Below are 124,490 nucleotides of genomic sequence, written 5' to 3' on the forward strand. Positions count from 1 at the left end.
TTAAAACATTATCTGTGTGAGCAACCATAATTTTTTGATAAATTTGACTGAACCGAGTGACTCGAACAGTTAAGAGCACCCATTTCTCATAATAAATGGGTGCCTAGTGGAATGCCTTCTTCACTGGAACAGATTGCAGCAAAACAATCCATTAATTGGTCAGATGTGTTACATTAGATTTAGGAAATAATATTAATACATTAATATCCCACTATGGCCGAATTTGTGTAGGGAGAAAGTATTCTCCATACACCGAATAAAAGAAATCCCATCTCAAATTAAATACCTAAATTAATAAATACTGTGTTGGTCTAAGAAACAATTACAACAGCTGAAGAGGTTGTGAAAGACAAGGCAAATCTGATGACAGTGATGTCACTGTGACATCACAAGCCGCCACTGAGAAAAATCGAGGAAAAAAGTTAACTGAACGCTATTTAAATATAACTGAAAAAGTGAACATCAGCATTACTATATGCTGTGACAAAATCATCCTCTCGTACATTTGGAGAATGAGTAGAATTAAGAATAAAGGATAAAAAAGTAATGTCAAACAACTTTGCAGATTAAAATGGTGCAGCTGTGGTAACAAGCTGATATGGATTATACCAACTGCTTACCTGAGTATATTCAGTCAGTTGAAATAATCTGTGCGTAATCATCATCATCATCATCATCATCATCATCATCATCATGTGTTGCAACACACGTTTCAAATGATTGGGTTGACTTGGTGCAGGGTCTTGAATCTTAGTTTCTAATTCATTGTTTGCTTATTTTATTTTGTATTGTTTTTTTAATATAGAAGTACAAAAATTTCCTTGAAAGTAAATGAATATGACAATACAATTAAGAACTTATTTTGTTAATAATGTATAATTAAAAATATGCAGTGGATTGCATTATTCTCGTGTCATTTTTCAAATGTAGCTGTAATTACTCCACACTATCACGATCACTTTAGAAATGTGTCACAAGACCAAATAAATCTTCAGTGATCATGCAATATACGCTACAATGTCCAAGATCGTTTTCATAATTTTAGATTGTGTTAACTATGTTGACATTATCTCTCTTGGGTGAATAGAATCCTTGACTGCTTAGCATATGGCAACATAGATGTCAGGAGCAACCCGACACACAGCGCCTGCTGAACTGCAGAGCAGAGCAGGTAGATGTAAAAATCTCCACTTCATCAGAATTTAAACATCAGAGTTTGACTTCCTTTGTTTGATATCACCTGTGCGCAGTTTGTGTTGTGCTTTGTGAAAATGCTCTGCCAATATACAGGGTGCATCAAAAAGTATCATCCGATTTAAAAAATTCATAACTATTGTGTTATTTGAGACGTGTGTGAACAACGTACTGTCAGAAAGAGCAAACTCTCGAGTTTTACACGGTTCCCACTAGGTAGCAGCTGTGTGTGCCCATTTTGGTTCTAGTAAAAATGGTGTCGGGACAACAGAAAGTGTTTTGTGTTCCATGTTTTGCGCAGTGCGGGTCAGTAGTAACTGTTCGGCATGACCTTTGTACCAACTACGGTGTGGATCCTCCTACAGCATGAAGCATTAGACGATGGCACGAACAATTTCAAGAAACAGGGTTTTTGTGTAAAGGCAATTCGCCGGGCGGTCCCAGAGTGTCCGACACAGACATCGAACACGTCCGCCGTAGTTTCACAAGGAGTCCGCAGAAACCCGTTCGTACTTTCTTTTCCTACAGTTGGTAACTGATTTAAACTACTTCATTTACCAACAGGATGGGACACTGGCATGTGCAGGAATTTTTAAATCAAATGATTACCGAATGATGTATCGATCGCACTGGACCAAATGATTCAGCCTTACATTACTGGCCTCTGAGGTCACCAGGCCTGACTGTATGTGGTTATTTCCTGTGGGGGTTTATAAAAACTTTGTTTATGTGCCTCCATTACCAACAACAATCAATGAAGTGAGAGATCACATAACAGCAGCTGTGGAAGCTGTAATTCGAGACATGCTCCCTGCTGTGTGGGAACAATTTGATTATTGCACTGACATTTTCCGTGCATCTCAAGAGTTGCATATTGAAATCCTATAAAAAGATATGAAAAAAACTTTTTCTGTTTCCTGTTCATCAAAAAACAAAATTCACTGTATATGTTTATTAGTTTCAGAAATACAGACGTGCAAAATCTAATGTTTATTAACAATACACCCTGTAGTAACTAAAGGTAACTGCAGCTTGTAGGATGGTAAAGTAAAGGAATTTAAATTAAAATGAGCAGTTGCGATCGCAATAATGCTTCTTTATTAACCAGTTTCGGCTTATGTACAAGCCATCTTCAGAACTTTTGGCTGGTGCTGGGAAGTCTTCGGCTTTCTTGTGAGTATGTGTCAGGATTTGGGACAGGGCCGAGGAAGGTTGTGTGTCATGAGCTGTCAGAAATTTACTGATTGTATAAGAATCACTTTGTATAAAACCTTAATTTTACTCAAGTAATGCCCATAATATCCATAATAATGTATCAACCAATTTACTCATTCTACATAAAGAAGAAAATTACAAAAATCAGTCCTATTAGTGCAAAATCTTTTGCAAAATGAAACTGTTTGTACTGAAGTACTTTACAAGTAACGTTTACAGCTTAAAGTGAGCAATAACAAGATTAGTTTCAAAGATACCTTCGAAACATTCAATGTCGATAACAGTTACAACGAATTTAATTTTAAAAAAAGAAAACATAAACCTAACACTATTTTTTTCCGTACTTGTTTAAGTATCAATCAATTTATTTCACTGTTTTGGATGCACATGCAGCACCAAATAAGGGTGAACTTAACTAAATGTGGTCTCTGCATATCTTCAATACAACTCATCATAATGTTGTTGAGGAAATGTAAACCAATTACATAATTTATGCAAGAAAAACAGGTTATTTGACCAGACGAAATTCAAATATGTGAGGAGCTTATAGCACGAATTAGTACTCATTTGTTTAACAATGAAAACAATTTTTGACAATATAATGTAATCAAATAGACGAAAAATCTACTCACCGCGTGGCAGCAGAAAACACACAAATAAGAAGGTTATAATTAAGCAAGCTTTCAGAGCCAGTAACTCCTCCTTCAGGCAGAAGGACTGAAAGGGAAAGAAGAAGGGTGACGAGAAAGGACACGGGAAGTCTAAAAAAAGGGACACATTTCCGAAAAAGTCACCCAGAACAGTGTGTCAGGTGAGACTTACCAGATGAGTTGAGAAAGAAAGAATTATTATTATACTTCATGTAATACAAGAAACATATTTTATTTACCGAAAGCACCCAGGAGATGTCCTGGGACTTAATTTGGACAGTACAGTGTTTTTCTCGAATAAATGTTCCAGTTTAATTCAATTCACCCTCTATGCGCGCGCACGCACACGCAAGCTAGGGGTTAAGAGCTCAAGCATTCGTGGTAACCATTATTCTAATATCATCATATTATTGCCCACAAAACAAAGATAACAAAATCAAACACTTGATACAAAACTAGAATTCGACAATATAAATATATTTGCTTATTGTTGCAATGAATGGTAGATTCACCACACACAATAAACCACACCATTACAAATATTGCAATGATGTCCTGTCTTGTATTTTACATCCTCGAGTGCAGTGAGAAAAACTTCACACAGTAGGTACAGACGAGTAACAGTAACTCTACCTTATCAATGTGAGTGAGTACATCCATTAGGAGGCTGTATTTGGTGAAAAGCTCTGTAGGCACGAACTGCAGCTGGAGACAGAAAAGCTACTGTCCATCACGCTCATACAATCTGTACTGCAGAAGGAATTATCCTCTGGCGAGACAATTCTTTGTGTCGGAACACGGCAAGTGATGAAGTGTGTCGACTTCCGTCGCCAGCTCGTCACGGGCAATATTTTGTAGATAACTTTCTTCGAATGAAGCACTGTTGTTCCTATCAGAAATTTGAGTAGACCTAAAATAATCATATAAAGTCACATGAAGAAAAGAATTAGGTCAATAAATTAAGACTTTTTGATAAAAGGATTTAGTTACTTCACCAAAGTAAAGATATACAATTATACATATTTAAACACAGAAAAAAAATATGATTCTGAGAGAGTCACAGGAAGAAAACAGATGTGAATTTACCATGGTATACCACATTTCACTCTAATGGTTCAGAACGTACTTGGAAAAATGTAGATCCAAACAGTTCAATCTGGATTTAAAGTTGGTTCCACGAGAGAAACTCAGATTTTACTCCCTCTGTTAACAGCTCTTAGTGACAGCTGATACATCTGCTGTGCTAAGAAAATATTTAAGACCGTGGAACAAGTCCCGTTTTACATTAGCAAAGGGACGAAAATGTCAAAAGCTAATTCTGCTGTGCAAATATATAACTAAATTACTAACTAACTTATTTTTGCCTTACATGGGCCAATATGAAAACAATATCTGAGAACAAAACTATTTTAAAGAAAAGCCCACACTTTTCCATTTGTATTATGCAGGGTGTCCATAATTAAAGCTTCAGTTTTAAAACGCAGTAGAAAGAGAACAACTGATCAGAACAACATCAAATTTTAAAACCATATTATTGACACGTTGGGAAATGGAGAGAGGGGAAAACATAAAATAAATAAATAAATAAATAAATACAAATAAAAGTTTATGAAAATCTGGCAATAGACGGAGCTATAAATGTCAGAATACGCACACCAACAGACACACGACAAATGGCAATGCCTCAATTCGTAACCGAGACGCACAAAATAAATTATGTCCACGAAGGAGCCCGTGCTACTGGTAAAGCTCCTTTAGAAGAACAGTGACAGTGCGTCGATAGCCCTGCAGAAGTTCCGGACACTCGAGGGTGTGAAAAAAGGCACTGGTCCAATGTCTGCCACGGGACTACAGAAAATTATTACAAAATTTGAAAATATAAGCTCTTCTGAAGTGCAGTGTGGCAAGGGAGGAAAGCAGTTCATCTTACATCTGTCGCAGATACGGCACGGCACTGCAGAAGGGATCGAGTGGAGGAGTGCAAACGTTCAGTGCACGGGGAATTACGTAAACGTTGGAGACACTTACGAGTGCAGTGCATAACATTCTACGATACACCCTGCACTGCTATCCACACGAAATCGACTATTCCAGATATGCTTCTTGCTGACCTGCCAGCAACTCAAACATTCGTTCTGGAATTTCTCGCTTGCACGGAAGTAGACAATAAATGGCCACAAAACATTCTGTGCACAGATGAAGCCCACGTCCATCTCCGAGGACACGCCAATCACCGAACTGAAGAATACGGACAACGGAAAATCCGCACACGGAAAGGTTACGTTTTCCTGTTCTCTGATAGAGGAAAACCTCAGGCCACGTACCGATGTCGACGACGGTGCCACCAATCTATCGGAGTGCTGCACGACCCTCGGCAGACGGTTGTGACAAACTTTCACAGAGCACGTAGGCCCGACTGCGTTCGGAAGACTCTGCCACATACGGGTCGACAGTGGGGTGGAGTCTGACGCAAAGTGATCCCACCAAATTTGGATTCCACTCCGGCACACATCAGGCTGCTGCCCAATTTGGTTCAGTACCTGTTGGCTTTCTTTTGGATACATCTAGTAGTATATACAAATAAGGAAGTGAGCATCGGAGTGTAAATAGTCAATCTTTTGGCAACGAGTAGTGTGAGAGAGGATAAGACCGTGGAACAATACGTGGCCATCTACCCCTGGCAGTGCTGCTCCGTGTGCGGGGCATTCTGAGACACTGTCCAGAAGGGGCTGTCGACTGTTTAGGCCAATGGGGCACATCGCACGGGCTGCAATTGAATCCCCCGACCCCAGCTGAGAAATGGGAGAGGTAGCTGCATGACGAATCTAGGGAGAGAGCCTCTTTACAATGCAACAGGCAGAGGGAACAGCCCGCTGTCTTCTAACTCGCTGGGGTATTCCAGTCACTGCTGCGATCTTAGCTACAAGAAGGTGAGAGAAAAAGAGGGGCTAGCACCATCTACAAAGACGGGAACCACACTTTTAGGCTTCTGCTCACTAAAGTTGTCCTCGTGGGGGTTAAATAGAGCACCTTAACACAGTGGTATCAGATACTTGCGATGCAGTTTGGTAAACAGAAGCAAAAAGCTCTGTGCTCCAAGCAGTGTCTGAACCCATTTTTGTTCACTGTAAAATGGAAACATCCTTAGTGGAGAGTTTTCATTCAATTTCTCACCTCTTTTTCTTGCACCAAAGAGTTGATACGGCAATTGTTGTGAAGCTGATTTGGGGCTACTCGTTCTCTGTGGGTAGACTTTAATAACCCTGTAGTGTCTGCTCGTGTCGTCGTCTGATTTGCCTCTCGGAACCAGTGCAGCACAGTAAGAAAGACTGGCAACCCCCATCCCCCATCTTATCACGAGCTTCTTTTTCAAAGTGACGATTTCATTAGTTGTGACATATGTCAGACGGTTCTTGGCCGACTCGAAGGGATGAACTTTTCTGAGAAATAAATTTGCCTGCAATCTTTGATGGTGATCTGAAGGAGACTAGCAATATAACTGTACTCTGACGGTCCAAAACATTATCACCATCTCCTTTTGTAGCACGCTCGTCCAACTCCGGACTACACTTCGGCAGTGGTTTTGCGTGGTACGGATTCGGCAAGTCACAATAAGTTTCCAGAGTACTGTGGCACTAAATGTCTATACATAGGTCCCACAGTACCTTGAAATTACAGGCTGCTGGTTTGTGGGGACGGATCACCCACCCACAATTCTCTACACAGTTCACGCACCCACAATTCTCTACACAGTTCACGCACCCAAATAGTACAGTGCATCAAAGCACCACACCTCGGACACAGGGATCAAATGTGCTTTGAGAGTTAACGACTAGCACTAGTGAGCCGGCCACTTCGATATGATTTTTAGGTGGTTTCCCAAGTCCCACTAGGTGAATATTGGGCTGGTGCCCCAATTCCCACCTCAGATACATGCTATGCAAGTATTCTAACTTGGGTAGGAAATTTACTCTAGAAGCAGACAAATGGGGTACATTCAATCATGCTGGTGATGGCTCTTGAAACCCATCATCACCGTCACCATCACCATCACCCCCTAAGCAGTTCAGCAGCACATGTTCTAATGGAAAAAATACGTTCCCATGAAACACACACTGTTTCTCAACTGTTTAACAGACTGTAGAGTTCCCGCATTCTGTGACATGGCTTTATGTAAAAAACTAACGCTTTCTCAAGTGATACACCTCTCTTTTGACAGGGACAAATACATTCTGAGGAAGGGTGATGGGTGTCGCTATTAACAGGCAGTCTGTGTCAGGCAGACGATCTCGGTGGGCTGCCTGGAGCACTCGCCTTCTACTGGTTGTTTTCAGACAAAGCACTTATCCAATCGGGAACCTTAGAGATTTATGGACCGAGCGGTATCTCTCATGATCTGCCCTGAATAGCCGAGCAAGTTTTGTGCAACTGGAGGTTCCAAAGAGGTCGCCCAAACACTACAGTTTTGTCTCGACAACCATCCAGCCCGTCACAGTGTTGAGGTTGCAGGTACATGTCTGAACCATTTTGGAGCATCATCATCATCATCATTTAAGACTGATTATGCCTTTCAGCGTTCAGTCTGGAGCATAGCCCCGCTTATACAGTACCTCCATGATCCCCTATTCAGTGCTAACATTGGTGCCTCTTCTGATGTTAAACCTATTACTTCAAAGTCATTCTTAACCGAATCCAGGTACCTTCTCCTCGGTCTGCCCCGACTCCTCCTACCCTCTACTGCTGAATCCATGAGTCTCTTGGGTAACCTTGCTTCTCCCATGCGTGTAACATGACCCCACCATCTAAGCCTGTTCGCCCTGACTGCTACATCTATAGAGTTCATTCCCAGTTTTTCTTTGATTTCCTCATTGTGGACACCCTCCTGCCATTGTTCCCATCTACTAGTACCTGCAATCATGCTAGCTACTTTCATATCCGTAACGTCAACCTTGTTGATAAGGTAACCTGAATCCACCCAGCTTTCGCTCCCATACAACAAAGTTGGTCGAAAGATTGAACGGTGCACAGATAACTTAGTCTCGGTACTGACTTCCTTCTTGCAGAAGAGAGTAGATCGTAGCTGAGCGCTCACTGCATTAGCTTTGCTACACCTCGCTTCCAGTTCTTTCACTATGTTGCCGTCCTGTGAGAATATGCATCCTAAGTACTTGAAACCGTCCACCTGTTCTAACTTTGTTCCTCCTATTTGGCACTCAATCCGTTTATATTTCTTTCCCACTGACATTACTTTCGTTTTGGAGATGCTAATCTTCATACCGTAGTCCTTACATTTCTGATCTAGCTCTGAAATATTACTTTGCAAACTTTCAATCGAATCTGTCATCACAACTAAGTCATCCGCATATGCGAGACTACTTATTTTGTGTTCACATATCTTAATCTCACCCAGCCAGTCTATTGTTTTCAACATATGATCCATAAATAACATGAACAACAGTGGAGACAGGTTGCAGCCTTGTCTTACCCCTGAAACTACTCTGAACCATGAACTCAATTTACCGTCAACTCTAACTGCTGCCTGACTATCCATGTAAAGACCTTTAATTGCTTGCAAAAGTTTGCCTCCTATTCCATAATCTCGTAGAACAGACAATAACTTCCTCCTAGGAACCCGGTCATATGCCTTTTCTAGATCTATAAAGCATAGATACAATTCCCTGTGCCACTCATTACACTTCTCCATTATTTGCCGTAAGCTGAAGATCTGGTCCTGACAACCTCTAAGAGGCCTAAACCCACACCGATTTTCATCCAATTGGTCCTCAACTAATACTCGCACTTTCCTTTCAACAATATCTGAGAAGATTTTACCCACAACGCTGATTAAAGAGATACCTCTGTAGTTGTTACAATCTTTTCTGTTTCCATGTTTAAAGATTGGTGTGATTACTGCTTTTGTCCAGTCTGATGGAACCTGTCCCGACTCCCAGGCCATTTCAATTATCCTGTGTAGCCATTTAAGACCTGACATTCCACTGTATTTGATGAGTTCCGACTTAATTTCATCCACCCCAGCCGCTTTATTGCACTGCAATCTATTGACCATTTTTTCCACTTCCTCAAATGTGATCATATTTCCATCATCATTCCTATCCCATTCTACCTCGAAATCTGAAACATTACTGATCGCATTTTCACCTACATTGAGCAACTCTTCACAATATTCCCTCCATCTGCCCAAGGCATCCACAGGATTCACCAGCAGTTTTCCTGACCTGTCCAAAATACTTGTCATTTCCTTCTTACCTCCCTTTCGAAGACTGCTAATTACACTCCAGAATGGTTTTCCGGCAGCTTGACGCATAGTCTCCAACCTGTTTCCAAAGTCTTCCCACGACTTCTTCTTCGATGCTGCAATTATCTGTTTGGCTTTGTTTCTTTCTTCAACATAACTTTCTCTGTCTACCTGGGTTCTGGTATGTAGCCATTTTTGATACGCCTTCTTTTTCCTTTTACAGGCTGCCTTGACTGTATCATTCCACCAAGCTGTTTGCTTCATCCTACTTTTACATACTACTGTTCCAAGACATTCTTTAGCCACTTCTAGTACTGTGTCCCTGTACCTTGTCCATTCCTTTTCCAGTGACTGTAATTGACTACATTCAACTAACTGGTACCTTTCTGAGATCGCTGTTATGTACTTGTGCCTGATTTCCTTATCCTGAAGTTTCTCCACTCTTATCCTCCTACATATGGACCTGACCTCCTGCACTTTCGGCCTCATTATCCCAATTTCACTGCAGATTAAATAATGATCAGTGTCATCAAAGAATCCCCTGAATACACGTGTGTCCCTCACAGCCTTCCTGAATTCCTGCTCTGTTATTATATAGTCAATGACAGATCTGGTTCCCCTGCCTTCCCAAGTATACCGGTGAATGTTCTTATGTTTAAAAAAGGAGTTTGTGATTACTAAGCCCATACTGGCACGGAAATCCAAGAGTTGTTTCCCGTTCCTGTTGGCCTCCATATCCTCTCCAAATTTACCCATAACCTTTTCATACCCTTCTGTTCGATTTCCAATCCTGGCGTTAAAATCACCCATGAGCAGAACACTGTCCTTGTCCTTTACTCTAACAACTACATTACTGAGTGCCTCATAAAAACTATCCATCTTATCTTGATCTGTCCCTTCACAATGCGAATATACTGACACAATCCTAATTTTCTTGCTAGACACTGTCAAATCTATCCACATCAGTCGTTCGTTTACATACCTTATTGCAACTACGCTGGGTTCCATTTCTTTCCTGATGTAAAGCCCTACACCCCATTGTGCTATTCCTGCTTTGACTCCTGACAGGTAGACCTTGTATTCTCCCACTTCCTCTTCTTTCTCACCCCTTACCCGAATGTCACTAACAGCTAGAACGTCCAGCCCCATCTTACTTGCAGCCTCTGCCGGCTCTACCTTCTTCCCAGAGTAGCCCCCATTGATATTAATAGCTCCCCATCTCATTACCATTTGTTTGCCAAGTCGTATCTTAGGAGTCCCTGGTTTGTCAGAGGTGGGACACTGTCACCTCCATAGGTCAGAGGCATTTTGCTCTGATTGTTGCCAGCATCATATTTAAAGTACCAGGGAAGCATGTTGCTAGCCTTACTTGCCCCGAGTCCCATTGGGTTTTACCCCTAACGGCTGAGGGACTAACCGGTGGAGTTGGTAGTCTTTGCCGTATGAGCACAAAGGTGACCACGACTCAGAATATGTCCGAGTGCCCAGCCTTATTCCAAAGTAACTGGTATCCCGACTGTCGGGACCACTTACTTGGCCACTCATACATTGCCCGTGGTTCATGAACTAGGACATGACTACAGGAACCCACACCATGAACCATTTTGGAGCTTAAGAAAAAAATCTCTGCTCCTGAGAAACACAATGTTCCACAGCTCTGTATATTTGTTACTAAAGCATATCCAAAGCTTACAGTACCGAAGGACCCGTGACACCCAGCAGTCCACAGCTTCAGAAAACCAAAGCTGTACCCTGCTGAGTCTGTCGGAGTTACCTGGTGTGTCTGTCACACAAAGCTACCGTGGAGGTAAGTGTGTCATTACGCAAGCAGTAAACATTACATCCCCGAATTACAGTTCTTTGGGAAAATCTGATAAATATGTGAAAACTTACTTTATTCTCAGTTGCATCCACTCCTAAATATAAGTCTGGGTCCTGTTTAATAAGGAGACCGAACCCTGAGACTGCTACTGGATCTTCTTCAAGAACCTGAAAAAAGGAAAATAGTTACTGTTAACTGAAGCTATAAGTGCATTTTTTCACATATTTCCACACAATTTTTGGTCCTCATTTCTAAGGAAAGGGGCAGGAGATACTATACACAGAGAAAAAACACATCCGATTCAAAACTTCTTTAAATGGTAAAATTCTGCATTGGTGGGTGAGCAGTTAGTTTCTTTTTCCAAGCAATCCTGACGTGGAATGCGAAGGGTATTATATACAGAGAATGGATTTTACTACATGAAATTTAATGATGTGAATCATTCACATTAAGATCTCTCAAGGTTTGGAAATGTGTTACAAAATGTGAACAAAAATGACGCAAAATTACTTTCTACGTCATACTCTAAAACGAGCTGACACTGCATCGGAATACACACTGGTGTGAAAAAAGTCACAGGATAGCAATATGCAGATATACAGATGACAGTAGTATAAGGTATAAAAGAGTTGTGCATCAGTGGAGTTGTCATTTGTACTCGGGTGATTCACACGAAGAGGTTTCTGACGCGATTACGGCCACACGACAGAAATTGACAGACTCTGAACACGGTACGGTAGTTGTAGCTAGACGCACGGGGCATTCCATTTTGAAAATCGTTACACAGTTCAATATTGCGAGATCTACAGTGTTGAGAGTGTGCCGAGAATAGCAAATTTCAGATACTACCTCTCACCACAGACAATGCAGTGGCCAATAGCCTTTACTTAACGACCGACAGCAGCGGCATTTGCGCAGTGTTGTCAGTGTTAACAGACAAGCCGTACACCGTCAAATAACTGCAGAAACAAACGCGGGACGTACAACGAATGTACCCGTTAGGACAGTGCGGCGAAATTTGGCACCGGTGGGCTACGGCGACAGACGACTGACACGAGTGCCTCTGTAAACGGCACGACATCGCCTGCAGCGCCTTTCCCGGGCTCTTGACCGTATCGTTCGGATCCTAGAAGACTAGAAAACGGTGGCCTAATCACACGAGTCCCAATTTCAGTCGGTAAGAGCTGACGGCAACGTCAGATCGAGGCGAAGACCTCACGGCGCCGTGGGCCCGAGTTGTCGACGAGGCACCGGTGCGAGCCGGTGGTGGCTCCGTAATGTCGTGGGCCGTGTTTACACGGAATGGACAGAGTCCTCTGGTCTGACTGAACTACTTGTAGACCATCTGCGGCCATTTACGGACTTCACGTTCCAAAACGACAATGGAATTTTTACAAATGACCGAGCAATACGTGACCGGGCCACAACTGTTTGCGATCGAAGAACGTCGAGGAGAATTTGGGCGAACGCTTCGGCTACCCAGATCGCCCGATGTGAATCCCGTCAAACATTTACGGGGCACAACTGAGACGTCAGTTTGCACACAAAATCCTGCACCTGCTGCACTTTTCGTAATTACGGACGACTACAGAGCCAACACGGCTCAGTATTTCTGCGCGGGACTTCCGACGACTTGCCGAGTCCATGAAATGTCAGCTGTTGCCCTGTGGCAGACGCGAAGAGGTCCTACGCCACATTAAGAGGTCTCCCACGACTTTTGTCATCTCAGCGTAGTTTACTTAAGCTGAGAGACACACTGCAGGTCCTGTATGAAAACTATGCAAATATGAGGGTAAGTCAATTATCATCCGCAAAGTAGTTACAAAATTTTTTTGTAATCAAATAGGAAACTTACAAGAACATCATTTTTCGACACAGTTTCCTCGTCTTTCGACGTATTCCGTTCGTCATTGAATGAGCTTCATGATGCTGTCACAAAAGAACGTTCTCAGTTGAGATGCGAGCCAGGAATGCACTGCTTCTTTCACTGCTTTTTCCGAAGCAAATCGACGGCCCCTTAATGCCTGTTTGAGTGGTCCGAACGAGTGATAGTCAGGAGGGGCAAGATTGGGACTATATGGAGGATGATCCAGTACTTCAATTTTGAGTTTCGCGAGTGTTTCAGCAGTGTGGGCAGCAGTATGCGGACGACATTGTCGTGATACAACACAACACCTTCTGACAGCAGTCCTTGGGGTTTGCTTCGAATTGCAGGCTTCAGCATGGCAGTCAGCATCTCACTGTAACGTACACTGTTTACTGTTGTGTCGCTCTCCCCATAATGTCCTAGTACTGGACCTCGTGCGTCCCAAAAAACCGTAAGCATAAGTTTTCCTGCGGACAGTCGCATCTCTAACTTTTTCTTGCATGGCAAATTTGGATGTTTCCTTCCATATCCTGCCGTTTACTCTCCTGCTCGTAATGACGGATCCGTGTTTCAACACCAGTAACGATCCTGTCTGAGAAGTTACCGCAGCGATCCAAATGTTTTTTGCAGATGTCTAAGTGCGTTTGTTTATGCAACTGTGTGAGTTGTTTTGGGACCCATCTTGCACAAACTTTATGAAACCCAAGTCTGTTGTGGATGATTTAGTAGGCAGAACCGTGACTAATTTGCAGACAATGTGTGTCAACAGTTAATCATCTGTCTAAGAGAATCATTTCGTGTGAATGCTCAGTGGTTTCTTCATTTGTGGTGGTAAACGGTCGTCCGGCTCCTTCATCGTGTGTAATCCTCGTGCAATCATTTCGGAATTTTTCAATCCGTTCGTGGACACTCCGTTGTGGCTAAACACTGTTACCCTACTGTACCGAAAGTCTTCAATGAATTTCGGTCCCTGACACGCCTTCTGACAACAAAAGACAGATCACTGAACATTGCACTTCTTTGGTGCAAACAGACAGCGGAGCAGCCACGATTAACAGCACGACAGTTATAAACAAACTAACATAGCAGCTTGAAAATTGCAAAGATATAACAATAAATAAAGTAAGCATCATCGACATAAAATGACAGTACTACCAAAATAAACAAAAATATAACTAATTTGCGGATAATAATTGACTTATTCTCGTATGATGCTTCAGTGCAGTCACATAAAAAATGTTAAAAAAACACATTCTTTGGTCCAATTAAAAAAAATAACATTTCAGAAATGGATGCCAGTGGTTAAAAGTATCTCAATACCCTTAAATGTAAAGGTGCAAGACAAGAACATAAATCTCAATGGACGTTTCACTTGGTGAATGTCTGTGTGCTTTTCTGTTGTTCATTTAGAATTGGAAACTACACTGCCTGACCAAATGTGAAGCAGTTGGAAGACATGGCTCGTGTCTACATTAGTATCTTTGTCCGCTTGTGCACCATTGGAGGGTCTGCAAATGATTAAAAGCTGCAATCCTCTGTGACAGGAAGAACAGCCACTAGAGTGCATTAGTGTTGCTACCAGGCCCGGCAGGGTATACAAAAGGCACAAACAGTGTCGTGTGTCGAGTGAGGAACGTACTCGTCACAGACAACATTATCAGCACTGACATCCGTGCAGGTATCTCTAAGCTAAGTAGCAGCCGGCAACATTACTGATTGTGGGGCAAGCAAAGAATTAACAGAACTTGATGTTAGCAGCTACATACCTCTTTCTTAATTCTCTGCAGATCACAAATGGGAAGAGGATCATTACCAAGTGCACCACCCTGTAACAAGCCATAACAAAAAATCATTTAATGAAATTAATTTTGATCACTGTGATTCTTCAGTGAATATATATGTGAAAACTATGGTCATGACATGGAGGTTTCTGTCTCTCTATCTAATGGCAGTCTAAGCTTTGATGCATGCACTAATTGCATTCATGCAGTTGAAGTATGACTAACATCAGCACACAATGTGTGTGTGTGTGTGTGTGTGTGTGTGTGTGTGTGTGTGTGTGTGTAACTTGCACTTCTATACAATGACTATTACTTTGAAAAGGAAAATTCAATTCAGATCATCATGGGCACTGGTAATATTACAAAAAGAAAGGAAGGATGGCCAGGTAAGAGTATCACTGTGTATTACCACGTATATCGCAATATCACATAAGAAGAACGTTTCTGCATTACAGCCTGATAGTACTGCTATAACAAATCACTTATTAAAGACAGTCAAGATGTGCAAAATAGTAGACGCAAAAAATTCTTCAAGAATAATTCTGGAATTCCAAGTACTCGCAGATGAAACACTTAAAAATAGATGGGAGAATGTTTCTATAGTTTTGATTTTTTCAGTTTCCTCCTCAAGTATGAAGAGGGATAAGGGGGGGAAGGTTGGAGCGAAGGGCATGTGCCTAAGATCCCAGACTGGAGGGAGATATCAAGATAGTACACTGTGCCTGTTTAAGAGAGGGCTGAAGGGCAAAGTGGGAAGCAATGTGGAATTAAAGACAGAAACCTAAAGTAGTGCAAATAGTATAATAAAAAAACTATGAGAAAAGCGGAAAATGAGTGTGGGACGAACAAAAACCAGAGCAAGAGGAATGATGATGATAAAAAAATAAAATGTGGCAAGGGAAATAATGAAATTCAATTCATAAAGAAAGTGAAGAGGTGTAACACTGATTTAGAGTATTGTTTCTGTGCCTGGAGTTCTCACCTAAACTAATTTAGGAATACACTGAAGCACCAAACAAACTGATATAGGCATGCGTATTCAAATACAGAGGTACGTAAACAGGCAGAATACGGTGCTGCGGTCAGCAATGCCAATATAAGACGACAAGTGTCTGGTGCAGTTGTTAGATTGGTTACTGCTGCTACAGTGGCAGGTTATCATGAATTAAGTGAGTCTGAAGTCTAAGTTATAGTCTGCGCACAAGCAAAGGGACACAGCATCCCCGAGGTAGCGACGAAGTCATGTTTTCCCTGTACAACCATTTCATGAGCGTACTGTGAATATCACGAATCCAATAAAACATCAAATCTCCGACATTCCATGCGGTCGGATATAGATCTTGCGAGAAAGGACCGATGACGACTGAAGAGAACCGTTGAACGTGACACAAGTGCAACCCTTCCAAAAATAGCTGCAGATTTCAATGCTGGGCCATCAGCAAGTGTCAGTGTGGAAACCATTCAATGAAGCATCGTCGATACAGGCTTTCGGAGCCGAAGGCCTACTCGCGTACCCTCGGTGACTGACGACACGAAGCTTTACGCCTCACCTGGGCCCGTCAAAAACCGACCACCGACATTGGACTGTCGATAACTGGAAACATGTTACCCGATCGGACGAGTCTCATTTCAAATTGTATCAAACAAATGGACGTGTACGGGTATGGAGACTGCCTCATGAATCCGTAGGCCCTGCATGTCAGTAGGGGACTGTTCAAGCTGGTGGAGGATCTGTAATGGTGTGGGGCGTGTGCAGCTAGAGTGACACGGGACTCCTGTTATGTCTAGATACGACTCTGATAGGTGACACGTACGTAACCATCCTGTCTCATCACCTGCATCCATTCGTGTCCATTGTGCATTCTGACAGACTTGGGCAAATCCAGCAGGACAATGTGACACCCCACAAGTCCAGAATTGCTACAGATTGGCTCCAGGAACACTCTACTGAGTTTAAACACTTCCGCTGCCCACCAAACTCCCCAGATGTGAACATTATCGAGCATATGTGGGGTGCCTTGCAAGATTCTGCTCAGAAGAGATCTCCAACCCCTCGTACTCTTACCGATTTATGGACAGTTCTGCAGGATTCGTGGTGTCAGTTCCCTGCAGCACTCTTTCGGACATCGGTCGAGTCCGTACCACGTCGTGCTGCGGCACTTCTGTGTTCCTGCAGGGGGCCTACATTATATTAGGGAGGTGTACCAGTTACTTTGGCTCTTCAGTGTATAATGCGAGGATTGCAAGAGGTCAGTATAGCCCTCACGGAAGGGGAAACAATGCCCGGGGGCTCAAATGGGAATTTTCAGAAGAAAAACATCTGTCACCATTAGTCGGTTAAGGCCTTGTCGAACGTCGTGACATCATTTCGTCATTCGTTTCTTAAGTTATCGAATCTCTGGCTAGACATCTCCATCCACAGTGATATTCAGCTCTTCTTAATATAACGTGAAAAGGTATGCCAGTAATATTCTTCACTTCATCCAACTGTCTACTTCTGAGACTTTTGGAAGTGAGAACAGAATTTGTCAGAGGGTGGAAGGGCAAGATGTGTCGGGTAGCTGCACGAGAAGAACGGCCGGAAGAGGTCGTCAGTATAGCAGTCGAGGGACTCGTCATTAAAACGGACGAATTTGTCACAGGTGTAGGGAAGCGAGCATTTATATGGGAGGGATAGCAGCTATTTTAGTGGAGGCATTTTTGCTTATTGGTACATTTTGTAAGGACTGAGGTTTGGGTGTGGTTTCAATGAAGAGGAGATCAATGTCAAGCAAGATACTTTTTGATCTCAACAAGGAGCAAGTGAATTTGGGTCGGTAAAAAGTGATTAGGCTGTCGGAGGAAGTGGAAGAGTCCTTCACAGAGAATCCAGGCCACAGCAGTGTCACCGGCAAATCCCCACCGAGCCGCGGGGCCTGATCTCCGGGTCGTGTGAAATGCCGCTAACACCGGTCTGTATAAAATTTGGTGTACGGTGGGTCTGTCTTAGTTCTTCTAGCACTACCCTAACTATTTAAGTCTGACCCTTGAAAGTGAAGTAGGTCAGGATAAGAATAAGCTCAGGCAGGGTGGCAATAAACGAGGTTTTTGGAGGCACTGGGAGAGCTAACGACCTACAGCCGAGCAGTCACACTCGTACGGGATGTCGGCGTAGAACGGTGTCGCAGTGATAGTGAGAGTGAGGCTTCTGGGTGAGAAAGGGGTGTTCTGGGTAGTGTGTTTTATAAATGATACAAGGCTCTGGACGGAAATCCGGAAGAGACAATTCGTCAGGATCGAGATATTTTGCGGTGACTGAGAAGTTGAAATTTGGGGCGTGTGGGTCAGGAGCAGTTCCGAGTCAGTGCGAGGGTCCCAGAGATTAAAGGGTCCCGCAGAACAGTTCGGATGAAAGGAACGTTATCATCTGGAGCAGATCTGTAATCCGGGCATGAGAGCTGACAGGTGCCCTCTGTCTCAGGACCACAGTGGGGGAGTCTCCGTTCACAGGGAAGATGACAAATTTCCCCGCCTTCAGGTCACAGAGACATTTCAGTGATACCGGTAAACCCCAGATTCTTTAAAAGATCGAACTCCACGTGTAAAACAGCTCCAAATGTCCGATTACTTTACAAACGAGTTAATGTGTTAAATATTTGCCTTTAAATGTGTATACGAGAAAAAGTTCAGGAGAGGTTTCGAATTATGTATAAAATGTATCGCGAGTTGCAGAGTGCTCTTGTATTCCGACGTTAGATCGCTACAGTCTCGGTAATTTGTGCTCCATTTTAAGCGAATACTAATTTTTCAAAGATCTCAATGTTTATGGCATCACACATTCTGAACTGTGTTGCATACCGTATTTACTCAAATCTAAGCCGCACTCGAATCTAAGCCGCACTTGAAAAATGAGACTCTAAATCAAGGGGAAAAAAAAAAAAAAGTTTGCCGAATCTAAGCCGCACCTGAAATTTGTGACTCGAAATTCAAGGGGAGAGAAATGTTTTAGACCGCACCTCCAAACCGAAACAAAGTTGGTCCATTGTAATATGAGACACAATTTAGGTCGAATGCATGACGATAAAGCTACAGTAGTTTGGTTCGTGTGGTAAGCTTAGCATTTAAGCTTTACCAGGTAGTCATTGCTATGCGTCAGGTGCTCCGTCCGTATTTATACGGGTACACTTCCTTTTTCACATGCTTTGTCTGGTTTGAATCGATTGCTTATCTTTCTTTGATCTGATAAGTGCCATTCTCTTTGTTATAGGTGTTTCCTTGACTAAGCTCAAAATGCATTACTGTATTGTGTCGTGCATTGTTTGTCGCATTCTGATAATGAGTGTTTACGACCTGTCGCCGTTCGGGGCATGGCTTTTATGCACACTACCGCCGCTTTAAAAAAAAAAAAAAAAAAAAAAAAAAAAAAAAAAAAAAAAAAAAAAAAAAAAAAAAAAAAACAGAGAGAGAGAGAGAGAGAGAGAGAGGAATCGTCTCATTAGCGAAACAATGGCAAGAGACTGCTATTTGTTGTTACTTACACTGCTGCTTTCTTTGATAATGATCAACAAGAACCAAATAATAGACTGCGTATGATAGATGTTCTGAACGAAAGTTTAGTGAAAATTTTTCTCCGTTTGAAAATCTTTGCAGACGCCTCTTTAGTACATCAAATTCTGCACAGAACTTAGAGTCATCTTAGATTTAAAAATCTAGTCAATTGCCGTGCTTCATTTCTGACTGTATCACTATTCACCATAAAAATAATACGAATATAAACATGACATGATATGTATATTCTTCTGCGTTTGCTGTTGTCTCACTCTAGTTTTGTAGTTTATTAGGCAGACAGGATTTAAATGATATAGCACGAAACACGAAGGAATACATGGAAAAATGTTTACATTCGTATTATTCTTATGGTGAAGAGAATACTGCATGTGATTCACAATTCATAAAAGTTCCTATTAGCAACCATCTCTTGTGTATTGACAACCATCCCAAACAGTCTTTCCAGTCGGATTTTCGTAGTACATTTAAAGGCTGCTACATTCGAAGATGAACAATATGGAATTTGTATTTACTTCGTTGGATAATGTATGAAAATGCAGTGGTCAAAACTCGAGGCGGAGAAAAAAGTTCATCTTCCACCTTTTTTTCTTAAATTTATTTACTAACGCAGAGATTTTGGCGCCAGTATTTATCTTTGTGCCTGCAAAGCATGCCTGTATAGCGCTACATATATTCGACATCATAAGTTAGTTGTGGCGGCACCTACCAACATTTTTCAGAACTTCCGCTTACTTTGCACTCGATTCTAAGCCGCAGGCAGCTTCTTGGATTATAAAAACCGGAAAAAAAGTGCAGCTTATATTCGAGTAAATACGGTACTCAACTGCTGAACAATGAACACAATGCAGTGTAATTAACCACAGCAACACAAGAAAAATAGCCAGGTGAAGATGCACTCACCTCTTCCTCGATGCTCAGGGGATCCCGCGCGGTATCGGGGCTGTCGGGCAGCTCACACTTGTGCAGAAACTGAAAAGGAGTAAACAGAGTTGCTCTCGTTTTTGCATATACGTACTTAAATCGTGTCGTGACCACACTCAAATGTTTTGTCTACAATGTGCAGCATATCAGATACCCAGATTTGGCTCAACATAATTTGATGCCCACAGTAATTGACATGTTGGGTACCCCACACCCCAACCTAAATAACTGAGTTTTAATGCTACATCATAATGTCTACCTAAATCAGGCGTGTGTGTGTAGATCACAGATTTAGCAAAAAGGCATGCATGACAATAAAACAGGACCTAACCATCATACCTACGCTAGGAAACACAAAAATTGCTTACCTAACAATTGTACGACAGTAAGGAAAAGCAAATACAGTCTGTCCTAAGAAAAACTTTGGCTGTCACCAAAGATTATATAAACTTAGCCTTTGAACAGCAAAGGAGATCTAGAAATAAAAGTGTTTATACTTGCAGCCAAGCGAAGTCAAAAATGTGTGTGTAAACAGAATAAACAAGGATAGAAAGGGGTGGAATTTAGAAGTACTGACAGGCAACAAAGGGACAGACAACACGTCATTATTAAAAATGTAATTCTTCTATATTTCAATATTATGTAAAACAAATTACACTCAAGTATAAACTGGCTCTGTAAACTAAACTCCTGTCGGTCTCCATTTAGTCTTTATCGAGTTACATCTGTACAGACACTAAGCGTTTTAATAGTGAATATTCAATGAGTCTCCTCTGAGCCACTGTAAAGTACTTTCAGTTGCTGTTAAGCACGCATTCAGTAATGTTCTTGCAGTTCGCAACAGTCATTCAGTAATTAACAAGCACAGTCAGTCGCCACTAGATATATTTACATACAAACACACGCATTCAAATCGTCACAAAAGCTACTTTCAGTGACACTCGTCTACTGACGCTAGACTTTGTAACGCTACGTATGTGGCTGACATATTTTGTGAAAGTAATGGAGCTCAGTAGCAGCTAGGTGGTCACTGTGAAAATAAATGTGTAATACCAAAAATTTAAACATCCAAAGTGCCATCTTCATTATTTAAAAGCAAGGAATAGGAGTTTCTACAGCACATTAAGGTCAGTAATATCACAAGCCACCTGCAAAATTTGAGATCATTATACTGTCCGTTAAGGATGTCACTGGCTATATAGGGAAAGAAAGAGGTAAATTACTGTAGTAGACAAACGTACAAGCAGACAAAGGCACATTCAAAGGCAGCCAAAGATGTTCACCGAATTCGTAAAAAAGCAGGAATGTACAGAACGCCGTGAACTTACGGCAGATGTAAGTCGGTACTACAGTGAGAACGGAGAAAAAACAAACGGAGGAGTACAAAGGGAACTGTCGGAGGGGAGAAACAGATAGCTCAGCTGACGAGGAACAAGTTTCGCAGTCAGGTAATCAGAGGGGCTCAATATGACGTGACCCAGACTGAGGCAGCCACAAGTAGGAGTGACAATACAGTGTGCAGAAAGATGTGAGATACTGCCAGGTGTGACAGTACTTTCAGCTGCAAAGATATGTGCAGTAGGCTGAGTGAAGTGCATCAGCAGTGGACTCCCACTAAGGTGCAGCGGTGCCAGTGTCTGGGAACAGCCAACTCAGTCCGCCAGTCATTCATTCACTCACTCGCTCCCTACGTCTAATCGGGGAGGAGAACCTTCACGGACACGAAACGTGTTCATCTGTGTACTTTGTTAAACTATCACTCCACTGTTTATTTCTATTGTGCTTGTCCCAGTTACACTTAATTAAATCAGAAAGAAAGCTGCCACTATAAAACAGCTGCATAACCTTCACTTAGCACACTGGACTCGCATTTGGGAGGATGACGGTTCAAACCCACATCTGGCCATCCCGAATTAGGTCTTCCACGATTTCCCTAAATCGCTTCAGACAAATGCTGAGATGGTACCTCTGAAAGGGCACGCCCAACTTCCTTCCCTAATCCGACGGGAACGAATAGCTCAGTGTTCGGTCCCCTCCCCGAAACCGACCGACCGACCCGACTTTACTACACGGCTACTTTTCGTTTCCTACTGTCGGCGTAATACTTCACGATTACACTAGTATTTTTCACTAACATATCTACCTACATCAGTATACAGCGAGTCTCATTTACATCGGATTATTCGTGGCACAAAGTTTGGGATGTATTTAATAATAATAATTAAAATAACCATATGCTAATAATTCAAATTGAAATGGACGAGTAATAAGAGAAGAGTAAATAGTTGAATTACAGTTTTCAGATTTTAATTTCTCTTACAATTTTATTTTCTTTACTATACACACAGATCTGCACTCTCAAGTCCGCTCGTGTGCGAGAACGAACATCCGATACGTGACATCTCCCTCACAGCAGCAGCGGTCACTCGATACGAAGACGTAAGAAACTCTTCGACACAAAACAGGATTAATCGAATGACGAATCACGTTCAAACTGTGCAATGAAAAGAGGATTAATCTTTCAGCTCTAGTCTATTAACGTAATACAACATTGCAATTTAAATATGCACAAAATCTCCAGCAACGAGTCGACAATCCAAAACCTGATATTCGTCGATACAATTAAATACGTATTTCATTTTATCGGGCCTCCTGCCTAATTGTGCCAGATTAAAAGAGAAGACAGACGAAAGGAAGAAACACAGATCAGTGCTTAACACCTCACCAGTAAAAAGAAGAGGCGCATGACAAAAACGTCAAAGGAAATCGAATGCATAATTTTTGTAGGATTATGCCGGTATCTCGGCCAGTCAGTTTATTGAAACTGTAGAAAATCTAGATAAGGCCGGATGGGAATTTGAACTGCCGTCGTCCTAGACGTTGACCGCCAATCTACCTCGCTCGATGCAATACGGAAAACGGATTCTAAAAACTGGCAGTTAGCTTGGAGTGAAACAATTACTGTGGCTCCATTATATGAGGTGTGTGGAAACAAGTGTGCCTGGCTGCTCACGTTTGGGGCAGAACATCACCGAGAGCCGTACAGAGCGGGACTGCCCACCGCTCCCTCCCCTCGAAACCCCTGTCGGGCCCAGTGCGCCAACCGCCTGTCCCCGGTACGCGTCGACTTGCAGGTTGCTCGATAGCATGCGAAATATCACAATTACTAAACTCGTGTGAAACTAAAATGGTACCTTCCCTACAGCCTAGGTCTTCGTGGCAAATGAATCTGCTCCAGTCCTGAATCCCTGAACCATTACACCAACAACGTGAAAACAGCTTTCGCATCCCGCAACTACCCTCCCGACCTGGTACAGAAGCAAATTACCAGAGCCACTTCCTCATCCCCTCAAACCCGGAACCTCCCACAGAAGAACCACAAAAGTGCCCCACTTGTGACAGGATACTTTCCGGGACTGGATCAGACTCTGAATGTGGCTCTCCAGCAGGGATACGACTTCCTCAAATCCTGCCCCGAAATGAGATCCATCCTTCATGAAATACTCCCCACTCCACCTAGAGTGTCTTTCCGCCGTCCACCTAACCTTCGTAACCTCTTAGTTCATCCCTATGAAATCCCCAAACCACCTTCCCTACCCTCTGGCTCCTACCCTTGTAACAGCCCCCGGTGTAAAACCTGTCCCGTGCACCCTCCCACCACCACCTACTCCAGTCCTGTAACCCGGAAGGCGTACACAATCAAAGGCAGAGCCACGTGTGAAAGCACCCACGTGATTTACCAACTGACCTGCCTACACTGTGAAGCTTTCTATGTGGGAATGACTGGCAACAAACTGTCCATTCGCACGAACGGACACAGGCAGACAGTGTTTGTCGGTAATGAGGATCACCCTGTGGCTAAACGTGCCTCGGTGCACGGCCGGCACATCTCGGCACAGTGTTACACCGTCCGGGTTATCTGGATATTTCCCACTAACACCAACCTATCAGAACTCCGGAGATGAGAACTTTCCCTTCAATATATTCTCTCCTCCCGTTACCCACCAGGCCTCAACCTCCACTAATTTCAAGTTGCCGCCGCTCATACCTCACCTGGCATTTAACAACATCTTTGCCTCTGTACTTCCGCCTTGACTGACATCTCTGCCCAAACTCTTTGCCTTTACAAATGTCTGCTTGTGTCTGTATATGTGTAGATGGATATGTGTGTGAGTGCGAGAGTGTATACCTGTCCTTTTTTCCCCCTAAGGTAAGTCTTTCCGCACCCGGGATTGGAATGACTCCTTATCCTCTCCCTTAAAACCCACATCCTTTCGTCTTTCACTCTCCTTCCCTCTTTCCTGATGAAGCAACCGTGGGTTGCGAAAGCTTGAATTTTGTGTGTGTGTGTGTGTGTGTGTGTGTGTGTGTGTGTGTGTGGATCAACATACCAACACTTTAGTTTGGTAAGTTACATCATCTTTGTTTTTAAATATATTTTTCCCACGTGGAATGTTTCCCTCTATTATATTCACAAAATTGTTCAGAGATATATGAAACTATGTAATCCTGAGTTTGACTTTAATAAGAACAGTGGTTTCAATAAAAATAAATAAAAATAATAAAAAACGATGTACCACAAAGGAATTATTCGAATCGGTGCATCGGATCGTCAAATTCCCGAGATGGCTCGATGACCTGGCCCACTGCGCTTCAAACGTTCTCACCTTGAGAGGTATCTGGTCACCTTACTGTCCAGGTTAGGGTTTAGCAAACAGGAAGATAAGCAGTAAAAACTCTCACCGTGTGTGGGCAGGCACTTTCTCAACGGTCAGTGGTGCTCAATTTGAAGTGGGACTCATTGCTGAAGACTATTCCACTCTAGTCGACGAGATTCTAGACCAATGACATGTTCAGAGACACCCCAGACATCGGTGGGTCACCGACCTGACTGTTGCCCGTCGTACGGCCCAACAACTGGAAGTAATGATCTGGGCTGACGTTTCTTTTCATAGCAGGACACCGTTGGTCGTCATTTACAGCACCCTTACAACACAGCAGTAGGTCAGTAATATTCTACGGCCCATTTTGTTGCCCTTCGTGGCAAGTCATTCTGGGCTTACATTTCAGCAAGATAACACCCGCCCGCAAGCGGCGAAAGTTTCTACTGCTCGCCTTTGTGCTTGCCGAACTCTAACCTGGACACCAACGTCACCGGATTTCTCCCCAGTTGGCTATGTTTGGACATTACGGGCAGGGCCCTCCAACCAGCTCAGGATTTTGACGATCTAATGCACCAACTGGACAGAATTTGGCACGATATCCTTCAGGACGTCCGAGAACTCCGAATAACTCCTCGTGTAAGAGCCAGAGGTGGACCAAACGTCCAATTTTTCTGCAACTATAATTATTTGTTTGACTGTACACGTATAAAGCACCTGCCTATTTCCATCCGTTTGGATAATCCCCTTGTGGTGCATTGTTTCCTTGTCTTAAAACTGTACCACAGCTTGAAAACATCACACTGAAATTTCTGCTGCACACATTTCACATTTTTTAAAGTTTTCCTGGTAAGTCTGAATTTTGGACTACAGTTAATTATAATGTCACTGATTATCTTATTCTTAGATATAAATATAACATTAAATTTCAGTACCATATTCTTCTTGCGAATTAAGAAAGATGTACCAATTTCTAGGAACATCCGTGCAATATTCGGTGGTAGAGATGAGGAAGAGACCAATGCAGAGGACGAAGATGACTGAGATTTCAATTTGAAAAGCTGCACAAGTCACATTTATTTGAACAGAGAATACAAATTTAAACAGTGTACTGTATTAATATTTTAGTGTAGAAAAAATCGGTAAGGAAATAGCAGTCACAAACTAAGTGTTACCTTTCTCATCTGTACCAAAAAAATAAAAACACCCTCGAGATGTTCAGTCCACAAAGGAAGCTGCGAGTCCCAGCCGCAAGTGCGAGCCTCGGGTGGCTGCACGTAGGGGGGCGGGGGCGGGGGCGGGGCCGGGATTTGAGGTATTTACAGTTAAGACACAACTGTGTCTGATTTTCATTAAAAATCCACACGGTAGACAGAGCATTAGACTTTCCACTTTTTACGAAAGCAAAACCACTGTCGATAAGATTTGGAAGCAGAATACGGACTGTAAGCAACTTGTTATGACTATTTTTAAGTTTACTATCTGACTAGTTTTCAGGTCATTGTTGCATTGGTGGACTAAGTTAAGACTAAACTAAAAAGTTTTTAACCATCCCACATGTTCCACACCCACAAGAAACGTCTCACTTTTGGGTCTACGGAACAAAACTGAGTCTAATCTAATATAATCTTTAATCTACGAGGGTATGCTTACGAAGAAGGTGGGAGCAGAATGCACAGGGGACCTGTTACTTTTCTTACGCACCATTTCTGAGCGTAATAGCACGGCTGGTACGAATCACCTTCCACTGTGCTGTAAACAGCGGCTTCCACAGGATAAATCTGTACTTACCGGAGCTGCTTCTTCGACAAATACGGCCTCGATCTCCCGCTTCGGAGATGTGAGTTGGTCAGTTCCCATCTGAAAGAAAGGAAATGAGTAAGTGCAGGCACAACACACAGTGCAACCGACACATAAGAAACCGGTTCACACGACGTAAATGTCAATCAAAAATCTGTGACGGACTCGGATTTCCTCCTTACCTGTAACACGGTCTGCAGTTAACAAATGTTACCCTCTCGTCACTAGTTTTTCACGGGGGTCTGTCGAGTAGTGAAAGTTCAATTATAAACACCCAGTACAGAAATCTTTGTGTTGTAATTTCTTTGTATGTAAAATATATCTCTCTGTTTACTTCTTTTGTCACAAGCTTTTGGGAAAGATGTTATTACATCACAGTAGTTGTTAATTGTGTAGCATTTTGTCATCAAGAAGATGTGAGTAAATGCAAGAAGTAGGAAAAATGGGTGTACGGATTAACTCACAAATCACCAGTTCCACAGCATGCATACAACATAATAAAATCCATCACTTTATGCAAATAAGGGAATGACAAAAATCAACAATACACCAAACCATCAACTTATAAAGAAAAGTAAAATGAATGTTAAGCTTCCCACTCTTGAATAATTTTAAATATGTTGCAATAAAGTACCCTTTTTTTTACCGAACTGCAATTGCGGTTAAATCCTACATATACTCAACTGAAACAAGAATATTTAATGTGCACGGTATTGATTTCATCCCCACTGATCAAACCATTTAACTCATTTCCTGCAGTGTATACTTCGTGTCAGGTTAAGCGACATCCCACCACCGACTCGGTTCCCACGGTGCTGCCGGTCTGTTCCGTTCCCACAAACCCCATCCCGAGAGAACCACTGCTAGTAGTGTTGTGAAATCACAGGAGCAAATATCAGTGCCGATGAAAGTTTGCGTCACACCCGGAGGCAACTCCTTATGGGTTACAAACGTCGCTCAATGTGTCGCCTATCTGCAGCGTCGACAGACTCGAACCGCACTAGAGGTAGCATTCCACAACTGTTTGCAGTTTTTTGAACGGTGGGCCACAGAATGTTCGAATGTCGTAACGGCTCGTACACTGTGTCGAGTTCGCACAGTGCGTCCAGAATTATCGGCCACAGCGACGGTAACTTCTTCGACAATTTGGGGCGTAACTGGCCGTCGGTCTCTCCGGGGGCAGGGGGGCGGGTTAATTCACAAACTGCCAGTTAATTCGAACTTCCGAGTCACATTTTTCCGCCCCGGTGTGGAAAGTGAACCTCTCCGTATTCCTTTCCACGTGTCGATACTCGTGAAGAGTGGCAGCACTAGTGCTGTTTTGATAAAACAGCTTTGTGATTAAAACTCTGCTCAACTTGTCCAGACCCGAGTGCAACCTCAACGCACACTGACGCTCGTGTTTCGATTGTACTGCTAGCAAACGGGAAGTCACGACACTTAGACTAGTAACAACACAAATACTGAAGCGCACATTCTGAACATCACTGCTGCGCAGTTGGGTACCCAAGTGCTAAATAGTTTTCCATCTAGACTGGCTCAAGTACCAAAATTTAGATTATAACCACCCTATAAGTTAACAACTGGTAGTCACTAGGGAGCTGAAAATATTGCATTGATTTATGTTGAAATTTGTGTCTAATTTTTGTTTGTTCATAAATGATTGGACACACAAATTTAAAACGCTGTCACACTACGTGGGAAGTGTTACATGCTGTTTAAGCAGACGATATTCCACGTTCCTCGTGTAGTGCAAGGAAACACGATTGTGACAGAATAACATTAAGTAGGGAGTACTTCGTGGAACATACACTGCGTGCAGGGAGGTGTGGAATACGAGAAAACGTAACCACCTGTGGCAAATTGTAAATGGCTTCACCTGCTGGGGGCGGGGCCTTTTACGTTTCGGTGTCACAGCTCGGCGGTGAATTAACAGTCAGAGGGCAACCGCACTCTCCGAAAACGAAAACAAAAGACGAGATGATTTTTGACAAATGAAATATATTGTAATCTTGACAGTCGCATCGAGTTTTCGAGGCATATTTCGCACATTATACTCGTTCAAAGAAATATGTGTTTCTACAAGGCAAGCAGTGGATGTGCTTTTTCGTGATATATAAGTTACCTCCTTTTGCTCCAATAATGGCTGCAGAATGTGAAGAAGTCAAGAAAGAAAAAGATAAATACGTCAGATTTATGTGGAGTGACAGATCTCGTGAAGTGTTCCGACTCTGCTTTAGCTACAATGAGCAAGCCAATAGCTACACGAAACCCTAAACCGACAAGAAGAAAAATACTTCACATGTATGGAGACAGGGCTTTGAAAAATGGTTCAAATGGCTCTGAGCACTACGGGACTTAACATCTGAGGTCATCAGTCCCCTAGAACTTAGAACTACTTAAACCTAACTAACCTAAGGACATCACACACATCCGTGTGCGAGGCAGGATACGAACCTGCGACAGTAGCGGTCGCTCGGTTCCAGACTGTAGCGTCTAGAACAGCACGGCCACTCCGGCCGGTCAGGGCTTCGAAATTGACTGTTAAAAGAAGTGGCGATTTGGGAACTTTTATGACTGGAGTTTGCTTTTGCAAAAGGTCCAAAGTTTTTTCCTTCCGAAATGGTCTTTGCTCATTTTCTTCTTCTGGCTCTATATAAGCTTCCAACAGATGACTCTTTCTGTTGAGACGAAGCATCACTTTCCCTCCAGTAAACAAAGTTCTTCACTGCTTAAGACGTCTCTTGACATTATTTTTATGTTCCCACCCAATTTAGTAGTTACAGCATCGGCAGAATATTGATTTTGGCCTTTTTTGAGTATTTGTAGCCATCCGACCGATTGCTGACAATGCTACAGATAGAAGTAGGACCAAAAAAACTGTATTCCACCATTATGTAAGGACTTTCCGTGTGGCCGAAATATGTAGTTTTTGTTTCTCGGTTCCTATAGTGCAGAAAGTGTACGCTATAGACTGGCAGTCGGCTAAGAGTGTAAGCAAACTAGGATTACGAGTGACAGGTGGGAGAGGAGAGGTGCGAGGAAACGAGCCATGCCTGTGTGTCACAGGGCAGCCAGCCTACACCGCCTCTACAAAAGTACAAATGACGCACATTCGTAGCAACTGCTGACCTGTTCGGGTGTTGTGAAGATCGTAATCGAACTTCGTGACGGCCCAGTATTAGTCTCTTTGGTCGTTTCAAAATACAGGTAACACAAAACATTCGATAACGGCTCCTCCACCACCGATTGTAGAGATTGGCGGTGTCGTAAACGGTGTAGTTCACGCCCAAACTCTACGAGCACTTCGTGCGACAGTTCAAAACGCTCGTCACCTAAAACTGCCACGTTAAAAGCGTCTGCGTGATATCAACTTTTTAACTGTGGCTAGCAGATAAATGTACAAGTTTTTTTGTCATAAGATACTAGTTCCCATGGCTGAGTTCTATGTTGCTTTACAGTTTCACAGAAACCATTCAACTCCCCACAACTGACACAACACTAAAGCACTGAGCATACAGATACATCACTGGCTCGTGCGCTTTTTGTTTCGCAAATGAGTTTATAACTGTATTCTTTTTCAAACTGATATGCAATGCCAGTAACCGAAACTTGGTCATATTTTTTATATTTATACACAGAAAATAAAGCTACTTCAAACTATCTGCGATTTTATCGTGATATTATTTGCTATGCATTCATTGGATAATTTTGCATTTTCAGATTCTGCTGTAGAATTCAACTTCATATTTACATTTATTGCAAAATGTGAATTTTTCAGGTCTCTAGTAATCATTCAGATCAAGACAATTTAAGATTTTGAAAACTAATTTTCAATAGTTAAATAATTATTTTGAAGTATTCTTTCATTCTATGTTTTAGTTAGAAAGGATAAACAAAAAAACCTCACAATACATGTTTTTTTATGTGACAGCATATTTGTTATTTATGTTATATCTACTCCAATCTAATAGTTCTGTCTTCAGTTTGTGTACAAACATGATAAACTGAACTTACTGATACCCTCTTGTGATAAACTGAAGAGGCTGATACCAACCAAAACAAATTGCAGAGAGCATCGTGAAACCTTTTTAGCTGCAGTTCTCAACTCACAATTCAGAGTTATTGCAAGTCTGTGGAGGAAGCAAGACAACGATAATGGTGACAAATAAGAAGAAGAGTGATACGTGTCGAAAACGGAACTGTTCGTCTCGTTTAAGTTGGAATCCGTATAGCAATCTGTGAGAGTTTTAGATCATAGATTTTATCAGAATTTACTGTGCGCTCTAATACTGAGCTCCCTTACACTGGGCATTAGCATTTTTCCAACTGACTTAGGAACTCTGATGACAACTGCTACAGCTAGATGCCAAAGTGGCACAGTTCAAACTAAAATGACTGCACAAATCTTATGCTGCTAAATACCTCTGAATCATTTCACACAAGCTGTTATGTGCCGTACTCAAGAATTTAGCCCAGATAAACCAAATGCCGGTAGACTTAAATTTCCACAACGTTCAGGCTCACGCAGCACCGGTGTGTGAATGTTACGACGGTGTCGTAGAAAGACCGGAACCAGACTTCGACACCAATTACCGTAACAAAATTCACGTGAACAGTGGGCAGCTCAGTTGGAGAGTGTTGCAACTTTGCTTTTGAAACATTGTGAAGGTAGACCAAACTTTACAAAATTATCAAGACAATTTGTGCTGTAATGGTCCTCCTGTAGTTCAACGGCAGGAAGAGATACGACACTTCCGAATGCAGGTAGCTTTGGTTTCTTTCACCTTATACGTCTGCTATATGACGAATGTGTATTCTTTCTGATTGAATTTCAAGTTGCCCACAGGAGAAACTCCAGCTTCACAGCCCCTCTGATGTATATCGGTTAGAGAAAAATACAGAAACACTGTGAGAAATGCACACTCCAACACAAATGCAGATGCTACCTACGCCTGCAGGTTATGCTGTCGTATTTGACCACGAACAGCACGTGCAGTGTTCTCAATACAATTTAAGTGCAAGTCGTGGTAAGAACAGTGTCCCATGTAGTTGAGATAGGGTCGTGTCACACCTAAGTGAATTCAAACGTCGGCAGATTGCCGGTGCTTCTGTAACCGAGGTAGACAAAGTGTTCGGTGGTTCGAGAGGCACCGTACGAAGATTTATCCCCCGTACAGGGAAAGTGGAAAAACATCATCCGCTACATCACAACGCAGGTGGAAGTGTGTGCCGAGTGACTGTGACGGACAGTCTCCCGAGGGGATTGTGGAAAAAAATAAGACGGCGACAGCTGCGAAACTCACTGCAGAACCGAATGTCGCACTCTCGAATTGTGTCGGCACCGAACTGATACGGAGGGAGCTCTGTAAACTGGGAACTGCAAGGTGAGCTGCAATCCCACGACCACTCGTCGGTGATGCAAATTCGCGTAACAGGGAGACGTGATGCCGAAGCCGGAATACCTCGACTACAGAGCAATGGAAGTCTGTTATTTGGTCAGAGGAGTCTTGTTTTGCACTATTTCCAACTTCTGGGCAAGTTCGTGTCCCAAGAGTGAAAGACGGTGGGGGTATGCTGACGATTTGGGCAGCCGTGTTGTGGACCCGACGGTTACTCAGCGAGATCACACTACAGCCACAAATTACGTGACGATATGGGCCGATCGGGTCCACCTCGTGGTAAGAGAGTGGTCTGAACAGTTCTCGGAATAACCACGAGAGGTCATCGCTAGTGCAACAAATTGTTCGTGTGATATTCATTGGAGTGTTGCCTGTAAACATGTGCCACGTCAGTGCTCTCGGAAGAGAGTTGTGGCGGTGACGTGGCTCTGTTGTTGTTCCCACATAGTGTTTTGTGAAGATGGAAAAAATTTTAAAAAATAATTAAAAAAATTTTTTTTTTAATAATCGAGATTTGAGCAGTGATTAAGTATTTCGTAAAGAAATGTATGAAAGCAAAGGACATTCGTGCCTATTTCCAGAATACACTGGGGGACTCTGCTCCCTCATATTCAACTGTTGCTAAGTGGACAAATGAATTTATATTTGGCCAGGAGAGCTTAGATCCCTGCAGTGGTCGGCCGAGACGTGTCACTACTCCAGAAATCATTACGAAAGTGCACAAAACGGTCACGGAGGATTGCCAATTGAAAGTGCACAAAATTCCTCACGCTTGCCAGATGTCGTCACATTTTAACTGAAGAATTATAAATGACAAAATTATCTGTAAGATGGGTGCTGCAACTCTTGATGTTGACGTTTTAGGAGAAGCAAAGACAATTCATTCGGTGGGAAAGGTCACGGCTTCAGTGTTCTGGGATGCGAAGGGGATTCTGTTTGTACATTGTCTCCCCACTGGAGAATACTATGCTAACCTCATGGACAAATTAAAACAAAAGATACGCGAAAAAGGGCCAGGTTTAGCAAGGAAGAAAGTCATCTTCCATCAAGACAATGCACACCCCCATACATGTGAGATGATGATGTTTGGTTTTGTGGGGCGCTCAACTGCGTGGTTATCAGCGCCCGTACAATTTCCCAACCTTTGCTCAGTCCAATGTCGCCACTTTCCTGGATGATGATGAAATGATGAGGACAACACAAACACCCAGTCATCTCGAGGCAAGGGAAAATCCCTGACCCCGCCAGGAATCGAACCCGGGACCCCGTGCTCGGGAAGCGAGAACGCTACCGCGAGACCACGAGCGGCGGACACCCCATACATGTGCCATCGCCACAGCAAAATTACACGAACTGAGGTACAAACTGTTGCCACACCCACCTTATTCGCCTGGTATGGCTCCGCCAAGACTTCCATCTCTTCCCAGAACTGAAAATTTTTCTTGGTGGACGAAGATTCACTTCAAACGAAGAACTGATAGCCAGAGTTGACAACTATTTTGCAGGCCTGGGAGGAAACTCATTTTCGAGATGGGATCAAGACACTGGAACATTGCTGGACTGAGTGCATTAATGTACAAGGAGACTACATTGAAAAATAAAAAATGTTACAGTGATGTCACAGGGCGTACACACAGACAAGGAAAAAAAATTCCCAGGTTTTTCCCAGTCAAAAAATACACTTTCTCCCGTGTGAAAATACACTTTTCCGTGTTAAGTGGCAATATACTTTCGCTCGGGATGGTAAAACTTATCAATCCTTTGAACGGTTAAGGTTTTACACACCGGCGTAGAACCTCCCACCAATTTAGGAAATGAACCCCAGAAAAAAAATGCTTTTTGCAAAGAATTTTTAAGGGGAACCAACATGTACACTGCATATTTTCGTATTCTGGAAGTATATAGTCAAAGTCCACCACACACACAATGTTTCTTTCAGAAGCATTGAAATTGAGATCGCGAGGTGCTTTTGTAATGCGATCATATCTCATATCACGTGATCTCGCCAGCTGACGATAGCAGATATTCATCACATTTACATAGGGCTCCCCAAACTGGATATCGAAAACCGATCTCCCAGTACTGCCCCTAGGTGGTCATGTAAACATTTCAAAATTGATTCTGGAAATCTTCCGGTTGCCAGTTTTCCAATCTCACAATCGATTTCTGCTCCCTTGTAAACGCAACTGGCTTTGAAATTTTCTCTGTCAGGTTTTATCTCATTTTTAAAAAATTTTGGGTAATACGGATGTAGGGGCTTTTTGTACAGTGGATGATAAGCAGGAATGTTAGACTAACTATTTACAACTAGTCTAATTGAAGAGAAATAGTGACTGTGCTGACAAAATCAAAAACTGTAACAGCTGTTTTCCAGGCGCTGTTGTTAACTGCACTAACAAATCCACTTCAGACCTTAATGTGTACACACGAGAGCAAAAAATGGCTTCTGAAAGTCGGTTTTTGTCTTTTGGAAGATGTGTCACACATAAACGTAGTAATTCAGAGCACAGGACACATGATGTAGTCAACATATAGCAACACCACTGTTAAGTTGCGTGAACACACAAATACAAAAAGTTAATGGTTTAAATTAATGTACATAGTGTAGCTACAAGAAAAGCTAGGCTTTCACATATAACATTTGTCTTTTTTATGTGTGTTACACTTCGATAAATCACAAATGTGCCAGTAAAATTTAAAGTAATAACGTAAATGTCTGATCATCTGGGTTCGAAATTCTTCTAAGTGGCCGGTTCTCAAACTGTTAAGCTTTAAATTAAAATCAATCACTCTGTGATTTGAGAAATTCAAAGCACGTTTGTTCGCCCACGTAACATAACTCGTACTGCATATAATAAAATGCACTTTGAAGTAATGCTTTTCAAACGACAAATTGCAATATTTTCCTGCAACCTGTCAGAATTCGTTCCAGCAGTTGTCAGAGACCGCCACAAAACGGCGTTACTGTGCACGCACAGCTACGATGACGAATGTAGCCCGTATGTTCATGCGTATATGGGGATTAAGAGATACTACATTATGTTATAAATGAAACAGGCCAACAGAGGATACTCCGAGAGCATCGGAATTTCATAAACCACACTAAAATGAATTATTCGACTTAAAAGAGCACATTCGTATGTCCAGACTCACGAAGAAATAGGGCCCGAGCTGATATTAAATTTTCAACGCGGTTTTCAGAATCAAATTTTCTTGGAGTACCAGTATTGTATTATCTCATGTTTAGTTCTATACTACGGCATAAAGCCATACGTCTCAAAAGATTACAACGCGCACTTGAAATTCTGCAAACAACTGACACTAGCCAATAGTGTTTCAAATAAATTGACTGCCTCTGTGGAAAAGATTAATTAAAGCCAATGTTTTTTAGCAAATCGACTAAAATACCTTCATTGTTCTGCAAGGCAATTAATACCCGACTGCCAAAAACCTGGTAATAAAATACAATCATGAAACAAACTAACAACATATTTTAGCCTTATGTGAATATTTTAATTCTCTTTACAGCTCCTGGCCACAGCATTCTGTTTTGTTCTCGAGAGCTGTAAACCAAAAGAAAACAACAAAATCACTAAACTTAAACACGGCTCACATGGAGACTACCCCTCGTCCCACTACAATTCGGACTGTTCGGCGCATGCGCAAATCTGGCAGCTCGGGTGTGCCAGAAAAATGTTTCTGGGTTGCATCTGGCTGCTTGTTGCTACTGCTGACACAGCTCATGTCTAGTTACCTCGAATACAGCCAACAGCCACACTCAAAGTAGCCAGAAGCGGGTAAAGCTGCTGCTCGTACTCGACTTAACTGCGGGTGCGCACAAGCCCACTGGCAACTGCTCAAACAAACCTAATGTTAACTGTTTAACTGTTGTGATGTAACGGTCATCGGAAGCAGTTTGTCATAATGAAGTATTCCGTAGTCTTCGTCCCCCTTTGACACATTTTGCTGTTGGCGGACGCTTGTGCGTGAGCTGTGTTTTGTTGCTGTAAATGGCGCATTTCCTTTGCAACTTAAGTTTTATCTGTATTTTTTTCTCATTTATGTTTTAGTGCTGCAGTATTATATTGCAGTAATGAGCTAAAGCAAAATTCTTTGTTAGAGTATCAGTTATAATAAGTAAAAAGTACAAAAATTTAACTGAAAACCAATACAATGAAAAATTCCCCAGGTTTCCCAATTTTTTTCTTCCTGGATGAAAAAATTCCCAGGTTTTTCCCGGATTTCCAAGTTGTCCCGGAACGTATGCACCCCGTCTGAGAACTTTTTTTCCATCCCGTTCTGAGAACTTTTCAGATCACCCTCGTACAATGTTTGTTCCGTAGTTGTGTCCGTATTCCGAGACAACTGAGCCATTTTTCACACGGTTCACATTGTTTGGTATTGGTTTTGTGAACACAAGGACGAATTGTCACATTTCCCTGGACCACCAGTCAGAATATCTAAATATTATTGAGCCTTTGTGATAACCATTTACCCATTACTACATGAACTTGCCACTATTTTGGAGAAAGAATGATATAAGATCTCCTTGAAAACCAAAAATGACCTGTATTTATCCATCCTGAGAAGACAGGAAGCTGCTTTGAATGGCAATGAGTTTCCTACACCATATCAGGCATGTTAATGTGTTGGGTTTTTGCTATTTCCATATCTTCGCCCACCCCCTGCAACTCGTTATCTAGATATCAGTACACTGACCGTGGAATAGTGATACTATTGGCTGAAAGAAGAGTAATTCGGCATTACGGAAAGCTACTATACATTAGTTTTCCTTAAATCATATTCTGTGCTTAAATCTCTAAAGTTGGAGTATTTCTTGCCACTGCTGAGCAATGACATATTTACTGACCTGTAAAGTACATGGTGGTTCAGTTGGAGTGTCTCTTAATTAATATTTTCCACTTTAATTTATTTGCATTTACTATTCACTTGTAAATAAACTTACAAACTAGTAGGTCATTCATATCTTTCTTTATGTTTTACTGTTCAGACTATAATGATACTATACCTACGTAACACTGAAGTATCATAGATGGCAATACAGCAACAGTGAATTGTACATCATCTACTCCTGTTATATTTTGTAGCTTTACCAACGTATGGTTTTTTTATGTGAGATTATTGACTAATATCCACGTCTGGAGACCTGTATTCTTTTACGTCACGTTATTTATTATCTTTTATTCTAAAACATTCCAAAAACTATCTAATATTCAAACTTATGAGCATTTAATTATATCTTGATGTATTAATTCTACATAAACATGACGAGTGTCCAATAAATAATGCAACATAGCTCTTTCTCAACCAGTTTCAGTTGAAAAAATGCAGAATTTATTGTGCGACGTCGTGGAATATTCCCGCTTCAGCCCCCATACTTGCACGAGGCTCCAATAAGTGGTCGCTCTATATGTAGCCGTCAATACAGCTGCCGTAACAGAGGTGCTTTCCCAGCATAAAGCCGTTGCCGATTTTTATTTTGGCAGAAGACCGGCGCACTGCAGATATTTACCGATACTTGCAGAATGTGTACGGAGGACTGGCAACAAACAAAAGCACGGCGATTTATAGGGCGAGGTGTCTGTTATCACAAGGAAGGTCGTGCAAACCTGTCCGATCTCCCACGTGTCGGGCAGCCGCACAAAAGCATGGCGAGTTGTCGGGTGGGGTGCGTATCGTAATCACGATGAAGGTCGCACAAAACTGTCCCGTCTCACTCCTGTCGTGCAGCCGCACACAACTCTGACTCCTGCAATGTCAGAATGTGCGGACACACTCATTCGAGGTGATCGACGGATGACAAACACCTCACAGCGCAACTGGACTGGGACTTCGAAGAGGTTATTCTGTCTGATGTCCTTCCTTAGCTCTGGAGTGTGTTGTGCTACTTTCAGGAAACTGAAGAAATGAATTCAGCATGTTTGTTGCCACAAAAATGCAAACAAACTTTTCCTTATCCATGGCAACACAAGGCCTCACATGTTCGTGCACCCGAAGGAGCCCACAAAGCTTCACTGGACTGTTCCTATTCGTCCACTATACAGCCCGGATCTCGCACCTTCTGTTTGGCCCAATAAAGGATGCACTCTGCAGCGAGGAGTACACAGCCGGTGGGGAAGATATTGATGCGACACGATGTCAGCTCCGATGTCTACCAGTAGAGTGGTACCGTGTGGGCATACGTCCCCACCCAGTACAGTGGTGGAAGGCCGTCACATTGAACTGAATAAAACCGACCTGCTTTCAGGAAAAAATATGTTGCATTACTTATTGAACGCCTCACATATTACCCACAATTAAGAATTGATCAGAATCATACTCTGTTGATATAAATGTAGCTGTGGTTTATGTTTATACTGTGGTGACTGGTAGATGAAGAGTAACAACACTTACGAGACTCGAGAAACCTCTCAGCAAGATCGTATCCTGTTATTTCTTTTTAGGACAATGGGCTAAAACAACAGCACCAGCAGCAACTATGGCACTGAACAGAAAGGTGAGTACTGTTTCCGCTTTTGACATTCTACAATGAATAGTGTTAGCAAAAATGTTGGGGGTTCCTTGCCTTGAAAGTAACGTTAATCAAGTCTATGTCTGAAAATTTCTGACAGAATTGTATGTGAACTTTATTTTGTCAGTTATTTAACAAGATTTTAATTAACAGTGTACCTGCATTAGTGGACAAGGAAAAAAAAACCCTGTATTTTTCACAGATTTCCCCATTAAAAACGCACACTATACTTCAGGTGAAAACACTTTTTTTTTTGTGTGTTAACTGACAGTGTACTTTTCCTCAGGATTGTAAAACTTATCAGTCATTTGAATGCTTAAGGTCTTATACACTGCCATAGAACTTCCCAGCAATTTAGAAAACAAAACCCAGCAAACTAACAAAGCGTTTTGGAAAGACCTCAGATGTGCGGCAACACTGTACACTGCATATTTTCATATCACAAAAGTATAAACACATATTCCACCGAGTAGAGTGCGACAGCTTCCGAAACACTGAAATCGAGACTGCGACGCACTTTCACCCCTCATAGCTCGTGCAAAGCGATTTTGGCAGATAATGAAAGCATATATTCAGAGCTAAGGACACGTGATGTAGTCAGCCAATAGCAACATCATTGGTCAGCAACGCAAACACACTAACAGGAAAAGTTAACAGTTTAAATTAATTAACATACAGTATAGTTACATATAATATTGGCTGTCAAAAATTATTAACTTCTTTCCCTGAGGGTGTGGTTGAGCAGGATCCTAAGAGCACAGCTTCAATTGCAGCAGGTGAATATTTCTAACGAGTACAATTACAAATTTCACTGTCGTGCACCAAAAATTTTGCGGATTACCTGGCCAAATACACGTCCTGTAGAGCACTTAGACTATTCCATTGAAAAGCCAATTGTGTGTGAAATTATTCCAGAATTCGACACCCCCCACTTTTTTTTTTTTTTTTTAAGGATAATTATACTTTTTGCCACTGTTATTGCACAATTTGTAGTTTATGAAGAAACTAATATGAAAAATGAACCTTAAAGCCTGGTCATTTTTAAGGGCAAGTTGCCCTTCGGATATATAAAACACAAATGTGCTTAAGAAATTTTAAATAATGGCAGAAATGGCTGGCTTCCTGGGGCCAAAATGTTTCTAAGTGGCTGGTCCTCAAAGTGTTAAGTTTTGAATGAGAGTCAAATGCTCTGAGATTTAAGAAATTCGTCACACATTATGGCACATAACATAATTCATCTCATATAAAAGGAAATTTGCTTCGAAAGTAACATTTGTCAAACCAAAACTCCAATATTTTTCAAAGATCTGTAACAAATGTAAACAACTGTGACGACGTCCTCACCGAAAGCAGTTCGCGTTCGAAGTATTTCACACTCTTCTCCCGAAAGTCTCCGACACATTTTGCTGTCGGCAGACACTTACATGTGCACTGTGTTTTGTTCTTGTAAATGGTGCATTTTCTTTGCAGCTATAGTTTCATTTTTGTGTTATTCTCTAATTTCACTGAAAACCAAAAATTCCCAGAATTCTAAAAAATTCTGGGGTTTTTCACACACGAAAAAATTCCCAAGTTTTTCCCGGATTTCCCACTTATCTCTGAGTATTTGTGTCCTGTTAATTGCAGCCAGGACGGAATTCCTATGAGAGACGCTTCAGCAGTACAGAAGTGAGAAAAGATCAGGCAGAGGTGTGGCGAGAACTCACCGGCATCAGTCTGTCGGCGGCGCACTCCGCGCCGGCTGCCGGTGCCGGAGAGAACGGCGCCCCCCACTCGTCCCGCAGCGCCTGCCGGCCGCGGCCTCTCCCCCTCCCCCTCCCCCTCCCCCTGCCCCTTCCCCTTCCCCTTCCCCTAGCCCTGCCTCTCCCTCTCCCCCTGCCACCGCCCACGCCCACACTCTGGTCCCGGCAGCCCCTGCGCCTGCGGTCCCACACGCCGAGCTCGCGCAGAGCCGCCATCGCCTTCTGCTTTACAGTCTCCTCGCCGTACGGAGACGCGGGTGCGGAGACTCCCCCGTGCGGCGCGGGCGATGTCTCCCGCGGCAGGGGATCCGGCCTGCCGCATTCCGCTCCGCCGCGCGCGGGTAGTCCTCGTGAAGCGCCGAAGTCGATGCCGCAGTCTGAAACAGTTACACCGCAAACTTCTGAACTGCGATCGCGAACAGAATTTGAAAACAGATGCACCCTGCGACAGTGTAGTGGTTAATAAAAAAGAAAAAGAGAAGAGAAGAAAAGGAAAGATTAAAAATGTGGGAAGAAATGGTGAATAAAAAGGGGGTTTTATAATCGTTAATGACCGTGAAAAAGGGAAAGAATGAAATGCAACTCGGATTCATATTACGGAAAAGTTATCGGACTTCGTGATTCGGAAAATCTATTGTTGGGGTGGTCCTTGTGGTTTTTCTGAGCAAAAGTCAAACCAATTTCCACTACAAAAATTATTTGAAAGAGAACTGAGAATAACAAAATGTGATTAACAGGCGGAAATGGCGTAGATAAGAGTTCATCCTTTACCGTGTTAACATGTCTTCTCTCGTGTGGCGTCCAGGTCTTGTTCTCCAAAAATCTCCTTCTTCATTTCTGCGTGAAAAGTCGTAGCTGCTCCGAAATTTTGCAATAAATTTCATTGTCCAGGAATTACTAATGTATCCAAATTAAATCGTCTTGATACTGAATGCAATGTATTTTACGTTGCTGCTTCCATCCTCCCAAATTTCATATAAACTTCGACAATACGTCTGCACATCAATAAGTTTTTTCGTCTTAATCCGACCGAGACTAGCTAATAAGTAAGTTAAGCTTCCGCTCTCAAAGACAAAAGCAGGTAGAAAACAAAAACAGTTACAATTTTAGTACCTTCATTTTCTTATAAATATTTTCTCTGCCGTCGAGAGCTTGTACAGCTGTGACAGTACAATTTATATCCAAGGGAACGAGTGTAGCACGGCGAAATTCAAAGTCCCGCTACAGATGGAAGGGATCCGTTCCTTTTTCCTCGTTTTTTTCTGTTCTACACATCAGATGTGTTCTGTGAATAATGGAAATTTCTAAAGTCTTATTCGTGCTTTATTCGACTAGATTTCATTGTTAAATGTGTAGTTTTTAGACTACTACTGATAACAGTATAATTAGTTTTTGTGGAAACACTTTCATTCGTGAAATAATATCAACCGGCACATGTTCCGAGGCCACGGAAAGAAAAAAAATGTATTCGCTTTTATAATCTGTTTACTAAAGTACTTTTGGATACATAATATTTTTGGTTTCCCCACCTGGTGTGTTCACAAATAAGTCAGACAAGTTCCCGACGGGTGACCGAGGCACGTAGAACTGTACAACTGTCCGTGCCAGCAGCACAGATTTTTCTATATTTAGTCCACACACTTGTGTAATGACTGTCCCTGCACACTGCTGACGGTCATTCCAAATGTGAACTGTACCAGAATGTGCAAGTGACGGAACCCGAATGGCGTACTTGTCGGAATCATTTCTGAGGTTTGCTATTAGGAACAAAGAAATAGAAAATGTGAATCTGATTAACCACAAATATAGAAAATCTCTTAGTCGACCGATTTGAAATTTCGACACATATATTTATATACTTTTTTTAAATACATTTGCAAAATGTGTTGCAAATAGCTGTGGCAATTTCTCACCCGTCTTAACGTGTATGACATTATATTTTCTGAACCATATTTGCCATATATTAACTATATTTGTGAGCACATTTAGCGATACATTGTATGGAAAACGTGCTACAAATACAGTTAGTAGTAACAAAGTAATATATTAAAGCAGCATGCCCGATGCAGTAGTTTTACGCCATGTACGACAAAAATGTAATAAGCGATAATCTTTCTTCCTTTCATCATTTTGTGAGGGGGGGTGACAGAGATAAATTTGCATAAATCTTCAAAATTATAAATTATGTGAAGTTTGTTGCCAAATACTAAGTGCTCTCATTATGAAAAAGTTGATGCATAAATCTGGGTGCTTTCACGTAGTGCCATCTCACTGTTTATGACATCATATCTCCTGAACTACACCTCGTGCTCTTGTTTTGGGACAGCTAGGAGCCTTTCCAGGTGTACAGAGAACAACTCACCAAAGTTTGAGCGCAATCAGACAAATGGTCTCGGAATGAGAGGACAAATGTACAAAGAAACATTCATTTTCAATTAACAATACCAGAGAAGGGAAGTTGCTACTCACCATATAGCGGAAATGCCGAGTCACAATAGAGGCATAACAGAAAGATTCACACAATTATAGCTTTCGGCCAGTAATGCCTTTGTCAACAGTAGACACACGCGCTCATGCATGCGCGCGCGCGCGCACACACACGCACATGCACACACACCCCCCTCACTTTTCGTAAGGCAACAAGAGAAACAAAGGAAAGAATAGAAAGAAGGACGGACATTGAGTATAGCGGATGCAAAAGAATGTAGTTACAAAGGAAAGCAGCACAGGGTTAGGATCGAAGAAAAGCTCTCAGGCAAAATTCAAACAATGGAAAATCCAGGATGGAATGTAACAATACAAGAGAAGGAAAGTTGCAACTCACCATATAGCATATAGCGGAGATGCTGAGTCGCATAGGTACAACAAAAAGATTCACACAATTATAGTTTTCGGCCATTAAGGCCTTTGTCAGCAGTACACACACACACACACACACACACACACACACACACACACACACACACACCATTCTTGGATGGAAAATTCGCTCAGTATGTTGTTTCCGCACATTTCGCACAGTTCATAATAAATTTCTGCAGGTTTTAGGTTTTTTGCAAACAAAAACCGTATCACAGACCGCACCTCACAACTGGCAGGATTTTCAACTGCACCACACATTTCAAATTTGAATACTGAAAAAAACCAGACGCGCAGAGACATTCCTGCTGTCACACGCGGATGCGGACTGAGCTGCCGAGCACACACACACCAAAATATACGCGATCGGCACGCACCTAGCGACGTCAAATGGAAATGTTCCCTATTTTCTGAATAGCCCTCGTAGTTGCAAGCAGTGCATCATCATTGACTTTCTCATTACAGAGAAAGAAACTGAGAGACATATGAGCAAATGTCCGTGTGGCGTCTACTCAGCTCCTGCGGTCGACAGTACATTTGGTCGCCCGGCACAGAGGGTGAGGCCGTCAGAAGGCAGGTCAGCAGAGCTCCACAATTACGAAAACAATTAGGCGTTTTGTGGTAATAATAGCAGATGAAGAGTGCCACAATTAGTCTTATGGTGATATGTGTAACCCAACGAAAAGTGTAAATGCAAACACTATTTTTCCCTTTCACACATTTTTACACACAATAATTTACATAAACACTAATATCACATGTTTAATTTATTTGCTTTCGTGTCTTTACGCTTCATGTGCTCACAGGTGCAACCTGCAGGACCTCTGAACTTCAATGTTCACTGCTGCAATGTTTACATAGGCAATTCCATCACACAGGAAACAACGGTGCTGCTACTTGTTGCGTACTCAAGCAAGACAGTCCTTGTAATACAATTAGTTGCCTCGTACAGGTGCGAAATTTTGCATTATTTACGGACTCGTGTAAAGTCTCTGTTAATCAGTGCGTACGCATACTCCGATGCCGCAAAAGAGTTGGGCACAAGTAGTTCCACACCACAGCCAGTAAAGAGAACTTATCCGTGTCTCCGTATTAAGTAATGTATAGTGAAATGAATTTGGAGAAAATACAGGGTGAACATTAACAAAACTGCAGGGACAGATACCTGACCAAAAATGGAGGGAAGAGGTCCTACGAATGTGTGTCCCGAAATGCACCGTTGCTACCACAAATGGTGATGTCGAACAAAAGTTCATCTTACCCAGTGTCGTACGTTCCTCGGGTGTTGCAGATTAACACGGCGTACTGCAAGCAGCGGAACGGTCCAGTACTGACGTCGGGAACACGCCGAGATGCCGAAAGGTGGGTACGGCCGAGCGTACGGAAATAGTCGAGAGGCGGCACAGCTGTACCAAAATACGTACCCCCACATACACCGACCACATCAAACATTTTGAGCCCTTTTTGGGTGTTTGTGTGATCACGAATCCTTTCGGACAGAAAAATCTGTAGGGTGACGGAGGATCGGGTTCTGCATCTCGAGCGTTACCATCTGCTTTGCCGTTCACAAACACCGTCTCAGCTTGTTCCTCACACAAATACAGCTTCTTACAGTACACTGTGTGAATCACACATCCTTCAACACAAAAAGGGCACTCGGCACATGGTCAGAGGAACTTCCGTTCGTCAGTGCCATCTACAGTGGCAACGAGGCATTTCCGGACGCGTGTTCGTAGGATCTTTTTTCCTACGTTTCCAGTCAGGAATCCGTCCTGCAGTTTGTCGGTTTTATTAATGCTCGTCCTTGCACAGAAAAACTTCGTGTTCTGTATCACCAAAAAAGAGATCTGGAGGGTGAAGTAGCAGCCGTATTAGAAGAGATGAAGATCGGATCACAAGACTTTCCCGATACGAGTGAAACAATTCTTTGGCGCGCTATTAGGAAAGTAAGCTCCCTCTAAAAAAAATTCTACAAAAAATCTTTGCTGAAGGAAAACAACCAAGTAGAAGGGAAAAGAGAAGCTCTTGCAGGAAGTAAGACACATGTGAAACTATAGCTGGACTATTTATTACACTGATCAGAGTTGTTGTGGTGCAAATCATCCCAAAGAATTTGGATGGCACGGAAAAAAAAAAAAAATAAAATAAATAATAAAAAAAAATAATAATAATAATAATAATAATAATATGCCTTATGCAACAGAAAATGTATACAATTATCACAGGTTGCATATTCTGGAGTGGAATACACTGAAAAAGAGGGATACAAACACAGCCTGATTCTGCAAAAGGGATTATAATGTGCCACTCTGACATCAAAGACGGGTTTGACAAAACCCTGGCTTACGTTTTACTGGGCAAAAAGAAGATTCAGACCATTATTCTGAGACGAATGTCACACACTACGAAGAGTGGTTTAGGAGCACTCTCGAATAATTACCAAACAGGTGTGCGATTGTTCTAAATCGGTTCTGTAAAACACTACGATAAATCCTGTATCACGAAATACGTCTGTGATATAGACTAAGGATTCTATAATCGAATGGACGGAAAACAATAATTAGAGCTTCATATAGTATCACAGCATACGAAGAATTTAGTAAAGCAAGGCTACAGGAACACCCACGGCCGTACTTCAGTTGCTAAGAATGTCTTTTGGAAAGTTTACCACACTTAGTGTATAAGGAAATTCAACTTCTGAAGTCACCTACAGTGCACTGTGAATTTGACATCACTGTATTTACTTGAGCCTCTCCAAAAAAAAAAAAAAAAAAAAAAAAAAAAAAAAAGGTAGGAAAGGAGAATAAGAATTTTAGACGAACGATACTTTCCAGTCGTGTCACTCCAATCTGGACTGGAAAGTGTTCTCAAAAGGGACGAGTCCGTGTCAAACTGAGCCCCAGGTTTATTTTTATTCCATTTTTTAAAATTTACGTCACAGTTTTCTGACCCTACAACACTTAAATTTTACTGTTGTGAACAAATTATCACAGTTGCAAATAAGGCAAGGATTGTGGTTAAAGTCGGCACTTCTGCAGGTGAGTACGAAGATCAATAGGCTCGTTCGCGAAAAGTTCTGGTAGAATTCAAATAAGTTTGGGTTAAATGTAACGAGTTTGGGTTAAATGTGACAGCTCAGTGAAAAACAGAAGTGTCGAGGTGACAATAGGCACACACAAAAAGAAGGAAAACTTGCTAGTTTTTGGAGTAGTCCTTTTCTGAACTAGAGTAAAACACACACACACACACACACACACACACACACACACACACAGAGAAGTGTGCACATGCAGACATCTACACAGTGCTATGTGGATGCACAGAGCCAGTGCCGCATCTCGACAGCCGGGCTAGGTTGTGGTGGGGGTTGTTCCAAGTGGGGTATGTAGAGAGGTTGAGGATGGGTCGCTACCAGGCAGGCAGTCACTTTGGCGGCTAGGAATGCAAGAGAGAGAGAGGTGGCAGGTGCACGGGCCACGCACACAGCACACAGTTGTAGCGGTGCACACTGAAGGTGGTGTGGGCCGGGATCTGGGAGGAGCAGAGAGGACGGAGCAGGGGACACTGTCGATTCCGTTCAACTGCTCTTCCAAGTCCTTTGCTGTCTCTGACAGAATTACAATGTCATCGGCGAACCTCAAAGTTTTTATTTCTTCTCCACGGATTTTAATACCTACACCGAACTTTTCTTTTGTTTCCATTACTGCTTGCTCAATGTACAGATTGAATAGCATCCGGGAGAGGCTACAACCCTGTCTCACTCCCTTCCAACCCACTGCTTCCCTTTTGTGTCCCTCGACTCCTATAACTGCCATCTGCTTTCTGTACAAATTGTAAATAGCCTTTCACTCCCTGTATTTTACCCCTGCCACTTTCAGAATTTGAAAGAGAGTATTCCAGTCAACATTGTCAAAAGCTTTCTCTAAGTTTACAAATGCTAGAAACATAGGTTTGCCTTTCCTTAATCTTTCTTCTAAGATAAGTCGTAAGGTCAGTATTGCCTCACGTGTTCCAGTATTTCTACGGAATCCAAACTGTTCTTCCCCGAGGTCGGCTTCTACCAGTTTTTCCATTCGTCTGTAAAGAATTCGCGTTAGTATTTTTGCAGCTGTGACTTATTAAACTGATAGTTCGGTAATTTTCACATCTGTCAACACCTGCTTTCTTTGGGATTGGAATTATTATATTCTTCTTGAAGTCTGAGGGTATTTCGCCTGTCTCATACATCGTGCTCACCAGATGGTAGAGTTTTGTCATGACTGACTCTCCCGAGGCCATCAGTAGTTCAAATGGAATGTTGTCTACTCCGGGGGCCTTGTTTCGACTCAGGTCTTTCAGTGCTCTGTCAAACTCTTCACGCAGTATCGTATCTCCCATTTCATCTTCATCTACATCCTCATCCATTTCCATAATATTGTCCTCAAGAACATCGCCCCTGTATAGACCCTCTGTATATTCCTTCCACCTTTCTGCTTTCCCTTCTTTGCTTAGAACTGGGTTTCCATCTGAGCTCTTGATGTTCATACAAGTAGTTCTCTTTTCTCCAAAGGTCTCTTTAATTTTCCTGTAGGCAGTATCTGTCTTACCCCTAGTGAGATAAGACTCTACATCCTTACATTTGTCCTCTAGCCATCCCTGCTTAGCCATTTTGCACTTCCTGTCGATCTCACTTTTGAGACGTTTGTATTCCTTTTTGCCTGCCTCACTTACTGCATTTTTGTATTTTCTCCTTTCATCAATAAATTCAGTATGTCTTCTGTTACCCAAGGGTTTCTATCAGCCCTCGTCTTTTTACCTACTTGATCCTCTGCTGCCTTCACTATTTCATCCCTCAAAGCTACCTATTCTTCTTCTACTGTATTTCTTTCCCCCATTCTTGTCAATTGTTCCCTTATGCTCTCCCTGAAACACTGTACAACCTCTGGTTCTTTCAGTTTATCCAGGTCCCATCTCCTTAAATTCCCACCTTTCTGTAGTTTCTTCAGTTTTAATCTACAGTTCATAACCAATAGATTGTGGTCAGAGTTGTGAAGCAGCCGGTGAACCCACACCCCTCGTCCTTTCCCTCCTGCCAGGAGCAGGAGCCACTGGCTCTGGAATACCTCTGCACACGTCTTCTCCTGCCACCACTTGGCGAGTATATTTTTTATCTATCCAATTACATTATATTTTCAATTTGGGAGGTGTCTGTCACAGACAGCACTACACGTCACAAAATGAACACAAACAAATATCATACTCAGCTAGCAGCGAACAGAGCCACACACCCAAACGATTGACTTCGACGAGAGAAACTTGTAGAGGTGGCCAAATTTTGCTATCTCGGAAATAAAATTAATGGAGGAGGAAGGGAACTTCCGAAAGACTTGATACGAACCTGCATTTAATAATCCGAGAGCTCCATTACTTCTTCAGAAGGTTAAACTTCGTCGAAGCCAAATATCCGCTCGATCTGAGGTTTCCCGACAGATTATACGACGCTCCCAAAATTACGAGTCATTTTATTTGCACAGATCAGCAGACTGCCGCAAACTACGAGCCTGCAGAGAAGAATCGTCGCCGGATTTCATTCTAACAAGTAAAATTTCTGAATCGTTTTGAGTGACTGAGTTACGATTGTGTTTCCTATTCTGAACGATCGATTGCTCGAACGAATTTAGAACTACATAATTACACAGATAGGAGGAAAAATTACATGTCATGTTACAGGAGACTGTCCGTCGTATGGGATTACACAGTAAAAAATGAATGTGTCTTGTAGCCGGTGAATGAGAAGGTGTATAATAAAGAAAAATGAAAAAAGAGAATCGTGGACCACATTTTAGGGCAAGACCCGTCACCAGAAACTGTAGCCGAAAAGACAGTCTAAGGAAGGAATTGCTGCCGCAGATCGTCTACAGTCAGGAGGTGGCAGTTATGCCGAAACAGAGAGGAGAACATGGTGAAGCGACGGGAATGGACAGCTGCGACAACGTAAAACCTAGAGAAGAGGCACTCACTGTGGTCGGAGTCTTCACTGGCAGATACGTCATCCGGGTTGGCGTCAGGCTCCAACTGCGATGCCTTGGAGGTGATGATCTCGTTCTTGTGTGCCTGCACCATGTGCCTGTTCCGAACGCTCTGCTGCTCGAACCTACGGCACAACCGGCAAGTTCTGTTACTTTTTATTTATTTATTCATTGGGTAGATGGAGGGAATATTTTGAAGAGTTGCTCAATGTAGGTGAAAATACAATCAGTAATGTTTCAGATTTCTGATGTACAATAGGATAGGAATGATGATGGAAATAGGATCACATTTGAGGAAGTGCAGAAAATGGTCAATATATTGCAGTGCAATAAAGCGGTTGGGGTGGATGAAATTAAATCGGAACTCATCAAATACAGTGGAATGTCAGGTCTTAAATGGCTACACAGGATAATTGAAATGGCGTGGGAGTCGGGACAGGTTCCATCGGACTGGACGAAAGCAGTAATCACACCAATCTTTAAACATGGAAACAGAAAAGACTGTAACAACTACAGAGGTATCTCAATCAGCGTTGTGGGTAAAATCTTCTCAGGTATTGTTGAAAGGAAAGTGCGAATATTAGTTGAGGACCAACTGGATGAAAATCAGTGTGGGTTCAGGCCTCTTACAGGTTGTCAGGACCAGATCTTTAGCTTACGGCAAATAATGGAGAAGTGTTACGAGTGGAACAGGGAACTGTATCTAAGCTTTATAGATCTAGAAAAGGCATATGACCGGGTTCCTAGGGGGAAGTTATTGTCTGTTCTACGAGATTATGGAATAGGAGGAAAACTTTTGCGAGCAGTTAAAGGTCTTTACATGGATAGTCAGGCAGCAGTTAGAGTTGACGGTAAATTGAGTTCATGGTTCAGAGTAGTTTCAGCGGTAAGACAAGGCTGCAACCTGTCTCCACTGTTATTCATATTATTTATGGAACATATCTTGAAAACAATAGACTGGCTGGGTGAGATAAAGATATGTGACCACAAAATAAGCAGTCTCACATATGCGAATGACTTAGTTGTGATGGCAGATTCGATTGAAAGTTTGCAAAGTAATATTTCAGAGCTAGATCGGAAATGTAAGGACTATGGTATGAAGATTAGCATCTCCAAAACGAAAGTAATGTCAGTGGGAAAGAAATATAAACGGATGGAGTGCCAAATAGGAGGAACAAAGTTAGAACAGGTGGACGGTTTCAAGTTCTTAGGATGCATATTCTCACAGGATGGCAACATAGTGAAAGAACTGGAAGCGAGGTGTAGCAAAGGTAATGCAGTGAGCGCTCAGCTACGATCTACTCTCTTCTGCAAGAAGGAAGTCAGTACCGAGACTAAGTTATCTGTGCACCGTTCAATCTTTCGACCAACTTTGTTGTATGGGAGCGAAAGCTGGGTGGTTTCAGGTTACCTTGTCAACAAGGTTGAGGTTACGGATGTGAAAGTAGCTAGGATGATTGCAGGTACTAGTAGATGGGAACAATGGCAGGAGGGTGTCCACAATGAGGAAATCAAAGAAAAACTGGGAATATGAACTCTATAGATGTAGCAGTCAGGGCGAACAGGCTTAGATGGTGAGGTCATGTTACACGCATGGGAGAAGCAAGGTTACCCAAAGAGACTCGTGGATTCAGCAGTAGAGGGTAGGAGGAGTCGGGGCAGACCGAGGAGAAGGTACCTGGATTCGGTTAAGAATGATTCTTAAGTAATAGGTTTAACATCAGAAGAGGCACCAATGTTAGTACTGAATAGGGGATCATGGAGGAACTGTATAAGGGGGGGCTATGCTCCAGACTGAACGCTGAGAGGCATAATCAGTCTTAAATGATGATGATGATTAAAACAATAGCTTTTTGGTTGTCTTCTTTTTTTCTGCTTTTAAATGATTTGAAAAGATATTGACTGGATGGTAATATTTTTTATTTTTTATATTTTTATATTTTTTATATTTCTATTTGCTGTATTTTATATTTTTCTATCTTTTACAATTTTCTACTTTTAATTTTTTTCCTTATTTGTTTAATTTTTACTCCCATTCGCTCACACATTCACACGATAAATACATTGTACACACTCATTCATTCACTTTTTTAATTAAATAAAATAAATAAAGAAATAATAGATAAATAAATAACAAATACAATAAAATGAGATTTAAAATAAAATAAAATTAAATTAAAAATTATATAAAAATATGTACACGAGATGTGTAGTCTTGTTATTCGCGTAGATTGTCGGGCCATCTGGTGGAGGCCAGGTAGTGCACCCTGTGTTCCAAGTTCTCGTACAAGGCCGTTATCTGACTGTTGTGTGTTTTTGTAAAAGCTTTCGGCAGTGGTTCTGAATCGGTCCCTCAAATAGGGTACCCCTGCGAGTTGGTGAAGTTCGTTCTTTGGGAACCGGTATGGCAGATGGAGCGCCCTTTTCAGAGCACGGTTCTGAATTCTTTGTAGCCATTGTATGTGGGCTGGAGCAGCATTGCCCCACACAACAGCGGCGTAGTCAAAGATTGGTCGGACCAGTGTAAGGTACAATATGACCCCCAGTCTTGATGGTAGTGTTGACGATGGGTTTAATAGTGGGTAAAGCTGTACCATTCTTCTCCTGGCTTTCTCTCAAATGTATTCAATATGAGGTTGTCATGTCAGTCGCCTATCTAGGGTCACACCCAAGTATTTTGCTGTTTTTGACCACGGGACTGGGGTGCCCCTTATCTCAGTGGGCTGGATGTTAGGCGGGAGTGGTGTTCTACAAATAGCTATTGCCTGCGTCTTCGTGGCGTTGAAAGACAGTCGCCATTTCGTCGCCCATTCACTCAGCTTATTACGTGCTTGTTGCGGTCTTGCCTGGAGATGTGCAGAATTCATACGTCGGGAGTAGACGGCTGTATCATCGGCATATAAAGGTAGGTGTGTTCTGGCCGTCGACGGTAGGTGGGATGTATACAGAATGTGTAACAGTGGTCCCAGTACACTGCCCTGAGGTACTCCTGCTTTGATTGGTCTGGTGGACGATGTACCTACCATGTTCAGTGGGGACGTGAAATGTCCGGTTTTAGACATAGCTCTTCAGGAGTGTTGCGTGTGACACGGGGACCCCTACATCTAGGAGTTTATACAGGAGTCCCTCGTGCCACACGCAGTCAAACGCGCGAGAGACATCCAGAAATACAGCCCCGAAGAATTCCTTCCTTTCCGAATGCTTCCTCAGCTAGGCGTAGTAGCTGCTGGGTGGTGGAGAGGCCTCGGCGAAAGTCGAGCTGTCCAAATCGCTCTGGGGTCCACGCAACCTGCACCTACTCCCTGATCCTCCCCGAGCTCTCCCACTTGCCTCCCTGAGGAAGGAAAGGACTAACAGCTTAGACAAGCTAGCTATACAGGGTCAACCAAATCTACAGACAAAATTATGCAGATTTTATGCATACATACTGAAGCGGTGTGTTAAAATTTGTACCGAGTTCGAGAATCGTACCCAGCTCTCCCGTCTACTAGGCAGCTTCGCTAGCCACCGAGCCATCTCGGCACAGCCATTCACGCGACTGCAGGGATCGCCCCGGAACTCCTTCCTCCTCGACCCAAATTCTCACAGCCGTGCCAGTCTACTTTGAGTTCACCCCTACACACAAAGAGATTCACTGAGGCTCTGCACGTTCTGGAATAGCACCACAGCATCAAACGTAAATGGGGGCCCCGGCCTGAAACTCAGGAGCAGGCAGTTGTACAAATGAAGTGACACAGTTTCAGAGACTTTACCGGTCTCACAAAAATACGATTCTATGTATACAGACTGAAGCAGAGAGTGAAAATTTGTACAGAGGCTCGCCTCTTCAGTCTGACTGACTGACTGACTGACTCCGTGACACTACGGTCCTCAGAGGACCTCGGCCTCCTCGATCACAGATTTCCAATCGTCTCGGCCTTCGGCACGCCTGCGCCACCTTCTCTCTCCCAGTGCTCTCGGGTCGCCTTCCTCATCCGGCCGTCTCACACGCGATCGTCCTCTCCTTCTACCACCGGGATGTCCCGTCACCGTCTTCTTCTTTGGGAGCCTTTCTTCTGACGTACACTGGACATCTCCTAACCATCTTAGCCTTCCCATTTTGATTGAGGTTACCAAATCAGGTTCTTTGTACAGAGCCCTTATTTCTTCATTAGTCCTAGTTATCCATATCTCTCCTCCTTTTACAGGACCAAAAATCTTCCTCGGCACTTTCCTTTCGCATATATTCAGTTTCTTCTCCAAAGCCTCCGCCAGAACCCGTGCCTCGCTGCCCTATACGAGAACTGGTTCGATCACTGTATTGTAGAGTGTCAGCTTTAGTTTCCTGCGCATGTTCTTACTTTTGGGCACGGTATACCGTGCTCTATACGATCTGTCAGCAGCCTCGATTCGGTTTGTTATATCTGCCTCCACTTTGTTTTCTGATGTTATTACTGAGCCGAGATAAATAAACCTATGTACTCTTTCAAAGTTGTACCCTTCTAACTGTAGATCATCTGTTTTTCTTCTATCTCTCTCAGTTACCATATACTTAGATTTTGTCTCACTAGTTTCTACTCCGAAGTTCTCGACAGCAGCTCCAAACTCTTTGAAGGCCGATGTGAATCACTTATTACTACATCATCTGCATAGGCTAAGATTTGCAGAAGTCTATTGTAAATATGCCTCCTGGATTTGTGGTTACTGATCTTACTGCATTCTCTAATACCAGGTCCAACAGTACTGAGGTAACAGGTCTCCCCGTCTCAGTCCTCCTTCCGTCGGGAACGATCTCGACAGACGTCCCCGAACTTTAACCTCGCTTTTGCTGTTTTCCAGGGTCATCTCAGTTAATATTATTAGCTTATTAGGAAATTTGAATGTCCGCATTGTTTCCCGTAGTGCTGATCTTTTAACTCTGTCACAGACCTCTTATAAAGAGAAGTTCTAATCTTATGTTATATTCTTAAGTCTTCTCCAGCATCGTACGTACTGTAAAGATAGGGTCAGCTGTAGACCTCTCAGCTCTAAAATCTGCCTGGTCTCACCTAGAATCTTTCCTGCTCTTCTACTTACACTCCTCGTTATAGCCGTAGAAAGGATTTTACAGACAATACTAAGCAGAGATATTCCTCGGTAGTTCTTACACTGCACACATCATCCTTTCTTATGTATAGGGTAGATGGTTGCTAATGTCCAGTGCTCTGGCATTTTCTCTGTTTCCCAGGCCACTGTAATTATTTTACGTATCCTCCAAACTAATATTCCACCTCCGTGTTTTATCACCTACACCATTACCGTGTCGTGTCCAGGAGCTCTGTTATAATTACTCTTAACTCTTCTATAGATGGTGGTTCTGTGTCCACTGCATCTTCATCTCCATCCACCTCTTGTTCTTCTTCAGTTTCTTCTCTAGCCCCTCCATTTCTCTCTTCACTGAGAATGTTTCTGTTTGGCAGTAACACTTCACTTCAAAATGTTGTGCCAATGTTTCTATTATTTTTCCTTTCCAAATATCAAATTTCCAGACTCATCTTTCAACATGTCCATCCTTGGCTGATATCCTCTCTTTATTTATCCCACCCTATAAAACAATTTCCTCCTCTGCTTATTTTCAAAGTTCTTCAGTATTTCATCCATCCTTTCCCTTTCCTCTATTCTCTTTTTAATCCGCACTAAATTCTTAGCTACCCTTCTCTTCTCTTAAAACATTGCCACATTATTTCGTGTAGGTCTCCGTAACATTCTTTGTCGAGCTCCGTTTCTACCATCTAGCGCCTTTGATGTCTCCTCGTCAAACCGTCAGTTTCTTTTACGTTCTCCTCTTTCTCCGAGAACCTCTCTCTGTTCCCATCTTACCTCTCACACTGCCGCATCACCAATTCAGTTTGTCGATAATTCCTCCTCGAGCTTCCTACTGGCTCTCGCCTGAAAGATTCTTCTCACATTCAGTGTTCCGATACAACAAAATAGTTGCCATCTGACGTGCCTCGGTTGTCGTAAGTCTGAGACAGTCCGTTTCTCTCTGCGAATCGGTTGCCGAACAATGAGATTTTTTCCGATACGAGGTTGTTAGCACCACGATCGATCCCCAACCTTGAGGACCCGGATTTGTATCGGGGGTTTACTCCCTCAGGGAGATTGGCTTCACCGTGCCTCTAGAGCCCTGCCCTATGTTGTAGGGAATTGAAAATGGCAAGGAAAGGCTCAGGATAGGATAGGACAGGAAACAGGATCGACAAGTTGCCGTGGGACACACCTCGTCCGGCTCCTCCCCTTCGACCTATCCGGCAAGCGTGACCCTGCCGGTAGCTACACTACTGTCGGCACAGGCCTCCGGATCCAGAACGCGCAAACCTCCTCGCCCACACGGACAGTGCTACATTAAGGTGGAGTCCCCCGAGGAGGCACGGCTTCAGTCTATATAGGGGAAGGCGGGGCAGGACGGGGAGGTGGGGTAAGACATGGAAGGGCTATAAGCTACAGTTAGAGTGCTGCCATCTGTGAATAGCTACGTCAACATCATCAATACACAGGTCTCAGTGTGTTGTTTCGCAGCGGTTTCTGTGAGCTTTGCAAGGTATGTACAATTGTTATACTGATTTGCAATGTTTTACACCTTTCGAGGTCCTAAAACATGTCTATCGTGAACATTTGCCCAGACTGCATATATAGCACTGAATAGTACATCTTATTAACAGTAAACTGCTGTGTCAGTAGTCAATGTTCACTAAATAATGAACATGTAGGCATAACATAACCTAACAGCATGGTAGGGGGCAAGATGGGGTGGGGAAAGATGGGGAGCTTCCCCGTCTTGCCCCTACTATTTGTCGAACCATTACGTTCTTATCGTCTCATGTGTTTACCTCGCTGCGGGTTTTGGACACGTAAATTATAAATTGAAGTTTATTCGGCAAAGCCTTCATTCATTCAGCTACGCCGGCCGGTGTGGCCGTGCGGTTCTAGGCGCTTCAGTCTGGAATCGCGTGACCACTACGGTCGCAGGTTCGAATCCTGCCTCGGGCACGGATGTATCTGGTGTCCTTAGGTTAGTTAGGTGTAAGTCGTTCTAAGTCTAGGGGCTGATGACCTCAGATGTTAAGTCCCATAGTGCTCAGAGCCATTCAGCTATGATGTCCACAGCAGTGAACAGGTTTCGGAAAACAGGCATTTGGCCTGTAAACAGAAATATGTTTCAGGAAAGTGATTACCTTCCCTGTTCAACTACAGACATTCATCAAGCTCACACATCTCAAATTACAGAAATGGAAGACCAAATACCAGAGATGTTGTCAATATGTAAAAAACCTGAACAATTAACAACTGATGATCAAGGCTCTGTTTCGTCTAACTTTCAGGTTACCAGCTCTGAAATGGTGTTAGCTATTCCAAAGGTGGATAAAAAAAACCAAAAGGAAACCATCTAACAGGCGTTGAAAACCCATTGTTTTAGCCGAATCTCCTTATAGGAGTGAACTATCTGAAGAAATTAAACGAATAGGAGTCCCCAAACGTGCTGCATGTAAACAAAAACTCTTCTCAAAGACGTTTAATAAACCTGCGATACCATCAAAAAGGACATAATGACAACGAAAAAGAGACAAACGTTACTGACGTCTTAACCACCCCTTCATGCTCAAGGGATAAGAAACTGAGGTCGAATGACGACGAGGAAGAGAGTGAATAATGTTTATACTGCTATGACCTCTCTGAAGGAGGCTGGATACAGTGTATTAGCTGCGGATGCTGGGCCCACGACACTTTTGCACGGATAGAAAGTGATGATGAGGCTGTCCACACTTGTGTACTATGTGAAAGTAAGAGGCCTAAATAAAACGTAATACCTGATTCTACAAATTGCAGAACCATGTTTCGAAACCTTATTGTCACATGATATTGTTATTCCAGTCCTTATTTAAGCTTTAGAGATGAATTCATGCTAGTTCCCCATCTTACCCCGCATATGGGGGCAAGACGGGGAATTGGTAGTTAATGTTTCAAATCGAGATATTTCTAACTAAATGTAACAAGTTTGCAGGTTTCTTTGCATGCTATTCTAATTAAATGGTTAAGTAAACAAATGATAATGAAATCTACTTGAATTTGTTTATTTTTGACCCTTTTGTAAGGGTTTAAAGTTAGCTTCCCCATCTTGCCCCGCCTTCCCCTACATAAAATCGTATTGGTACCAATAATGTCTCTCAAACTGTGTCACTTCACCGGTAAAATTATGGTCATTCGGGGATATTTTCTGCATATTTTGGTATAAGAATCCACATTCCTGTGACTCGTTACAAAGTAAGAATGTGATTCTTATTTAGCCAGTTTGTCGCCCCAGCTATCTTTTGTTTGTGTACCGAAAAATACGACACGACGATCCTCAGCCGGTGCAGAGGCAGTGCGGTGTGGGAACAACTCGGCACAGCTTACCCTCCGCATTCTGCGAAGACGTACACGAGCAGCACACCGACCACCGGTAAACCTACCCACACTGCCGTTCGTCACTATTAGCCAAAAAAACAAACCGGAGACGGAACCGAGCAGTAACGAACGCGAGTTCGAGTGCGAAGAGGTGAGGCGGGCGGTACTGCCGTCGACGAGTGCCGCGAGCAGACGGAACGGCACGTACTTTCGACACTTCGGGAACATTCGCTGCTGTGCAGGTACGGCGATAAATGGAGGTGAGATGTCAAACAAAATGCAATTACTCTGTAAAAAGCCATCACAGACTGTGAGACACTTCTAGGAAAATACTCAGACACTATCTCTGAAACACGCCCAACAGAGTTCGGGTTCCCCCGTAGTTTCGAATCTTTTCGGACGCACACGACAGCTAGGTATCCCCACAGAACCACTCACCGGCACTCGCAGTAGAAGCAGACGTAGGGGTACAGGACGAACTTGCCGTCGGCACTCGCGGTCGCGCGCTGCAGCTCCAACTCGGTGGGGGGCTGCCTCGAACTCAACTGCTGCCACACCCGCCTGGCGAGCTCCGTGTCGTACACGCGTCGCGGCCGGCCCGACGGCGACGACCCGGCCTCAGTCTCGGGTTCGGATCGCGGGGCGTTCAGCTTCGGCGGCACACTCGGTGTCTGTCGGCTCCGACGGTGGTGGGTGGCGGAGTCACTGCAATCGCAGACCTTACCTGAGTGCACACTTACATAAAAAGAACTGATCGTTTACACCGCTTTTAGTATGTACCAAGTTTGTCCTTTTTCACAAGAACAATTAAAGTCTTTGGTGCAAAAACCACACAAGTCCAAATATTTATAACTGCAATTTTGATTCATTAGATTATTAGAAGAAAGATCAACGAAAGGCAAACCTACATTTCTAGCATTTGTAGACTTAGAGAAAGCTTTTGACAATGTTGACTGGAATACCCTCTTTCAAATTCTGAAGGTGGCAGGGGTAAAATACAGGGAGCGAAAGGCTATTTACAATTTGTACAGAAACCAGATGGCAGTTATAAGAGCCGAGGGACACGAAAGGGAAGCAGTGGTTGGGAAGGGAGTGAGACAGAACTGTAGCCTCTCCCCGATGCTATTCAATCTGTATATTGAGCAAGCAGTAAAGGAAACAAAAGAAAAGTTTGGAGTAGGTATTAAAATCCACAGAGAAGAAATAAAAATGTTGAGGTTCGCCGATGACGTTGTAATTCTGTCCGAGACAGCAAAGGACTTGGAAGAGCAGTTGAACGGAATGGATAGTGTCTTGAAAGGAGGATATAAGATGAGCGTCAACAAAAGCAAAACGAGGATAATGGAATGTAGTCGAATTAAGTCGGGTGATGCTGAGGGAATTAGATTAGGAAATGAGACGCTTAAAGTAGTAAAGGAGTTTTGCTATTTGGGGAGCAAAATAACTGATGATGGTCGAAGTAGAGAGGATATAAAATGCAGACTGGCAACGGCAAGGAAATTGTTTCTGAAGAAGAGAAATTTGTTAACATCGAGTATAGGTTTAAGTGTCAGGAAGTAGTTTCTGTAACTATTTGTATAGAGTGTAGCCACGTATGGAAGTGAAACATGGACAATAAATAGCTTAGACAAGAAGAGAATAGAAGCTTTTGGTGCTACAGAAGAATGCTGAAGATTAGATGGGTAGATCACATAACTGATGAGGAGGTATTGAATACAAATGGGGAGAAGAGAAGTTTGTGGCACAACTCGACTACAAGAAGGGATCGGTTGGTAGGACATGTTCTGAAGCATCAAGGGATCACCAATTTAGTATTGGAGGGCAGCGTGGAGTGTAAAAATCGTAGAGGGAGACCAAGAGATGAATACACTAAGCAGATTCAGAAGGATGTAGGTTGCAGTAGGTACTGGGAGATGAAGAAGCTTGCACAGGGTAGAGTAGCATGGAGAGGTGCATCAAACCAGTGTCAGGACTGAAGACCATAACAACAACATGTCTGTATTTTTAATTTCAAAATTTTATATATTGCACATAAAATACAGGGCTATAAGTCAGTAACATTGTCTTATATAATTTCTCAAAAATACATGCCTTCTGGAGATGTCAAACTTTGTTTCTCAGTTTTCTCAGAACGTGTATCTTGTGACTTGCCCGGTTTTTGAAACAAACCCTTCAATTACTTATTTTACAACATAGCCACTGACCAGCATTCTGGAGGAAGTGGGAGGGGTGAGGACAAAAGTTTCAACAATGACCACCTCATTTATCAAACAGGATTTCTGACCTGCAAATCATTTCTTTGTGAATGCTAGTACATTCTCATTCTCATATTCCAAAAAATACTTTCTTTTTCATCAAATGGAGCCCTATTTACTTCAAATTCTTGTCAAAACAACCTCAACATACTACTTACTGACAGGTATGTTGTGATGTGAAGACATTTTCTAAGACGAGAAGGACTGTAGTGACAAAGTGGACTATACCGACAGACTCTAGGTCTAGGTCGGATCGTCCGGCAACTCGGCTGCGAACTGGCGAGGGCAATCATTTTCGGCACAAAGAAACTGGCTAGTCACTTCGGTTTTATATTATGTGCCAGCTGAACAATTTTCATCACTAAGGAAATACGAGGTGTGTGAAAAAAAGTAACGAGGCCGACAGTACTGAGAGCGATCTGTCAGCACGGACCAGTGTGCCGATCCGTGCCAGACACTCAATCCGAGCTTCAGTTCCGCACAATCCTCATGAGATTTTTGAGAGTGCCACCGGTGAAGCTGTTTTTTGTTGTGCATTACGATAAAGGAACAGTGGAATTTACAGCAATGTTATGCCATCAAAATTGTGTTAAATTTGGTGAATCAGAAAGTATGACCTCTGAAAAGTTGAAACAGGCCTATGGGAAATATTCCTTATCAAGAGCAAAGGTTTCCACTGGCAAATATTATTTTCGGAAGGGCAAGAATAGGTTGAAGACGAATCTCGTTCAGGGAAACCCTCAAAGATAACAACAATGCCAATTTGATTTTTTGACAGCAGAGGTACTGTGCACAAGAATTCGTTCCTCCAGGTCGAACTGTCAACCAGGTGTTTTAGAAAGATGTTCTCGAAAGAATCGGGAAAAGTGGGGAACCAGTGAGACCGGACATTTCAGACGAGTGGGTGCTACAACGTGACAACACTCCGTGTCACACGGCTACTTCTATCACAGAATTTTTTACCTCAAAAGGCACTGCTGTTGTTCCACAGCCACCCTCTTCACCTGATCTGAGTCCTGACGTCATTTTGCGACTCTGCAGAATATTCGAAAGAATGTGACTGACGTGTTGAAGGCTCTGGCAGTTGAAGCCTTTCGGCGCTGCCACAGAGACTGGAAAAAATGACTTCATGCGTGAACAGCTGCCAGAGGGAACTACTGTGAATGACAATATTGTTGTTTGAGGAGAGGAGAAGAAGAAGAATTTCAGTGGATAAAAAACCAATGATCAAAAGCAGAATTTCTAGAATTGTAGGGAGTGACACATTGTCATTTCTCTCACATTGTCTTCATTTAATTTTTTCTAAATCAGGATCACCGATACTCATGTTACTGAATTTCACGCATTATTTTCATCGACAGATCTCATATAAATACGCCGGGGGAGGGAGGGGGGGGGGGGGGGGGGGGGGGAAGAAGAAGAAGAAGAAAGTTTTGACAAAAGGTAAAGAGTACAGTTATGCATATGCTTGTGTCGACAACGCTCTATTAAAATAGAAGTATATTTCACTACACAGCAGGATCATATTGCATAAAGAAATGTGCAATTGTTTTGTCAAGAATGGCTGATGGGTGTACACACAAACATATTTTTTCAGCTATGGATGAAGTATTTTTTGGGGAATAATGGCACCACATCTACCAATAGCAATAGCGTATTGAAACAAGGGATATGGGAATGTGATGATAAATAGAAATCCACACTTAAAAATGCAATGTGATTGAAATGCTTACTGAACAAACAACACACGCCACACATCTACTGCAATATTCAAATTTACGCATCTCAAACCATACAGTTGATGGTGTAGCCACCACGGAAGTGTGTACACATGTGGAGAGATGCACTGCTCTACCTACCCTGAGCCGGGTCCCTTCTCCGGCCGGTTGTTGAGGGCTCGGTCCAGCAGCCCTCCGAGAGCCGTCGAGATGTGCGTCTTCAGTCCCACCGATTCACTGCTGCCGTTCGGCGGCGCCGTCAACGTGGCGAAGTCGGTAGGCACCGCGCTGAAACACGGCAAGACTTATTTTGCTGCGAGGTGCTGAGAAAAAATTCTGGCACCGAGTATACTAGACCTGTCAGAAGAAATAGAATGGGGAACAGAGGAAGGAGTAGCAGATCTGAAGAAGATGAAATATCAACAGAGCGGCAAAACAGATAAAAACTGTACGAAATTTCTATGTACCCTCAAAAAGCTGTTAGAAAACTGTTCTCTATCAACTAGTTTTATACAAGCTTTTTAATTGTATATTTAATACTGTTCTCTATCAACTAGTTTTACACAAGCTTTTTAATTGTATATTTAATAACGCTTTTCATCAAAGTTGTGGAACATAGCTTAAAGTAAATATTACACATACATTGTTTTCTTAGTGATTCATTAACAGTGTGCTTCTGTGTGCTCCACCAAGCTGTCAATTTCTTTTTATTCACAATATTTCAACGAGTAAATCCAGAGGTAGGAAACACTGAGAGGACTTTTGTTTCATGGAATATCATTTTGTGGTCTGAAGAACAGTAGAGCATCAAAGGGCATAGTCAGCAATGGGAGACAAGTCCGCTCTGTTCCGATGTCTCACTCCCCTACAGCTTTTGCTCCTTGCAGATCCTCTAGCACTGAAGTTATTCCCTGGTATCCACTCACACACCCTGACAGCTTGTTTCTTCTGCTAGTCAACATTTCCCACCCTCCTTCCTTCCCTGGGAGAATCTCCACACTTCTAATCTTACCGAGCCACTAAACTTTCAGCATCATTCAGTAATCTATACTCCTATATAAAGATAAGATGTTTAATGTTGTTACCTAAAATCTAGACAAGTTCTTGACGAATTTACTCCTGTTTTTCACACACGATGATCTAATAAACATTTGGACAGACATGGCCTACACATTTTTTTCAAATATACATAAGATGTAAATATTTATAATACTACTGAATCCAACAATGCTTCACAACTCTCTCTCTCTCTCTCTCTCTCTCTCTCTCTCTCTCTCTCCTCCCCCCCCCTACCCCACTACCTCTCTCTCTCTCTCTCTCTCTCTCTCTCTCTCTCTCTCTCTCTCTCTCTTCACTCACTCTGTCCACCTCCTTCTTGCTCCTCTCTGTGTCCAATTTCCCCTCATCCAACCAACCCTCTCGATCCATTTCCTCTTTCCTGCTCTCTCTGACATTGAGCCTTTTTTTATTGCCACTGCGAACAAAGTCTTGATTGGGAACAGAAGTTGCTTAAAATGAATGGGTAAACTGCTCGGAATCGTCAGTAGCATGAGAGGCGTCTCCTGCTGCTAACCCTGTGATTCGAGCAAAGTAGCCTACTGGACTCTCATTCCGGAGGACGACGGTTCAAATCCACATCTTACCATCCAGATTTAGGTTTTCCATGATTTCCTCCCTTGTCCTTTAAATATACCATCTCAGTTCTGTGAGCATAGTAGCTTCAATGGCAGTACTTTGCATAGTTTCAATCTGCAAATAGATAGGATTATGAAGTTTTCAATGATTCAGATCCTGCAGTAATATTCTAATCGTAAGCTGATAAACGTGTAAAGCCATAAATACAACTTTCCCGTTTAGTGTTAAAGTGGACTGCGAGAAAAAAAATGAAACTACACATATTCACAGCACAGCATATTCTTTCTCACAGTTGGTTTTAAGAGAAAATAAGTAAATTATTGTTTAAGAAAATATACAACCTACATCCAGCTCAACATTTATTAATCATGTAAAAATCTGAAGTACGTCAGTCAAGCAAATTTTGACATTTTTTGTAAATTACATATACCCTACTTCCGTCTTCGTGTGAAAATTTAGGTGTACATCAGTCGAAAACATTTCCAGTTTTTTGGTGATATTGTCTTTATACAGTAGCATCAATATAAATGTAAAGTGGAGATGTCATCCCCAAATATCTCAAAAAGTTCTTCCTCGATTTGCTTCAAATTTTTCCACGATACTCTAACAAACACTCATGTAGATGAAAGCCATATATTTTTTAAAACAAAAATGCACTAGTTTTCTGTTAAAATAGATTGTGAGAAATGCTGTGAAAACTGCAGTTTTGTTTCCTTTCTCACATTCAGTTTTAATTACGATAGCACGGCATTTAAACCATTAGACAAATTGTTTCTCCACTACATATATTCTTTTTCCATATACACAACTCTTAAAAAAATGTATACACAACAATGTGCTGTTTTATTTTCTTCCTTGCAAGCAGTTTTAACAGAAAGTAGGAAAGCTGTACTTAGGGCTTATCGGCTAATGATTAGACTGCTACTGTGGTCAGAATGATATTTTCACTCTGCAGTGGAGTGTGCGCTGATATGAAACTTCCTGGCAGATTAAAACTGTGTGCCGGACCGAGACTCGAACTCGGCACCTTTGCCTTCCGCGGGCAAGTGCTCTACCAACTGAGCTACCCACGCACAACTCACGCCCCGTCCTCACAGCTTTACTTCTGTCAGTACCTCGTCTCCTGCCTTCCAATCTTTACAGAAGCTCTCCTGCGAACCTTGCAGTTTCATATCAGCGCACACTTCGCTGCAGAGTGAAAGTATCATTCTGGAAACACCCCCCAGGCTGTGGCTAAGCCACGTCTCCGCAATATCCTTTCTTTCAGGAGTGCTAGTTCTGCAGGGTTCACAGGAGAGCTTCTGTGAAGTTTGGAAGGTAGGAGACGAGGTACTGGCAGAAGTAAAGCTGTGAGGATAAGGCGTGAGTTGTGCTTTGGGTAGCTCAGATAGTAGAGCACTTGCCCATAAAAGGCAAAGGTCCCAAGTTCGAGTCCCGGTCCGGTACACAGTTTTAATCTGCCAGGAAGCTGTTACTGTGGTATTCAAATCATCCAAAACTTTGTAATCCTACCTGTTCGCAAATTAAAACTATGAAAAATATTGTCACTGAAGCTAGTATCCTCACAGACCCAGCACCTGGATAGGTCTCTCTCATACCGTGTTACCAATGATCCCAACCAATTTATCCATTCATTTTAATCAACTTTAGTTCTCAATGAAAGTTTCAATAAAGAATACTCAGAGTCGAAGCAGGGGTGATGGACAGAAAGAGAGGGAGGAGGAAATAGACACAGAAGGGGCAGGGGAGGCGGGGGTGGGGGGTGGAGGGGATGTGCCCCAGACATACATTCTCAGAATTTTATTTCTCATATTAATTCCTATGTTTGATTTCTATTGTAGAACGTCCTATCTTTGCCTACGCTAGTCTGATTTTTTATGCTCCCCTCGCTTCATCCACCACAGGTCATTTTGCTTCCGAATATTGCATTATGTATTGAGAAAGTTGAGGTCGCAACTGTCTTTAATCTCGTTACCGCTACCTCTGCCTCCCTCCAGTTTACACCCTATCCGTAAAGGCCCCCCCCAGCTGCGCAGAGGGCGGCAGCCTGGGCGCCTCACCTGCTCGGGTGGTCCTCGGCGACGTGAGCCACCAGCGCGTCCCTCCCGACCAGCAGTTCGCGGCAGTGCGGGCAGACCAGCCGGGGCGGCGAGTCGGCAGGCGTACCCAGCGCGGAGGTCGCGACGCACTCGGACGGGCCGCATACCGAGGAACAGTGATTTTTCCTTCCTGACAAAATGTAGCTCAAGTTCGTAATGCACAACTGATCGTTCAATAATTTGCACTTTATTCAGTTAGATCACTAACACTTCTCGAGAAATAATGTATAAAGCATTCTACATCTAGTTCACGTATTGTTTACTGTAGCCGATACTACTTATTTCTGTCAGTGTAGCGAGTAAAGGAGTAAGTACCTTACTGTGTGAATAAGGTTTATCAACAAAATAGGTTTACTGTAAAACTTTTACATTATATTCCAATATTTTACTTTCCTGTTTCCATTTTGTAATTAGATGGACTTCTAAAATTACTCAGTACAAAAAAATTAGAAAATTCTTAATTTAATGAAGACAAAGGAATCCCTACAATGCCAGTGTACATCCACAGCTGTTTTCAGTTTCATTTGGAATCACAAACAACGTCAGGAAATGAATCTAAATGTAAACAGTCGTGACGTCACGATCATCGAAGGCAATTTGTTGTTACGAAGCATTGCGTAGTCTCCCTAAAGCCTTTCACACATTTTGCTGTCGGCACACACACACACACACACACACACACACACAGAGAGAAAGTTATGTCAAAAATATTCAGTTCATATCATGTCGTATGGACTTATCCTCTGGTGAAACTCGAGCAGTGTTCAAAACGTATTACTTCTGCAGAAGAAAGTCATTATACGTTCTCAGCATAAAGCCCATTGTAAGACCCTGTTCTCTGATTGTAAAATAATGACTGTTATAAATTTGTATATACACCAAGTGTTAAACTATACAAAAAAGAATCTACACGAAATAAAGCGTAGATATAATATTCACCGTTACAACGCAAGAAAAAAATAACATTATACAATTATTATCAAAAAGTCAATCAATAGCTACGAGCTATTGGGGCATAAATTATTTAATAAGCTTCCACAGATGGTACAAGACCTTCCAGACTGTGAATTTAGAAAAACATTATATAAATGGCTCGTTACCAACCCCTCCTACGAATTAAAAGAATTTTTTGACTGCAACACGGAATTGTAATCTAACAACTGACACGGCCATACAGTTTTAAGAACAAATGGGGACTGACAAAATCTGCAATCGACACCCGGCAAAGACGACGAAGGACGTCTCCAAAATCTTGCGGAAGGTGAACGACGACAATATCGTGGCTGCAAACCCAGAAATTACAGTGTTCGAATAAAGCAAAAGTGGTGCGACATTCATCAATCACGTCGATTAAACATCTAGGTGTAAAACTGCAAAACGACACGGAACGGAACGAGCACGTGACGTCTGTTTTAGGGAAGGCAAATGATCGACTCGGGTAAGCTAAGAGAATTCGAGGGAAGTCTCCTCTAGAAAGCAGGCCGCGCACAGGGCAGTTGTGCTACCCACTCTCGAGAAGTGTTCGAGTGTTCCGAACCTCAGAGACGTCGAAGCAATGCAGAGGCGTGCCACGTGATAGACACGAGTATTACGAAAATGCTCCACAACCTCAAATGGGAATTCCTGAAGGTAAGACGACACTGTTTTTGTAAAACACTTTCGAGGGAGTTTGGAGAACTGACATCTCCAACAGAATGAAGAACAATCCTGCCTCCGATGTATACACTGCACAGACATCGAATAGGTGACGTAAGAAAAATTAGGGCTCAAATCGAGTCTTTACCTCGTGCCATTTGTGAGCAGAACCAGAAAGACGGTGATTGGCGGAGTTACAAGACATCCTCTGCCCTGCACCGTACTATGGCTCGTGGAGTGTGTCGTAGGTAAAGAGGTAGATATTGTGTTGGAAACTTTAGTTTCTCACTACTGCAGTTGTGTGTCCGCAGGCACAGATGAGGGCACTCACTCTTGATGGGGTCGACGCGGCCGTCGTGCGCCAATCGCACGTGCTGCTGGAGGGCGGAGATGCCCAGGAAGAAGCGGTGGCAGGACGGGCACACCATCTCCTTCGCCTCGTACGCCGCCAGCAGGTTCTCCCCGCCGCTGCCGGCCGCTTTCGCCGGCCGCGTCCGGCGCTGCCTCTTCCTCTGAAATTGCACGACGGCCGTTCGGTCCGACAGTACGGTACGGGAATCTGCTACCGTCGGTCGGTAAAATTACGAGGGCTACCCACAAAGTACATTACGTTTTCGTTTGTGTCCGTTAGGGGCGGGGCTAGCGCGGCCATCTCGGTGTCACGGCATTCCGCCGCTCAGTCGGCATCCTGCCGTGCTAGTGAGAGGTTCGTGCTGTACTCCATTGAGTTACTGTGACAATTTGAAGTGTCAGCGTCAATTGAAAATGCCGCGAAGTGTGAAGTGCGTGCTGTAATAAGGTTTCCGACTGCAAAAAACTGTACACCGATAGAAATCTATCGGCAGCTTTGTGAAGTGTATAGGGACAACATAATCACTGAAGGTGGAGTGCGTCAATGGGTCATAAAAATTAAAAATGGCCGAACTAACGTTCACGACAAATAGCGAAGTGGAAGACCCGGCATAGTGACTGCCGAACTTGTCGAAAAAGTCGATGCCGCGGTCCGTGAAAACCGTAATTACACAATAACAGAACTCTCTATGAATTTTCCACAAATTTCACAAAGTTTGTTCCACAAAATCATTACCGAAAAGCTTGGTTACGACAAGTTTTGTGCAAGATGGATACCAAAAATCTTGACAGAGATTCACAAAAATCAGCAAATGGCTGCAGCGTTAACCTTTTTGGACGCTTACGAGAAAGATGGCGACTCATTACTCGATCACATCGTTACTGGTGACGAAACATGGGTTAAGGATGTCAACTGCAAGACAAAATTGCAGTCAGTGCAGTGGGGGCACACAAATTCCCCCCAGAAACCCAAGAAATGCGTGCAGACAATGTCGGCAAGGAAGGTGATGGCGACTGTCTTTTGGGACAGAAAAGGTGTGATTTTTGTGGATTTCCTGGAAAGAGGCACTACGGTAAACTCTCAAAGGTATTGCTAAACTCTGCACAACCTCAGAAGAGCGATACAAAACAAGCACAGGGGAAAAGTTGGGCTCAAAGATCTTGCCGATTCACGACAACGCCCGGGCCCACACGGCAAAAGCCACTCGTGAAGTTCTCGAATCTTTTAAGTGGGAGTTGTTTCCTCATCCACCGTACAGTCCCAACCTGGCACCGAGCGACTTCCACTTGTTCCCAGCAATGAAGAAGTGGTTGGCTATGCAGCGTTTTGGTGACGACGCACAGCTTCGAGAAGAGGTAACCACGTGGTTAAAGGCGCAGGCGGCCGAATTTTATGACGAAGGAATTTCCGAGCTCGTCCATCGCTACGATAAGTGCCTTAATTTAAATGGCATCTATGTAGAAAAGTAGTATTTAAGTGTGGCTTTCATCTGTATATAATAAAAAAAAAATTCCAATACTTTATTTATTTTTAATTCCAAAATGTAATGTACTTTGTGGATAGCCCTCGTATATGAAATGTGCGGGGAAAAAAAAAAAAACTTAGTTTCCCAACCGGCAGCAAATACTAGGATACTGGGACGAACAAGAGATTTCCTAAACTGTAACTTTTCTTTAGAAACTAAAGGCTGTTTCAACTTTAAATATTGTTGTTATAGCTTAATGCAGTTCTCCACATGCCAGACAACCTCTCACAACCGTCGCATTGCACGTTGTTTACTGTGCAGAGTTTGTTCACACCATCCTGAGCAATGTCCCTGTAGTTCCAGATCAGCTAGAGCTGGTGGAAGTTAGTTGTCTTCGAGCCAGAAGTGTTTCGTATCCAGCTGCTGCCGACATTAGTGATCTGACAGTACAGTTCCTGCACGTAACATGGCTGTTGGAAGCGACTGTAATGCCAAACCAGTAGTTACCTGTGTAGTGTCAGAAGAGCAAGAGCAAACTGCCATTTGACACGCCCCCTATGCCCCTCCCCGCCCTCTGTTTCCCCTAAAAAAATCACACCAACAGTCTCCCCACACTTGATTTGTCAGGCTTTGGTATGTTGTGTCACTTTGTCCCCCCTCCCCACCATCCAGCAAAAAAGAAAGAAAAAATACTCAACTTAGTAGGATACTCTCATCAGCAGCTGCTCTTGCAGTTCCTTCCCTCGAGCATCCCTTGAACTAAAGTTTCCAGCACTGATTCGTGTAACATGTCACAAACCGTCTACATCACTTAATGGTTCACCCAGCACACTGCCCAAGTGGAAGGATGACTAACAGCTTCCAGCAGCAACAAAAATTCGATTTTCAGTATATCATTTAACTACTCCACGAATTTAAAATTTTAAAATGCTGTCGTAATCTACTCCCTACAGTGCATAATCTTACACTACACGTTTACCACAATAACACAAGTAATGCAATTACAAACTGTGCATACACCTCTAAGTGGCGAAACACGTGGCGTGCATATTATCCAAACTACACGTATCCAGTGTTTGACAGTGAGAGGACTGGTGACCTTCAACAAACTTTACAAACAATTTAAAACCTGCACTACTGGTTCCCTCTACTGACTCCACAACACTTTTAATCAATTCTTGTTCCCACTGAATCACTGCACTTCTTCCTCATTCCCTATTAGATCTACGCCTCTCGTCTTCAAAAGTCTCCCGTAATAGCACCGACAAAGAATTGTGCTTCAGACACGGATATTATTGAATATTTTTTTATAGTATGCCTTTTTGCTTTGTGCAATCCTTGCTCCTATATCCATCTTACAGATTTATCTGTTTAACTTCTGAGGAGGCAAAATTTATCCGTCCCTTCGAGAGTCTCCTGCCAGAGTTCAGCATTTAGACATCCGGCACATCTACCCGACGGACGAACCGAGGTACGAGAACCAGACAAAAAGTGAAGACAGAGGGGTACAGGGAGATAATTTCTACTGGTGGGAGACAAATACAGTTGGACCCGTAAGTGTGCTAAACTGACTAAGTTCTCATGAACTAAAAACTGTGTATGACATGTTAAAATAAATACATGTTTATGTTGGAACACTTTTAATTTTTACTTTCAGGAAGCCAAGTCAGAACAAAATGGGATTTTGTGTACCTCAGGCTAAATTAATATCGGCACTGACCAGAGGAATGTAACCTTTTGTTGGTGAGTGTACTCAAAAATAGATATCATCAAATAATTGAAGATAAGATGTCACTACACATGTCGTATCTCGCACTCTGTGATTTCATTTTTGGCTACCTGATGGATTTTAGGTGAGGACACGATTCGGCCGTCTACAGGAATGGGTGCGGCTAAGAACTGTTGCAATTCTGTTGGTTGGGAGAAGGATCAAACAGTAAGTCATCGGTCCCATCGGATTACGGAAGGGTGGGGAAGGAAGTCAAGTGTGCCCTTTCAAATGGACCATCCCGGGATTTGCCCGAAGTGATTTACGGAAATCGCAGAAAACCTAAATCAGGATTGCCGGATGCGAGCTCGAACTGCCGTCCTCCCTAATGTGAGTCCGGTATAATAACGACTGCACCAACTCACTCTGTTTGTAATACTGTCGATGGCGTAAAACCAAAGCTATTGTTCCCACAATATCTGAACAGTTAACAGTTGACTTCCGCAAGGCGTTCGATACAGTCCCCCACAGTCGTTTAATGAACAAAGTAAGAGCATACGGACTATCAGACCAATTGTGTGATTGGATTGAGGAGTTCCTAGATAACAGGATGCAGCATGTCATTCTCAATGGAGAGAAGTCTTCCGAAGTAAGAGTGATTTCAGGTGTGCCGCAGGGGAGTGTCATAGGACCGTTGCTATTCGCAATATACATAAATGACCTTGTGGATGACATCGGAAGTTCACTGAGGCTTTTTGCGGATGATGCTGTGGTATATCGAGAGGTTGTAACAGTGGAAAATTGTACTGAAATGCAGGAGGATCTGCAGCGAATTGACGCATGGTGCAGGGAATGGCAAGTGAATCTCAATGTAGACAAGCGTAATGTGCTGCGAATACACAGAAAGATAGATCCTTTACCATTTAGCTACAAAATAGGAGCTCAGCAACTGGAAGCAGTTAATACCATAAATTATCTGGGAGTAGGCATTAGGAGTGATTTAAAATGGAATGATCATATAATGTTGATCGTCGGTAAAGCAGATGCCAGACTGAGATTCATTGGAAGAATCCTAAGGAAATGCAATCCGAAAACAAAGGAAGTAGGTTACAGTACGCTTGTTCGCCCACTGCTTGAATACTGCTCACCAGTGTGGGATCCGTACCAGATAGGATTGATAGAAGATATAGAGAAGATCCAACGGAGAGCAGCGCGCTTCGTTACAGGATCATTTAGTAATCGCGAAAGCGTTACGGAGATGATAGATAAACTCCAGTGGAAGACTCTGCAAGAGAGACGCTCAGTAGCTCGGTACGAGCTTTTGTCAAAGTTTCGAGAACATACCTTCACCGAGGAGTCGAGCAGTATATTGCTCCCTCCTACGTATATCTCGCGAAGAGACCGTGAGGATAAAATCAGAGAGATTAGAGCCCACACAGAGGCATACTGACAATCCTTCTTTCCACAAACAATACGAGACTGGAATAGAAGGGAGAACCGATAGAGGTACTCAAGGTACCCTCCGCCACACACCGTCAGGTGGCTTGCGGAGTATGGATGTAGATGTAGATGAACACTTATTAGATATACAGGGTGATCAAAAATTCAGTATAAATTTGAAAACAAAATAAACAACGGAATAATGTAGATAGAGAGGTAAAAATTGACACACATGCTTGGAATGACATGGGGTTTTATTAGAACAAAAAACAAAGTTTACAAAATGATTGACAGATGGCGTGTGAAATATCTCTTGCACATGTTGTTTGGTGATGACCGCGTGCTCAGCTGCCACTTCCGTCTCCCAGGTCCCCAGGTCCCCAGACCTCAGTCTGTGCGATTATTGGCTTTGGGGTTACCTGAAGTCGCAAGTGTATCGTGATCGACCGACATCTCTAGGGATGCTGAAAGACAACATCCGACGCCAATGCCTCACCGTAACTCCGGACATGCTTTACAGTGCTGTTCACAACATTATTCCTCGACTACAGCTATTGTTGAGGAATGATGGTGGACATATTGAGCATTTCCTGTAAAGAACATCATCTTTGCTCTGTCTTACTTTGTTATGCTAATTATTGCTATTCTGATCAGACCAAGCGCCATCTGTCCGACATTTTTTGAACTTTTTTATTTTTTGGTTCTAATAAAACCCCATGTCATTCCAAGCACGTGTGTCAATTTGTACCTCTCTATCTACATTATTCCGTGATTTATTCAGTTTTCAAATTTATACTGATTTTTTGATCACCTGGTACATTTCCAATCTCTGGAATGCTTAGGATAAAAAAGACAAAATACAAAGAGCACAAGTTATCTACAACTTGTACAGAAACCAGACTGCAGTTACAAAGTAGGTGGAATGTATTCACAGTTATGAATACAGATAACCATTAGCTGTGTAACGGATGATGACAATGACAATTTGTGCCGGACCAGGACTCGAAACCAGATTTCCCACTCGTGAGCTGTCACCTTACTGTTAGATTATCCATGCACAACTCACTATCAGACCCAACCTTCCATGGGTTGTCAACCAGGTGCATACAGCTCATACTCTTACATCCGTTACATATATTCCTGTACACGGGAGACATTTTAAGTGAATGACGCTTGCTGACACTTCCGGATAAATACGATATTGCAGTGCCTGTGTTCTTCTGAAGAACAGTGCAGTGTTCCTTCAGACAGTTACAAAGAATCAAATGGAAGCATTGGTTAAAGAGGGAGTGCGACAAGGATGCACCGTCCCCCTTCCCGGACCCCACCCGTGTCGTACAATCCGTAAACTGAGCGAGCACTGAGGTTTTCTGATGGCATAATACTTCTGTCAGAGATGGCAAATGACTCGGAACATCAGTTGAACAGTTCGGATAGTATCTTGAGAAGACGTTACGAGTATCAACAGAAGTAAAAACAGTGGTAATAATGTGAAGTGGACTTAAATTAAATGATGAATTTGATTAGAAAATGAGACACTAATAGTAGTAAACAAGTGTTCCTATTTGGGCAAGAAAATAACTGACGATGGCAGCAGAAGAGGAGATACACAATTCAGAGAGGCAACAGTAAGAAAAGCGTGTCTGAAAAAGAAATGTTTGTTAATGACTAATATAAATTTAAGTGGTAGGAGATCTATTCTGAAAGAACACTACTGGCCATTAAAATTGCTACACCGAGAAGAAATGCAGATGATAAATGGGTATTCATTGGACAAATATGTTACACTAGAACTAACATGCGATTACATTTTCACGCAATTTGGGTGCATACAGCCTGAGAAATCAGTGCCCAGAACAACCACCTCTGGCCGTAATAACGGCCTTGATATGCCTGGGCATTGAGTCAAACAGAGATCGGATGGCGTGTACAGGTACAACTGCCCGTGCAGCTTCAACACGATACCGCAGTTCATCGAGAGTAGTGACTGGCGTATTGTGACGAGCCAATTGCTCGGCCAACACTGACGAGACGTTTTCAATTGGCGAGAGATCTGGAGAATGTGCCGGCCAAGGCAGCAGTCGAACAATTTCTGTATCCAGAAAGGCCCGTACAGGACCTGCAACATGCGGTCGTGCATTATCCTGCTGAAATGTAGGGTTTCGCAGGGATCGAATGAAGGGTAGAGCCACGGGTCGTAACACATCTGAAATGTAACGTTCACTGTTCAAAGTGCCATCAATGCGAACAAGAGGTGACCGAGAGGTGTAACCAATGGCACCCCATACCATACACTGGGTGGTACAGAAGTATGGCGATGACGAAGACACGCTTCTAATGTGTGTTCACCGGGATATCGCCAAACACGGATCGACCATCGTGGTGCTGTAAACAGAACCTGGATTCTTCCAAAAAAATGACGTTTTGCCACTCATGCACCAATGTTCGTCGTCGAGTACACCATTGCAGGCGCTCCCGTCTGTGATGAAGCGTCAAGGGTAACCGCAGCCACGGTCTCCGAGCTGATAGTCCATGCTGCTGCAAACGTTGTCAAACTGTTCGTGCAGATGGTTGTCGTCTTGGAAACGTCCCAATCTGTTGACTCAAGGGTCAAGACGTGGCTGCACGATCCGTTAGAGCTGTGCAGATAAGATGCCTGTCATCTCGACTGCTAGTGATACGAGGCCGTTGGGATCCAGCAAGGCGCTCCGTATTACCCTCCTGTACCCACCGATTCCATATTCTGCTAACAGTCATTGGATCTCCACCGACGTGAGCAGCAATGTCGCGATACGATAAACTGCAATTGCGACAGGCTACAATCCGACCTTTATCAAAGTCGGAAATGTGATGGTACACATTTCTCTTCCTTACACGAGGCATCACAACATTGTTTCACCAGGCATCGCCGGTCAATTGCTGTTTGTGTATGAGAAATCGGTTGGAAACTTTCCTCACGTCAGCACGTTGTAGGTGTCGCCATCGGCGGCAACCTTGTGTGAATGCTCTTAAAAGTTAATCATTTGCATATCACAGCATCTTCTTCCTGTCGGTTAAATTTCGCGTCTGTAGCACATCATCTTCATGGTGTGGCAATTTTAATGGCCAGTAGTGTATTTATGGGGAGTGTAGTCTCGCACGGAAGTGAAGTGTGAACGATAATCAGTTCGGGCGAGAAGAAAAGAGGTGCTACAAGAGAATGCTCGAGATCAGATCAGTAGATCGAGGAACTCACAGAGGTGCCGAATTGAACAGGGAAGTAACAAATTTCTGGCAGGGCGAGCCCCTGTGTGTCAAGAAATTGTCAATTTGTTAACAGACGGAAGTGTGGGGATAAGAATTGTATAAGGAGACACGTTCAAAGTAGGCAGAGGCTGCAGTAGTTATGCAGAGACAAGGAGGCACGCCCGGGACAGACTAGTGCGGAGAGCTGCCAGTATCCTCACTTTAGCAGAAACCTTTGCAGCAGGTGCGGCAGCTCTAGGCGCAGATACGGCGTGCCGGTCGGAGGCGTCCGGAACCGCTCCGCCGACGTCCACCGGAGCCCCGCCGGTACACACCGCCGTCGCGGCCGCACCCTCGCCGCCTCCGCAGGAGACTCCAGTGGATGACACTTCTGGGGCCCTCCGCTGGCAGTCCAGGTCCACAATGTCCGCCTCTTCCTCCTCCTCCTCTACCTAGAGTAAAGATCGCACCATGTATTGCGACACACTTTTCGGTCACACTGTTACTTTGCTAGCTGAATGACAAAACTCAAATATGCCACCTGATAGACACTGAAGCACCCAGAAGAGGGGGAATGAAATGAAACTTCACAGGTCGAAAGGGTACAGTTTTCGTATCGACTACTGACGACTGTCGTCACACCGTATCTACGGACGAATTACGATTCTGCACTAGCCCAAATGCCCACTGTCGGCAAGTACAGTGGTGACCCGAGGCGAGGTGCCGTTCTTCTGATGTTTAGGAAAGAGACAGTGTCGTCGCTCCCGGTGTCGAGGTCCGGGGGAGCCGTCGGGTACGACTTCGGGTCACAGCCGCTGGCGATCGAGGGAACCCGACAGCACGACAGTATGTCAAATACATCCTAAATCGTCACATATTACCTCTCGTGTGACAATTGTGGAAACACTTTTCAATGTGGCAATGGCACGTGGCACGTAACTTTTTGAATTGTCTGTGTGACGTTGGGGTACTCCCGTGGTCACTGAGATCCCCATGTCCGACTCCAATAGAACACGTATGAGACCGTATCGGATGTCAATTTGGTCCCAGCGACAGTACTTGGGATATTAAAATATAATTAGAACAATTGTCAGTCAGCTTTCCTCAGGCTGGGATAGAAGAGCTTCCTTACCCCATTTTCAACAGAATCGGTGTCTGTGTCTAGCGCATCTACATCTACACAGATACTCTGCACACCACACTTATGTGCCTGGCAGACGGTCCACCAAACCACCTGAGGCGTAGCGCCTTATACCGATCCTGCCTTGGAGGCGGTTAAGTGGCAGATGTGTCTCAGAGCTGGACAGTGACAGATGGTGACGCGAGAGTGGACGCGCACGTAGTTTATGTATCAGCCGATAGAGGACAGTATTGGATAGGGGGACTGTGATTTTAGTTTCGATTGTGCCCACTAGAGTGCACTAAAGTAATAGAATGTTTCTCATAGACTGTTCTAGTATTTTCATCAAGTGTTATTATGTCTTTTTGTGTATGTAAAATGTTATGAATGTGTTTTAGCAGTACGAATGATGCGTGAATGTGGTTTAAGGTTAATATGAAGATAATTATTTAACAAGTTATGTAGTGGGATTTACTCTGGGAACATTTCGAAAAAGTATGGATGTGGACAAAGGGGATTTTTGTAGAATAGATTTGTAGAGTAAGTTTATGGTAAAGGGAAAGTTAATACAGGTTTAAATAACAATAGTAAATAACTTTATGCATAAGCAAAACTTCAGCATATTAGATAATTACGTCGGCAAAAAGTGCAGTTGTTAGGTTTACTATTTTGTGATTGGTTACTGATGAGAAGTGCGGACTGACGCGGGAGAATGTTGTTTTGCTATTGGCTGTTGAGTAAACTGACCGGTGGTTAAGCAATATTCTTCGTGCGCTTTTCTATGCTGGTAGAGAAGACTTAAGAGTATTCTAGGGAGGATTCGAAGCCTAGCCATGAAACAGTTCGGACGTGTGCAGTAGTGGTTCCCATGGAAACGATAAGTTGCCGGATCTAGCAGTGTTTCATACATCAAAAGTGTGGTAAAGTGACGGCGTAATTATTCCGATGGGCGTGTAGAAATTTCGGAAATTTTAAGTGAATTTTGTGACGAGAAAAGACATATATTCCACGTGGCGTATTGAGCAGGTCGGTGGCTAAAAAGTGTGACTGCATTTGGTACCGACAGACTTAATATTTGGCGAGCATTATCAATCAAAAACAATCAGTATTTTTGTAGCTTTTACATTTTTGGGAAATGCAGCACCATAAACTTACTAACTTGAGTGAAAGGGATTGTGAGTGACTGTGTTAAGGTTAGCACGGGCTTGGCAGTGACACTTGTTCACCTAAGTTTCAGAATATATTAATTCAGGACAAACTTTCCAACCTTTCATTTCTGTGAAAACTTTCTCCCGAAACGTAGATTAGTGACTTAAATTGCAGCCTGGTTCACGTCGAAGTACAGTAGGTTTCACTCGGCTTCCCTATTGATGATCTGCTAAGACAATGTTCACAGGTAGGTGCAGGTCCGTCGTAAAGGGACGGAAAGAACCGCGTCGCCGCACACCTTCACAATAATTTTCTATTATTCCACTCTTGAACAGTGCACAGAAAAAACTAGCCCTTAACAACTTTCCGTGTGAATTTTGATTCCTCTTATTTTATTAAGGTAATCGTATCTCCCTATGTAGGTCAGCATCAATAAAATATTTTTGCATTTTGAGGAGAAAGCTGGTGACTACAATGCCACGAAAAGATCTTTCTGGAATAAGAAATGCCTTTCTTTTAAAGATGTCCATCCCAAATCCTGTGTCGTGTCCGTGACACTCTCTCCCCTATTTCTCGACGATACGAAATGTGAACTTGTTCGACGTACTCCGTTAGTTCTATCTGGTAAGGATCCCACACCGCGCAGCAGTATTCTAAAAAAGGACGGACAAGCGTATTGTAAGCAGCCTCTTTAGTAGTCTGTTACATTTTTTAAGTGTTCTGCCAATAAAATGCAGTCTCTGGTTCACTTTCGCTACAGCATTTTTTATATGTCCTTTCCAATTTAAATGGTTCACAATTGTAATTCCTAGGTCTCTAGTCGAATTTATGGCCTTCAGATTTGATTGATTTATCATTATCATGTAACACAAGTTTAACAGATTCGTTTTAGCGCTCATGTGGATGACCTCACAGAGGGTAAATTGCCAGTTTTCACACCGTACAGTTATCTTTTCTGAATTGTTTTGAAATTTGTTTTCATCTCCTGCTGACTTTATTAGGCAATAAATGGCACCATCATCGGCAAACAACCTAAGATGACTGCTCAGATTGTCTCCCAAATCGTTTACATAGATAAGGAACATCAAAGGGCCTGTAACGCTACCTTGGGGAATGCCAGGAATCACTTCCGTTTTACTCGATGACTTTCCGTCAATTACTACGAACTGTGACCTCTCTGACAGGAAATCACAAATCCAGTCACATAACTGATGTGATATTCCAAAAGCACACAATTTCACCACAAACTGCTTGTGTAGTACAGTGTCAAAGCCTTCCAGAAATCCAGAAATTCGGAATCAATCTAAAATCCCATGTCAATAACACTCAGCACTTCACTTCATGCGAGTAAAGAGCTAGTTGTGTTTCATAAGAACGACGTTTTCTAAACTCGTGTTGACTGTTTGTCAATAGACAGTTTTCTTCAAGGTAATTCATAATGTTCGAACACAATATATGTTCCAAAATCATGCTGCATATCGACGTTAACAATGTGCATCTGTAATTTAGTGGATTATTCCTACTACCTTTCTTGAATATTGGTGTGACCTGTGCAACTTTCCAGTCTTTGGGTACGGATCTTTCGTCGACCAAACGGTTGTCTAGGATTGTTAACTATGGAGCTAATGCATCAGCGTACTCTGAAAGGAACCTAACTGGTATACCGGCTGGACCAGAAGCCTTGCTTTTATTCAGCTATTTCAGCTGCTTCACTACTCAGAGGATACGTACTTCTAAGTTACTCACATTCTTGATTCGAATTCTGGAATATTTACTACTTCTTGTTTTGAGAAGGAATTTCAGACAGCTGTGTGAAGGTGGTGGAACACCATACTGGTAAGTGGGTTCATATTGCCAAGCTGCTCGTATATCTGACTCAAATTTGCAATTGTCAAAAATCACACCACATACCCTCTAAATCCGCTAAGTTTCTGATACGATTGAATTTTCCTCAAGACACTTTAGTCTCGTTTTTATTTACAATGGTGATGGAAGATGAAGAAACAAATTAAAATTTGTGCCGTGGCCAGGACTCGAACCCAGGTGTCAAAAAAAATTTAATTGTATCAGACCTATAGATCACCTACACTTGAGGCACAATTTCCCCCATTATGTGCAACACTCACATGCTATACTGAAGAGCCTCGGCAATAGTGATGATCTAAAAAGGGGAAAGCAAGCAGAAGCTATGAATTGAAGCTTGTGTTAGGGAGGCCATTGGACTAGGGCCATCCTTGCAGCTGTGCTGGTGTGGTGGCTGGCATATCTGCCTAGTAAGCAAGGAGACCTGGGTTTGAATCCCGGCCGTGGTACGAATTTTAATTCATTTCTTTAGCTTCCATTATTTCTGTTACATTTCATTTTGTTTCCTTCTCCCTTTCAGAGTTCCTTTTGTCAGGCACTGTATTTTAACAACACATTTCATAGGCAGATAGGAGCACGAACAATATATATATGATGCGGCCTAATTACCCAGAAGATTTTAACTACAGTTAACTACAATATATGCAGATGCCAGCATTTTAGAGAAGAGAAGAAGAGGGTCACAGATGCCAATTGGAGTAATCAGCCAATCACTCGACATTTAAACGGGAGCGAGGATACTATTGGACAGTGTCGGCAGCCGTGTCTGAACCAGGGTCAGACAGTGTCAAGAAAGAAGCAGTCGATCTACAGAGATGACAGAATACGAGGACCGAGCAATCGTCAGCGACGCACTCTCGGCCCCGGATTCGTCATTATCATCAATCAGACTTGCAATTCGCGCTTCAAGGATGACTGATAGGCAGCTCACAGAAAGTGGTCTGAGTTCAAAGCACCCCTCGTGCCGATTACCACCGACTTCTGTACACCGAGCACCCCATCTGCAATCGTATCGAGCACACTCGGCCCGGAATATCACTCACTAGAGTAGAACTGTCTCCAGTGATGAGTCCCGCTTCAAACTGAGCCCCAATGATCATGAAGATGTATGTGGAGACACCCAGGACAGCACTGGTATATCAACCTCACTGTTGCCCACCACACAGCCCAACAACAAGGATTAATGCTCCAGTGCCATTACTTTCAACAGCAGGACCCATTTGGTCGTCATTTGTGGCACCCTTACAACAAAGCAGTAAGTCGACGATATTGTACAGCTCGTTTTCTTGCCCTCAAAGGCGAGCAATCCCAGCTTTCATTTCAGCAAGATAATGCCCGTTCACAAATGGCAGGAGCTTCTCCTGCTTGTCATCGTGCTTGCCAAACCCTACACAGGTCAACAAGACTGCCGTATCTTTCCACAATTGAGAAAATTCAGAGCATTAGAGGCAGGGCCCTCTCACCAGCTTGGGATTCCGAAAATATAACACAGCAACTGGAAAGTATTTGGCACAATACCACTCAGGAGGTCATCCAACATTTCTGTCAATATATACCGAGCTAAATAATTGATCACCTAAGGTCAGAGGTGGACCATTGCATTACTGATTTGCTCAATTTGTGAAGCTCTTTCTCTTAAATAATCATCCAATTTTTCTGAAATTGTAATTATTTGTCTGTACATGTACATAACACCTGCTGATATCCATCCCATTCGGATAATTTCTTTGTGATGTGTCCTTTTTTTGTCTTAAGAGTGTATTTCAACTGAGTGACATCATAACGATAAACACTAATGGAGTAAAGCGTGTAATGAAATATAATCAAATTGAAAAAAGTGAGAAAAAGGGAAAAACTGTATACAATTTCAAAACAGTGGCAATTCCAGCACTGTCTATGATGCATTAACTTGTGTTTTCGCAGCAAACAATGAAGAATAAGAGTGGGTGTGCAAGCTGCTCATAAGCCTTTGTCACATTGCTTACTTCCCTGATGTTTTCATCTCAGTTGCCACTATCCTTTTTATTGTCTTCATAATTAATGCAACATTCTGTGTCAATCAGTTGCCGCTCCATACCCACGTACACAGACAAATTAATTTAACACAGTTCAGCTGAAGTTTTGTCAGAATCACATCACAAAAGACATCGATAGACGGCATCTCTTTAAGATTCCTACACGTGTAGTGTAGACTTGTTGACAATATGAAACGGAAGCCAAACATCCTATTTAATGTGCAGTGCTACACAAAATTTAAAAATAAGAAAATATTTCACACTGTAAATCTATGAATAGAACTGTTGTTTTATATTAAGCTCAGTATTAATGTGCTGCCAAAACAACACGGTTTTAATCTAGTTTACATCACATTTCAATAACGTAACTGAAAATTTTAAAGTTGCACATTACTGTTGGTAGAATAGCTGTCTTTCCCACCTTAGCAACAAAAGGTAAATATTGGTATTTTGGTGTCGGTCGGTCGGTTTGTAGGGGATTGAAGGGACCAGACTACAAAGGCCATCGGTGCCTATTTTGGTGTATTTATGGCATTTATGTAGCAATTTATTTACACATATGTATTCTTTGTCTGTGACAATGCAATACCAGCTTTTTCACATGAGGATGAGCACCTTCTAACTGACAGTCAGCAACCACCAGACGGTGGCATCCACATTGTTACAATTTCCTTTGGGCATTATGGCAGGAACAATACAATACCTGTTCTCTGTTCATTGCAAACCAGGTCTCTATTGTAATGTAAAGGAAAGGTCAGAATTTCTCATCCCTGCGAATGATAAATATTGTGCTGATGAGTTGGCTACAGCAATTCTTTGTAAACAGAAGATGAATACAGTGTGATCTGACAAGTCTGTTAACAAAAAAGTATTAGAACAGAATTTTCTTAAATTTAGTTGATAAACTATTTATGTATTTATTTTAGAAAATTAAAATTCCTTAGTACTGATGTTAAAGCGAGAGAAAAATAAATTTGCTGAAACATAACCTTTTATGAAATTTTGCCAAACAGAAAACAAACCAATTATTGCAGAAATTAGTGGTGACTGCTTTGACTGACTAATCATAAAATATTCCCACACAACAAAAACAGCGAGTCCTCTGGCAAGGCCTCATTTGTCATAGCCCCCCCCCCCCCCCCCACACACACACACATGCTACACAACCAAAGCAGTGAGGTTACCTTGGGTGCAGACAGCAGGTCCGAAGCCTCGCCCTTGCTAGGTACCCAGATGGGCCCCTCGCCCCCCAGCTGTTGCAGGATGGCCATCTCCTCGTCTGTGGCTCCCATCGCATTCTGCAGCTCCTGCAGCCCCACGGAGTCGGCCACGGGGTACGGCACCGCCGGCAATCCGACAGGAGACGCGTCCGGTGGCACGTCACCCGCACCGATACCCATTGCGTCGTCCGCAGTACGGCTGCCCAGGACCTGCATCGACTGTCCGACACGAGCTACCGTCAGCGACACAGCCCTTATATAAATTTACGTGTGGAATGTGTGAGCAAAATCAAACTGACAGGAGGGGGACAGCGCTGACCAGAGTGGTATTTGGGTATCTGGAAGCAATGTGCACAAATATATCTAGAATCGCACAATAAATAAAGAAGTCTCACATCTTACACAGTTTTGCATACATTCACATATTCACCATTACTGTGGAATATTGGGTTCATTTAACAGGACGAGGAGGGTATTTTCACTTTTTGCTGCACACTTCTGCTGCAGGTTTCAGACATCCTGTTTCGTAAAAAAACAACCCTCAGTAGGACTGGCAGCCATTTTTGTCAAGAAAATTTATGCCAAAATGTATTGTACTACAGTCGTATACTCTCTATATCACATACCTACACAGGTCTGCAACAGTCATACAACATACATTTGCAAATATCAATGTAAACTTAGATATTGTGAGTACTAGTGAAGATCGGTGGCATGTGGTACGGGACTTCTCGTCAGGTGAACACGGGGTTACAAAGACAAAATCAAATAGGGGTAATGCAGGAGTAGTTTTAATAATGAATAAAAACAATAGGAACGCGGTAAGCTACTACGAACGGCGTAGGGAATGAACTGTTGTCACCGAGATACACACAAAGAAACCGTCCACTGTAGAAGTACACGTTTAAATGCCAACTAGTTCCACAGATGAAGAGGTTGAAGAAATGTGTGATGAGATAACAGAAATTGCTCAGACAGTTAAGGGAGACAAAAATTTAATAGTCGTGGGGGGGAATTCGATAGCAGGAAAAGGAAGAGACAGAGAAACATTAGGTGAATACGGACAGTGGGAAACGAGTGAAAGAGGAAGCCGTCTGGTAGGATTTTGCATAGAACATACTTCAATTGTCACTAATGCTCGGTTTAAGAATAATAAAAGAAGATTATATACGTGGATGAGACCTGGAGACACCGAAAGGTATCTGACTGAATATATAATGGTTAGACAGAGATTTAGGAAGCAGGTTTTACATTGTAAGTGATTTCCAGGGGCAGACGTGGACTCTGATCACAATTTATTGCTTATGAACTGTAGATTAAAATTGAAGAAATTGGAAAAAAGGTACGAAATTAAGGAGACGGTTAAACGCAAAGAACCAGAGGTTGCTGACAGCTTCAGAGGCAGCAGTACGCAATGGTTGACTACAACGGGGGAAAAGGAATACAGCAGAAGACAAAGAGAAAGCTTTAAGAGCTGAAATGGGGAAGGCAGCAGAGGATGAAATAGGTAAAATAGAAATCCTTGAATAACACAAGAGATATTGAATTTAATTGACGAAAGGTGAAATTATAAAAAAAATGAAGTAAATGAAGCAGGCAAAAAGGAATACAAACATCTAGAAAATCTGACAGACAGTAAATGCAAAATGGCTAAGAAGGAATAGCTACAGAACAAATTTAAGGATTTACAAGCATATTTCACTAGGGGAAAAATAGACACAGCCTACAAGAAAATTGAAGGGATGTTTGGAGAAAAGAGAAACAGCTGTATGACTATCAAGAGCTCAGATGGAAGACCAGTCCTAAGCTAAGAAGGGAAAACTGAAAAGTGGAAGGAGTATATAGAGGGTCTATACATGGGAGATGGACTTGGAAACAATATTATAGAAATGGAAGTGGATGTAGATGAGATGGGATATATGATACTGTGGCAAGAATCTGACAGAGCTCTGGAAAATTTAAGTTGAAACAAGGCCCCGGGAGTAGACAACATTCCATTAGAACTATTGATGGCCTTGGGAGAGCCAGCCATCTCAAAAATCGTCCATCTGGTGGGCAAGATGTATGAGACAGGCGAAGTACCCTCAGACTTCAAGAAGAATCTAATAATTCCAACTCCAAAGAAAGCAGTTGCAGACAACTATGAAAATTACTGTACTACCAGTTTAATAAGTCACAGCTGCAAAATGCTAACACGAATTCTTTACAGACAAACGGAAAAGCTGGTAGAAGGTGACCTCGGGGAAGATTAGTTTGGATTTTGGAGAAATGTAGGCACACGCGAGGCAACACTGACCGTACGAGTTATCTTAGAAGACAGGTTAAGGAAAGAAAAATCTACATGTATAGCATTTGTAGGCTTCTGACAATGTTGACTGGAACACACTTTTTGAAATTCGGGAGGTGGTAGGTATAAAATAGGGTTTCCAGAAGTTTTCCCAAGTGAAATTCCGTGATATCTCCCTGATTTCAAGACAACAAGTTTTAGCATTTTTCCCTGACAAATTTTGAGATCTCAAGGGTAAGTAAAGAGACAATTTGACAAAAAAATGTAAGGAGTTCCCTATTTCTCTCCCGTGTGAGCAAAAATCTTGAGCACCAACATCAACATCTTTTGTAATGAACTGTTTTTAGATGGAGAAAGCAAGTCAAATGGTACATGTGTGTCATTAAGACCACTGTTACTTTATTTCAATAAAATGAAACGCTTTTGATGACAAAATAAGCATTTCCTTGGAGTCGCACAACAGATTTAAAATTCCTTCACCGACTTCAAAAATAACCTCTGAAAAAAAATAGGCCTCTCAAAAGAAGTGTATAAAGCAGGCAGAGTTGTGTACACCAACATTATGGGTGATCAGCAATAAAATATTGGTTCTACTATGTTTGTTATTGTCGTTTATTAGTCACTGTGTTACATCTATTATTTTATAGGTATCGTGTGATTTTTCTTTCGAGAAACATACGACTAGATAGCGTACACACTGCCACAATTTTTTCTTCTTATGGTCCATACTTTCAAAAACAAATTATTTTCAAAGAGCGAAAATGTACTAGAATAAATGTCTATAAAACTCCGCACTGTACAATGTACTTGCGGGGAGACAGTCGCAATTCCTGAAATACACCGCCCGTGGCCTACGGCCTGCCGAGGAGCACCACAGTTCCGGGTTCTCGGATAAATCACGAAAATCAGCCGCATTATCCCACACGCGAACAGACCGGCCCTGCAGGCAGATCGGCGAGACTAGATGAGACAGGCAGGGCCCGCACATCAGTGGGAAACGGTGGGCTTCAGGTCGGCAGGCCCGATCTGTTAAGAGGTACCGGCAGAAATGGCCTGCGGTTTTGGCCCGTCGTGGAAGTCCACTCGTGTGGCCATCTATTCACGTGTCACAGACACTGTGTCGATCAAACGAGACTGCAGTGATCAATCAGTGCAACAGATAACTAAAGTGTGCGTCATTAAGGACGGTGGCCGAGTTTAGGTTCGTTCTGCGCATCTGACGTCACAAAACAGTCAGCCAATGAACAGAGAACAACGTTGCCAGAGCTCGACTGCAGTGCAGAGCACAGACGAGTGGCTTCTGTTTTAGAAACGTTCAGTCATAAATAAAGTAATTGAACAAAAGCACTGTCTTGATAGCACGATTTCTTTTATAGAAAGTTTGGAAAAAGCATTCTTTATACCAATTGCTTCATATTCTATTAATTAATTAAACCAAACAAGCAATAAGCCTCCCAATTCAGGCGATAGCAAGGAAATTCATTCTCACTAACAGCTTTTTCGCAATAAAGAACAGCGGTAATTGTTTCTTTCCTTTTGTACTTCGACGAAACATGAGTAATTCGTAGTCATACCAACAGTGTTTGTTGGTATTTTGCGTGATATGTTAAAGTCCTCCGGGATATGTATTGAATGACGAGCTGCGTTAGCGTAATGGTTAAAGTGTATGGCTGCTAAGCGAAAGATTCTGAGTTCAAGCCTTATTCGATGCTTAATATTTTCTTTATCTAAAAACAATATAGACGTGTCTTACTTCATTAATTTTATTCATCTGAACGTAATTTTTTGAAATTTCTAGTGGCAACTAAAATCGACCATACGGAAAGTATACGCTATGGACTTTTACCTCTGCAAACTCTTCAAAATTTCGTGCAACGGTTTACTACATCTAATGCTGCACAATAACTGCGTTGAACTTGGAAACAAAATTAAGTCATTTAGGGAGAGAGAGGGGGGGGGGGGGGGGGGGAGGGGGGGGGGGGAGGTATCAGTCAAGAAGATGTGTAAAAGTCAGATTTTTGGGCCAAATAGTTTTTGTCAAATCGAATGATAAAGTGTGTCAAAGCAGTTGAAACACCGTGTGTCTGCACAGGCGAGCAGTGCAGTGATGACAAAATGCGGGGAGCACGTCTCTGTAGCAGCAATAGGGATAATGCGGCCGTGGTGGCTTTACTTCATAAACTGCGCGCTCCCCCCTAAACGTAAGTTTGCGAACTACACTATGGCGCGTACAACTGGCAACGCAGCAATCTCCCGCGTCTGGGCGGGCATGTGCGGACCGCCAAGATAAAAGAATTGAACTATAGTTCAAATACTCTGAGAATTAATGCTAATGAGGATAGGTAGCAACTCATCGTAAAGACGATTGCTGAGCCGCAAACAGAACACAGAAAAGACAATCAAACTCTCACGACTAAATTTTCAGCCATAGCCTTTGTCAGAAAATGAGAGCATACACGCATACACACATTCACACAGTCACAACTCGTGCACACACGACCGCCGTCTCTGGCCGCTGCGTCTACAGTCTCTGAGAATCAGATCCAAAGAAACCGCTCCTCACACCTCCCTGCCTCTCGTCGGCAGCTGCCAGGCTAGTGGCGAGAATTGGTGGCAGCAGTGACTGCAAGCTTAGGGGAGTGGTAAGAAGGGGAGAAGCAGTGGGAATGTGGGAGCAGGGAAGTGGCGCACGTACTCAGCTGCACCCAGCCAGCGATGATGCACGACATCTCAGTAAACAAACCGTTTCATCTACCGAGACAGAGATGAGGCTTCTCCAATGTTTTTTCCAAATTTCTCTGATATTTCCCCGATTTCCCCAACTTGTGGCAACCCTGAAAATACAGGGAGTGAAAGGCTATTTGCAACTTGTACAGATACGAGACAGTAGTAATAAGTGTCAATGGGCACGAAAGGGAAGCATTGGTCGAGAAGCGAGTGAGGCACGGTTGTAGCCTATCCCCGACATTATTCAATCAGTACAGTGAGCGAGCAGGAAAGGAAACAAAAGAAAAATCTTTAGTAGGAATTAAGGTCCTGGGAATAGAAATAAAAATTCTGAGGTTTGCCGATGACACTGTAATTGTGTCAGACACAACAAAGGTCTCAGAAGAGCAACCGAACGGAATGGGCATTGTCGTGAAAGGATGAACATCGACAAAAGCAAAACGATGAAAATGGAATGTGGGTAAATTAAATTGGAACAAATAAGCTCTCGATCACAAATATTAAGTCAAAATTGACCTGGTATCGACGCTACTATGAGCGTCGTCTTCAGAATTAGACTAACTGTTCTAAAACATATTAGGTATATAGTACATTAATAAAATTAAAATTTGTACTGACTGGAATAGATGCAGTACTTACAAGTCACATATTAAAAAAGATCTAAGCCGGAAAGGCGACATCATGAACAGTTGTGAGATGGCAAGCTGCTAAGGGCTGCTCGTACTGTGAACAAGGGTTGCAACAAGTGGTGCTGAAGGAATTAGATTGGGAATTCACACAATTAAAGTAGTAACTGAGTCTCGTTATTTGGGCAGCAAAATAACTGACGATGGCCAAAGTAGAGAGGATGTAAAATGGAGACTGGCAATGGTAAGAAAAACATATCTGAAGAAAAAAATATGCTAACATTGAATATACATTTAAGTGTCAGAAAGTCTTTTCTCGAGGTATTTGTCTGGAGTGTAGTAATGTAGGGAAGTAAAACATGGACAGTAAACGGTTTAGACAAAAAGAGAGTAGAAGTTTTTGAAATATGGTGCTACAAAAGAATGCTGAAGATTAATTGGGTAGATCACATAACTGATGAGGAGGTACTGAATAAACTTGGGAGAAAAGAAATTTGTGGCACAAGTTGACCAAAACAAGGAATAGGTTAATAGGACAAATAGTGAGACATCAAGGGATCACCAGTTTGGTACTGGTGGGAAAGATGGAGGTAAAAACTGTAGAGGGAGACCAAGAGATGAATACAGTAAGTAATTTCAGAAGCATGTAGGCTGCAGTAGTTATTCAGAGATGAAGAGGTTTGCATAGGATTGAGTAGCATAGACAGCTACCTCAAACAAGTCTTATGACTGAAGACAGTAACATCCGCAACACCGACAAGAACGTAAAGGTGACACATCGAATTGAAGACAGGCAAAATGAAAGAGACTGTTACACACTGAACTTTTGGCCAAAGACTTCTTCAGGAAAGAAAGGAAAACACACAAAGAGGCAGACAAGCAGCCACACCTTGTAATGGATTTAGGAGATGTGTTATTTTCTACTGGATTTGTCGATACCAAATCTAATGAGGGAGGTTGTAAATGTTTTCTTATATTTTTGTCAGAATATTTTTTGTGAATTGTATTTTGCCTTATTTTATGCTAATTTGCTTATATGCTCGAGAGTGACAGCATATTGATTAATATTAGTAGATGTGACGAATAATGTCAAAGAGACTGGCTACAAGTGGAAGCTCGTGTGTAGTGTGAAATGTCTTTGATGCCGGAGTCGTCTTTGACCGTAGTCAGTCGGCACTGAACACTCGATGTGTGACAGTGGAACAATGTACAGGTCCCCGTTATAAAAAAATGAGTTATTCTACTACTTTTTTATATAAACATCAAGATGGAAGCACATTCGGGAAAATGGTATTTGAAGCACCAAAACTGAGGCAAACGCATTGAGCCAGGACATTTCCGCAGCTGACGAAACGGCATTATGGAATCATACTTTCACTAGACGACTGAACCCAACACAAAAAAGTCGAATATCATCTTATACCGTATTTACTCGACTCTAAGCCACACTTTTTATCAGTTTTTGTAATCCAACAAACTGCCTGCAGCTTAGAATCGAGTGCAAAGTAAGCAGAAGTTCTGTAAAATGTTGGTAGGTGCCGCCACAACTAACTTCTGCCATCGAATATATGTAGCACGCTTTGCAGGCACAAAGATAAATACTGGCGCCAAAACCTCCGCGTCAGTAAATAAATTAAAAAAAAAAAGTGGAAGACGAGTTTTTTTTCTCCGCCCCGAGTTTCGACCACTGCATTTTCATTTTCATACATTATCCAACAAAGTAAATACAAATTCCGTATTGTTCATTTTCGAATGTAGCAACATTTCAATGTACTACGAAAATCTGACTGGTAAGACTGTTTGGGATGTTTGTCAATATGGCCAACTCTACGTTCTGAATTTTTTCCTACCTGTGAGAAGAGATGGTTGCTAATAGGAACTTTTATGATTGTGAATCACATGCAGTATTCTCTTCATCATAAGAATAATACGAATATAAACATTTTCCCATGTATTGTTTCGTGTTTGCTGCTATCTCATTTAAATCCTGTCTGCCTAATAAACTACGAAACTAGAGTGAGACAACAACAAACGCGGAAGAACATACATATCATGTCATGTTTATATTCGTATTATTCTTATGGCTAATAGAGATACAGTCAGAAATGAAGCATGGCAATTGACTAGATTTTTAAATCTAAGATGACTCTAATTTCTGTGCAGAATGTAATGTACTAAAGAGGCATCTGCAAAGATTTTCAAACGGAGAAAAATTTTCACTAAACTCTTGTTTAGAACATTTTCTATTATATGCAGTCTATTATTTGGTTCTTGTTGATCATTATCAAAGAAAGCAGCAGTGTAAGTAACAACAAATAGCAGTCTCTTGCCATTGTTTCGCGATTGAGACAATTCCTCTTTTTATTTTTTATTTATTTTTTTTATTGTAAGCGGCAGTAGCGTGCACAAAAGCAAGCCATGCCGCGAGCGGCGACAGGCCGTAAACACTCATTATCAGAATGCGACAAACAATGCATGACACAGTGCAGTAATGCATTTTCAGCTTAAGAGTGACGCAAACACTTAAAACAAAGAAAACGGCACTTATCAGATCAAAGCAAAATAAGCAATCGATTCAAACCAGACAAAGCACGTGAAAAAGGAAGGGTACCCGTATAAATACGGACGGAGCGCCTGACGCATAGCAAAGCTTAACTGCTAACCTTACGACTCGAGCCAAACTACTGTAGCTGTATCGTCATTCATTCGACCTAAATTGTGTCTCATATTACAATGGACTAACTTTGTTTCGATTTGGAGGTGCGGCCTAAAACTTTTCTCTCCCCTTCAATTTCGAGTCTCAAATTTCAGGTGCGGCTTAGATTCGGTAAAATTTTTTTTCCTCTATTTCGAGTCTCATTTTTCAGGTGTGGCTTAGATTCGAGTAAATACGGTAAACATCCACGGAAAAGTGAGTACTGTCACGAAATATGCTAAATTCAAGTATATATAAAAATAGTGAGCATATTTCAACCTCACGCACCTCCGGCCACTATGGCCAGATTGCAACTGTCGCGCCGAACGAGAAGACCGATACGGAGTGAGGCGAGGAAGGGGGAGGGATAACAGATTACAGGTGGAGGCAGAGAAGTCAACACCGCCTGGCGGCCGTAGGAGACTGCCGGGTGCAGCGACGGGAGGCTGCAGGGGCAGGGAGAGGAGAACATTCCCTAGGTTTTACATGTGGCTGAGTGTGTAAAGTGTAGTGCAATTAATGTCACTGAAAAATGTTTTCCACAATACTGTCTACATCAACATCCAGACAATTAATAAATATATACCATCTAATGATGAATTGCTAGGCGGTTCAAAACTGGTAATGGAATAGTAATAAAAAAATTGAAGAATAGAACAGAAGGCGAGTGGTTGCAGCAATTTCAAGAATCCTTTGAGCACGTTATGTTCAGCTGCACTGTGTTTTACAGGGCAGTACACATTGCCGTCGGCCACATTCTTGCTGTTCATTCTGGTGGACAGCTGGCTGGTACCCACACCAACATAAAATGATAAAAAGCCTGTGCAATAATTGCAGAAGAGCTGCTAAATGACACGGCTACTTTCACAGGTGGGCCGGTCTCTGACGGGTAGGAGAAGCTTGCGACAAGACTGGAGTACAAAATGCCGGGTGAATGGATTGCGCAGGTCTTGTACCCGGGTCTTCCACAGAGATACAATGCCTGTGGCAAGGGTTTGGGATTGGGAGTTCATACTTCCCAGATCACTGAGATACAGAAACAAAATTCTTTGGCCAGTGTCAAGCCACATCATTCACTATTAAAAACACACTGGGGTACAGGATTCCATTAAAATGTGAACAGAAGTATTGATTTATTTTCGCCACATTTCTTATTTCCTTTCATTTCCTTCAGAGATACATTACGAGTGGCGAGTTGTGAGTAATAAGTTAAGTTTCATCAATACCGTGTTCAAATCTGATTCTTTTGCCAAAACACAGCAGAGCTTGTAATATACATGTCACTAACATTCTGGCGCAGTTGAAATTGGATCAGAGATGTAAAACAGAACTGATGGGAAGACATGACAATAGTTTATGAAGATGCCCATTACCGGTATAAAAATAAAGTGGAAACTTCCTCACATTTGTTTTTCCAAACACACAGTAATTCTTGTTTCAACAGCTAGTGATTGTACTTAAATATACACCATTTCACTAAAAAAATCTGTACCCACTCGAATATCGTGATAAATATGTAAGTTTCGTGTATTAAACATATGACAAAATACTTTCCTCTTTGCGTACTGACATTTGCCAAAATCTGTTTTGATATCTGAAACAGTTTACAAAATATGAGGAATTTTGTGCATTTTTCACCCTGGCTTCTTTGCTAATGTCAGTGTTCGGGACAAGTGCTTTATATACGATCTATTTTCTCAAGACTGGTAATAGATATCAATATGCTTCAAAGTTTAAAGAAAAATTCAGAACATTAGTTATAAATCTGATACGCAGAAACATATGAGCTAACATGCACCAAACACAAATTCATAGCAACCTGCATTTTTCACTGTAAAGTTTCCCAAATTTTTACTTAATCCTAAAATTTCTCACTAAATGTTACCATTAACAAAATGGTAGGCAGTTCATTGTGAAGCTGATTAAATGGATATGAGACATGACAAAATCAAATTTTTTTACCAATTAGTTTTTTTTACAACTGTTTGAGAAAGACTGCAGTTCGGCTGACTCACGTGCCCTACTGTTCACGGTGTCAAGCCAGCCAGCTAGCTTCTGCACTGAATCTTATACCGTGTGAGAGGTTCAGCGCACGATGTGGCTTGCCGGCAGCCGTATGCGCCATCTAGGTAATGTGCGGAGAATCTTAGTCTGTGTGAGATGGGATTAACTCATTAGGAGACGTTCTCAATTATGGGCGAACTTCAAACAGCAGAGGAAGCCACCACCTCCATTTCTGCACACATACCCAGTCTTCACTATGTTCAGGACTTCAGAAATCTACGCTCGACACAATCAAATTAATGCTGATGTCACTGACCCATCCCCTGTGTGACTGGCAACTCACTGGCACGTAATACACCCTCACAAAAAGCAGTTTATTTAGACAAAAAAGTTATTTGCTTAAAGCGTGGTCTAGAGAAGATTACAGTAAATAAGATAACAGATGTTACAACAAAATTTGAACAAGCAATCAGCTGCACCTGAGTTACGTTGCCACAGTCAGGTTCATCTTTCATTTTTACTTACACCCACCTCGCAGTCGATAGGCCAATCGGGCGAATAAGTAAATATTGTCTGTGCAAAAACAAAAAGGAAAGCCTACAATATAGCACTAATAATGGTAGTGAAAGCATTATTTCTCAACTACAACATAAGTTTTACTTTTCAAATTTAATCAGCCATATCCACATAGTAAACAAACCTCAAACTTTCTGACAAGTTATGAAACGACCAAAATGTGCTTTGGGCACAGAATAAAAGCAAACATTTTGTTTTTGGCAAAAAAGAAATGTATCACACTCTTACCACTTTTGAAGTCCCAGCATTATCCAATGAGCTCAAACACGGGAGGATCAATTCTTACATTGCACACACAGTCTTACACACCGCACATCAAAACATGATTCGAATGTGCAGCCACGAAAGTTGAAAGGTTACCAACAGCAGAATCACAGTGTTCAAAACCCAGGACAAAACTTGTTCCCCTGCGAAATATTGCCTTAACTTTTTCAAGGGAGTGTGTTTCACAGCAATAAAATACAACTGCTTCATAGTGTTATCTTACTAAAATAGTCTAAAAGTTGAAAAAACTGTTCTACCACTATGACATTTTTCATGTGAATCTGATTCTGTTTTTAACCATTAGAGGTCTATTCTACACAAAGTATAACGAAAATGAAAGTGACACATTTCAGGGTGATAACACAACAGACGGGACTGCAGTAATGTAAGTGGCCAGATTTGCCACGCCGTGTTCCACTGCTCAGAGCAGTAGCCACCTAAACAGAAATCACCCGCTCACCTGGCTGAAGGAGTCCACAAACGAATAAAGTCCAGTGCCACTCTCGCACTCCCAGGTGGGCTGCGGCGGCCGCCCCCACGCGTCCCGCCGCACCTCCACCCCGTCGTCCCGGCAGCCCCGGGACTCCGTCGGCAGCCGCAGCATCGGGGTACCGTCCGACGTCCACGGAGTGCAGTCCGTATTCGGCCACGGCCTCACCTGTGGTGTCACTGTAACGGTCATAACACTGTAAGTCAAATACTGTCAACTAATGAGGAGAGGGCACCGGGTGTGGGCTCAACTTTTCCAAGTTCTCTATACGGTGACACAGGTTAGGGTCCCGAGAATAACACCCTGCAGCCATTCGCCCTCGTGGGGCTCGTTTGCGATCGACCGACACAAAAATGTTGGGATTTCACACGATGCTCTAGAGATATAAAAATGGTAACAATTTACAGACTGGTTGCATAGTGTAATGGTTAAAGTACTGACCTGCAAAATGTTGTCAGTTTGAAACTTGTCAGGTGCACCAAATTTTTTTTTTTTTTTTTATATTTATATCTTCATCCAAATGACTGATCATTATTTTTATTCAATTAATTGGTTTAAATGTAATTTTTTCCATTCATTTGTTACATCATATTAATCGTCCTATGAAATACATCATTTGCTCTCATTTTTCTTTCTATCAGTCTTTTTCCACTTCGAATCTTACTTCATTTGATTTTGATTATTGTTATGTATTAACTTCAGTTTAATTCCTTCCATTTTATCATCTGACATTTTTGCCTGTGTCATTGCATTCATAACCCGCTTTAGTTTAAAACCATCATCCATGTTACTTTGTCCATAGTGCAATAATAATTTGTTTTAAAGATTTATATGCTGATTGCCATAAAAAAGACGTACATCTTGAAACGAAAAATACATTGTTGACACCACTGCACAGTTAATATAAATAGATTATTTCATCTGTCATCTTTTTAACTGGCGGACCAGCATTTTCAAATGCTTAAACATTATGATAGAGAAATAAAAATAATTAAATTCGTAAGCACAAAGATTCCAAGTGGAAAAAAGAATGATTGGAAGTAAACTGAGAGCAAACGATGTATTTCACACGATGACTGATATGACATGAGAAATGAACAAAAAAAATTACATTTAAACCAATTAACTGAATGAAAATAATCATCAAAGTCTTTTCAATAAAGACTTAAAAATAAAAAAATGCAAATGAAAAGATTCAAAGCAGAAACCTTTTGCAAGTGAGGTCAGTACCTTAATCATTACATTACACAACCTGTCTGTAAATTCTTACTATGCTTAAAAGTACTGAGCGTCACATAAAATTCAAAGTTTTTTTGTTGTTGTAAATAACGGATTAAGGCCCACCAGGGTGAGATTCCTTGGACGTTAACCTACATGCACGGATTTTTTCAGAAAGTTGCTCCCACCACTGGGGACCTCTCCTTGTAAGCAGCGGCAAGAAAAAACTCAAAAATTCATTACTTTCATTGGTAAATTCTACAGACAGATATGTGAGGGAAGTCCAACATACACTGGCACTCATTTTCTAAAAACTCTACTTCCATCCAAAGTCCACAAATTAAAATTCTGGTACACTCTCCATCACAGATGTCACCCCTCCAAGGCATGGTGCACTTTAAAAATCACCTCTAAAGCTTTCACAGCCAGGGTTTCATTATCAAAATGACATCCCTCGATCCTTTGGCTGCTGTGGACGAGTTAACTCGTCACGTTCCCTCTCTGGGTTTTCTTCCAGCTCTATCGACGAATCGACTCGGGTCTCCACATAAGGAATATCTTCTTTACGTGTTCTGACAGTAGTAGTCCTAACATATCTACATAAGCGAGTGAGAAACTACAGTCTTATGTTTCATCAAGAAATGTAACTGGTAGTTGTACAAGGTTCCCCAAGCCCCAAACACGAGTAATAAATTTTACACAGAGGCTGCCTTTCTTGTCTGCCACCTTTCAGCTGATGCAGCAGTACTCAACTGGTTCACACGAGGATAGGCCGAATCGTCATTGACAAAGATGCCTTACTAATCTAATCACATCACAGGATCAGCCAACTCTCGAGACAGACAGCTCTCGGAGTTGTGGCCAAAAAAAGTCCCTCTCCTCTGTTGGGAACTGCTGCCTAGAGCAGACACTAAACAAATTAATTCTTTGACATTTGCATTTTTCCCTTCTCCTTCAGGATGGGTCTGGGGCTACAAGAGACGGCCTATCTCCCTCCTCCCCCCCCCCCCCCTCCCGGCAACCATTACCGTGTAAGTCACACGAGCAAATAAACCGATACAGTTTCTTTTTCTAAACCGAGTACAATATATTAATTATGAGCCCCCACTTCTTTCAAATCCTGACTACACCAACAATGGGGGGATAGGTAGTTCTTCCAAATCTGTAGAATATGAAAGAGACCGTAACTTTTGGGATGAGTTACATAAATTGGACCAGAAACTACTTATGTAAAACTATCTCTGCAGATCTGTAACAATTCTAAATTCACAGAGAAGCTCCAAACCCAGAAACCAATTTTTATGCCTAAGATAATGTTAATCTCAACAACAAATTTTAGAGTGAAAGGACGATCCGTCATAGAAGGCACTCCACAAATATTTGTCAGATAGCGCGACAGGCAGCTCTGATAACTCCTGTCCACATACGGTCCCAAACACAGACTACTTAGTGCAAGTAGACACATCGGGCCAGAATGACGCAGCCCTCAACTCGACACTTGACGAGCATGTCTGCAGCAGCCAAACGGGTAAGGTCATTTTAAGCATTGAGGTACAGGAAAAAGTTGCACAGTGTGAGGTCTGGACTGAAATGCGTAAGGAGTGTCACGAAAATGGCTTTCACAGTTGAAACCGCCACAGTGACCTGACGTTAGCCCGACAAAGCTTTCACGCCTAACAAGTTATTTCCTTTTGTTTCGAATGCGCACTCCTTCGTCAGTTAGGTCAGAGCCCGTCCGTAGTAAACTGCGGCGACTGCCATACCTCTCCAGCTAGTAGAAGCGTGCACCGTGGCGGATCTCGCAAGTGCGCCCGGTTCGGGGTGACTGTGTAGCGACCACTCTGTACGACTCAGTTCCGTTTCTCAGTCGTTAACGACAAACCCTTATTTCAGCTGCAGTGATGAGGTTTTGCACAATTCTTCACCACCTTCAGCACAGACTTTGCAATAGCAGCACACGTACGCACGATTCTGCTTTCGCTCTGGAATACACAATGCCAGCATCGACTGAGATCGTGCTCTAAAGATGTGTAAATATCTGTAAATGTTCCTTTGAAACAAATGTGAACATATCCAATTGATACAACATGTTCAGACTGTGTGCAAGTTGTCTGATAGTGGCACATGTAGCACGCCTCATCACCTCATTTCGCAGCCCCCTCGAAACACCTGCTGCACATTACAACAGGCTCAACAGGAGCCTCACCGAAAGCTCTGTCTCCAATTTACCATAGGTCACAGACGCGTTTCTGCTAGGACGAACACAAAATTTTATCGCATACTGTCGCTCGTGAAACCCAAGCGTGTTGAAGTGTTAAAGTTGGTAAAAAATGCACGCCCACTTTCACTCACTGCTGCCACTCAACTGAGAGAGCAGGAAGAATGTAACTCCAGGTATTTGCAGCGTCTAGCATGTATCGTGCATATCTGGAAAGTAGCTACTGCTTTGGAAAAAGCCAAAAAGAGTTTTTTTTTTTTTTTTTTTCCCGAACAAAAATTTGTTTTTATAAGAAAGGATATGGCGGGTGCTCCAGTGTGTCCAACCTGAATTGGCTAAACGTCTGTGTTAAGACATTCGTGAAATGAGACGTGCGTTATCATGAAGCAGCAACACCCCTTGTTGCAGTTTTCCTGTATGTTTCGCGTGTCAATTGCATGCCGTAACTTTTTCAGCGTTGTGCGGTAATGTTTCCCAGTGATGGTGACATCAATTCCAATAAGCCCTAGAAATCGAGGAAAAATGTGAGCATCACCTTTCCAGCAGATCGCTGGCTCTTTCACTTCTCGGGACAAGGCAATGACGGTCGGTCGGTCGGTCGGTTTAAAAGAGGGGAGAAGGAACCAAAATACAAGGTCATCGGTCCCTTGTTCCTACTGAAACAATGCCACAAGTGTGAGAATAAAACAGACGAGACATATAACACAAAATGGAAAGAAAGGAAAAACCACAAGAATGAAGGAAGGACAACGAACACTAGAAGGAACAAAAGAGGACAAGTAAACCACAGAGAGATGCAAGAAACAGGTAGAAGGGATAAAAACAAGACAGCACGAGCATGACTGGCCAACAACGAGAATAAAAAGGATAAGCCAGCCACTCGGTGAAACATTAAAATATCCAGTCTAAAAGCACTGGGGTGGAGAACACACAGGGGCAAAGGACGTGCGCAAAAACTTAGATCAAAATATAAAGCCCATCCTCACCTATAAAACATAAAACCAAATCAGCCGACGAGGTGTAGCCTTCCTAAAATTAATGATAACCAGTCTGGTAACCGAAGCTGATGTCTAGGACAGTGCAAAATAATACGGGCCACTGTCAACCGGGCACCGCAACGACACTGAGGTGGGCCTTCACAGTGCAGGAGGTAACCGTCGGTCGCCCAAGCGTGGCCGACGCAGAGCCGGCAGAGGACAACTGATTCCCTGCGAGAGGCCCGCGTGGAAGACTTCCACACATTCGTAGTCTCCTTAATGACACGCAGTTTGATGTGTGTACTGTTATGGCATTCCATCTCCCAAAGCCAAAAAACCCTGCGGTGTAAGACAGAACGCAGGTGAGCTTCGGATATGCCCATCTCCAGAAGCGGTTTCCTCGTAGCCCGGTTGGTTGGTTTGGGGAATGAAAGGGATCAGACTGCTACGGTCATCGGTCCCTTTTTCCAAATACAAAGAACACCCACAGAGAATAAAAACGAGGAACAGAATAGATCACAGACGATACAGAACAAGAGAAACGGAGACAAGGACAAGACAAAACAAACTAAAACCACACAGTGTGTGACAGTGGTTGGCCGACCATAGAAATAAAAAAGGAAAAGCCAACCACTTAGAAACACAATAAAAGATCAGTTTAAAATCATAGGCCAAAGGCCAGAATCAACACAAAAAATAAAATAAAACAGAAACACTCAGATGAAAGAATAAAAACTCCCTGCCCTAATAAAACGTAAAACTAAGGCAGCCATAACAGGGTCATCAGATAAAACGGCAGGGAGCGTATCAGGCAGCGCAAATGTCTGCCTGACCACAGCTAAAAGGGGGCAGGCCAACAGAATGTGGGCCACCGTCAAAGCCGCCCCGCAGCGACATACAGGAGGGTCCTCCCGGCGCAGTAAATAACTGTGGCCAATGCGGAGCCGACAAAGGACGACTGAGTCCCTGCGGTTGGCTCACATGGAGGACCGCCACACAGTCGTCGTCTCCTTAATGGCACGGAGTTTATTGGGTGTAATCCGATCGCGCCATTCAGCGTCCCAAAGCGCAAAAACTTTTCGGCGGAGGACTGCCCGCAAATCAGCCTCTGGGAGGCCAACATCCAGAGATGGTTTACTCGTGGCCTCTTTCGCCAGGCGGTCAACATGTTCATTGCCCGGGATACCGACATGACCGGGGGTCCACACAAAGACCACAGAGCGGCCGCAACACGCAAGAGTATGCAGGGACTCGTGGATAGCCATCACCAGACGAGAACGAGGAAAACACTGGTCGAGAGCTCGTAAACCGCTCAGGGAATCGCTACAGATAACGAAGGACTCACCTGAGCAGGAGTGGATATACCCTAGGGCTCGAAAGATGGCGACTAGCTCAGCAGTGTAAACGCTGCAGCCAGCCGCCAAGGACCGTTGTTCGGAATGGTCCCTTAGAGTTAGCGCATACCCGACACGACCAGCAACCATCGAACCGTCGGTGTAAACAATTCCAGAGCCCTGATACGTGGCCAGGATGGAATAAAAGCGGCGGCGGAAGGCCTCTGGAGGGACCGAGTCCTTCGAGCCCTGTGCCAAGTCGAGCCGAAGGCAAGGGCGAGGAACACACCACGGGGGTGTACGCAGAAGCGCCCGGAAAGGAGGTGGAACAGGGAAAAACCCAAGCCCGCAGAGAAGCTCCTTGACGCGTACGGCGATCGGACAACCCGACCGGGGCCGACGGTCTGGCAGATGGACGACTGACTGCGGGAACAGGACACGATAATTTGGATGCCCGGGCAAGCTTAGAACATGGGCAGCATAAGCGGCCAGCAAACATTGGCGCCGGAACCGCAGTGGAGGTACACCTGCCTCCACTAGTACGCTGTCCACAGGGCTGGTGCGGAAAGCACCAGTGGCAAGGCGTATCCCGCTGTGGAGAATTGGGTCCAGCACCCGTAACGCAGATGGGGATGCTGAGCCATAAGCCAGGCTCCCATAATCCAGACGGGACTGGATTAACGCCTGGTAGAGCCGCAACAGGGTAGAGCGGTCGGCGCCCCAGCGGGTGTGGCTCAAGCATCTCAGAGCGTTTAGATGCCGCCAACACGTCTGTTTAAGCTGCCGGATATGAGGCAGCCAAGTCAACAGGGCATCGAAAACCACCCCCAAAAACCTGTGGGTCTCCACCACAGCAAGGAGTTCGTCGGCAAGATAAAGCCGCGGCTCAGGATGGACTGTTCGGCGCCGGCAGAAATGCATAACGCGGGTCTTGGCTGCCGAAAACTGAAACCCATGCGCTACAGCCCAAGACTGCGCCTTACGGATAGCGCCCTGTAGCTGACGTTCAACAGCTGCAATGCCAGTAGAGCTGTAATAAAGGCAGAAGTCGTCAGCATACAGGGAAGCAGAGACAGAATTTCCCCACGGCCGCAGCGAGCCCGTTAATGGCTATTAAAAACAGGCAGACACTTAAAACAGAACCCTGTGGCACACCGTTCTCCTGGACGTGGGTGGAACTATAGGAGGCTGCGACTTGCACGCGGAAGGTACGATACGACAGGAAATTGCGGATAAAGATCGGCAGAGGGCCCCGAAGACCCCATCCATGAAGCGTAGAAAGGATGTGATGACGCCATGTCGTATCGTACGCCTTCCGCATGTCGAAAAAGACAGCGACCAGGTGCTGACGGCGGGCAAAGGCAGTACGGATGGCCGACTCCAGGCTCACCAGATTGTCGGCGGAGGAGCGGCCTTTCCGGAACCCACCCTGAGACGGAGCCAGAAGGCCCCGAGACTCCAGTATCCAATTTAAGCACCGGCTCACCATCCGTTCGAGAAGCTTACAAAGAACTTTGGTGAGGCTAATGGGGCGGTAGCTGTCCACCTCCAGAGGGGTCTTTCCAGGTTTCAAAACGGGGATGACAATGCCTTCCCGCCATTGCGACGGAAACACCCCCTCGACCCAAAGACGGTTGTAAAGATCGAGAAGGCGCCGCTGGCAGTCCACTGAAAGGTGTTTCAGCATCTGACAGTGGATGCCATCTGGCCCAGGAGCGGTATCAGGGCAAGCAGCTAGGGCACTGCGAAATTCCCACTCACTGAATGGAGCATTGTAAGATTCTGGGTGGTTGGTGCGAAACGAAAGGCTCCGACGTTCCATCCGCTCTTTAATGGAGCGGAAGGCCTGGGGGTAATTCGCAGAAGCGGAACTCATAGCAAAATGCTCTGCTAAGCGATTGGCAATGACGTCGGAGTCAGTACAAACTGCTCCATTCAGTGAGAGCGCAGGGACGCTGGCAGGAGTCCGATAGCCGTAGACGCTTCGAATCTTGGCCCAGACCTGCGAAGGAGTGACATGGAGGCCAATGGTGGACACATACCGCTCCCAGCACTCCTTCTTGCCTTGGCGGATAAGGAGGCGGGCCCGCGCACGCAGCCGTTTGAAGGCGATAAGGTGGTCCATGGAGGGATGTCGCTTGTGACGCTGGAGCGCCCGCCGGCGATCTTTAATTGCTTCAGCGATCTCAGGCGACCACCAAGGCACAGCCTTCCGCCGAGAGGACCCAGAAGAACGGGGAATGGCATATTCGGCGGCAGTAACGATGCCGGTGGTGACCGATTGAACTACCGCATCAATGTCGTCAGTAGAGAGAGACTCAAGAGCGGCAGTGGAGGAGAACAAGTCCCAGTCAGCCTTATTCATAGCCCATCTGCTAGGGCGCCCAGAAGAGTGACGCTGTGGTAGTGACAGAAAGATCGGAAAGTGGTCACTACCACACAGGTCGTCATGCACACTCCATTGGACAGACGGTAAGAGGCTAGGGCTACATATTGAAAGGTCAATGGCGGAGGATGTGCCATGCGCCACACTGAAGTGTGTGAAGGCACCATCATTTAAAATCGAGAGATCGAGCTGCGACAATAAATGCTCAACGATGGCGCCTCGACCTGTTGCCACTGACCCACCCCACAGAGGGTTATGGGCGTTGAAGTCGCCCAATAGCAAGAAAGGTGGCGGCAATTGGGCTATCAGCGCAGCCAGGACATGCTGCGCGACATCACCCTCCGGTGGAAGGTAAAGACTGCAGACGGTAAGAGCCTGTGGCATCCACACCCGAACAGCGACAGCCTCTAAAGGTGTTTGGAGAGGGACAGACTCGCTGTGCAGAGTGTGAAGGACATAGTGGCAGACGCCACCCGACACCCTTTCATATGCTGCCCGGTTCTTATAATAACCCCGATAGCCACGGAGGGCGGGGGTTCGCATTGCTGGAAACCAAGTTTCCTGAAGAGCAATGCAGAAGAAAGGGTGAAGGCTGATAAGTTGTTGGAGCTCAGCTAGATGGTGGAAAAAACCGCCGCAGTTCCACTGGAGGATGATATTGTCCATGGCTGAGAAAGGCGTGAAAGGACTGGGAAGGCAATTTACGCCGCTTGTTCACTCACTGCCACCGATTCAGTACCCGTACGAGAGGCATCCGTGGCGTCTGAGGGACCAGCGAGATCAAGGTCCTCAGCGGACGCTAGAATCTCGACTGCATCCTCAGACGCAGAGCACGAAAGGTGCGGTGGGGTTGGCGCCACCGCAAGTTCTTTGGCCTTAGAGGTCTTTCTCTTGGACTTCTCTCGCTGAACCTTGGGTTGTACCGGCTGGGAAGGCTTCACCGATTCAGTCTCCGGGACAGAGGAGGATCGTGAAGCCCTATGCCCGGCCGCTGGTGAGGACTTATGCCACTGGCGGCGGTCATCCTTCCCGCTGGTGGAACCCTGGGAAGGGAGGGTCCCAAGGAAACTCTTACGGGCGAGAGTAGCCGAAGAAGTTAGACGCTTCTCCGGCTGAGAAGCGGGGACGGACGTCCCCGACGGGTGGGAGGAGGTTGCTCCTGAGGTAGGTGGTGCAGGAGCAACCGGTTGGGTAGAGCCCCCCACAGGCAAGGGGGCAGGAGGAGTCTTACTGCTTATCGAGCTGGCTGGAAGTCTCGAAACTGATGGGGCTAGCACAGTTGTCGTAGCAGCTGCATAAGAAGATGTCATTCTCACAGGATGGAGTCTGTCATATTTCCTTTTGGACTCAGTATAGGTCAGCCGGTCCAGGGTCTTATATTCCATAATTTTGCACTCTTTCTGAAAGACTTTGCAGTCAGGCTAGCAAGGTGAATGGTGCTCCCCGCAGTTGACACAGATGGGAGGCGGGGCACACGGAGTATCGGGATGAGACGGGCATCCGCAATCTTGACATGTGAGGCTGGAAGTGCAGCGGGAAGACATATGGCCGAACTTCCAGCACTTGAAGCACCGCATCGGGGGAGGAATATAGGGCCTGACGTCACATCGGTAGACCATCACCTTGACCTTTTCCGGTAACGTATCACCCTCGAAGGCCAAGATGAAGGCACCGGTAGCTATCTGATTTTCCTTCGGACCCCGATGAACGCGCCGGACGAAATGTACACCCCTGCGCTCTAAGTTGGCGCGCAGCTCGTTATCAGACTGCAAAAGAAGGTCCTTATGGTAAATAACTCCCTGAACCATATTTAAACTCTTATGTGGCGTGATCGTAACAGCAACATCCCCCAACTTGTCACAAGCAAGCAACCGTCGTGACTGGGCAGAGGATGCCATTTGGATCAGGACCGATCCAGAGCGCATTTTTGACAAGCCCTCCACCTCCCCAAACTTGTCCTCTAAATGCTCGACGAAGAACTGAGGCTTTGTGGAGAGAAAAGACTCCCCATCAGCTCTCGTACAAACTAAGAATCGGGGCAAATAACTATTACCTCCATCCTGAGACTTACGCTTCTCCCACGGCATGGCCAGAGAGGGGAACATTTTCGGATTGTACTTTTCAGCATTAAATTGAGCCCGAGAACGCTTAGAGACTGCTGGCGGCTGGCCGCCAGCGAGAGATGATGTACCACGCTTGCTTGTGGGTCATCCGCCCTGATGCCACCTACTCCGACCAAGGGCCCTCCCCACGGGCGCCACCCAGCCGCAGCAATAGCCACCCGGCAGGATGTCCATTGCCGGGAGTCCTGATGCCCCAGGGAGACGGGCATCTACTCCTTGGCATACGTGGGGAGTTAACGGCGCAGGCATCAGTAGAGCGATCCCTGTGTTGTCAGGGGGCTACAACCAAGAGGGTACATGGCGGCCCCACCACAACGGACTGGCTACCGTGCTGGATCTTAGGTGCAAAACTGTCCAAGGTCGTCGTCGCAGTTAAAAGAAACACTGCAGAGTGCAGCGTGGGAATCGCACCCAGGGACGTATCCTCGCCCAAGAGATGGAAAACGAGCGGGACACCATTGCAACGACGAAAAAGCCGGCTAAAGGTCTCAATGCACGACGGATACAGTGCACCACGTAAGGCGCCCTTCCCCAATTGGCTCGCTCTTCGGAATAATTTAGAAAGATGGAGGTCAAACCCGAGAGGGGACCATCACATAAGGCCGAAACATGTGAGACTCCTTTTAGTCGCCTCTTACGACAGGCAGGAATACCGCGGGCCTATTCTAACCCCCGAACCCGCAGGGGGACCTCGTAGCCCGTTCGGCCAGCCTGTCGGCAAGTTAATTTCCTGGGATTTCGATGTGTCCTGGGGTCAACACAAACACCACTAAATGACAGGACCGGTCCACGGCATAGACGGACTCCCGAATGGACGCCACCAAAGGATGGAGAGGGTAGCACCAGTCGATAGCTTGTAGGCCGCTCAAAGAGTCAATACACAGAAGAAACAATTCCTCGTGTCAGAAACGGATATACTGAACTGCACGAGAGATGACCACCAGCTCTGCAGTGAATACACTGCAGCCATCGGGCAAGGAATGCTGTTCGATACAGCCTCTGAGGACAAAGGCTAGCCAACATTGCCGTCAGCCATCGAGCTGTAGGTGTAAACCACTTCAGAGCCCCGGAACACTTCAAGAATCGAAAGGAAGTGACAGCGGAGAACCGCTGGTATAACGGAGTCCTTAGAGCCAGGCAAAAGGTCCAGGCAAAGCTTCGGCCTACAGCTACACCACACAGGTGTACGTGAATGGACCTCGAAGAGAGGTGGTACAGGCGAGGACCCCAGTTCAGACAGAAGAGATCGCACGTGAACTGCAATCGTCAGCCCTGACGTGGGCCAGTTGTGCGGGAGGTGAACCGCCACCGTTGGGAAAAGGAGACAGTAATTAGGACGTTCGGGAGAGCTACGAATGTGTGCAGCGGAACTGGCAAGCAGTTGTGCACACCTGATCAACGGAGGGACTCCGGCGTCCACCAGTACGCTTGTCACCGGACTCGTCCTAAATGCTAATGTCGCTAGTCGAACTCCGCGACGTTGCAATGCGTCGATCAGACGCAATGCTGAGGGTGACGCCGAACCGTAAATAACACTCCCGTAGTCGAGGCGAGATTGAACGAGGGCTCTGCAGAGCTGCAGCAGTGTCGAGCGATCTGCACCCCAGTCGGTGTTGCACAGGCAGCGGAGGGCACTGAAGTGCTGCCAACACTTCTGTTTAAGCTGACAAAGATGAAGAAGCCGAGTCAAACTAGTGTCAAACACCGGACCTAAGAATCAATGTGTCTCCACTATAGTGGATCGTCATTAAGGTAAAGTGCCGGTTCCGGACGAACGGTACGACGCCGACAGAAATGGACGGAGCACGTCTTCGTGGCGGAAAACTGGAAGCCGTGGGCTAGAGCCCGTAACTGCGCCTCGTGGACGGTTCCCCCAGTAGGCGACGCTCGGCAAAACCAGTACTGGAGAAGCAGTACAAAATGCAGAAGTCGTCTGCAACAGAGAAGGCGAGACAGAGGGCCTGACAGCTGCTGCTAAACCATTAATGGCCACTAAAAATGGAGAGACACTCAATACAGAGCCCTGCAGAATTCCACTCTGCCGGATGTGGATGGAACTATGGGAGGCAACAACTTGGACACAGAAAGTACGGAGTGATAGGAAGTTCCGGATAAAAATCAGGAGCGGGCCCTAGGGACCCCACTCATAGAATGTGGCAAGGATACGTCGTCACCAGGTCGTGTCGTATGCTTTATGTTAAGTCAAAAAAGACGGCAACCGAGTGTTGGCATCTAAAAAAGGCTGTTTGGATGGCAGACTCTAGGGACACAATATTATCAATGGTAGAGCAACCCTGACATGGAGCCAGTACGCAGGGTGACTCCAGGACCAAACCCAACTGCCGACACACCATATGTACCAGCAGCTTAAAGGAATGTTAGTGAGGCGGATAGGCTGATAGCTGTCAACATCAAGCAGGTTTTTTCTGGGTTTGAGTAACGGAATGATGGTGCCCCACCATCCTTGCGATGAAAAGAAGCCATTGCACCACATCCGGTTGAAGATGACAAGGATATGTCGCTTGTAGTCACACGAGAGATCTTTAATCATCTGGCTGTGGATCCGATCAGGCCCACGAGCTGTGTCGGGGCAATGTGCAAAGGCACTGAGGAGGTCCCACTGTGTAAATGGGGCGTTACAGGATTCACTGCGGCGTGTAGTGAATGAGAGGACTTTCCCTTCTATCTGCCGTTCGAGAGTGTGAAAGGCTGGGAGGTAATTCTCCGATGCAGAGGCTCGAGCAAAGTGCATTTGCATCGGTAGATAACGTGCCGTTTATGGTAAAACCGGGAACACCTGTTGGAGGCTGGTACCCGAAAATACATTTGATCTTTGCCCAGACTTGGGAAGGTGACGTATGGCACACAATGGTCAAGACGTATCTCTCCCAACACTTCTGCTTCCGTCATCTACTAAGATGGCGAACAGGCGCACGGAGCCGTTTAAAGGCAATAAGGTGCTCCAGGAAGGGTGCCGCTGTAGAGCTCGCCGACGCTCCTTAATTGCTTCAGTGACTTCTGATGACCAAGGGACAGCCTTGCCCGGGCCACCCTAAAGAGCAAAGGATCGCGTTTTCTGCCGCAGAAACAATTGTTGTAGTCACCTGCTCAACTGTCACATCAATGTGGACACGTGGAGGAGATTTGATGGTGACAGCAGAGGTGAAAGTTTCCCAGTCCGCCTCGTTTGAAGCCCATCTGGGCAGGCGTCCGTGGGCCTGACGCCGGGGCAGTGACAGGAAGATGGGGAAGTGGTCACTACCACACAGGTCATCATGTGCTCTCCAATGTATAGATGGGAGAAGTCCTGGGCTGCAAATTGAGAAATCAATGGCAAGTATCTACCATGAGCTACACTGAAATGTGTGGTGGCCCCAGTAATTAATAGGCACAAGTCGAACTGAGACAGTAAAGTTTCGACATCTCTGCCTCGGCCAGTAAGAACGGTGCCACCCTACAAGGGATTATGGGCATTAAAATCTCCCAAAAGTAGGAAAGGTTTAGGGAGTTGATCAATCAGTGCAGCTAATACGTTCAGGGGTACTGCATCATCTGGAGGAAGATACACATTGTAGACAGTTATTTCCTGCATCGTCCTTATTCTGAGAGCCACAGCTTCAAGAGGGGTTTGAAGGGGCACAGTGTCACTATAGACTGAGTTTAGGACATAACCGCAAACTCCACCTGACACTCTATTACAGTCGCTACGGTTCCTGTAACATCCCTTATAACCACGCAGGGCAGGAGTCCACATTGCTGGCAATCAGGTTTCCTCGAGGGCAATACAGATAGCAGGTGTCAAGCTTAACCGTTGCCATAGCTCAGCCAGGTGGTGGAAAAATCCACCACCATTCCACTGGAGGATGACATCATTGTGAGACTGGGAAGGCACGGAACATTCAATGAGGCAGTTTACAACTCAGGGTCACCTGCTGCCACCAACTTATTGCGTGAGCAGTCTATATCCATTGCATTTGAGGGTCTGGTGAGGTGGTGTAGGTGCCACCGCAATTTCCTTGGTCTTAGTTTTTCGATCTCTCTCGCTTCTCCTTGGGTTTCCCTGGCTGGGAGGACTTCACTGGCTCAGTCTCTGGGGCTGAGTGTGAAGCCCTACGACCTGCTGCTTTTGGGCTCTTCAGTCACTGGCGTGTCGGCCTCTTTTCCACTAGCAGAAACCTGCGATGGGAGTGACCCAAGGGACCCCTTCCTAGCAAGAGAAACCGAAGACTCATGCTTCTCCAGCTTAGAAGTGGGGATGGACGTCCCCGATGGTTGGGGGGTGTTGCTCCCGAAGTAGGTGGTGCGGGAGCAACAAAGAGGGAAGTGTAGTCTTCCGGCTCTGAGAGGTGACTGGGGTTGACGGAGCTGACGGTGCCACAACTGTTGTAGCAGCGGCATAAGACGATGTCATACGTACAGGGTGCAAGTGTTTAAATTTTCTCTTAGCCTTAGTGTACGTCAGTCGATCCAGGGTCTCGTACGCCACGATCTTCCTTCCTTTCTGGAGAATCCTGCAGTCTGGCGAGCAAGTCGAATGGTGCTCTCTGCAACTGACACAGACAGGAGGCGGGGCACACGGAGTATTGGGATGTGACGGACGTCTGCAACCTCGACATGTGACGCTGGAAGTACAGCGGGAAGACGTATGGCCGAACTTCCAGCACTTAAACCACCACATCGGGGGACAGATGAAGGGCTTTACATCACAGCGGTAGGTCACCACCTTTACCTTCTCAGGCAATGTGTCACCCTCGAAGGCTAAGATGAAGGCACCGACAGCAACCCAATTATTCTTCAGACCCTAGTGGTCACGCAGGACGAAATGGACACCTCGCTGCTCTAAATTGGCGTGCAGCTCATCGTCAGACAGCAAAAGAAGGTCCCTGTGTACTAGGATACCCTGGATCATATTTAAACTCTTATGGGGAGTGGTGGTTACACTCTCCAGCTTGTCACAAACAATTAACATCCGTGACTGGGCAGAGGATGCCGTTTTGATCAAGACTGACCCAAATCTCATTTTGAACAATCACTCCACCTCCCCAAACTTGCCCTCTAAATGCTCGACAAAAAACTGAGGCTTCATCGCCACGAAAGACTCCCCATCAGCTCTCGAACGTACAAGGTAGCGGGGCAAATAAGATCTGCTGCCATCCTTAGCCTGACGTTCCTCCCGTGGTGTGACCAGGAAGGGGAACGATTTGGGGACGTACTTCTGCGTGTCAAATGAGCTCGTGACTGCTTAGAGGCTACTGGTGTTTCACCACCAGCATAAGATGACGTACTACGCTTCACGGCGTGTCATCTGCCCCGATGCCACCCTCTCCGACCAGGGGCCCTCCGCACGGGTGCCACCCAGCCGCAGCAGAGGCCACCTGGCAGGATGTCCTTTGCCAGGAATCCAGATGCCCCAGGGGGATGGGCATCAACCCCTCGGCATAATGGCACAGGCATCAGCAGAGCGATCCCTGTGAGATCAGGGGGCTACAACCGACAGGGTACAAGGCGGCCCCACCACAACGGACTGGTTACTGTGCCGGATATCGGGTGCTCGTCCACGGTCATCGTTGACACAGAAAGTGACACTGCACAGTGCACGGTGGAAAATGCACCCAGGAAGGTGCCATCACCCAAGAGAAGGAGAATGAGCTGGACTGAAATGCGATGACGAGAAAGTGGGCTAAAGATCTCAATGCACGACAGACACAATGCACCGTGTAAGGTGCCCTTCCCAATTGGCTCGCTCTACAGGAAAATTTTGAAGAATGGAGGTCAAACACTACAGGGGACCATCACATAAAGGCCGAAACGTGTGAAACTCCTTTTAGTTGCCTCTTATGACAAGCAGGAATACCTCGGGCCTATTCTTAATCTCAGACCCGCCGGGTGGGAAGAGGGGGGAGGGAGGGGAATGACGGTTAACACAGCTGCGATAGTCAATGCTTTTGACCTCTGGTTCCCATAGGCAGTACAAGCTTTCACTGCCTGCAACAATGCACTCAAAGATTGTGTTATCTTCAACACTGAAACACATCAGCTGCTTCAGGAAAACAGCCATCCAGTCTGCTTTTTGTTCGGAATTCGACACCCAGGGTATCCACTGGCTGCAGATCTTACAGTAGATTAACTCTACCAGATAATGTGTAGCACACTAATGAATCTGATGATAAGGTCCTTTCCTAGCACACGACGGTTATGCGACTGTCCACCCTAACCACACCGTCACCTGCCAGCTCGGGGTCTCGTGTTGAATCGGGACGGGCACGGAATTCCGCGCCCCGTTCCGGCACAGTGGTTTTCGACAGACCTACTGCCCCATATACGAGCTCCATTCCTCGACAAGTGTTTACACGTGTTCGTCCTTCGCCAGCCGAGAAAAGGACGACAGCACACTGACCCTGTTTGCACGCATTTGGTAATAACATCACCGTCGTTCACACTTCCACATGCACGTCGGAAAGACACGAATGGCATTCTAATCACTTGCGTACGTGTCGGTGCTTATATACCAGCATCACAGTAACACTACATTGCATATACCCTGCAGCAATGTGCTCCAATCGATACTTTTCGAATGCCCCTTACATAGTCAAACAGTGTTGCCCACATATTTATTTTTTCGAATCTTCTATTACAAAGGAAAGTAAACTGACTATGTTTGTAATACACTAGCAAAGAAACTTCATTTACACATATTCAAGAGAACAGCATTCAAATTATTAAATGTAACTGAATACCCAGAACTGTCCAGGTTTGTATTTATTCCTATCTTCCATTAGAAAAGGGAAAAAGAATGAGCTGTGTATGTAGAGTAATCTGGCCTCACACTGTTGCTCGGTCCCAGAAGCTCTGGCTGAAGAAGCTCTCTGGTGCAGCATTGCTAGTCTTGCGTCCCTTTCTCGTCTGCGTTGCTGTTTCTTTTTTTTTGCTGCCGGATGCACTTGACCAATTGCCTTACGTTTCTTTAAAGGCATTGTTAATGCAGCAAATTCTGTAACAATACAAAAAAAGCCACTTTCGAAAAATGAGCACAAGGAGCAGTCACGCCGAATAATCCCACGTCGGTGGTGAATTGTCAGCACCTCGATGATGCGTTTAGTATTCCATAACAACCAGTACTCCTATTTATCGTATTAATCGTGTCATTCTGACACTTGGTATAAAAATTGTGACATGTAATAAAGAGAAGAAATCTGCCACTCTCCGAGTTCCTAAAAATCACCGATTGATTGTGATTGAGTGACTTCTGATGCTGATGTCAGAAACTGCACCAATGTAGAATACGCAATAATAAAAATGATGCACAATATCTAATTTGAAAAATGTGCTAGATTGAATCACTTCCCACAACATCCGCAAACACTGAAAGGATATTGAATCAAAGAAACACCACAATGGCAGTTGAAAATAAAATTTCGAAATTTCCACATCTATGTATATAGCTTCTTGGAAGGGATAGAGAGTTGAGGAAACTGCAGAGTCTGTAATCGGTAGCTTCTAGTAGTACTGCCATTTCTACAAAGGACTGTCACTTAACTTGGCTGTAGATCAGTTTGGTTGGAAATTATTTGGCTATACCAAAGCAGATACTGTAACCAGAATTCAAACACAGTTCTAAATGACGCAGCAAAACACATGTAAATACCACAGTAGCCTACATTTGTTTTGACGTACAGTCGGGTATGAATTGTGTTGACAAATGTCTGATCCCTGTAGCCACTGACCAACTCTCGAGGTCATTCATGTCCTTTGTGAATAGTACTTATCAAATTGCATTTCACAAGAGATCACCTCTACATTAGTATTCTAACAAGTAAACACCACTGATTTAGTATAGCACGTCAACAACAAAAATCATACTTAACCTTAGACTTTCACGAACATCATATTTAATTTATTATTTCCCTCTGTACACTTCTAGAGGCATCTTATCTCCACAGTATTTATTTACAGGTTTTGCTTCATAAGTGTACCAAGTTTGGTTTCCATACGAACCTCAGACAATGCGTGGCTCAAAGATACAGATAGCCATACAGCAGGTGCATTCACAATGGAGTATTTGCGGAGAGGTCAAGCCAACCTGTGGTTCCTGTAGAGGGGTTGCAGCCTTTTCAGTAGCTGCAGAGGCAGCCTGGCCAATCGACTGATCTGGCCTTGTAACATCAGCCAATATGGCCTTGCTGTGCTGGTGTTGCAAGTGGCTGAAAGCAAGAGGAAACTACCAACTGGATAAAGTATTTCGGATGAAAAATATCCCCATTCGAATCTCCAGGCAGGTACTACTCAGGAAGATGTTGCCCTCGGGAAAATCGAAACTGGCATTCTACAGGTGGAACCCCGCTTAGACAATGGATGGACTTCATTTATAAGTGAATCAGGACAGAAAACGGCCGGTAGTGGTACAATGAAGTGGCTGGTGGAGTATGTATGTGGATTTTGATGTATGTTACATACGTGGATACAATGGAAGGTTTTACATTGATTATATAATGATAAGACATACATCTTGGAACCATGTTTTAAACTGTGAGACATTTCCAGGGGCAGATGTGAACTCTGACCAGAATTTATTGCTTGTGATTTGTACATTATGATTGGAGAATTTGAATATAATCTTCTTAGTTTGCAAGTTGCACCAATTTGATTAAAATTCTTGAGCTTTCGATAGCTATCTCTGCCTTAGTCATCAGGTGTCCTCAGAGTCTCTTGTGGCAGCATGTCTGAATAAAATCTTCTAGGTTTTCAGGCCTCCTCAATTTGAGTAAAGTTCTCGGGCTTTCGATGGCTATCTCTATCATCGTGGTCAGATGAAAATAAAGTAACATTTAAGATAAAGACAAACCGTACAAATTTCTACAGAATCAAAAATAACAACAAACATTAAACTAAATATAAAAGGTGAATCGGTAAGCTGTGTAAACAACACATAGCTTTTGCAGATGTACTAGGTAACTAACTGAAGTGGAGACAACATACAATAATGATAGCAAACAAATCAGTGCCTGGAATAATTTAAACAGCTACTGGCCTTAACTATACTCCTACAAATATCTTTTCCCAATTACAGAAAACATAGATATGTCACAAATACCTCTATACACAAACATAACACAAGAAACAGTAAATGTCACACCCAGAAAGAAACAACGAAGTACAGAAAACCAGGATTTAGAGCTATATAATAAATTACCCAAAGACATTAATGAAGCACTGGAAAAGGACATAGTCCAAAATACTGTTAAAGCATTATCTCCACAGAAAAAAATTATTATACAGTGACAGTAAAAGATTGCTTTTTAGAAATTTGTGGTACGTTTCTATGGGACTCCCTCCCCCCCCCCACTCTCTCTCTCTCTCTCTCTGCCCCAGGGAGGACTCGACCATCCGATAGGGGTGCTGCGCAAACCATGGAAAGGCACCTCAGACCACACAGTAAAGATTACATTAAAAACGAAATGTGAAATTAGCAATTAGCAGCAACATGCAAAACATAAGTGGCCTTTCTGAATTTTTTGGTTGAATTGAAAGCGGCATACTCCATAAGTAGCCTAGTATATGGGGTTGAATATCTTCATTCCCTTAAATTCTCAAGTTATTTATTAATACTGTTTAGTATAGAGTCTGTTTAGTAATAAGAGTCGAGGGGCATGAAAGGGAAGCAGTGGTTGGGAAAGGAGTAAGACAGGGTTGTAGCCTCTCCCCGATGTTATTCAATCTGTATATTGAGCAAGCAGTAAAGGAAACAAAAGAAAAATTCGGAGTAGGTATTAAAATTCATGGAGAAGAAGTAAAAACTTTGAGGTCCGCCGATGACATTGTAATTCTGTCAGAGACAGCAAAGGACTTGGAAGAGCAGTTGAAGGGATTGGACAGTGTCTTGAAAGGGGGATATAAGATGAACATCAACAAAAGCAAAACGAGGATAATGGAATGTAGTCAAATTAAGTCGGGTGATGCTGAGGGAATTAGATTAGGAAATGAGACACTTAAAGTAGTAAAGGAGTTTTGCTATTTAGGGAGTAAAATAACCGATGATGGTCGAAGTAGAGAGGATATAAAATGTAGACTGGCAATGGCAAGGAAAGCGTTTCTCAAGAAGAGGAATTTGTTAACATCGAGTATAGATTTAAGTGTCAGGAAGTCATTTCTGAAAGTATTTGTATGGAGTGTAGCGATGTATGGAAGTGAAACATGGACGATAACTAGTTTGGACAAGAAGAGAATAGAAGCTTTCGAAATGTGGTGCTACAGAAGAATGCTGAAGATAAAGTGGGTAGACCATGTAACTAATGAGGAGGTATTGAATAGGATTGGGGAGAAGAGAAGTTTGTGGCACAACTTGACTAGAAGAAGGGATCGGTTGGTAGGACATGTTTTGAGGCATCAAGGGATCACAAATTTAGCATTGGAGGGCAGTGTGGAGGGTAAAAATCGTAGAGGGAGACGAAGAGATGAATACACTAAGCAGATTCAGAAGGATGTAGGTTGCAGTAGATACTGGGAGATGAAGAAGATTGCACAGGATAGAGTAGCATGGAGAGCTGCATCAAACCAGTCTCAGGACAGAAGACCACAACAACAACAACAACAACAACTGTTTAGTGAGTTACATAAACTTGTCACATATACAAATATCTAGAAGTACTTAAATATTATGTGTTACTATAAGTAGTATAGTGTGTCGCGTATTTTAATACCCTTGATTTCTCTACCCAGTATTAGTACTGTTTACTGTGTTATATATTACAGTACGTAAGTGTCACTTATTTATGAATCCGTATGTACTTACTTTTCCTGTATAAAACTGACGAAACCCGTCTTATGTACATGATCAGTGGGTGTTAACTATTATGAATACAAATCATATTCACGATAAACATTACTTAGAATGTGTAACTGAAGAAAGGCTGCAGAGAAAATTATGCACGGCTACATGTCGGAGCAATGTAAAATCGTTTACTAGAAGTGTTTCCGGTTGTATTAAAAACGACATTGAAAATATGCAGTTCATCTGCTGCCTCATACCCATTCTTATATGCACACTTAAGAAATTACAACTAAAGAGAGAATGACCGCTCTCGCCGCAAGTTTAGTAAACAGACTACAACACGGGCTTTGAAGACGAAGGGTTAACTTCGTGTTATCTTCTTGCATAATCAATCTTGACTCGTGTTTGAACCTCCCAAGGAACCAGTGCCTTGATCTATGTTTTATTCAACACACTGATTTATTAGCACTTTTCACACTAGTACTTACCACAAAATAGTAGCTCTGCACACACGTCACGCACTGACGAACTCCTAACTACGCTTTACGTCTGACGAAGTGTTGGTTCGTTACCCGCAACTGCAGCAACATATCATAGCCAGCAACCATCATTATTTGCTGGCGGGGGTGTGGAATATATTAAACAAGAAAAAAGTTCACAGCTGTTGGCACTTCACAATACCAACACAAACACTACACTTAACGCCATATTGACTTAGCTGAATTACACGCCGTTACGTTGGCAACGATGTTCGTATTAATAGAAGCCGCCAAACCTATAATCGAATCGTGTGACTATCGGCATTTTAAATTAAGTTTGCAACAAAACGTAATGGCTTACGACACAGTTTTCGGCGTTAATAACGCCGTCGACATGCAAAGCACCGTTGCTGTTATTAAGTGCTAAGCATAAGCAAATTACGTAAACTGCTTGCCGCTTTTCCTGGAATGTGAAAATTTACAAGAAAACTTTTCGCATTCTTTTGGTAATGAATAAATTGTTCAACTTTGTATTTTTGTATCATGTGTCAGCTGCATATTTCGTCTGTCTGATTTGGTCGACTCAGTCGTTTTCGTTTTTCATAAACCCTTCAAATTTGGCGCCGTTTACAATGCATTTCAGCATTTATTTATTTAGCCACCCGTGAACATTTTAAAATGTATGGATGTTGTCGGTTGCGTACATTCATATATTTATACAGTTTGTTGTTACATGTAGTTAAACATTGTCACATTTATTATTTATTTACAATCATTTTTGCTCCTTATCAGAATATTGTGAAACAAAAGCTATTTACAATTATTTTGTACTAAGGAATTCACTTAAGGCGGGTTCACACACGCAACAAAAATATCGCCACTGCGAATGGCGAACTGCAGTTACTTTGTAGTTGCATGTGTGAACTCCTAGTTTTCGTTGGCGCCATTTAAGAAGCGCAACGTTTGTCACGCCACAAAAAGTTGAACTTGGATCTACTATGTTGCGCCATTTTGCCTTCTCCACAATCGAATAACGTCATTCGATTGCTACCTCGCGGCTGGATTCAAACCTTTCTAGTGTGTATTCGTTCGCAAATAGTGCTTTTGTTTGTGCGTTTGCTATTAAAATGTCAAAAAAGTGGTCAACAGCGACAATTATGAGATTCTTGGAGGTGTATCAAGAACGAGAATGCCTTTGGAACCACAAAAGCGAATCATACAATGACAGAAATTTGAGAGATTCTGCATTAATTGAAATAGTAAACAGTATGCGTGAATATGTACCTGGAATTGATGTAGTTACAACAAAGTTAAAAATTCGAAGCATTCGAAATGCTTACATGAATGAACATAAAAAATTAATGAAATCACTTAAGAGTGGTGCGTCTACAGACGGTATTTATTAACCCAGCCTTGTTTGGTTTGAAGCTGTAGACCGGTTCTTAAAACATGTAGTCGAGACAAAAGAGACAAGAAACACTATGGTAAGTAATATTTTACATTTATTATGTTTCCAAAACATCTTATTTAGTAATATGTACAGGCGTTTAATCAGCTGATACAGGTGACGCCATTTTGCAAACTGCGCAATTATGAAGAATTTGTGGCGTCTTGTGTGAACAGTAGCTCACAGCGCCACTTCAGAATGACTTGACTTGCGGCCATACTTTCGTTGCGTGTGTGAACCTGGCTTTACAGTGTAAAAGCAGTGTTCCTGCGAAACCAATTTAAGATTTTTCCTAAAGCGGTACATGTAATCTGCTTCTTTTATTTTCTGCGGTAGTTTATTGTACAGTTTTACACCTCCATACAAGAAGCTATTTTGAGTCTTATGTTTATTCTTCCTGTCTAGGTGAAGACAGTGACTTGTTCTTCTACTATAGTTATGAAAACTGATATTTGTGCTATAATTTTTTATATTTTTCTTGATTTACACTATGGTTTGGAATATAAATTCACAAGGAACAGTTAGAATTTCTAATATTTTGAAAAGTTCTCCGCAATGGGCCCGCTTCCTGCTTTTTGTTATAATTCTTACTGCTCTCTTTTGCATTTTAAATACTGTTTGTAAATTCTGGGCTCTGTTTCCCCAGAAAATAATACCATAACTGATTATTGAATGAACATAACTAAAGTATAAAGTTCTCAAACATTCACTACTGCATGCACTTTGCAGAACACATTTAAGAAATTCTGTAATATCAGTTCCAATCTGTTCAAAGCATAACTAAAACATAATAAATTATGAGATAAAGGTGTGCGTGTGAGATCATCACATCAGATTTACTTGACGTAAAGACAGGAAGGTAACCGCCAATTTCGTTTCGAACGAAGATTGCTGGAATGTCACGTAGCACATGGTGGCTGAGCTAGACGGAAAATGCACTTAACCCTTAATCTAGTAAGGATTAGTCTGATCACGCTGTCTGTTGTGTTTACGAATGCATCCCATGTTGGCAATACTTTTCCCACATGTACCACCAGAAAGAGATCTCTGCTATCTACTAATTTGTTTTGCCTCTCTGAAATTTTGTTCCTGACTTTCAGTTTCAGCAAACATATAATACGCAGCAACTCAAAATACCCTCGTTTTGGTCAGCACCTTCTTCAGCAGACCCCTTCTATTCGCTCCAATATCTTCTGTTTCCCACAGTATTTATTTCCTGAGTGAGAACGTTGATCGATTTGACTGAAGAAAGCAAGCTGACGTCCACGGTGTTTTGGTGGTGTAAAAACTTTTAATCTTCTACGTCAGTGTAATCAAAAGACACGGCCATCTATGTCGCATATTTTTATACCTTGGAAGCATCGACAATAAGCAACAATCGTTGAAATTCTGGATTCCCTGCATGCATGAACTATCTATATACACAGCTAAGTTCACACAGAAACCTCAGTGCACGAGTCCTGTTCGCACTAATCCGGATATTTTGTTTAATAACCACATGATTGGTGGTACGAGACTTTGAAAATACACGAAAAATTTTCTTTGTACTGGTATACACAAAAAGACAGACAAATATCGGGCCAGCGTAACCTCGGTTCACGATATTTGTAAAGGCATGCGTTTGTATGTAAATGTACTTATGCTAATGTAGAATTTGCACTGACGATGCCAATTCCATGGAATACATACTTAATGGCTAATAAAGTTGTTTTACTGTGTGACAATGCGACTCCTGAGTGGCGCAGTATTTTTTTCTTTTCCTTATTTATTATTTCATCCTCCCTCAACTACTGTGAAAGGGGAGGTTGACTGGCAGTCATACAGTCAACCCACGTGTCAGCCAGTAGACATTATTCTCTAGCCTAGGTGCTAAACACAAAACAAGGAGACATATTTACCAATAATATAAAATTACTTTCAAAAGGCGATATTAGTGGAAGAATGTAGTAAATAATGCTGTCTTTACGAATAATTAAAAACAGCAGTGAAAGAAATATGGGTAGGCAGCACAGTTAAATGCAAAAAACTTCAACAACATTAACATTTGAAAAAACACTGAACACTAAAACTGGAAAAGGACCTGTCCTGGAATGGCAGATTGTTGATGAAAATCAAGGTGGGTTTGGAGGGAAATGGGAGAGTGGTGGTGATGAGGACTGAGTACTTCTAAGAGGTGATGATGACACGAGGGCAAGGAGAGCTGAGTAGCTGGTATTGGAATCTATAGATTTGCAGAAAAAGGAAGTGGGGTGCGAGAGGGAGTGGCAAGGAAGGAGTCCTTGGGCGGGATGGAGAGGATGGGGTCGATTCAGAGTTGGTCGGATGTGTATGTCACAGTGAAGTTTGTGGTTTGGGAGAGGAAGACAGTCGAAATTTCTTTAGGAGAGGACGCGGAAGTTGTGCTGGTAACTGTGCAGCAGCACGCTACGATTGGACACGAGAGGGTGAATAATAGGATTGTTGGGGTTGAGTTTGCGTATTTTGCAGGTTATTCGTGTTGAAAGTGAGTGAGGAGACGTGGAAATTCGATGAGTTGGTAAAGGATTTTTGCAGGGAAAGATAAGCAGATGTGAAAAACGAGGCACAAAGCATGGTGTTCAAGGACCTGGAGAGACTTATAGAACTTGGGTGGGACAGATATCTGTGCAAAATTTGCATACCAAAGAATGGGGCAGATCAGGGATTTGTACGTGTGAATGGCAGTGGAGGTGTGTAGACCCCATATTCAGCCAGCTAATAGTTTTAGTAGTTTTATTCTATTATGGGCTCTCTGTTGCATGATTAGCAGGTGAGGTTTCCACAATAGTTGTCAGCTGAAGTTTAGTCGAAGGTATTTGAGGTTGTAAATGATGAGGTAGAAGTCGTGGCGACAGAAGATGTAGGTGCTGCATCCAGTAATTATTGCCTGGATTTTGAAGGGGTTAATCTTAAGGAGCCATTGGTTACATCAGGAGATAAACTGATTGAGGTGGATTTCGTGGGATTTCTGGAGTATGCAATTGAAAGGCGAGGAAAGCAGTGTCATCAGCATACTGAAGGAGCTGAAGGGGATAAAGTGGTTTGGACGTACTGGAAGATTATAAGACATAAGGGGAGGGGCGAGAATGGAACCTTGAGGCACTCCTGCAATGGGGTGGAAGGTTCTGGAATTGTTATTGTTACCAATGATGCAGGATGGGTGACTGCAGAAGAGGAATGCAATAAGGCAGACATAGTTGGTTGCAAGTATGTAAGTCTGGTGTTTGCAAAGGAAATCGGAATGCCATACATGTGTGCATAGTTCTCTAGGTTATGGGAGACAAAGATGGCGGATTTATGGTCATTGAGCTGATAGGATAGGAGATAGGTGAGGTTCAGGAATTTATCATCAACAGCGGAGGAGGGACAGAAACCACACCGGGTAAGATGAAGTAGATGGTGTTGTTGTCGATGGCAGATCGGGTGGTGTGAGGAGGTGTCAGTGGGTGGTTTGTTCAGTTTGAGAAAAAGTAGGATTTTGGAGGTTTTGTACACATTGTGATAGTGGACTGTGGAGGGGATAGTATTGTACAGAATTGCAAGGGTGATGAGAAAGGAAACAGGCTATTCTTTTATGTTTTGATAGAGAATATGGTCCTGAGCAGGAGATGTGTTGTGTTTTCCATGAAGTACTTGTTTTATATTCTGTGCTGTGATAGGTCGTTCAAGTACCAAAGCTAGGAGTCAAGGGTGGGACTGTGGTATCTGCGGGTTCATGGACAGTAGGGAATTGGGAGTAGTTGTGACACACTCCCACTTTCTTTCATGCACCAGTAACTTGTTTTATACTTCACACTTTGGAAAGTGCTCTCACAAGCAGTCAATGTGGGTCAATTCGTTATCTTTTTCTGTCACATCCGTACTGTCAAAACATTCTGCAGAGCATTTCAAATGGTGGCATCCACACTGGGCATTTCATCCCATCACATCACGTCATGACACCACCAAGGATTCTCAGCAAGAAAGTTTTGACAGCTGGCAACATCTGTCCATTGTCGATCACATGATCCCCGAGCTCACAGTCATGTGGAGATCTCTGTATTTTGTTTGATTGTAGTGGTTAATGTCAGTTGTTTTTTGTTTATTTATTTATTTATTATAAAATTGTTTTGTTATTTCTTTTGTTAAAATTCATAATGAATGACAAAAGAGTGATTGATGCAGTGAGGCAGGAGTCTGAATGAACATGAACATACTAATTACTTGCCCTTTACTACATTTACAAATTGGATGTAGTGGGACTTTGAATTCCGTCGCGCTACTCTCGTTCCCTCAGACATAAATTACACCATCGCAGCGGTATGAGCGCTCGACGGCAGAGAAAATACTAAAATTGTAACTCTATTTTTTCTATCCGTTTCATTTGTCTCTCGAGAGCGGAAGCTTAATGCAGAAGTGATCTGAGGAAGACGAAAAAACTAATTCATGCGTAGACATATCGTGGAAGTTGTTATGACATTTGGGGGAGGGAAGCAACGTAAAATAAATTGCATTTAATATCAAGACGGTTTTTGTATACATTAGAAATTCCTGGACAATGAAACTTATTGCAAGATTTCGGAGCAGGCTTTTCACGCAGAAATGAAGTAGGAGATTTTTGAAGACCTGGACGCCGCATGAAAGAAGACATTTAACCTGGTAGAGGATGAACTCTTATCTACGCCACTTCCCCCTGTCAGTTACATTTTGCTAGTCTCTGTTTTTTTTTCAACAATTTTGGTAGTGGAAACTGGTTTAACTTTTGTTCAAAAACACCACAACCACAACCCCAACAATAGCTTTTCCGAATCACGAAGTCCGATAACTTTTCTGTAATACGAAGTCCGATTTGCATTTCATTCTTTCCCTTTTTCACGGTCATTCACGATTTTAAAACCCCCTTTTTCTTCACCATTTCTTCCCACATTTTCAACCTTTTCTTTTCTTTTCTTCTCTTCTTCTTTTTCTTTTTCTTAATAACCAATACAACTGGCTCCCGCGACAGGACGCAATTTTCGGATGTGTCGTTTTTGAGCAAAATTTAAACATTAATTTGTATTTTTTCCCAACAGAGAATAACCAAAAATCCTGAAATTTAAAGGGTAACTAAAAGACCAACTTTATTGTACCTAAGCAAATGATCATACAACAATATTGTAAAGAATTTTTGTAACTAATTCAATCTGATCTTCTTTTCATGGCATATATTGATGCAAAACTGTTATTTTGAGACCTTTTGGTGATTATCCGATGGAGATGTATTAAGAAAATCCATATTTTGACGAATACGATTTACGCAGAAGTGATTGACCAGCCGCTGCAGGACAGAAAATTTAATGGTGAGTCATATAATTATGTTTCATTCAAACATTCAATAGCCAACTGCAGAATACATTTTTCCCTTTCCACACATCCTGTAGTTTTCTTCTAGATTTTTCCAAAATTATCTATCTCTATTGTAGTTTGTGGTAGTTGTAGTATTGTTGTAGCATCGTTGAAGATCGTGAATTTGACCGCCAAACAGTCATTTGTTACGAAAAATTTTGGCCGCACTGCTGCATCTTTCCCAACCATTGTTGCAATAGAGCAATCATTTACACTGACGAGAAAATATTTCAACCTAAATTTGAGTCAATTCTTTATTAATCAGACTTATATTATTCCATTTTTTACTTACGATTATACATCCTATTACAATGGAATGCGGTAAGGTAGAGATAGTTTCGGCAGATGAGTTAAGTGAAGTAGATTCATCTTTCAACCAACAAGAAAGTCCACGTTTCCCTCCATGGACGAGTTCACAGATCAATGCAATGATTTTGCCTGTAACTCGCAACATTTGTGATAATACACAGATGGCGACTTTAAATGACGAAATGTGGAATGGACGCGATACTAGACCGTCAGCGCCATTGCTAACATCAATGTCAGAACCGAATATGAGAGAAATTCAGCAATGTGACACAAATCGAACACAGGAAACTGACAAACTGGACCGACTATTACAGTTATTTGCAGACATGAAACGAGACGTTAGTTAGAAAATTGACGCAAAACTGGACGCACTTGGTCAGGACTTTAAACAAAGGCTAGATAAAAGCGACGAAAAATTTGACGTATTAAACTGTACTATGACCGAAAATTTTGAACGAACGACAAAACAGATAACAGAATTAAATAACACCACTCAACAGCTCAGCCAGCGATTTGAGACATTGTCCGTCCGAGTCACTAAACAGGAAGAAACTTTGGTTACATTCACACATGAAACAAAAAACAATATCACCTGATGTGAGAATCAGTTAACTCAAATAGTTAATGTGCAGCAGGAAGTGAACACCTGTGTGGAAGAGTTAGCTCAGGCCCACACTTCAGCTAGCTCCAGCCAAGAAAAGCTGACTGAAGAAGTGGGAAATATTACCCAACAGCTCACGAAGGTAGTTCTTGAACAAACCCATCTCAAAGAAAAGATAGAAAAATTAGAAGACCGAGCAGACCTCGCGTCACTAAACGACGACACCAACATAACCGAAAGAATTGTACACGAATGTAAATTGTATGACGACTATCTGGACAAAAAACTTGAAACAATTATACAGGACATACTTTCAAAAACAAAGAGACATGTTAAAGACGAGACAAAACACATAGAAGACGAAGTGACAGAATTACGAGACAATGTTGTGCCGTGTTTGGCGATTGGTGCAAACGCATCGTCAGGGAACGACAAAACAGCTAAAACCATGACATGACACAGACAGAACACCTATTGTGGAATCACCTATTTAAAATCAAAATTGCAATGTGCCACTTTCTTTTCCACCAAATGAGCAATATTACGGTACGACACATAGAGTAGCAAGTAAAACAAACCACGTCAATACAGTTATGCCAACCGGCATGGCCGATGACTCGTTTGTAAAGCATGGGTATTTCCAGCCATTTTCCAGTGAGGACAAGCACAAAGTCCACCCTACTGTGTTTATTAGATCATTTGACGGTGTTTTTCCACGTAGTTGGTCAGAAGTCGATAAACTCAGATATGTCACCAATCTCATGAGAGGACGAGCAGCTAAGTGAGGTGCCGCTATGAAACGGCGGTGCCTTACGTTTGAAAAGTTCGAACAAGTCTTCTCGGACGAATTCTGGTCCGAGAATGAGCAACAGAGTCTAAGGAGAGAAGTGTGCAACCCCGAGGCCTATGACCCTAAAAAAGAGACATTAAGACAATACTTTGAGAGGTACCTAGACAAGACACTGTACTGGACCAAACCAGCCGACTTGCCAGCGATAATTGACACTTTAAAGAGCCAC

At 43.2% G+C, this 124,490-nt stretch overlaps 2 protein-coding genes across 3 annotated transcripts; both read right to left on the reverse strand.

Annotated features, from left to right (window-relative positions):
• Positions 1–2,287: 2,287 nt before the first annotated feature.
• Positions 2,288–26,781, reverse strand: LOC126108659 (uncharacterized). Of its 2 annotated transcripts, none has more exons than XM_049913970.1 (5): positions 26,707–26,781; positions 20,234–20,302; positions 14,771–14,830; positions 11,209–11,304; positions 2,288–3,948 (listed from the first exon to the last, which is right to left on the reverse strand). In XM_049913970.1, the coding sequence occupies exons 1-5, from the start codon at positions 26,773–26,775 to the stop codon at positions 3,898–3,900; spliced, it is 345 nt and encodes a 114-aa protein (XP_049769927.1). In that variant the 5' UTR covers positions 26,776–26,781; the 3' UTR covers positions 2,288–3,897. The 2 variants fall into 2 exon arrangements, with proteins under 2 accessions (XP_049769927.1, XP_049769928.1); XM_049913971.1 differs by having other exon boundaries at positions 2,288–3,969.
• Positions 26,782–37,318: 10,537 nt separating this feature from the next.
• LOC126108834 (uncharacterized) lies at positions 37,319–115,951 on the reverse strand. The gene is made up of 11 exons (XM_049914198.1): positions 115,742–115,951; positions 94,200–94,408; positions 82,525–82,779; positions 75,415–75,645; positions 67,335–67,515; positions 65,330–65,498; positions 61,776–61,922; positions 58,100–58,366; positions 49,250–49,383; positions 40,529–40,768; positions 37,319–37,323 (listed from the first exon to the last, which is right to left on the reverse strand). The coding sequence occupies exons 2-11, from the start codon at positions 94,341–94,343 to the stop codon at positions 37,319–37,321; spliced, it is 1,773 nt and encodes a 590-aa protein (XP_049770155.1). The 5' UTR covers positions 94,344–94,408; positions 115,742–115,951.
• Between the last annotated feature and the right edge of the window lie 8,539 nt (positions 115,952–124,490).

This window comes from Schistocerca cancellata, chromosome 11 (genome assembly GCF_023864275.1).
Source record: "Schistocerca cancellata isolate TAMUIC-IGC-003103 chromosome 11, iqSchCanc2.1, whole genome shotgun sequence".
NCBI classification, from domain to species: domain Eukaryota; kingdom Metazoa; phylum Arthropoda; class Insecta; order Orthoptera; family Acrididae; genus Schistocerca; species Schistocerca cancellata.

What these genes read in the sequence shown, in the direction of transcription:
- LOC126108659 (XM_049913970.1), bottom strand. Translation starts at nt 26,775, where the DNA reads ATGGGAACTGACCAACTCACATCTCCGAAGCGGGAGATCGAGGCCGTA. An exon ending in CCCTGAGCATCGAGGAAGAG is followed by an intron (nt 14,831 to 20,233) that starts GTGAGTGCATCT and finishes GGCTTGTTACAG; the next exon opens with GGTGGTGCACTTGGTAATGA. An exon ending in TGGATGCAACTGAGAATAAA is followed by an intron (nt 3,949 to 11,208) that starts GTAAGTTTTCAC and finishes AATTTCTGATAG; the next exon opens with GAACAACAGTGCTTCATTCG.
- LOC126108834 (XM_049914198.1), bottom strand. Translation starts at nt 94,343, where the DNA reads ATGCTGCGGCTGCCGACGGAGTCCCGGGGCTGCCGGGACGACGGGGTG. An exon ending in TTGTGGACTCCTTCAGCCAG is followed by an intron (nt 82,780 to 94,199) that starts GTGAGCGGGTGA and finishes CGTGTCGGACAG; the next exon opens with TCGATGCAGGTCCTGGGCAG. An exon ending in CTGCAAAGGTTTCTGCTAAA is followed by an intron (nt 67,516 to 75,414) that starts GTGAGGATACTG and finishes GTGCAATTTCAG; the next exon opens with AGGAAGAGGCAGCGCCGGAC.